The 104,282-nt window shown below is 41.5% G+C and overlaps 2 protein-coding genes across 4 annotated transcripts; one reads left to right on the top strand and one right to left on the bottom strand.

Annotated features, from left to right (window-relative positions):
• The first annotated feature begins 4,717 nt into the window (after positions 1 to 4,717).
• Positions 4,718 to 43,224, top strand: DZIP1 (DAZ interacting zinc finger protein 1). Its single transcript, XM_041478291.1, has 20 exons — positions 4,718 to 4,784; positions 6,538 to 6,609; positions 7,952 to 8,021; positions 8,095 to 8,589; positions 13,369 to 13,453; positions 14,967 to 15,091; positions 17,217 to 17,378; positions 18,065 to 18,202; positions 19,212 to 19,274; positions 20,523 to 20,663; positions 22,943 to 22,991; positions 24,288 to 24,347; positions 33,231 to 33,376; positions 33,664 to 33,859; positions 36,373 to 36,502; positions 36,681 to 36,731; positions 37,545 to 37,747; positions 38,091 to 38,221; positions 41,185 to 41,353; positions 42,085 to 43,224. The coding sequence occupies exons 3-20, from the start codon at positions 8,019 to 8,021 to the stop codon at positions 42,165 to 42,167; spliced, it is 2,430 nt and encodes an 809-aa protein (XP_041334225.1). The 5' UTR covers positions 4,718 to 4,784; positions 6,538 to 6,609; positions 7,952 to 8,018; the 3' UTR covers positions 42,168 to 43,224.
• A 701-nt stretch (positions 43,225 to 43,925) lies between these two features.
• On the bottom strand, positions 43,926 to 97,738 carry CLDN10 (claudin 10). Of its 3 annotated transcripts, none has more exons than XM_041478295.1 (5): positions 97,525 to 97,738; positions 49,757 to 49,918; positions 49,511 to 49,592; positions 45,006 to 45,113; positions 43,926 to 44,302 (listed from the first exon to the last, which is right to left on the bottom strand). In XM_041478295.1, the coding sequence occupies exons 1-5, from the start codon at positions 97,736 to 97,738 to the stop codon at positions 44,188 to 44,190; spliced, it is 681 nt and encodes a 226-aa protein (XP_041334229.1). In that variant the 3' UTR covers positions 43,926 to 44,187. The 3 variants fall into 3 exon arrangements, with proteins under 3 accessions (XP_041334229.1, XP_041334228.1, XP_041334230.1); XM_041478294.1 differs by lacking the exon at positions 97,525 to 97,738 and adding an exon at positions 56,719 to 56,945; XM_041478296.1 differs by lacking the exon at positions 97,525 to 97,738 and adding an exon at positions 56,719 to 56,945 and having other exon boundaries at positions 49,757 to 49,798.
• Between the last annotated feature and the right edge of the window lie 6,544 nt (positions 97,739 to 104,282).

The raw sequence follows: 104,282 nt of genomic DNA, 5'->3' as shown, positions 1-104,282 counted from the left end.
CCCGGCCCCGGCGCGTCGGCCCCGCCCCGGCGCGGCGCCTCACTGAAGATGGCGGCGCGGCCGGCACGGCCCGCCGCAGGGATGGCGGTGCCCCGCCCCGGGCCGCCCGCTGAAAGGCGCTCGGGGCGTGCCTGGCTGAGCCTGTGTTTTATCTCGTGTTTGTTTGACCGCTCCCGCTCTGCTCGTCTTGACATCCCTAGAGTCAGAAGTAAAGATTTAGAGAATTACAGTCAGAGAATTACAGAGAATGAAAATCGGATTGGGAAATACAATCTTGCCTTATCACAGAAGGACAGAATTTCCTGAGTTAGAAGGGATCCATCAGGATCATTAAGTCCAACTCCTGGCCCTCCACAGGACATCCCAAGAATCCCACCATGTGCCTGAGAGCATTTCAAATGCCTCTGTCAGGCTGGTGCTGTGACCACTGCCCTGGGGAGCCTGTCCCAGTGCCCAACCTCTAAATAGTAATAGTAGTGTGAAATAGAAATAGAAATAGTAGTGTACATCTGCCTAATATGGGATTCTTGTTTATGCAGGCTAATCTTCTGGGAATTTCACATTTGGATTGGTGTTCACAGGAGAGGGCTGTGGGGAAATTCCTTCATCTGGGTTCCTTAACAGTAAATGGAAACAGAAAGGCTCCTACTACCCACAGTTCAGCACAAGAACTTAATTTACATGCTGCAAACTTGCACTTGGAGAAGCTGATCTTTGTCTTTGGACTTGAAAGGGAGTGTGAGTGTCCAGTCTTGCTTAGGACAAGAGAGTAAAATATTTAATTTATGAAAAGATGCCCTTATTAAAATGTGTATATATATATTTTTTAGGGCACAGAATATGTTTCAATTAAAATGCTACTCTGAAAATCAATAAAATTTCTTTCAAATATTGAGATACTGTTATTTTTCTGAAATAAAGAATTTTATTTTGAAAATATATGAAAAATATTAACATAAATGAACTCTTCCTGTTTCTTGATTGAAGTAATTTCTGAAATTTAGTCTATTTGCATAGTTTTGATTTTCCTGAAACTGGTTTTTTTGTTTACCTATTAATTACGATTAATTACGTATATTTTTCCCAGTTCAACTGAAAGTTTCAAACCTCTGTGATACCAGAAAGCTATTTTGCTTCTCTTGAATGCCTCTGATTTTACAAACTGTGAAAGATACCATTGAAAAAGTGCTGTGCCCTCACTGAAGGTGTTTGTTCTTATTTTATGTCTGCCAAAACACCAAACAAGCAAAGCTTGCACTTCCAAGCACTTAAACCAGAATTTAGAGCATGCATGCCTGCAGCCTTACCTCAGCATGCTCTAGCAGACACCTCCATACTCTTCCTTCCTAAGTGGATGTTTCCATCTCTCAGACAGTGTTCATTCAAGTCACTGGCAACAGAACACCCCTCATGCAGAATTTTACAAGTTCATGTAAGCCATTGGTCTGTGATGCCATCTAGCATCCTCTTTTCCCCACCCAGGCTATCATAGCCACATCAGTGAAAATAGTTCCACATAGTGAAAAAGTGCAAAGTAGTTGTTAGAAAAAGAAAAAATATTCTAATGTATGCCATTAAAAATTCATCTAGAGGTAGTTAAGCGTTAAAATCCAAGTACTTGCTTGTGTGACCTTTCTATTGCTGCAATTGCATCAATGGTACCAATGTCTTTGCAGTCATTTCTCTATAGTTAAGTTGAATTCCCTCTGAGTTTGGAAGAAAGGAAGATAAATGAGCTGGCCATCTCCTATTGCTGCAATTGCATCAATGGTTTCAGTGTCTTTGCAGTCATTTCTCTATAGTTGAATTCCCTCTGAGTTTGGAAGAAAGGAAGATAAATGAGCTGGCCATCTCAGTAAAATCCAGCTAGACTTGTTATGTAAGGAGAAACTTTTAAGAGAAACTATTTTATTTGAAGATAAAAAAGATTTAATTTGAAAAGAGTCTGAAGCACACAAACTTGAAAATAAAATGTATTGAACTACATATAGCAGTATCTATTCAAACTACTTAATTGTGGCTCATGGCATTTGTTGGATTGAAGAAGGTGACACAAAAGGGTCAGGAGAGTGGTTCTACCTTTCTTCATTCTACCTTTCTTCTAAATATTTTGTTTTCCTGTGATAAAAATACATAGATTATTTCTTCAGGTAAACTGAGTGATGGAAAAGGTTTGAACAAATGGAAGTATTATAGGTATTTGTCACGGTTTAACCCCAGCCAGCAGCTAAGCTTGTTTGAAAATTGAAAAATGTGCTGTGGTGGGAAGTGGCAGGAAGGAAAAGATTAAATAAACTAAGAATCTGGCTAGACTCATTATTATACTTGCACCATTCTGGTGAAGTCAACTTTCCATCAGAGTTAATGATTACTTGTATGCGTCATTCTGAGAACGCTGTAGGAGAGAGGTTACTAAAGAGTCTACTTCTCAGTTCCCAAGACAGTTTGTCCACTGTCCTCTCAAATTAAAACATCTTGTACCACTTGTGTAGTCCTCCTCCATACTACAAAATAGATAAATAATTTTTTCACTTAACACATTGCCTCAGTGCTCTGGGGGCACTGCCAGGCCTGGCTGTGCCTGCTCAGCCTCCCTCAGTGCCCAATACCCCTGCTACTGAAATGTCCTGCTACTCAGGACATTTCCCAAACAGCCATTGCCAAGATGTCATCGTATTTCACCCCACAATCAGAATACTCTCAATTTTCTGGTCTCCAGTTGCAGGTACCCTCTGTGAGTCCCACAAATACCTTGCAAATGCTCTTGGTCCTCTCCTAGTAAATCCACACATGTTTTAGGAGAGTACTTTTGTCACCAAGGTACATAAGGGTAGAACTCAGCACTAATGTGGGTTAAAGAATACCCACCCTTGCCAAGTGAGGCTGTACCACTTACAGCTAGAAATTAAAGATTAATCAAGCTCTGGAACAAATTAAAAGAATGAAAGGGTAAGAACCACCCCTTCAGCATAAAAATCTTGGTTATAGCTTTCATCCAAGGCCTGCTTGTGTATTTTGTATTAAACAGAAACTAGAATAAGCAACCAAAATCCACATTTCTGAATACTTCATATACCACTCCCCTCATCCATTGAAGAGCATTTCCAGCATTTTTGCACACAGTTAGTGTTTACTTTGATATAAAAACCACTTTCATAGCAAGAGAGATCCTTAGAAGACATGCTGAATGGACTGTGGTGTTGCCATTAGGGCATTCTAAGGGCATGGGGTATAAAATTTCTTGTATTGCATATTTACCTCTAGGCCTGACCCATAGAGGCTGTGACTGTCACACTGCAGGTTTTCAAAGTCCTCTCTTAATTAAGGTTTACCACACTAAAGCCTTCATAAAGCATCTTCTTCTGGCAATGCCTGCTTTCATAGCCAAACAGATGCAGATCTGCAGAAGCAAAAGTCATTAGTACGGAGGGCTGGATGTCCCCATTTGATGTATGTTCAGGTTTTCCTTCAGACTAGCCCGATCCTCTGGATTGAAAACCCGTTAGTGGCTGAAGCATGCTGAGGTACCCTCGGAGCATCAATAACTGAAGCACCAGAATGATTACCTCTTTTCTTAAAGCTGGTGTTCACAGCAAATGTGCCCTCATCTATACTGTCTCAACACAATTTCTTGGTTCAGTAAAGTAAGTTAGTGTCTCAGTAAGTCTGTGTACTTTGGAAAACACAGTGGTATATCCCTGGCCAAATGGAATTCCTAAATGAAGGTTAGGTGTTGTAAATGTCTAATGATTACTTCCATCACTGAATTTGCCAGCATAATTTATATTAAATACAAACTGTTTGACATTTTCCTTGTCGCCAAAACGGCTGCACAACATTTATAATGGAAAAACACAATTCAAAACACTTACAGGGAAGAGGAATCAAATCAGAAGGATTTGAGGCAATCTGTAGCTGTTGGAATTATTCTATCTGCATGATACAATACATATTTTCATTGAAAATAACAACTTCACCTGACATTACTTCATTTAAGATACCTGCAGGAAAGCATACTCCCAACCTTATCCTGGTACTGGAACATGGTGTTTTCCTGCAAACGTCAGAAAACTCTCATGAAAGCTCCTCACCTTCTCCCGTTGGAGATTATCACTGCGCTCTCGGTCCCTCGGGCTTCCCTCCAGCTCGGCAGGCAGGCGAGTCTCTGCAGCCGCACAAACCCCTTTCCAGCTCGGTGGGCAGGCAGGATGCTGCAGATCCCGAGACCCCGCTCCAGCTCGACGGGCAGATGGGATCCTGCAGCTCCTCAAGACCCCCTGTCCAGCTCGGTAGGCAGGAGAGCTGCTGCAAGCCCCAAACCCCATCCATCTCGGTGGGCAGGCGGGCTCCTGCCCCCGCCCCACCGCTGCCCTGCCGCGCCGCCCGCCCCGCGCCGGCGGGGACTCCCCATCGCGCTAACAAGTTCGCTGCTCCACAGGTTTAAACGTGTCGTGTTCGGCGACTGCGTGGCAAAACGTGCCTTGAATTCCCAAAGGCAGCCTTCCCAAAAGCTTGTTGTAACTTCTCTTGCATTTTACAAAAAGGGAGAGAAAAGGCTGCTTCTCGGTCGGAGAGGCTCAGGACCGGACCAAGACAAAGGACATCCCGCCTGGGCATCAACATCTGCCGGTCAGGTTTTCAAGGAGCGGGAATCGGCGAGCAGCGGGGGAGCCTTCGCCCGCCTCGGCCGCCGACCCCTCCGCAGCCGCCACCCGCGGGCGGCAGCCCCGCCGCCCCTCCGCGCCCTGCGGCGGCCGCCGAGACCCGCGGAGCTGCAGCCGGAGGTGAGCGCAGGGGTCTCCCTTTCTCCCCCCCACCCCGGACGCAGGAGGGTGGCGGGAGGCAGAGCCCGGCGGGGCCTCTCCCCCGGGGCAGGCGGGAGGGAGCGGCGAGGCGGCCGCGCTCCGAAGCGGAGCCGGAGGTTTTGGCAGGCAGATGGAGCCCGGCTCAGGGCCTCCCGCAGGCCCGGCCGCCTGCCGAAGCGCCGGGTCCGGGCCTGGCCCGCGGACTCCGCCGCGGGGAAGCGCCGCTTTTGCCCCGTGCCGCCCGTCCCGGAGAGGAGGGGTGGCCGGGGGAGCATCCTTGACCGGGCCTCGCGGGTGGGTGGTGACCCTAAATTCCTCATGGACACAGCTCCCAGTATAGAGTAAATCCGGCAGAACTGAAAGGAAAAAAAGATCGAAAAGGGCCGCCTCCGTCCCTCCGTACTTTTTCTGTCTCCATCGAGATGCCTGGGCGGCTTGTGCCTCTTTTCAACTTCATGGTGCCCCTCCCTTCCCTGGAAGTGTTCAAGGCCGGGTTGGAGGGGGGGCTCTGAGTGACTTGGTCTACTAGAAGGTGACTCTGCCCATGGCAGCTGGTTGGAACTAGATGGTCTTTAAGGTGCATTCCAACAAAGACCATTATATGATGCACAGATGATGTACACTGCAAGGTCGCGTTCAGTTAAAGCAGGTTTAGTTGGAGCAGCATGCAAATCTGTATGGATATTCCTGACTAGATACATTGGTTGAGGAGAACAAGCCATCCTCATGCGTGGTTTACTTTGCTGGCTTTAAATAATGTTTGTTTATTTTTTTTCTAATTAAACCCATGCATCTATCTGTGAAAGGCCCTTATTTAACGTGTGCTTTCTCAGGCTTCTGCTTGACACACAAAGTGGTAGCTGTCAAAATTCACATGGTTTTTATGTAAAGAAATTTCTCCTATGTCAAATAGATGGACTATATGGGTTTAGGTCTTTGGGAATTAGATTTCATTATGTGTAATATGGCAGATCTATATTTGATATACATCAAATAAAGTTAAATAGATTTCTTTGAAGATTCACTGGAGACTCTGTTCGTGGAAAAGGAGGTGGCAAAAATGTCATTCTTGCAGGAGAAGACTGCAATGTTGCAGATATCACACAGTATCTTTTCTAAATTAAAAACAAGTGGCATGGTAAGTGGTGGAAGAATCTAAATGGAACTGAACCTTGGGTATAAGTGTGACCAGTAAGCTTAAGGTTCAAGGTCCAAAAAGCAACAACCAACATAGAAATCTACATAAAACTAAGAGCTTGTAATTTGTGAGGGTTCTCATGTTGGTGCACATAGCAACATTGCTGGTATTTACTGGTAGACATGTTACTGTTTATATTGGAGAGGGCAATGTTAAAAGTGCAGATGAGAGATGAGGTTCATTACAAGTTCCTAGGAGGTGAATGGAGGGAAATACTAAGGGGGAGTATGAACTATGTGGAGGAGCTGAAAGGGGACACAGAAGGTCTAAGAAGATGGTTAGGATCTACATGATCTATGAGAAGAAAGTGAGGGCTTATTTAGTGTCATGAAGAGAAGAAAAAGGAGTACTCTATTGGTGGCCTACAGTTACTTGAACAATTGTGGCAAAAATATTCAAAACATTTTTTAATCTTGGTAAGAGCAGATACTTGGTGAGACATTAAGAAAAATGTTTTCATCGGGAGGAGAGCACAGACATGCAACAGGTTGTACAGGGAGGTCATGGATTGTCTGTTCATCTTAAATGCCACAGGTGATGTGAACTAGTGTGCGGCAGAAATTTGGACTGGACAATGATCACCAGAGATCCCTTGAGAACATTTCTGTGAGTCTATAATGCATGATGTAGAGGAATGTATGGAATGGACTGTATGACCATATATATATTGTGTGGCTTTTCTTGGAGAGGTATGTATCTAGGAATGACCAAGAGGATGAGAAACTAAAATATGTGTGGAAGGGATGGAAAAGTTAGGGAGGTATAAATGTGGAACATGGCAGTAAGGCAGACATAGCTAGGGGACTGAAATATTAAGAAATGGTAACAGGAAGAGCAGGTTTTTGGAGAATAGTGGTAAAGATGAGTGAGGGAATAGGGTGATTGTGTATGATGGAGAAAGATGCTGCTGCTTCGAAACAGTGTTTGAAGCAACTGAGCAGGAGCAAGGGAAACACCAAACTGGGGAGCACTGGGAATTGAGATGGGGCAGGGATATAGGCAGAAGTTGTTAGTTGCATTGAAGAAAACCATGGATGGTAAAGTAGGTGATGTACGCAAGGCATGAGGTGTTTGGGATTGGTAGAATGAGACAGGAATGACAGATGTGGTGAGGTTGTGGGGTTGTATGGTTGCAGGAGTGTGTCTGGTGTGTGCTGATACCAGGCAGGGGTGTGTTGATTTGATGAGTGAGGACAGCGTGTGGAAGCAGCATGCGAAGTGTGTGACTGTGTTAAGTTGAGGAAGGTGTTTGAAAGTACCCAGGAGGATGTTGGTGTGTGGGCATTGGGAGGGGTATGGAGTTGCACTGGAGGGATTGCACAGAGCTACCAGCTGAGGCACATGAGGGTGCAGCAGCATGAAGATATACAGAGAAACGACATAGGTATGAATGCTGATGGTGGGGTGGAGGTGACAGATGTTGGAGGTGGCAGGTGTTGTCACACCTGGGAGCAAGTTGAGTAGGTGAGGCTGGAGAAGGGCACAGGACAGCACAGGGGTAGAGGAGTGTAAGTCCTCAGAGTGAGAAAGGTTGGAGTCAGAAGCAGCACGGAGGAGGTACAGAACGGGGAGGCACATTGATGCAGTGAACGGGCAAGCAGCGTGGCATGTACAGACTTCAAAGAAGTGAAGGGAATGTGGAGAGAGGAAGCGTATACTGTGTAGCTGTGTAAGGATGCATAAGAGCGGAGCCGAGGATACGTTTGTTGATGCGAGTAGTGTGTGAAGATGGTAAAGGATGCGCTGCGGGCGGGGAAGCGGGAGCACCGGGACCCGCGGGAGAGAGCTCCTTAGCGCGCCGCTGCTGTGGAGGCGTCGCGGGAGAAGGATGCCGGGAGGGAGGACAGGATTTGTGCCGAGCTCGGAGCCGAAGGGCCGTGGGGCGGGGAGCGGCGGGGCGGGCTGGAGGCGGCACAGCCCGGCGTCACTGCCGCCTCCCCTCGCGCAGGCCGGGGCTGCTATAGCGACGCGGAGGACGCCGGCGCCGAGCGGAGCCGCAGGGACGGAGCCCGGACATGGTGAGCGCCGGGACGGGCGGGCAGCGGGGAGGGGAGTGCCGGCCGGGGGCTGAGCCGTGTCTCTCTCCCGCAGCCCTTCTCCCAGCGCACCTATCATCCACCGGCAACCGGGCCCGGCGCGGGGCCGGCGGCGTTTCCCGCATTCCAGTTCCGCGGGCGGCACGAGAACCCGGACTGGCGGCGGCTGAGCACCGTGGACGTGGAGCGGGTGGCGCGGGAGGGGGACGTGGCGGTCCTGCAGGCGCACCTGGAGCATGTCACCTTCTGCAGCGCCGAGCGGGAGTGCTGCCCGCACTGCCAGGGCCCCGCAGACCCGCTGCTGCTGAAGCTGCTGCGCCTGGCGCAGCTCTCTACCGAGTACCTGCTGCACTCCCAGGAGTACCTCAGCGGCCAGCTCGGCAGCCTGGAGGAGGCCCTGAGAGAGACACAGGCCCAGCGTGAGCAGTTGGGCAAGGAGGTGGCCCAGCGCTCGCAGGAGATCCAGGTGCTTAAGGAGGAATGCCGGCGGAGGAAGAAGATGATCAGCACCCAGCAGATGATGCTGGAGGCGCGAGCCAACTACCACCAGGTGAGAGGAGAGGGCCTGGTGGTCGAGTCACCCCCACCTTGTCAGCTCTGAGCCTGCTGGGATGGGCAGCAGAGCAGCCCCACTCTGCTGGGGTGCAGTTGCTTGCTGGGTGAAAGGCTGCAACTTCAAGGACCAGTGACCTTCCAAAAGGAAGTGCATTGCTGGCACTTGTTTGCACTTGTTTTTCGTCTGTGTTTCAGAGAGTCTTGGGAGAGTGCGACATTGTCTTTACCAAATCCTCTTTTTACTAACAGGTGCTCTTTACTCTTGGATTCGCTTTAGATGCATCTGAAATGTCAGATACACACACATACAAAACCTGTGATAAACATGTTACTACTTTGTTGTGTTGCCGTCTTTCCTTGTCTGCCAGCTGCATGGTCAGAAAACACACGGGGCAAATGCATCGGAACTGATGCTGAGCCGTAATGCACTGTCTGTGAGAAGTCACCGTCCTGCACTGATGTTCTCCAGGGATAAAGTTTCTGCTTGCATGTGTTACTCAGAGGTGACTCAGGCAAGATGGTAAAGAGCTTCAGTGAGTTAGCTTAGCTGTGATTCCACAACAATCTGTTCCTAAAGGGTCTTCCTTAAGAACCTTAATACACAGCTGTTCTGACTGACAGTGTCATTGCACTCTGTTTTTATTGGGAGGGGCTTTTTGTCTCACTACAACAGTGTGGTAGTTTGATCTAAGTGTTTTTCAGTGTCAGTATTTTCAGGTTTCAGGAATGCGAATTTTTGCTTCAACTGTAATCTGAAGTCTAAAGGGTACACTGGACACAGACTTGACATGATTGCAGGCTAGCCCTATATGTTTAAACTTACATGCAAAGTTCAATATTTAAGACATCAGCTAAGTTGGCTCAAGTGTTTCTGTAAGGGAAAATGTACCTTATGCCCCAAGAGTAGAACTATACATGAGACAAAGTTCATGCATTCAAGTGTTACTCTTGAGGACAATCTGCTGATACGGTATTATTAAAAAAAAAATAAACAAACAAACTTTTATGCAACTCACAAAGCAGTTTGTCCTGTGTTGCAAAATATAAATGTGTCATTTTATGTGTAAACTTAAATAGTTCTCATACTGTGATTGCCAAATATTATCAAATTTTCCAGAAATATTTGTAGTGTGCACCTGTCTCTGTGGAAGCTGAAAAACATGGTAGTGAACTTGTCTCATTGCTAATCTGTTCAATGGCATTTGCAGTAAAACAGAGATGGAAATATATTTCCCATTTGTAATTTGACTTCATATAAAGTAAACTTCTGATCTCCCCTCCCCCCTTTCATTCTTCTATTTCTTTTCTCTAGAAGTTATTTAAGTTCACATGAGAAAAATGAGTTCAGGGAATGATGCTGAACAATACCTGAAGTTCCTACAGTGTTTTCAGGATTCGGAGTTTGAATGCCAAAATAAATTAAACTCTTCCCAGTGTTTGTGAATGCAGGGTAGCAGTGTGATCAGTAAACAATAGCTCTGTGGTATTTATCTGTGCCATGATCTTCGTTGCTAGATAATACGAGCTTTTCTGGCGTTCCTGAGAGGGTAGTTCAGATTCCATCCCCTCAAAGTCTTGGATGTTTTGCAAATAAGCCTGTTTCTTGTTTACAAATAAACCTTTTTTGGCGGAGGTGCACTTTACAGCTAATGTAAACATTTTGGAATTCAGATGTAATGCCTTTAACCCAAGATCAATATAAGTTTAACCATAAATGCTACTATAAAATGGTATTGATACCTACAAGTCATAAATTTAAGTCTTGTTGGTCAGTACCTTCTTGTGAGTAATACAAATTTAATTTTAAATAATATTTTTCACTTTTTTGATACTTTGTTCAGAAATCTTACATGCTCATGTACAATGTGGGCATAAAGTGCATGTTGTAGTTAACACTGAAAAGTAGTTGCAAGAAAAGTGTTGCATAATTCAAAACCTAAATATTCCCTATATTAATCCTGTCTCCTGCAGTAAGACCTTTCTTTCACTACCAGCAAGTCAAACTGACATGAAGTTTGTGCTTGAATGGATAACATTATTTCACAGCCAATTTAGTTCTGTAAATCGTGTGCAATCTGTTACACTGTAAGCTCCCTCTTGGTTGGCAGTAATGCTTTGCTGCCATATAATATCACTTTATTTTGGTATTATATTAGGTCTTGCATTTGCTCAACAAAATTTGTCTTAATTATTCATGGCTTTAGTGTTGGCTGAAAAGTGTATTTTATAAGATACCCAACTACCAGTGGCAGCATTTTAAATATAATATGAAATTTGGGAATCTCACTTAATCACAGAATCATTTGGCTTGGAAAAGACCTCTGAGATCATCAAGTCCAACCTTTGACTGATCAACACCTTGTCAACTAGACCATGGCACTAAGTGCGGTGTTCATTTATTTCTTGAACACCTCCAGGGTGGTGACTCCACCACCTCCCTTGGCAGTCCATGCCAATGTTTAACCACCCTTTTAATGAAGAAATTCCTTCTGATGTCGAGCCTGAACCTTCCCTGTCACAGCTTGAAGCTAAGTCCTCTTGTCCTGTCATTTGTTGCCTGGGAGAAGAGGCTGACCCCTGTGTAATTACACCCTCCTTTCAGGCAGTTGTAAAGAGTGATAAGATCTGAGCCTCCTTTGCTGCAGGCTGAACAGCTCCAGCCCCCTCAGCTGTGCCTGGTAGGTCTTACCCTCCAGACCTTTCGCCAGTTCTATTGCCCTTCTCTGGACGTGCTCCAGCAGCTCAATATCCTTGTAGTGAGGGGCCCAGAACTGGACACAGCATTTGCGTTATGGCCTTACCAAGGCTGAGTATAGAGTATCAGTGCTCTGGTCCTGCTGGTCACACTACTGCTGATATGAGCCCGGATGACACTGGCCTTCTTGGCCACCTGGGCACACACTGGCTCATGTTCAGCAGCTGTTGACCAACACCCTGTGGTCCTTTTCCACTGAGCAGCTTTATAGACACTGCCCCAAGCCTGTAATGCTGCAGGGGGTTTTGTGGCTGAAGTGAAGGACCTGGTGCTTGGTCTTGCTGTACCCCGTAAAGGTGTCCTCTGTCAATTCATCCTATCCAGATCCTTCTGCAGAGCATTCCTACCCTCCAACAGATCAACATTCCTGTTCAATTGGTGTTGTCTGCAAATTTACCTAAGATGCACTCAATCGCCTCATCCAAATAATCAGTAAATGTATTAAACTGGGCTGTCCCCAACACTGATCCCTGGGAACATGACAGTGACCAGATGCCAACTGGATGCAACACCACCACAATCTCTGGGCCTGGACATCCAGCCAGTTCTTAACCCAGAGAAGAGTGCACCTGTCCAAGCCATCAGCTGCCAGCTTTTCCAGGAGAGTGCTGTGGTAGATGGTGCTGAAGACTTTGCTGAAGTCCAATAGGCAATACCCACAGCCTTTCCCTCACCCACTAGGGAGGTCACCTGGTAATAAAAGGATCAGGTTAGTCAGGCAGGACCTGCCTTTCCTAAACCCCTGCTGGCTGGGTCTGATTGTTTGGTTCTCCTGTATGTGATTACACTGAAGATGATCTGTTCCAGAACATTGCCAGGCAGCAAGGTTGGGCTGACAGGCCTGTAGCCCCCTGGATCCTCCTTCTGGCACTGATTATGACGACAAGATCTTGAGCCTGTTAAGCTGGTTTCTTACTGTCATGTCACACTGATAAGTAAAAATTACTTTTTTGAGTGTCTGTGGTTTGTTAAAATGTATTTATTTGAAAAAAAAGTATGAGATAGAGGTAATGAATGGCCCTAAAGTGATGAGGGGTCCTCATACATAGTCTTAAAGTATGTTACAGGGTTGTAGATGCAGCTTCTGTCCTTGTACTACCCATCTATTTTTAATATATTCTGAACATTAGTAGAATGTACTTTGAAAGTGAACAAAAAGAGTATTTCGAAAAGGGTGGGATCCAAATTTGACTTCAAATTTATATTCAAAACTAGTAGGTCAATTATAGAAACAATAGTTGAGAGAACTATGTTGAGAGACTAAAGCTACATACCTTTTCTTACAAAACTGTGTAGTGTTACTTTGTTTGAAATGTCTGAGTATTTTACGTGTCCTTTGCTTCAGAAGGATTCTAGGTGGCGTACTAATGTAGCTACATACCTTTTCTTACAAAACTGTGTAGTGTTACTTTGTTTGAAATGTCTGAGTATTTTACGTGTCCTTTGAGTATTGCCATCTTACAACTCATATACTCAGACCCATCTTTATTGGTTTTTTCCAGCTGTGTCATGCTCTACTTTGTGGTGTTGCATGAATCTTAAGAACACCTGAGCTACTAGTTGGCTGGAGTCTGTGTATTGTGCTGAAGAGGGTTGTAATGCCTTTTCTTTATAGTTCTCTACCTACATATATGAATCATTATCTGTGGCTTATATCTGAATTTGAACTTGCTTGGCCAGAGTCTGTTCTGTTCAGTTTGTACAGTGCCTACCACAATCAGATTCTTGCTCATGACCATCACTGTGAAATGTTAAATAGCATTAACATAATAATGACTTTACAGTAATTGGGTACCATGAGAATTTTTGGTCTTATTCTTGTGAGATGCAACTTGTTAAAGTTACCTTCTTTTTACATATGAACAAAATGTAATAACCTGTTAAAAACCTTAACCACTGTATTTACCAAAAAGATGATACTAATGTGTTTTTAACTGTTTGGGCTTTTTTTTTTTTTTTTTTTTTTTTTTTTTTTTTTTTTTTTTTTTTTTTTTTTTTGAAAAGGTTTTTTTTTTGTAGTGTCCGTTTTGTGAAAAGGCTTTTATGACCTATTCCTTTTTACAAAGTCACATTCAAAGGCGTCACCCAGGAGAGTCTGAGATCGGTATGTACTTTAATGTTATCAAAAAAATTGAGAGAGGTGGTTTAGAAAAGTGTAAATACAGTGAGGATGTGCAGTCCATGATTCTCTGTAACTTGGAAGAAAAGTTTTTACTTTTAATTTTTGAGTTGCAGATCCCAGTTTGTGTGAATGCAAGTGCCGCTGACTGATACAAGGTATTGGGCAACATATATGTTTCAGTCTCTGGAAAATAGTTAACAAACACCTGTGTGCCATATTTGCAGCATCTTTTCAAACTAGCATTTCTGTTGAATACTTTAGCCAGCAGCACATTTCAGAACACAGTTCCTCTTTAGGCATGTGTGTTATGAAGGCGTGGGTGAAATGAACAAGCTGCTCTAAGGAAAGTAAATTTTGTAAATATATAATAATTGTTAATACAGAAATAGTTCACCCTACCTGAAATCAGTTTGAATAGGATTAGGGTCTCCTGAACTAAACTGACTGTAAAATAGTGAGAAAGAACACTGTTAAGAGCAGTGTGACTTCATCAATCTATGATACTCAAGGTTTACTTTACCTCTAACTTGCGTACTTTTTTCTCTCTTCACTAAAAGAATGCTTAATTTAAAAAACAACGATTTCTAAGATTATTTCATATCTAATTTCTCTCCTTCCTGGTAGGCTGCATGCTTATGATTCATTGCTCAGGACTAACAAGTATTGATAAGTAACAGTGATTAGACACAAGTTAGGAAAAAAGGAGCATTTGGGAGGAGAAAAAGTGGGAAGAATCTAATGAGGTCTGAAGTGTAGCTTGTCAGGCAGGTGAAACAGCAGCAAGAGTGAGAGGGGTCTGAATAAGCAGCTGAGGAAGTGTGAACATATTGGAGGAAGAAAGAAGCTCTTGTGCACCTTACACTTGATAAAAATGATCATGTAAGATGCTGCAGAAACAGTTGAAGTAATTGTTGTATAAAAGCCTGAAATGGCTCTCTGGGGAAAATATCCCATTCAGTTATTTTTGAAATAATATTCAGATTCCCAGATGATGGGCAAGTAAATAATTGGTAAATTGATGTAATTCTCAGTTGAAGATTGCTTTGATTTTTGCACATTTTAACATTTTTTGTTTGATATTCCCCCAATTCTTTCCACGTAAATAATTTGTTGTGTTCTAACTGGACTCCATACAGAAGTTATTTAGAATAAACTTAACCTAAGAGATTGAATAACTGAGGTTCACTTTGTCCTTCATACATCTTTTTATGAGCCTGTGTTGCTTAGATTCCTTTGAAATTAGGTTAGAGAATACTTTTTCATATAAATATTTCATAAACTATTTCACATGTCAGTGGTACAAGTATTTGAGGGTAAGTTAGCAGTCCAGAGAATATATGTATTTAAAAGCATCTGTGGTGAATCATGGTAGTGGGAGGGGAAATGGTCTACTTTGTGAAAATGTTACTGAAACACTAGAAATGTATTTTCAGTAAGTATTACAGTGCCAGAAATTGCAACAAACCTTCTTAAAATCTGTGTTTCTTTCAAACAGAACAGAAGAAGAAAGGAAATATAGAAAAATTGCAGGATGAGATTGAAAAACTGAAGGAGCAGTTGCAGCTCACCAAGTCCAAGTTAGAGTTTGAGCAACAAGCTAATTTGGCCAGGTTGTCTAAGGTAAAACTTACTAAGTAATGTGAATGTCTCAAAAGAATTAGCACTTTGAACTGTGTTCACTCAGCCCACAAAAGTCCTGGATTTCCCAAAGTGGAACACTTTCAAGATTCAGCTGGCCAAAGTCCTGGGCCGCCTTGTCTAGTTTGTACTGTTGTCAAGAAAGGCTGGACCAGATTATCCTGGAGGATAATCCACCCTGATAGTCTATGATGGACAATTATTTTCTTCCTTGTTTTCAGAGGAAACCCTGATCTGTAAAACATGGAGTGTTGTTTTGCATGAACTCAGCTTCAGACATCTCTTTCTTTAGTCCTTTTGTTCCCCCTTTCTTGGAAGTGTTCAGCTTCCATTTTTAAAAGTCCTGAATGACCAAATCAAAAGCTGGAAGTTTCACTTAGGAGTGCAGGCACTGTCAGAATAATGGGTCTTGGCCCTATGTGGACATGTGGAAGGTATTTTACTCATTCATTCTGTTCCTAGCTTTTGAGAAATACATCTAAAACATATTTCTCCTGCCCCCGAAGCATTGGTTTGTTTATGAAGTGGAACTTTGAGTATTCATAACTGTGCAATGTAGATTTTTTGGTGCCTTAGGGGCCTCTTTTGAAGTCACTTGTCTTAGCTAAGACTCCTAAATGCAAGGGAACTTCCTGAAATGTCCTGAAGCTACAGTCTGCAGTGTTACACAGCAAGAAGCTTTCAAAACTTGTGTTTTTCTGGGATGTCAGGGAAGATAGAAATGTGTGGTGTGACTGGTTACAGTTTGTCTGCCATGACTGACATCCACTGTCAGTTCAGGAGTCACAATGTTACTATCTTTTGATTGAAAGAGCAGAAGATCTTATCCTTGATTGAAGGATACAGGTGATCCCATTCTTTCTAGTTGTACAATGATTCCATGTTAATAGTTAGAGAACAAATTCAGAGTGAATGTTGTGATGGAAAAATGTAGGTGTTTCCTAAAAGATGTGTATGTCCTGGGAAGTGAAGTGCAGGACTTTAAACAATTTGAGAACTACATAAAAATGCATCATGATGTAGTGGAATGGTTGAAGTAATCTAATGGATGAAGTGGGGTAAATGTATAAGGGGATAAAATAGTTCTAATTTCATCTACGAAACAATGGGTTCTGAGCTGAGTGCTGTTACTGAAGGGCAAGATCTTAAGCTTGTGATACATAGCCCTGGGGAAATGTTAATAGCAGCTAGCAAAGAAAATCAAATATTACCAATTATTCTGAAAGATCACTGTGCAAACCACGGCCTAAATATGTCGTGTGAGTCTAGTCCCTTCAACTCAAAAAGGATAGAGCTATAAAAGTTGTGGAGATGGGCTACAAAGATGATCAGTCAGTATTTAGAATGACATAGCATGCTGAGAGTTGTCAGTCTGAAAAAGAGACAAACACTTGATGAAGATGGAGGGTGAGACAATGATACCTGTGGAGTCATGAGATACACAGAGTGAATAGTGATGAACCATTCTCTGTGTTCTCCAGTTCAGGGCTCAGAATCCATCAAATGTACCTAGCAGGAGCCAGATTCAAACAACTAACACAAGAAAAGTGCTTGGCTCTTTATGCAGCTTTTGGAGCTCATTGGCAAAAGGTGTTGCAGTTGCTGAAGCTGATGCAGCCACAGGGGATGACTGCAAAGTGTGTGGGGAGAAACGTATTGAAGTTTATGCTGTTAGTGAAGTTCACAGGGCTGTATCAGGCTCCAGAAGTCCTCTGAGCTGAAAACAGCTGGCAATTTAGACACTGTGAAGGAGAACATGCACGTTTGCTTGCCCCAATATTAGCCTTTCTTACTTACACACTTAAGGCCTTTGTGAGAACAGGATACTGAAGTCAGTGAATCTTTGATATGACTGAGTAAGGTTGTTTGTGTGTTTTTCCGTGAAAAATAATAAACTACCTGAACTGTTTTGAAGCATACTTGTTTAGCTTGTTTAGTAAAATATATAGTTTGCTACCCTAGAATTCTTAAAACAACCTAGTGTTATGTTTTTTGATGTCATGGGATTTTCCAAATCTTGAAAGTGATTAATTCCACATGTAGTTTGGGAGCTTGAATTTCGAATGAACATGAGGATAATAACAATTTTTTTTTTTTTTAATTTCAGGAATGCGAGCAGCAAAAATCAAAAGAAGAAGAGTTTCTACAATCATTTCATAAATGGAAAGAAGAGGAAAGAGAGAAATTTGCTGATCAAATAGAAAAAGTGAAAGATATGTTTACGAAAGAGCTTAAGGACTTACATTCAAGAAACTCAACCTTAGAAAATGTACGCAATTTAAATTTTTGAACATTTTAAAGCTTGAATCCCTTACAATAGATGGCAGTGAATTTCACATATTTGCAATGTGATATAGTCATTATAAAGCTCCTCCTACAGAACTCTTAAAAATAATGACTGAGTGGTAGATATAATTGTATTTTTCTATACAGGTATTTTATTAACATAATTTCAGGTTGTGGGTTTTTTTTATTTAAAGAAATGCTTTGTATGAATCAATGGTCCCTTCAGCAGTTATGTCAGTTTTTTCCTGTACTCCTCAGCCTTTGAATGCCTGTTTATATGTTAGTAGATATTGTTGTGGCTGCTGCATGTTAGGAATCCTTATGTTAATATTTTCATAAGTGTTGTGGAGGACACCAACCTCTGCATTACAGTCCTGACAGAATTAATTTGTTTTTAATACATGCTTTGGAAATGCTCACTAGCAAGAGAATCATAAAAGTATGGTGGGGATAGAAATCAAATCTGCATGGCATTACCAGAGCAGCTTATATTTTGTAGCTGCTAGGTCCTGTGTACTTTTGAAAGTAATATTTATTTTAGATGTAGATATTATTGATGACGTGAAATTTGATAAATGCTGACCTCACATGAAATAGGAGAAGTATCTGATGCAATCTCTGCATAACTGTGTTTAAAGAAAATTTTGTATTCCTCCTCCCTCCTATTAGCAACTGTTAGAATTACAAAAGTCCAATATGCAACAAAAATCCAATTTAGGAACACTGAAAGACAGCCATGAGTTTACAGAGGAGAAACCTCATCATCTTCAGGATCATCCATATGTGGTTAAACTTCTGGAAAAACAGGTAACACTGTAACTTAATGTATTGCTTTTGACAGATTACTTGCTTTCTTTTTCTTCATCTCTGAGTAGGATATGAAATCCCTGAGTAAAATTTTCATTATTTTTAATGCCAAAAATAGCTGGTTTTAAAGATTTAATACTATTTAATACTATCTGTATGACAGCAAACAAGGATTTATTTTCTTTATCCTTTATAAATTAAGTAATTCTTGCTTATTTATTGATATTCTCTTATTCTTTAAGATTAAGTATATCTGTCTTTGCCAAGTGTGGTGGCAGTTCAATTCCAGAAGGCTCTAATAAAACATTTATGTTTGCTCATCCATGATGCCACTTACAGAACAATTGGAATATTCCATTACCCAAAATGAAAAAGAAAATTAGGAAACTTTCTGACAGGATTTTCCAACCTGTGCCTTTTGTTTTCTCTCATGGTTTTTGGGATGTGAAGGCCTTTGTTTACTGCTGGTGTTATACAGAAGTTTGATCACCTCTGTGCAGAGGTGTGCAAAACTTAGTTTTGCTTTATGGGGTTTTTTTTTATTTCATCAAAGAAAATTGGCCTCACTGTAAAAAACTCCTATGCTAATTCTGGAGTGTTGTCATTATTATGCAAAATACATTGTTAATGAGTGCTCAAAATTACATTCTTTAGAGGGAAAACTCCCTACTCTTACTACTCTTTTTGTTAATACACAGAGATGTATCAAAATGCTTGTGTATTTCTCACTCACTGTGACTGCATATACAAATCGGAGAGAAAATACAGTTTCTGGAGTGATTGGTAAGAAAACCACACTCAGATGTATAAATCAGCTGTTCTAGGCATTAAATACTGGGTTGCTCAAATTTCAGCAAATCTGTCGTCTTTCTGGTATTTATGCTTTATTTAGAAAAATGAAGCTAAATGTACCAAATAAATGCTCATGTGCTCTTAACAAGAAACAAAGCTGCATACATCAAACTGGATGTGTTGCTAACAAGAATTAACATGGATTTCCTCTATGCAGGAAAAAAAGTGGGTGTCTTGTATGCAAGCCAAGTGTCGTGACCATGAGACAGAAACATCCCTGGTAAGAGGCACAGCAGACCACTTACACCTAAAGGAGACTTTTTTTTTTTTTTAAATTTACTCTTTCAGTAGTTCTTGATATGCTCTAGTACGTCTGCCAGATATCAAGAGTTTATAAGGGTGGGTCCTCTTAGCTGTATTTATCATCTCTGTGTTTCTGCTAAGTTAGGATCTTGGTGTTTCAGTTAAAGCCAGGGTTGAAAATGAATTTATCATTTTAGAATCTGACAGAAAACTGAAACTGTATCTGTCTTTTGAAGAGCTTACAGCTTGTTCTGTGAGCACTGTATTATACAGTATTTTCAATTTTATGTGGCTGAATAGTTGATATATGACTTGCCAACATGTAGCTTTCATCCACCCTGTACCTGCTGCTACCATGGATCTATGGCATATGTCTCAGTCTTTTTTTTCTCCTTCCTATCACTTCTCTATTGCTTTTTCTGTTGTAGCTTTCTAATGCAGAATCTGTTCAGCTTTTCCAGGAGAAAACACCATGGGATTTTATTTTGCATCAGTTTATATATTTTACTATACAAAGCCTTATTCCTCAGATTTCTTTTTACATCTGCATTTCTTTTTAATCTCTTTGCTGCTTTGTTTCTCTTGCTTCTTTTCCTTTCATTTTCTTTTCATCTGCGTGACCATGTAAGAACTGAGCAGATCATAGTGGTCTGACCAATGCTTCTCCTCCTCTGGCAAGAAAACATTGGGGATGAACCATGGAACAGTCCCCAAAAAGGATGTAGTTAAAGATACACCCACATACAGTGCAAGAATAGAATAAGGGAGAAGTAATGTAAGTATTACTTTTGGGATGGTGTATCTAAATAATGTTCCCTTTCTTCCACATTTGGAGGTAATATACTAGGTTTATTATACAAATTAATAAATCACATCCTTAAAGTATTGTTGCTGGACACTATTTATAATTAAAACATTTTTATAGATCTATACACTTTTTCCTGCAATCTTATTTTTAGGCAATCTCAGCAATGTGTTTGTATGTCCTCTTCTTTATATTGAGATTTAGGTAGTCTTCCTTGTGTAATTCAAAAGTGATCCAGATAACTGTTCTATGATATGTACAAGTCCTAGTGCAGTCACAGAAGACATCAGGTTTTTGCTGAGAAAAAAAATGTTAAAATATCTAAGCATGACACTTGCTTGTTTAGACTTTATAGCATGAAAATATTTTGTATAGTGTTAATATATTTATGATGTTACTTTTCTTCTGATCGCTTTCTAGCTACGGTCAGAGGTTGAGAACACCAAAACATCAGCGAGGGAAGACCTGAACAGAAATAACATCTTTTACAGGAAGAGGATAGAAGAATTGGAGAAGAGGCTTCAGGAGCAGAACGATCTGATTATTAGTCAGAAGAAGCAGGTCTGTTTTGGGAAACGCTCTGTTTCAGAAAGCACAGGACACAGAGGAACACAATACTAGCATTTGGGTTTTGATATTTCTCTGACTGCATATTCAGTATTCGCAGTTTGTAGTAGTATTGCTGGAGTGTTTTGGTTACACTTTGGAAATTATGTTGATAAATAAGAATAGATCTGGAAAAGAGACACAGGAATGTACCAGGAATTAAAACACTTTGATAAAGAAAGGCTTAGTAAACCAAAAATCTTTGATGATGAAAAGGATTTAATCCTAACCGGATCTTGGATTTGAAATCTGAAAACACATTACTTCTCACACTAAAAATAAAGTATCATATTCATTACTGTGAGAATAATTATTTAAAATATTACCACGTGAAATGTAACAAGACCAAGTGCCAGATTCTCCACCTGAGATGGGATAACCCTGGTTATACCCACGTATGGGAACAAGAGGCTGGAGAGAAGTCCTGCAGAAAGAGATCTGGGGGTTTGAGATGATGTCAAGTTGAATGTGAGTCAGCAGTGCCCTGGCAGCCACAAGGGCCAGCCATGTCCTGGGGTGCATCAGGCACAGCATCTTCAGCTGATTGAGGGGAGGAGATTGTTCTGCTCTGCTCTGTGCTGGTGCTGCTTCACCTCAAGTCCTGTGTGCAGTTTCGGGTGCTTCTGTATAAGAAGGGCACCAGACTATTTCAGCACATCCAGAGGAGAGCAAGCAAGATGATCAAAGGTCTTGAGGGCATTTTAGGAGGAGCAGCTGTTGTTACTTGGCTTGTTCACCTTGGAGAAGAGAAGGCTGAGAGGTGATCTCATCACAGCCTCAACAGAGGCAGTGGAGGAGGAGGTTCTGATCTCTCTGGTGATCAGTGATAGGACACAAGGAAATGGAATGAAGCTGGGGAGGTTCAGCTTGGACATTAAGAAAGGGTTCTTCACCAGGGTGGTTGGTCACTGGAACAGACTCCCCAGGGACGTGATCGTGGCACTAAGCCTGTCAGAGCTTTTGGAGCGTCTGGACAACTTAAACTTAGGTTTAAGTTTTAGGTAGTCCAATGAGGGAATTGGACTTGATCCTTGTAGGTCCCATCCAGCGTGAGATAGTCTATGATTCTATGTTTGGAAATGAATTGGTTTTGCCTAAAATAAAATTTTGTTGAGACATAACTATGGATTTTTAGAGGTGGTTGGTGGGGGAAGATCTGGGTAGTCTGGAGTTTAGACTACGGCATGATTACGTGGCCTATTCCTCTATTAGATGGTGCATTCTTTGTAAATCTGATTTTACACATTTTGCTTGAGATTAATGTTAAACCTATACTTGAATGCTTAAAGAATGGAAAGACAAATAATAGCTTTTACATCTCCACCTTCACAAATCTTATAGCTGGAGAAATGGAGGACAATCATAGATGAATTTCCTTCAATAAAGTGACCTTTGGAAAGATAGCAGTATGACCACAGATGTATAATAGGTTCAGAGGAGTCCAGGTTTGGTGTTTGTGAAATACAGTTGTGCAGATCTACATTCTCAGTCCCTGGAAAATAGAAGGGCTTGAGAAATAGCTAACACTTTCACAGAATCCAAATTTAATGGACAGTGCATAGAGGCACTACTGGCTATAACCAAACTGATAAATAAAAGAGGATCAGGGTCCAGTATCTTGTGCCAGCTCCATCTGACAGTGGCTATGTGTTTGAATGAATCGTGTTCTTCTCTTTGGGGAACTGGAGTGCAGAACATTGTTTTAGTGATATAGGATTCACAAGTTTCCTGTTTTCTTTAGATCATGTTACAGACAGCGTGTTTCCATTACTCTTTTAGTTCAGTGCTTGTCCTGGGGTGTCAAATAGATAAACCTGTAAAGCAGAGAGGAGATCTGTTCATGCATTTAAAATCAATGTGTAATTAAACACTCCAGTGTTGCCCTGTAGTGGAAACCAGGCTTGCAAAATGTATGAATTGCTGAAGAGGAAAGTATTGAAACTATTAAGTGCTGAAGTGGCCCCTAAGTCTGCTCTCATTTGACTTTATAACTTGCAATAACAGGATGTACAAAGCATGAGTGCACATTAAGACAACACAAAAACATTCATTAAGCATGAACAAAATATATATTGGGCACAGAAGTAGTATTTTTCTCCCCAAACCATAACCAATAATTTCTCTTATGGAATAGTACTGAAACTAGGTATTTCATGCTAAATGTTCATTCACATATTCACATATCACATTCAATATTGATCATTTACATTTATATCTATTCTTTTCTCCTTTAGATAAAAGAATTGTCCGTGAAACCAGCTCCAAGTGTTAAAACATGTGATGGTGAGTACAAACTGTAAGAAAAAACAGACTTAGTTTCTGATTTCTGCAGCCTGACTGAAACAAATATAGACATCAACTTGACTAACAAAATACTGAATAAAAATTAGTACTGGAAATGTATTTGTTTTTCATAGTGTACCTACCTGTTTCTATGCCATGATTTACAAAGATCATGCTTTGTAGCTGTAAGGACTTCTAATGTACAAAGTTGATTTCTTGAGTAGACATGTGAAATAGAACAACTCTATTTTGTATTATGTAAAAAACTTCCAGATTTACTTTATGAAGTACAATTTTAATTGATTTTTTTCATGCTTGACTATCCTTAGGCTGCAGAGCTCACAAAAGGGCAAATACTGAAAGAATAGACAAAACTATTAATTTGTCAGTTAAGACACAGACGTTCAAAGAACTCTTATATTTTTGTCTGTGCAATACTTCAACATCTGAAGTCTATTACAAATAGCTAAATCTGATAATAGTGTTTCAGGATATTGTCCTGAACTACAAACACCCATATGGTTAATGCTGAGTTGCAGTGACTTGAAGTAAGTTTGTTGCAATAGGTGATGACTGATTAATTAATTCTGATCCCAGTTTGGAAACCATTTTGCTGTATTAACAAGACACTGGCTTGAACTGAGTCAAAGAGCAGGGAGTAGGTTTAGATTGAGGAAGGCGTAGTAAGAGCATGGCCATGTGGCTTTTCTGCTGCAGCTGGACAGATTCATTCACACTCAAGCACAGACAAGTAAATGTCCATGGCACACAGGCAGATTAGCTCCTAGCCCCAAGCTGATCTGAGGAATGTAGGATTGAAGTGCTAATTCACTCCAAGGCTACACCCTATACATGATCCATAGATGTATGAGTGTTTGTACTCAGTGATGTCACTTGTGGATGCTGCAGATCCTCTCTGGGGAATACAAACCCTGGTCAGGCTGGTCTTGACTAAGTAGCTTTGGGCCAAGACTTCTTCTCTATGACACAAAGGCAGCATGTGCTCATGACCAAAAAAAATGATCACATTCTAGTCCAGTGATGATTTAGGTAGTCGTCTCTTTTCCTGATTCTAGAAGTGTTAAAAATGTTAAGCATACATAGAGATGTACTTTTATGTTGTGAAGGAACGGTTTTTACTTTGTAAATATCTTGTTTATTTTATGCCCATTAATGTAAAAAAATAACTGATTTATAAATATGATTAAATATTGATATATTTAAGAATCTCTATTTGTTTGCTACTGTTTACAGTAGTACAACTTTACTAATTTTTTTCTTATTATGTTATTTTAGTGAACATTCCTGTAGAGCGTCTTCAAGAACCTAAACCAAGTCCATCAGTTCCCCCACCTGGTAAGTTTTTTTGATAGGTCCAGATCCAATACTTTCAAATCTAACCCTTGCTCTTTTCAGATATGTTGCTTGTCAAATCATAGGTATAAGAGTAGTTATATAGAAGGAACATAATTTCTATGTCAGGGTTGAGAACTTATATGAAATAATTATAAGGATGCACTACTGAAAAAAATAAATGAAAAACAAATTTAAATAATCTGAGAATATTTCCTAGAATAGTTATATTATTGACTCAGATGAAATTTATTGAGGAACAAATTTGTGTTTTCTAATGGAAAATATGCTTATACTGGATAGGTACATTATATGCATATTCTGGATAGGTACATGCATCTGCTGGAATTTGTATAGGGAAACATGTGGAGATGTTTGTTTGGAAGTCTTGAAATACTGTATTTTCCATGTGATTTCAAATGGCAAGGAGTAAAAATACAGAAGTAACAATCAAAATAGACAGTTATCCTGTCCTAGTTCTTCCAGAGTATACCTGTGGTTATATATAGATCATTATTTAGGTATTTTAACTTGTGGTTCTGTGGTATCGTTTAGAAGTGGAGGGGGGGAAGGGAGCTATGTTTACATTGTTTTGTACTTTGTGAAAATAGTTTTGTTTTTTTAATCAGTATGCAAATTAATGGAGACTTACTATACCAATGTTCTGTGATCAGCTAATTCTTTATTTTCCTTTTAAGTAATGAAAAACAAGCAGGCAAAATGTTTAAAATTTTTAACATTTATTGATTTGAATGATAGTTAAATAATGGTTTTTTTTTCTAATTATTTCTCTTAGTTTTTAAGCCTGTCACAGGGAGACTTAAGTGGAATTTGTCTGTGAAAAATGTAGATCATTTTTCTTTTTCATCAAATACAAAAAGTTCTGAAAATGCCTCTGTGGAGAAAGGGCATTATGCATCAAGCTTTAAACTAACTTGATGGGGAATGAAAAACTCATGTAGTGCTCATTTTCAACTGTGTGTTATGACAAGAATTAGTTGAAAAAGGAAAACTGATTGTATTATTGCTAATTATTCTATGGCAACATTATTTGAATAATACAGAGATTTCTTTCTAAACTATGCAAGGTTTGGTAGTTCATTGCTGGTAGCTTTCTAAGTTAAACTATATGGATGAATATTGTGTAGACAAAAATAATAGCATATGAAGTATAGAGAATTAGGAATAGCATTTTGAACAATTAATTCTTTTTTATTTAAGCCAGCCTCATTACACCAAAACAGTGTTCTGGTTCTGACTAAGAAGTCTCACAGCATGTAGTTTAGCAATTGCCCTGAATTTAAGATTCAAGTTTTATGAAGATTATTGCTGCTAAGGACTTACCCACTAAGTTTGTCAAGGATTAGTTCCTTTGTGCATTTGCTTTCATTTGTACTGAGCACAGCTCCTGAGAAACAGTCCTGTGAACATTAGTATTTTTTGTACTCTGACAATTCAAATCAGCTCATTCAGAACTTTCATAATTTCTTGCTGCTTCAAATATGAAGTTTGTGACATCTTGTGAAACTTCTCAAGATAGAAAAGGCTATTCCTGCCATTGATACACAAAAGATTCACCATCAGTTTATTATGAAACCTCAAAGAAGGTGTTCCCTTCAGATTGCTGATTACTATTTTATTTATCTCTGCAGGTCTCTCTGTCTGTCCCCTTTCTTCCCTTCTGGATTGTTTTTTAAACTTGCCTTACCTAATTTTCTGGAGGTTAGCAGAAGTTATGGTGTCTTTCCCGAAGTTTTCAGGACTCCTCAAGGGATTGACTTACTGAATTAAGACATCATGGCTGCATCTCATGCCTTTATGAAAAGGAAAGCACTTCCTGGTAACTTCTGTAGACAAATTTATTTAGCACAGATCATCTTATAACTGCCTGCATATAAAATATCTTCATTTTTAAAAAAATTAATTCTAGAAAAGGCTCTCTGATGTGAACTTAAGTACACTTTTTAAAGCCACTCAGATGCTTTTGCATCCTAGTATTCATTCTGCACATCTTAAATCTGTGTTATGAAAAGATACCCAAGTTGCAAGTGTGAGTTATCCTAGGTGGAAAGTAGGAGAATGACTATGTTAGTCTGGTGTTTATGTGTTAATATTCCTGACTTCTTGTAAGAGCTAGTAGAGCTCCTTGAATGCCATCCTGGCAGAACATTCTTCTATCCATTTCTGAGCTACCTGTAGGGTTTTGAGCAGATATAACTTAGGTCTTACTTTTAGAGATTACTTCAGTCTCACAAAAAGGCAACAGATTAATTACAATTTATTTTTTAAAATGATGTTTTAAAATTAGGCTTTGGTTTCTATATTACTCTAGAAACTTGTTCAATATTTAGTCTTTGTTAGGTCAATAATACTAAGTGGAATTGAAGACTAGTTAAAAAGCAAAGCTACCAATTAGATTGTTCACAAAAGCCTGTGTCTCAGTCTACAAACATGGTGTGGACACCAAGGCCCTGCTATCGCTAGGGACATAGCTGAAGCATCTATGGAAAATTTGGTTTAAGTACTTACTCTTTCTAGACAGTAAACAGAGAAAAGGGGCGCCTTCAGAGTTTGGTTCAGCTGAACTAAGATCTGAATGCTCTTTGAAGTTGCCTGTGTCCCTTCGATGACTGTAGAAGGAGTCTGAGGTGACTGGGCTTCTAACTTAGGGGCCTCAGGTAAGTCTCAAAAAAAATTACACTTAGGAATACTGGTTTAAAATTAATATTTCTGCTGCTTATGTAAAGTATGTGGCTTTCTGTTGATCAGTTAGGAGAAAAAATATATGAAGTACATGAATTGAAAAACAAATTACAGGTATCACTGATTAGGTCTGGCAGCTCTTTGTATGTGTAATTTGAGTATAAATTAAAGGAGCATGAAATAAGGGTAGCCATGACTTACATTTTACATATTTTCCTAGGTTGTTACATTGCAAGTGCAAAGTGCTTACAGTAGATGACACTACACTATAGATAATTTTATTGCTTCTGTTCAGGCTAAAAGTTTTTTAGCATTTCATATTTCAACATAAATAGATGGGATTTCTTCTTTAAATGTTGGTCAGAAGACTACTTTTCCAATAGTACTGCCAAAATATTTTTAACTTGTAGATAAGAACAGACAAATAATATATGATATGCATGAAACATACACAGCCTGCATCCTTCATTATGTTAAATATATTTTCCTGTTCTACCTGTGTATAAATTGTCTTCAAATACTCTTTAAAACAGGTATTTAATTGTTTCTTAAAGTATGCTGAGCACATAATTTTTCAGCAGTATAATTATCCACTAAGAAATTAAGGTAACCTGTACTTTTGATACATCTCATCTGTGTCTCCACACAAACTAGCTGGCAGAAGAGATACTCTGGAAGATATGGGATGATAGACACACCTCTGCTGGCCTTAATGATGGCTAGAATTAATATTTGATGATCAGATGGCCAGAAGAAGCCCATCTCTGGTAAACATAAGGAGAGGACTCCTTAAGGGGGAGTTTATAGACACCTGTCTATAAACCAGAGTAATGGTTTTACTTAAATATGATTCCATTGTGATGTTTAATAGATAACTCTTAGAATATGTGTACAGTGAAGAGAAAGAAAAGGCTTGTTTACGTAAGGGCAGTTGGTGTTTTCAGGTGTTTCACTCCCTCCTGCCTCAGCACTTATCTCTTCTGTTACCATGCAGTGAACAGTATTACACATAACAGTAATGCATTTTGGGTCTGTTCTTGCAACTGTTCTTAGTAATTCCCGTTTTTCCATTTCCTCTGTTTCTGGTACGCTGAGGAAGAGAAGCATACACCTTTATGCCTGATCAGCAGACCATTTTCAGGTCTGAGTTCTGGGGAACTGGGATTTTCGTGTTACATTAAGTCACTTGGCAAGGGCTTGAGTCAGCCCCTTTAAGCAGAGAGCATTTGAGTAAAGTACAGGTAAAACAAGCGTAGATTAAATCCAAATACACAGCAACTGCCTTACTGATTGGTAAGTCCAGCCAAGAAACTCAGAGGCCTCAGTGCCCATGCAGCTTAATTAAATCTTCCTAGAACATTTCATCTGTGCTTCAGGCTCTGTCCTTCTAAATAGACACATTTCAGGCTTTTGGGAATGATTCCAAACTGTCTGAACACTGTTTTGGAGGATCTTAGTTGGTGAAGGGCAGCAGTGTGCCAGGAGCAGTAGTGTGGAGGATCATGTTCCAGTGCCCAGGAATGCTCTGGCAACTGGTAAATTTTAGAGCCTTAGAGACTGAAAGATCAGAAGCCCATTTGTCTCTCAGAGTTTTGCTTTTAAATGTTCTCCTAAGATATCTTGGTATTTACATCTTGTTAATGACTTGTGATGGTACAAGAAGCATTTTTTTAAAACTTCTTATTTAGTGCAAGTTCTGTGGGAGCAAAACTTAAAGTCTCATAATTGGCTTGGAAAAGAAGGTGAGAAGCTGAATACTATCACCACAGGCATGGAAAGCATGGAGAGACCAGCTCCCAACCCAAGCATTTATGCCATCAGATTAAATCAGCTTTACTTGGGGAATACTGGAGATGTGGCAGTGACACTTAGCCCCAAATGCTCATTTCACTGAGATTACCTGTCACAGGGCATCCATGTTTGTACCTGGTGTACAAGAAATGCCAAAGAACATCTTCATGCAGCATCACTCCTCCCCTTCTACCCATAGAGCATAACAACCATTTATAGCGCAAGAGGTTTTTTTGTGAAGGATGGGAAAATGCACGTAGGCCCAAAATATTGACCAATAAATTGTTTTCTCTTATAATGCCTGTAGTTGAATGCTGAAAGTACCGTTTGCATACCTGTTTTTATTGTAAACCCTACAAGACACTCAAGCTCTAGTTTTTATTGATAGCAATTAGTAGAAGGTGAATATTAACATTTTAAAAACCTGAATTGGTCTACATATAATAATTTTCAAGCGTGTCTTAAAAGTTTATAAAGTTGTAAATAAACTGTAGTCTGACTTTATTTTTTGTGAAGCAAGTTGTACCTGACAGCCTATAGAATGATAAATTCAGTGTGTTTAGGAAGCTGTTTGCAGCACAGACATTTCAATAATTCTTTAAAACACATGATAATACAGAATCTTACTCAACTGGAGTGATTGAAGATTTTTAAAATTAGTTTATTGGGAATTATATATATATATATATGTGTGTATATATATATATATATACACATATGTTAAATCTCTGTCTTGCACATATGGACTCAGTACTTAATAACTCAATAATTCTCTGGAATACTGAGTTCATATATTTTTCCATATATTTTTGAGGTTTACTTTGTCCATTTCACTTGTATTTTTTAAACTTTTAGTATAAAATTGGACATAAACAACATTTTTAAATGCATCTTAAAAATTTTCTTCTTAGAAGAAATGAACTTCAATATTGATTTATGTAATCCTGGGTGACCCTGTCATTGTAGATGTCTAAAACTACTTACCTGGCCTACCTGGTGCCATTCCAGAAGTTGTGTGGTGTATCAGTCAACCTTGCACAGATGGCTTAAAACTCTGATGTATCTGGGATGACACCATACACCTGTGTTTGGACAGCAGAATCACTCCTGAAGTGACTAGTGTATTAGGGTCTCCTCTACAAAAATGTACCCCCAAGGCAGTGAAGAGTCATCTTGCAGTGGGTTTGTGATGGTTAAGCAGGTTGTCAGCAATCAAGAAAGTTGATATCAGTGTGGTGGGTTTTTTTCTGACTTTCCCTCTCTGGACCTTGACCTTTTTCTGTCCTTTTTGTCTGGTGTTCCTGTTCTTCCTCATTGTTAGAGCAGGCACCCTTGGTGCATATGCTGGAGCCCATAGAGGAGCTTTCAGAAGAGGAAAAAGGTAATGATTAATTCAGCTCAAAATATGCTGGCATGTGTTTCTTGAAAACAAAAAGTATTACTTGATACCTGCAGTATTTTTCATTGTATTTCATTATATTTGTGTGATTTGGGTGGGAATGTTACTTGTGTCAGTCTCTTGTTTGCTTTTGCTTATAAATATTATGATTTCCTTATCCAAGTTCAATGTTTTTATCAAAATCTGGCTAATTTCTTTAAAGCAGTCACATTCCATATGTCTAAAGGGATTTGAACTAAGCAGAGCAAAAATGATGGGGAAAAGCCCCTGACTAGGAAATTTTTGGTGCTGACACTATTGCAATATGAGCTCACTCCCTTTTTAAACTCTGCATAAGAGGATAAAGAGTTCAGGTGGAAGGAAGTTGATGGTGGAGGTTGGAGCCGCCAGCTTTCATGAATGCATCACAGATACTTTGACAAGTAATCTGACTTGCACCTACCCATAAGGAGCCACAGCTCCAGCCAGGGCTGTGCAATTCAGAATAAAGTTGCATAGCCCAGCATTGGCAGCTGTTGTGCCTCTTCTGAGGAGACCTTGGAGAAGGCCACATTTACAATGACAGAACAGAAAGCGCTGGTTCATCCTGCATGGTGTTCTTCTCCTGAGGGCGGCTAATAGCACCTTAGGTGAAACACCAAATAAAAATCTTTTCTGTGTGTGAAAATCAAAATCAATCTTGAATCCTACAGCCAGTGAGTTTAAATTTCAAAGGAATGATTTTGTTTTGAAAACAAAATCATTGTTTGAATACGTCTGTGTGTTGGGAGGTTTCCCCAGGGAAAATGCAGTGACTGAACAATCTGAAATAAAGACTGTTTGCATTTTTGCCGTTCCTTCTGCTGTTTCTCTTGCTTGCCGTCTTCTCTCTTGATGGATTGTCTTTGTTTCTTCTGCTGTGCCTGAAGGCATCGCCTGAAGTGCAGAAGAGAAAAAGAAAGAATGCAGTCTGAAAAGATAGACCAAGATTTTTTTGGTTTTGATGACAGTCATTTGTAGAGGGAGAGTGTGAAAATTCTTGGCTCAGAACATAATTTTCTAGGATTATGTGGGAGCTGAGACAGTGGACCAGTTGTAAGGTCCCTTGTCTCAAAAGTTAAATCTAGTATTTGGGGATGAATAAGAAAACAGTTCCTTAAATAATTGCTCTGGCAAAGAGGATTTGGCTTGAGTTAATTAGCAAGAATTAATATTGTCATTAATTTGGATAATGCTGGATAGTCTTGTTACCCCTATTAGTATTTAGTAATTAGGAATTTAAAAATTCGTTTAAATGTATCTATTTTATTGTAAGGATTAACACTGGAAAGAGATAGGATTTTCAGAAGGGTCCGGGGAGTCTTTTGTTTTAAAATGTCTCATATATGGCTTTCTGGGAGGATTTTGTACTGCATAATGCCATCTTGTCCTGAATGGGGATAGTCAGATAGCTCTGTGTTTCCTCAAGACCAATTGTTTGCCTCTTCTAGGACTCAGTTCTCCAGATAAATCAGTTTTAATGTCATCTCTGTCAGGGACTCAATTGTCCACACAGTTCCCAAAACCAGGTGAGATTCAGCCTGATTATGTCCTCTTCAACACAGATCTAATAGTATGGCAGATGGACTCTCTTTCAGTTTTCATTGCCTATAGTTCTTTCCAGGACCCCATGGGAAGGCAGTTTCTCAAAACTGCCTAATATGTCATTTGTGCATCTTGAGGCTTTTTGTCTCCTCTTTAGGGTGCTTGTCTTTCCCTTGAAGAAAAATGAAAAGTAAATGGAACTGCTTTCTAATAAGCTGTCGTTGTTTACAAATAGAAAAAGTGGCACATTTGTTTAAAAATATAATATTTGAAAGTCACAATATGGAATTTTGCCTTCATTCCTGTCCTTGTCTATTGGGTGGCAGATGTCTTTCCTGCCCTGTAAGGCATACTGGGAAGGGACAAACTCCTGCCCAAGATTTTCCTGTTACTTCAGGGGAGTTGGGAGTGTGGTTTACAGCATGCTTTCCTGGAATGTTTTATACCCTTTGCCAGGTTTGCTGACCACTGCCAGACAGAAGCAGCCATCATGGTTCCACAGGTTATCACTTCATTTACTTTAAGTGGCATTCAGTAAAGTTTTGTCTTGCCAGTGACAGTTTACAGACAGGTTCTAAATGGGTGTGTTTTGCTTCTTTACTTTCCTGTATGACCCAATAATACTTTGGCCTAACTTAAATGTCAGTCTTCATTTTAGATGGAAGAATCTGTCTAGATGATTCTTTATTGATTGCATAAGAGTTTTTTATTGACATAAGTGCCATTGTTGACACTTAAAGCAAGGGGAAAAGATAGGAACTTCTTTGTCTGCTTTTAAGTATGTATGATGTCACAGACTTGCATAGAAGAAAACACAACACTGAACTTTGTCCTTGAAAGATTTTTGAAGATGGCTATTATCCATCATGTATTTTCTGTGAAACAGTCTGCCCCAAACAAGGTTTTGTCTTTACCAAGACTTTTGAAAGTGTTACAGCTTTGCAAAGATTTCATTTCAGTAGGTGATTTTATCAGAGAACATCATGTTGCTCCAAGATTTTCTTAAGAAAAAGTTTGTAGTATTCTTGTTCTGATTCCTGCTAGAATTCAGCTTTTCTTTGAAATACCACATTTAGAGAACTTAAGTATCAGAAGACAGTCTTTCTTTATCAGAAGTTTTCAAGTACAATGCTAAAAGTAAAGATCTTTGTTGCCAAATATTCAGCGCTGTATCTTTACAGCGATTCTGTCATGAGCAATAAGATACTTGTGATGGTGAGTACAAGGTGCTGAGGTACAGATTCCAAGTGAGCTGGCTTTTGTAAGCTAGCTCAGTATTTTGAAAATTACACAATTCCATGTAGATAAAAAGTGCACCAATATGTCTATGCTGTTTCTAAAGAATGCATGCTTCAGTGCAGTTTTTAATTGTCTCATATAATGTGGATTTTAAAAATATCTCTTAACAGCATTTTTCCTTCTTATTTCAGAAACTGAGAAAATTGATTTAAAACCAGACAGAAGTAAGCACTATTTAATAAATGCTCTGAAGTCTGATCCTTCTTTAACTAAAGAATTGCGAGTTGTTTTGGAGCAAGCTCTGGAGGAGAAGCTGGAATCCTTGGGAATTAAAGCAGTAAGATACTGAATTATTTAAAATAAGGGTAATCTTTGTATCACTTTTCTTCTGTTCTCTTTCACTCCTGTACTACAGTTCTCAACCTATAAAATCCAAAGCTAAATTTCCGTGTTTTAAATACCTGTAATTCCTTAACCAGTAACCTCAGGGGATGGCCATCAAATTACAGCTGTGGCAGATATGGCTACACTTGTGAGCAATGTTACCAACTTCTGTGATTTTTCTACAAGCTTTGTGATATCTGAAGTCTAAAAGAGAGTTTACAATATGATTTGTTTCCTTAGGGTGTTCGTGGAATATCAAGTGATCGCTTAAATAAAATTTTGCGAGCCATTGAATATGCCAGAGAACGCAAAGGAAGGCAAGAGCCCGCCATTCACGGAATTCGAGAGCGCCTTGAACGTCAAGTTGGCCTTCGGGTTGAAGAGAAATCATTATCCTCTAGCAGAGCTGATTCCTGTGCTCAGCTTCCTGGCGAAGGTTACAGTGGATTTTGGGGCTTATTTCATTATTTCATTGTCTTACATTCTAAAACTACTGTGTAAAGTTTTATTTGATGACATTTCTATATAGCTGCTTTCCTGCTTTTCCATGTCAATATTCTATATAGTTATGGACAACTAAACTGTTTTCTTTAAAGGGTTCTTGACATGGTGTTTAACAGCAAATATCTTAGCTCTGGCAAGATACACAGTGTTGTGTTGGAAGTGTAACACTTTGGCAGCAAATTAACCCCCTTGCTTTTCAGCTGGTCCTTACAGATCTGAAGGGCTGAGTATGGCTGCTTTTGATTTTAACCAACTCAGCATTTTGAGTCTGATCATGTTCCCAGGTGTTCCAGTAGTGTGGGTCACCGTCTGAGTCTGGTCTCGTTTTGTGATCCCAGATTTGCCAACAGTAACACCTTAGCCTCAATCCCTCTTCCCTGGCTGACTGCAGTGATAAGGGTCATCCAGCCTCTGCCTGGTAACCTACCACCTCCTCAGCATGCCATCATGGCCACATAATCCCTTAGCTACACATCTCGTGGCATATCTCTTGGAAGTTCCTTGGTCATATATCTCATTGCCGTAGGCCTCATTCTTACATTATCCACTCCGTGACTAGAGTCACACCTTCAGTTTGGTGCCCCTATCACACCTGTTTAATGGATTTTTGGGGAGTCTCTGTAGAGCAATTGCTCATACCTCTCCCCCTCACCTTTCGTTATTCCACATCCAGACCTCATACGTTTCTGACAGGTCATTACCCAGATTTTTACATACATGTCTATGATCAAAGAAAAACATATTAAAGAGTCAGGATTAATATAGCAACAACAGGATGAAGTAGTTTATTGAAAATTCCTCTAGCTGTGGGTGACCATCTGAAGAGGGAGTCTGACCACTGCTGCTCTCTATCTTCCTTCTTACTGTATTCTTAACGAGATTCTAAGTAAAATTGATTAGATGCTACCAGGACTAAAATTCGCTTTCAAATTCAGTGGCATTGAGATTGCCTTTCTAATTTCAGTGGGCAAAGTGCCCTCATCTCCTTCCCTTATATTTGCTGCCACAGTAAATTTCACAAGTGAGAAGTGTGTGTGGTACAGAGTGTACTCTAGTTACCATATTGATTAGCTTCCATAGATAGAAGAAGTGAGGGTCTCCACCCTGCAGGTCGAGTTTGTTAATGTGTGAACCAAATTTGGGTCATGATGGCAATAGTTGCTTCTACAAAAAGGATGAGCAGTCCTCAGATTATTAACTTCATCTTCAGTGAAGATGTGCTGGCATCATTCTCAGTATCATTCCTAGAAAAGGAAAGCAATACAGCTTTCATTAGGGTTTGTCCAGACAGGTTATCCCTTAGCGGCTCAACTTGTTTAACTGCTTGGACTAATGATTAAAATCCCTCTTCCAGCTCAGAATATCTCTGTTCTGTCTCTTTAAATGCAATTGGGCTGAATCTCTCTGGTCCATCAGGGCCATTGTGAAACAGGCTGCAGTGCCATGTTGTCAATAGAATCTCATTCTGCTGTAATAGGGTCACTGGCGGGGTTGTGGGAACAAGCTCTGGAACTGCTTCATGTCCACTCTCATTGCTCAGTCCACTCCCATGAGTTTTCCTTTTTGAGCAAACTGTACAAGGGATGGACAATAATAGAGAAACCAGGGATGTTTGCACCGATATCCGAAAGTTCCCATTAACTGTTGTAATTCTTCCAATCTAGACAGATTCTACCTGTGCTCTATTTTCCCAAGGTATCAAAAGCAGCTCCATTAATCTATCAGGCTCTGAGGAGCTTAACCTCCTTTGTGCCCTTGACACTTGGATGTAGGAATGTCTAAACCTGAGGCTGTTAACCCATTCTTCCCCTTTTCTGCTGCACACCTCCACAGGGCCTTCTCCACCTGGTATTGTATCGCTGTGTTGCAAAAGTGTAACCACAGGCCCCACACCAGGTGCGTGAACAGTCTGTTAACCATAGGTCTGGTCACATTCCAAAGAGCCAGTCTATCAAAATATGTGGTTCTTTTGGATTGCCAGAAATATATATACACACATATTATGCATACATATAGGTATAGATACATACATATATATGTACATACATTTATATATATATATACACACATACATTTGTATATATATATATTTATAAACATTAACTTCAGGGTAGCTGTTTATAGCACTAACAACACAATTGCAATCACAAGCTTAATTTCCTGGGTCAAAACACTTGGCATAGCCAAGGATTCAATTCTGAAAGGTGTCTGATCTCTGAGGACCAGCTGTAAAGCAGGGGGGTTTATTTTCTTCCAAATTGCTGCAGTTTTTAACCCAAACCATGGTAACTCTGAACTGCTTGGAAGAAAAGAATTGTATTTTTTTCTTCTTTTTTTTTTTGGTGAAACTATAGTCTGCAGCAGAGACATCTTTAATTGTAGAAATTAGATGTGAAAGATACCAAACATTGATTGTGTGAATGACATAGAAAACTTTTCTTATAGAAAAACACAGGTTCAACCCATTGGGAATTTCCTCGCTTGCCACACCTCAAAAACCATCCAAGTGGTCTCCATCAGCTGTCCGCCCACCTGGACAAAGAGCAGTCATCCCTGACTACAGTTCTACACCAAAGTAAGAGATGCCATTCTAAAAATACTCAGACCTCAGGTAACAGTCCTATGGGTTTGGGTTTTTGTGGCTGATGTGAACATTTCTTCAGTTGTAAGAATTGAGGAAAGAATTCACAAAACTTCCATATAAGCTTTATGCTTGCTATCAGTCTTCAAATAACTTGTCTCATTATTTTTAGACCCAGGAAGATTATTGGAAGTGGGGCTTCCAGAAAGACATCTAGCATCACGTATGTTTTGTTCCCTTGCCTTTTCAAGATGACATTTTTGTTGACATGTTTGCCACACAAAAACTATTATTAAGCTAAATTCATAAACACTGTCTGGGTTGCATACTTCATTTTTTGGTTTAAAGTGTTACTCCATTGGGGTGTGTTATTATAATCCCTGAAAGATAGCATGTTTTTCTTTCAGCATATGTATTTGTTGTGGTTGAGAAAGAGATATTCAGTAAGATCAATAACTTCCTTTAGTTTCTCTCTTAGATGCTTTTTCTGACTGTGTTAATAGCATTTAGAGACTTTGGGGACATTTTTTTTTTTTTTAGTTTATTGATATTTTCATACTGCAGCCAAAATGAAATACAATATTCCGTGTTCTGTTCTCATCAGGTGCATTACTTTGACACTTCCTGCACTGAAAAATTCCCACATCTAACTGTTGTCACAAGAGACTTTCTGTGGCACAGATTCCTTGACCCTGAAATTTGCTCTACCTGCTGATCCATGAAAGCCCATCTGTGTTTGCCTGGCACAACTTGTTCTATATTGGTCTCTTGTTTTGTAAAGATGGTTGCATAAATGGAAAGAGTCATGTGTGTATAAGAGAGCATTTTGGAATAACTTTCTGAATTCAATTAGCAGTGTGATTTCTTTTAATTTTTTTTTCTTTTAAATAGTTAAAATTTAGGGGAGATTCTGTCGTTTTGCACTAAGAAAAATGCACATTATTGGAAAGGAAAATACAAGGAAGCTTAAACGTGTATGCATTGATGCATGCACTGAAACCCAGTAAGTGCTCATGTTGTGTGTGGTTTTCCTTAGAACACCACCATTCAGTTCAGAGGAAGAAGCTGATGAAGATGATATGAAACAGTCTTATGTAACACCAGAGGCATTGCAAAAGCAGTCAAAACCATCAAGCAGCATAGTCCATGCTTTTCAGAAGCCTTTTGGCAAAAGCAGTGGGGATGGGAAGGAGGAAAATGGACCTCAAGAAACTGGAACACCTGCTAAAACTTCTAAAGGTTTTTCACTGCATTTGTAAATGGATGTTGTAGCAGCTGTGCATGATTTTGCATTTCATGGTAATATTTCTGTGTTAGAAAACATAGTGAAGGCAGACTACCTGGTCTTGAGTGTGTATATATATATAGGTAAACACTATGTTTTTGCTAATGTGTTTCTGTTAATGTGTTACTTAGAGATGTGTGTCATGCTCTTCTGTATAAATGCATGAAAAGACACAATCTTTGTCTCAGAGAGACATCTTTTACTTATTTTTACTTTGGGGAAGATTTCTAGAGGGTTTGCAGTAAAGTCCCTCCTTACAAATGGAAACTGCCAATTTAATTTTTTTCTGAATTTTAGGAACAGTTATTCAAAAACTGACCAAACAAGTTGGAGAGAGTCTTTCTAACCATGGAAGTAAGAACAAACCAGCTGGAGGAATTAATGTTGCACAGGCATTTATAAAGAAAGAAGGAGTGAAAGAACCGAAGGTATCACTTTTAATATGCAGCATTATTACATTCAATAATTGAACCATATATATGTTAAATTTTTTTTCATGCTGAAATCATCTTAATGCAACAAAAACTTAATTCTCCAAGACAGCTTTGGAATTAGAGCTAAAGTAGTATTTTTGAGTACACCTGCACTGGTGTATAGAAAAGTTCTAGCAAGGGACCAGTGGCAAGTTATTTCATCCCCACTGCTTATTTATCTGATACCTTGATTGGTTTGGATCACTGCAGCTCAAAGTTTGGGCATGGCATCATTCTTATCTTCTATTCCAGCAGCATAGAGAGTCCTCCTTTACTTGTTTTCCTAGTGTCTTGTTTTGATGGAGGAAAAAAGGAATTTGCTTATCTGATATTTAAAAACATTATTTCTAGAGCTTTATCTAATATGGGTCTCTTAAATACATTTTAATGAGCTGCACCAATCCACAATCATATACTGCTTTCAGACTATGTCAGATCTGTTGCTGTCCATTGAGTATGGCCTGTGTTCACCAGAAGAATACTAACACAATGGATTCTTTATGCCTCAGGCTCCTAAGGTCCTGGTCTTCTCCTCAGTTTAGAGTTCTGTAATTGGTAAACCATTTTGCGGCAATTTGGGGTCTTTGCCTGAACAGTTTTTAAAAGGAACAAAAGTTACTCCAAATGAGAAGTCAACAGCATGTAGTGATTTTATTTCAGTTTGAGTGGTTGTTACTAGATTGAAGTAGACAGACAGCTACTAGTTCTATCATTCAATACAATATTGTTTCACTAAATTAGCAAATAATAATTACTGAGAATCCTCTTATCCGTAATAAAACTGATACCCTAGGGCTTCCTGATTGTGAGTTAAATGTGAAACTCATCACTCCCCCCAGAAACAGTGACACTTCTATTTCATTTTCTAGAAAGGAGTGATTGTCCTAATCAACTTTGGCCATGAGGGTAGCATAATCACATTTATCCTGTGTCCTTGTAATTGCCATTGATGGCACCTAAGTTGTCCATTGACTGTGTGGGAGCTGCAAATTGTACCAGATTCAAAGTTATCAACGTAGACATGATTATTACAGTGCAATTTTCTATCTAGCATTACTTCCAAATTCTTTGTAATTGTTTGTCCTTCTGGACAGAAAATTAAACTATAATGAGAAGACAGTAGGTTTCAATTAGATATTAGGAAGAAATTCTTTACTATGAGAGTGGTGAGGCACTGGAACAGGTTACCCAAAGGAACTGTGGATGCCCCATCCCTGGAGTGTTCAAGGTCAGGTTGGAGGGGGCTTTGAGCAACCTGGTCTAGTGGAAGGTGTCCTGGATATCACAGAGGGAGTTCAACTGCATGATCTTTGAGATCTCTTCCTCCCATGCCTTACCATCATCTTACGAAAAATATTGTTGCTATGATTAACCTAGAATACATTGTGTCCCTGATGTATCCTGTATGGACAGGATGAGTTCAGAATAAGCTTACAAAACTAGGGCAGGCACTGCTACTTTTTTTCTGCCATATTTACAGAAGAACACACCATCTTGTATGCTTTGGTAATTATATGCATATATTTATGCCCATATTTATATGTTTAATGTAGACATCTTTATGTAAGTCTTTGAATTAATAAAACTGTTTAGCAGTTTTGATTGGTGCTGTGTAGTTACACTTAATCAAAACTGAATTCTGTCTGAAGTTGACATGTTTATCTCTATTTTTTACTTTAACAATCATTTGGGACTTCTTGAATGTTCGAGGAAACTCTTCCTCCAGCATTTCTCAATATATGTGACTGACTTTCCCATTACCACACCCTCCAAATGCAGATAATTTGAAACAGCGCAATAATGAATTCTGGTATGTTAATAATACAGCACACTGAAGAGATCTGTCAGTTTTTGAAAAACAGTTTGCAATGTTAAAATGGAGTTATGTTGCAAGATAAGCATTACTGCAGTCTCTTACCCACTTTTGAGACACACGACATGTTGATATTTGTTGATTTTTCTCTAGCGTATACATACCTTACATTGCTTTCTAATAGCATCTGAACCTTCCTTCTGTGCAATGGAAGCACCATCTGGATCCTTACTGTAATACTGGAGACTCCAATGAAATAAGGTTTTAGCTTTGTGAGAAAACATTGTTTGCTTTCCACAGTTAAGCTCTCTAAAAATAGCTCAAATCCATCAGACCATATTTGAATGAAAAGTAGGGGAATTCTGTAGCTCTTCTTGCTAAAGCTGAATGAAAATATTTAGTTCTCAGGCAGATGAGGTAAGAGGGACCATGGACTCATTGCCTTCAGGTTAATCTGTTTGAATTGACTCTCATTTTGTGAACTTAGTATACAAATCCACCACTTAATTAAAATCTGTTTGTACATGCTGACACTGAGTCTTGAGGAGAATGCATATTTAAAATTTGAGCACCGTGTGGTTTTTTAAATGTTCATTATTTAATTTTCTCTTTAAATAAATTAGTTTTAAATTGGAAAGGCCTTTACTGCAATATTTTTGCCTAGTTTGACTACAGAATGCTTGTAAACTGTCACCTTGCATGTCATATCTTTATTTTCATGTAAGTAATATACATTCTAATGCTTAAAGGACTTTCATCTCCTTGGAATATCCCAGAAAAGATAATCCTTTTTTAAGGCTGCCATATAATACCTGAAAACAGAAATTTAGGCCAGGTACAGATCTGGAAGAACTTTAAATGTTTGCAGCTCCTGACTTTAAAAAAAACCAAACAAACCTCTTTTAGTTTCGGAACAATAACAGTGAATTAATATCATTTAGGCAATTGAATTAATGTGGATTTTAAAACTGTGATGATAGATTTAATAAAGGCCACATGCCAGTGCATTCTTCTTTAGCAGTTTCACATTGTTGAGTTTAGGAAAGAACTCAGCACAGCTTGAATAGACAAAGGAAAAATGCCTGTTTTTTCTCGTCCCTGTTAGCTCACAGAAGCTGATGAAGATGATTGGGATATTTCATCAGTAGAAGAAGACATTTTGCTGAAAAATGACAGAGGTCAGAAGGCAATGACAGCTCAGAAAAATGAGCCAAATTCTGCATCTGTGGTACATGCATGGGGCCTTCCCAAGAAAAGTGCACCAAAGGAGGAAGGTAACGTATTCACAAGTGACTGACCCACCTAGAGGAGGATTAAGTACAGTGTATTACACATTGTAATTCAATAGATAGTGTTTTGTAAGAGAAGAACAAGAAAACCTTTGTGTTTGGTTTCTTGCTATCACGTTTTTATGATAGTGGTACATAAACCACACACACACATAAATACACAGAGATACCAACTTAAATTTGAGAGTTTAAACCATAATATTATCAGACTTCAACATCACCTTAAAAATTAATCATCTGAGTTTTTTTTTTCTTTCTGAATTTAAGGGAGAAGGGAACCCCCTTTTTCTTGAGAGTAATAACATTTCAGGTTTGTTCAAGGTATCTAACTGACTTACCAGGCTGAGATAAATATTTGAACTAATGCTAAAGCAAAAGCCTCAATCTTACATATAATTTATATAGTCATTTCTAACCTTAACATTTCAATGTATGTAAAGGTTAAAGCTGTGTCAGTCACATAAAGATACTTCTGGTTGTTTTTGAAGGGAAAGTAACATTGGCACTGACTTCTTGTACTGTGCTTTATCTTCTGTGAGAGAAACAATCTACGTATTATCAACACTTGTCATTTGCTTACTGGTTGCAGTTTGGGGCTTCCTGAAGTCCACAGGTGTTTGCTCACATAGCATGTCATTTTGTTTTATAGACAAAGTAAAAATATCCCTGAAAGAGTATTAATAACTATTAATTGTTCTGTCTGTTTGTTTTAAAAGGCCTTCATGAAGCTGATAACACAAGCACGTTAAAAAGCAGCTTAGTCACTGTAACAGACTGGAGTGATTCTTCAGACATATAATTGTTCCATTCCTGATTGGAGGTCCTGCTTTTGGGTTCTGCTGGGGTTCAAAATGCAGGTGAAAACATCAAGTGTTTCCCAGTACCTTCTCTCATTGGTCCTGTAATAACAAGGAATACTGTTTACAGAGCTCTTGTGTCTTTCAGTCTGACTCTGAAAAAGAATATTGATTACACGTGTAATATGCATATTACATATGCATTACTGGCCATGTCTATTTGGAAACAAAGTAATTCTTCTTTCTTTTTGTGGCAGTTTAACCCCAGCCAAGCCCCATGCAGCCAGTCATTCACTCCCTCACCTGTGGAACTGGGGAGAGACTTGAAAGTGTAAAAGTGAGAAAATTTGTGGGTTGAGATCAAGGCAGTTCGACAGGGAAAGCAAAAGCCACACACACAGGCAAAGCAAAACAAGGAATTAATTCACTGCTCCCACAGGCAAGCAGGTGTTCAGCCATCCCAGGAGAACAGGGCCCCATCACGTGTAATGGTGGCTTGGGAAGACAAAAGACACTCCAAATGTCTTCCTCTTCCTTCTTCTTCCCCCACTGTATATACTGTGCATGATCTCACATGGTCTGGAATGTCCCTTTGGTCAGTTTGAGTCACCTGTCCCACCTGTGTCCCCTCCAAGCCTCCGTGCACCCCCAATCCTCGCCGATGTGGTGGTATGAAAAACAGAAAAGGCTCTGTGCAAGCCCTGCTCAGCAATACCAAAAACATCTCTATTATCAACTCTGTGCCCAGCACAAATCCAAGACACAGCCCCATACCAGCCACGGTGAAGAAAATTACCTCTATCCCAGCCAAAACCAGCACACTCTCATGAGTTCAGTGGTGAAAGTCTCTTTCATTTCTCTGAGGTGAAGATTTTGCCTCTAATGTTTACATTAAAGATTGAAACTGGTCTTGCAAGAAAGCCTGTTAACCAATGAACAGAATATACTGCAGAGTATTACTTTATACAATCTTTAATGCATATTTTTTATATTTTATCATGAACTTTATATAAAATTGTCAACATTTTAAAGAAGATATGTTCATGTATTAAACTATTAAGTTTCTACCATGGTTTACAATAAACACTAAATGAAAAGAAAAAAGCCTCAGCTCCAAAACTAATCATTATTAAATGCCTCCTATATGCGGAAGTCGGTTTGTTGTGGGATTTTTTGTATTGGAGTTCAGTCTTTCTTAGCATATAAGGACAACAACTGGAAAAAAATTACAATGTCAAGCCACAGTAAGGAAAGCACTAACCTGCCATTGCAGAAGTACTTGACATTTCTGCTTTGTCCATATTGGCTGCCTTCTTTAAAAAAATACAGTAGTGTTTCTACTTAAATGAAGTACAAAAATAACATAAAACAAAAAGAACCTTGACTTTGTAGTTCTAACGTAATTTAGATAATATCAGATACAAAACTTTTTCTATACTGTGCCATTATTAAGTAGGACTGTTAGTTTTTTATATTTACATGGTTGTTCCAAAATAACCAACTTTTATTGAAACTCCACAGGTCCATCAGTTCAAACTTCACAAAAAAACTGAGTTTGTGTCTGATTTTAGGGACTTACTCTAGAAAGCATTTTGTGATTATTTTTAATCTCTTCTCATTTATTGACTTGTACAAATACTCCCTCAAAGTCATCACATTTCCATGGACAGACAAAGAAAAAACACTAGCTGAATTTTTGAACTGCAATATGCCAATACAGTGTGTGTGATGCCATTCCCATAAGCAGCTGACATGACAAACTGAATTAGTAAATACCTTGTTTATTTTTTTTCAAGAATGCAACATCAGCTCATGATTTCCAGGTATAAACTTTACAATACCAACATCAATCTTAAAATATTATATAATAAAATTTACATCAATATGTAAAAAGCTGCAAGTTAATATTTTTAAAAGTCATTGTCTTAGTGGTAAGTACATTGGGCTTGGGGTGGGGGGAATCACTCCGAATGAAACGTACAAAATCAGTTCAAAAACGCTTTGAGTCTTCCAACAGTGCAACTAAACATAAGCGTTCTTGTCAAAGTGCTTGGGTGGGGTTTTGTCAGGGATGCTGTTGTGCACCTTTGTACGAGAAGACATCACAGATGTGGCTCCGTTATAGGCATAGCCCCTCCTGAAGAGAAAAAAACAACCATTTACAGCTCTTCCCACAGACAGATGACATCTCTGCATCTAGGCTTTCTAGTAATAAAGCCAGGAGAAATGTATGGGAATGTACCTACAAATTTCAGGGCAGGTGGCATGTTCTTCCTCTGTGTGGTCCCATCCTAGTTAAATATTGCCACTCCAGCTATCTCTTTGCACCAGTCTTTACACTTTCCTGTAACACATATTCCCTCGCTCACAGCTGAGTAAATTAGGGCCTAATCATGAAATAATCTAAATTGTGGCAGACCCTCGGTGAATAGCTACTCTTTACGGCTGTTCCTCTTTGTTATCACCCCTCTTCAGCTGCTGGAGCTCCCACTGCCACCACCTCTTGCTTTTGATCTGATTATTTGAGATCAAAGAAACTTGTCTATTCATGCCTGTAAAGCCACTGACCATTTTTCCTACATCAGTGAATGCACTGTTTTGCAGCTGTGGTAAATTTATTATATATATCACAAGTATTTGTTCTGAGCCAATAGCTTTTCTTAATTGCATTAATGGTGGACAAAGCATTTTTCTTTCACCCCCTTACTTTCTTTTATCCACACAATCTTTTTCAGAATCTCATTACAAAGTGTTTTGAAACAGTAATCAAACAGCATATGTATAGTAGGGAAAAATGCTGAGGTATTGATTTCTTTCAGTAAGTACAACTTGTGTTTTACCTTGCAGAATTACTGTTTTCAGCTATTGAGAAGCAGAATATAATGCCACCAATTATGCAGAGTGATGCTCCAGCCCATCCAATGAACAAAGCTGCTCCTAATTCATACCTACAAGAAGTCAATAAATGTATTTAACAAAAGAGAGCATGGATTTAACAGGGTTATTTCCAGAATAAAATAACTAAATATTATATTTTTCTTAAATAACTTTCCATTGACACATAAATTATTCACCACAAAATCAGGAGCTCTGCCATTCACTGGTGTTCTTTCCATTATTTCCCTCTGACTCGGGAGGCAAACTCTGTCCTTGCAGTACACTTGGGCAATGCTTCTCTCCCTGCTCAGCCGGGGTTAGGGTTAGGGTTAGGGTTAGGGGAAGGCCTGGTCTTTGCGCATCTCCTCCTGGATTGCTTTGCTGTGGGTTTATGTCATTCTGTGGCCTGTTTACAGCACCAGCTCCTCCATTTCAGTTTTGTTCTTGTTGGCTCTCAAACCAAACTGGACTGGGGTTTTGCTGGGCCAGAGACTACAAATTCTGCCTACAACTCTCCTTAAGTTTCCCCTCTGGCTCTCAGGATCTGTCTGCCTCCATCCCTCATCATCCACACAGCAGTCTGCTTAAAACATGAGGGTTTGTACATATGCATAATACGCATATGGAGTATACATGCAATGTATATGTATGCAGCATATACATATACATACACAGGTGTGTCTGGTATAAGCATTTGCACACACAAGTGCATGTTCCAGCATCTTTCTCCTTCTCTAGTGCCTGTGACTAGATTCTATCTGGAGGAAACTGCCCCCAGCACCTTCACGGGCACAGCTCCCAGTCACCAGCAATGGTTCCCTCTGCTGCCTCAGCCAGCCACAAACTGTTTGCTGCCAGGAACTGCTCCGTTTGCCTCTGAGAGGAGACAGTGGTGCTTTAGGAGCATTATCCCACTAAGTCCACGTTTCTCAAGCAACAGTAGTAAATGAAGGGAAAGAAGGGCATTGGGAAGAGATTATTTTCTTTCCTCTCAGTGCTGATGCTTTAAGACAAGCAGCAAACTGTGGATCCTCCTTGTCTGCTCCATTCCCCAGCTCTCTGCCTGAGTACTACTCTTAAAGCACGATCTGCTTTAGGCTGCAGCCCAGCATCTCCAGAGTCTCCTATTCCTCGCCTTTAGAAAACACTTGTATGTCTCTTGCTCTTTCTCTGTTGCAGTTTCCCCTTAAGGAGACCTTTATCTTCTCCAGGCTTATGTGATCCTTCATGGAAACACAGGCCCCTGTCCCCCATCCAGCCACAATTACCAACCAGGAGTATGTGCTGTTCAAGCAGATGCTACTAAATTGATTTATTGTAAACTGTGGGGAGGCAGCCAAATAAAAGCCCCTGCTTGACAGCCTGCCTGTGCAACTGCAACACTGTGTAGTTGCACTTCTCAGCTAGTTGTGAACATTTCCACGTGCACAGGCCCTAATTCCACATTACCAAAATATCTAACTGAAAATACCTGTCAGCTGTTCTGAAAAACTTGTATCTTTACAAAAGGGCACTGGAGAAACACTCAGAAAGAATCCAGTGAGGTGTTAGAAGACTCCAGACCATAAATCATCACTGGACCAGGAGGCACATGCAAGATCTGTGAAGAGCACATGAGGATCAGGTGCACAGACTGTGAGGGGATAAAGACCCAGGGATTTCTTTGTTCAGGCTCCCTCTCTGCAGACACCAAGCTCAAGCTGAAATAAACTGACTGCCTCAGAACCCTTCCTCAACATCAGCATGGAGCTCACAGACCCCAGTTTAAACTGCTGGGAACCATAGCTCCTTCCACCCTGGAAAACTCTCCACCCAATCCCGTTTCACTTCAAAATCTGCCAAACCTGTAATATTTTAATTCTACTTATGCTCACATCTCCAACCACCTTGCTACGGTTTTCACATGACTCAAGGAGATTTGTGTCTCTCCGAGGACAGGGGATTCTCTGATTAGAAGCAGAGATCTACATCAGAGCTCATCACCTAAGATCCCATTATATTCAACATGCAAGAAATCCACACAAAGTGCACTTCTAAAACACTTTCAAGGCACCTCTTTCATTGACCTGTAAAAGCAGACCAGAGGGACTAGCTCAGATGTGAGGCAAGCCCCCTCATGGGGATCCCTCCATCCCTACAGAACTGCCAGAGCACACCTAAGGTACCAGGACCAGGATTAGGCTCCCCACAGAAGTCGACGCAGATCACCACACTGCTGGAGATCAGAGCTGGACCAAGATCCAGGATGGCCATTGCAGTAAAAACTTATTTGCCAAGACCATTTGCCTAGAAAGTGGGAAACACAAGTTTCCATGTTTTTATCTAACAAGAAGAAATGGTTGACCAGAGGCTGAGGGATTTAAGGAGATCAAGCGCTATCTTCCCATCCTGAAACTCTGATTGTACAGAAAAGAAATCATTACTATATTTGATAGAATTGGGTAGAAAAGGGATACCTGAGTGTTACCTACTAGTTGGGACAGAAGACATGGGGTCAGCCTGTGTAGTTGGGATTGTTTGAAGCAACACTTGTTTCTATACCAAGATTAAATAGATTGTGTATATGGCCCTGCTCGGGGGACTGGCACACCGCCAGGTTAATGAGTTGCAGAGCTGTCCTGATAGGTCTTTCTTCCACATCTTCAAACAGAGAAAACGACCTTTCTGATTTATACTGGTACTTAGGAGGAAAACTCAAGATTTTCAATTGCATATCAATGCCTATATGGGCAGTTAGGCAGATAATTTCAATTAAAAATAGTAAAGAAGGCTGGAGGGAAATCCTGATGGTTGACACAAGGTGCTGAATATCTTGTGTCATTTCTTTCCCACTAATGGTATCTCAAGCCTGTCTTTGACACTGCCAGAATAACTTCAGGAGAGAAATGTGCAGTAAAAGGCAAAAGGTTGAAATTCTCTCATGAAGAGACAATTTCAAATTTCCACAATATACCAGTAAACATATTAAATGTGCCTGCAATGCATAACAAAGTAAGGGTTTGGAGGTGGCAACAAAATGGAAATTTTACATCAGTTGAGAGAGGTAGGAGCTGAATGCCACCACTAGCTCAGTCTGATGCAAGGTCACTGCATGAGCTACATGCATTGTGCACAACTGAAATTAAAATTTCAGGATTTCCTCTCTGCCTCTATCTTTGCAATCATGATTATGTCTGCCCACAGCTGAGCTCTATGCTGGTGGTCCACAAAAAAAAAAGGTAATTTCTGAAGAGGATGTTTTACTACCATTATTTCAATATTTAAACTGGATTTCTCATTCCTTCACAGTAAAATTCCATCGTGAGGTCTTTCGCAGCAGATGAGGGTAGGAATACAGTGAAAGAAAAGGACTTCTGGCAGCAATCATGGCATTTTTCACTAAGAACAGTAAGCCTGATGAATAATTAACTTCTGTCTATATAGCCAGGCTCCATTTTCTTCAAAGAATCTCACATCCTTCTTTCTTTTGGTGGCCTTTTAAGCCTGTCTTCTCTATATCAAATAAGCAGAAAGTACAGGGGAATTATGGAGAAAACGAATACAAGATTGTATGGAGAAAACTAATAGTTTCAAGATAGGAAAAGCAGCGTCAACCCTACTGCAAATGTAGATCCCTTTAGTGTTATTTATTCAAACTATTTTCTTTCTGTCGAAGTGAAACATAAAGGCTCAGGGTTCCTTACTGATCCCTTACTTGGGTATCAGGGAAATGTACACCCAATGTTTGGCATATTCTGGAATCACTGCCAAGAAAACTTTAAAATCCTTGCCTTTAAAAAAAGAGTTTACATCATGTATGAAGGCAAAACAGGAAAGTCTCTGATGCTATCATTCACAGCCAACGTTTTCAGACTTGGTAGTTAAGAATGTCAATCCAAAATCCAAGCGTTGTTTTGTGGATCGCTGCTTTTGCAGGTCCTGAGAATTTAAGTATTTATGCTAGTGCTTAGAAGATCGTGGGTTTTGGTAAGGTTTATGATCTAAATTTCTGAAAATCTGTCAGCAAAATTCCACCAAGCCTGAAGAAACCTCTCCTCAAGAGGGATCAAGATTGCTCAGTGCTCAACACCTTTATCGAAGCCACCTTCTGTCAAAGGCTCAAGGCAATACTTTTCTCCCTTCCCTATTGAATGATGCACCTAATGAATCCCTGTGTCTTGTGCAATCCTTTTGCTGCACCTCTGGCACCCAGACAAGCTCCATTCCCAATTAACCCCAGCTGCCCTGCCAGCCCGTGGTAGAGCTGGGCACATGGATTGCAGAGCCATCGCTGTGCAGCAAAGTGTTTGTTCATTGAATTGCAGCACCTGATTGCTCCAGTTAGAAACTGTGGTTAAAACTGCAGCCCACTCTCCTCCTGTGCCCAAGGGGAGAAGCAGCTGCTCTCTGTCTAAACAGGCTCTGGTGTGCAGTAGGAAACCTAAGGTCTACTTGTTTGAAAGATTTATGGGTATAGGAAAGTACTTACTTTTGTGCAACAAAAGAAGGGTCAAAGAACTCAGACGTAATCCTGTTTGCATACAGGGAACAACTAGTCATAGAGCACAACCCTGAAAAGCATAAGACAAACCATTCAGTGGAGCTGGCAGCAGAGCTTTGGGCCTGGCCCTGAAGTCAACGAAGTCATGGCGGATTGTGCACAGGTTTCTGCGGAAAAGAAGCGGCTCCGGTATGACTTCAAGTATGCAAACTGATAGAAATAAAGTATATTTACCAGAGAGTATGAACATCAGTCCAGCTAAACAAGCTATTTTTGCTTTAGTCTGATCAGAGCCTCCGACTTTTGTACATTTCATCCCAACCAGTCCAAAAACGGCACCGAAGAAGCCCAGACAGACAGCGGAGATCATCAATCCTCTGCAGGCTTGGATGTAACCTGTGAGAGAAAGAGCAAGGCTAATGTGAGAACTGGGACCACGACAACTTTTGCTGTAGTTTTCCTCCCTCTGTGCAGCATCAGGCACTCACTATTGCAAATGGAATCGGAGTCTGGCTGGAACAGTATCCCTTTATCACTGAGTGCCCAGCTCATAAGAGTAATACTGTGGCACTCAGGGGTCCAAAACATTTTCCCATGGCACTGAGTATAGCATCTGCAAGAGGTTGTACCCATGAGGTTTTGAAGAGCAGCTCCACGTGGCCTGATCATGTCACAAGCTGCAGAGCCACCCTGGGCACTCAAAGCAAGTCTTACATCCGTCCACTTGTGCACGTGTGTCACAGGTGCGACATGGCTAGCAGTGAGGCTGGCAGCAGTGACCCTGGCTGGGGCCCTGGGCCTTCCTGGGCCTGCCTGGATGTGCCACTGATTGGATTTGGATGTGCCCACAAGGCCCTCATTCTGCAAGGAAGTCAGCCATGCACTCAGCTCCATGGACAGCAGTAGTCCCTTGGGATAAAGGAAATTGCTGCCGTATTTAAACCTGGACAAACAGCTTGCACCTGGCTTCAGCCACAAACAATTTGGCTGTGCTGCCCAAGACTGCTCCCAGAGGGACCTGCCAGGGCAGGACCCTTCAACGGGACAATGGGCTGCTTGGCCTCTTCTCCCTTCTGAGAATATCTTGTAATTGAAGGACTGTGATAATCTCATATCGCTGCTTACGGGGTGGAACGCTGCAATCTTACACACCTGAATAACCATCACAAGATGTTTTTCTTCATAACCTGTTGTTACATCTCATTTAAAATGAAAATGAACTCCCACTATTAGGGCATTCATTCTTTTTGCTTTGATCTCCAGTGGGTGGAAATGCTGAGAGCTAAACCACATTGTCATTGCCTATTACACCAAATTTTATGTAAAAATAAATAAACAAAAAAACCCCACCAAATCCTGCATTAAAGTTTTAAATGTGTAAGAAAACAATATACTAAAGCAGGAACTAGAGGATATCTGATGAAAACAGAAGGCAGCAGATTCAAAACAAAAGGTATGCTTGCTTGTAAAATGAAGCTGTGGAATTCCGTTCTACAGGACGTGTGGACACTAAGGGTTTACTGAGACTCAAAAAGAGACTGGATACGCTCCTGATGAAGAAGTCTGTGTCTGGCTGGCAGGGCTTAGAGATGCAGATGGCTACCACAGACACTTGGCCACCTTCTGCTATCCTTACTGCCACCTCCTTTAGCCACTGCTGAAGGTATATCAGCTCTAGGATGACCACCCCGTGCTTGAACAGTGTTTTAAATCCCCCGTTGATTCACAGCTCTGAGCAACAAAGCAATTTGTAGCACATAACACCCCATTTTAGCAGGTCTGCTGAACCTGGGAGCTGTGCTGCCCATCTGTGAACACAACCTACTGGCATTTATCTACCTCTGCTGGCACACAGACTGGCTACTTCTTTCTGTAGCCCACCCGCTCAAGAAAGACACAGTCAGTGACATTAGTGTGACTGTCATACGGCCCACGTGTTGGAATGCAAGAGAGTGATTTGTGCAAGACACAGGTTTGAAGATAGCAGCCTTGCTTTGTTAATTTTTGCTATAGGCATGGAAAACTTGGCTTATGCTGCTTTAGGTGGTGTGTAATGTATTTCTTGTGGCAGACAGGTAAAGCACGAGATGAAGACTGGAAAGGAAGCTATTATTTCTGACAGGTCCAATTTATTGACAGTGTTAGTTAGCTAATTGACACATTAAAGTGCTGAACCATGAACATGTTTACCCGGAGGTCCTCTAAACTTTTATTTATGTCTGAACCTCCTAGGAAAACCAGTAAATATTCACCCCAACTAAAATATCCAACACTTGCTAGTAACCACAGGGCTGAAATTCAGTTTTTCCTGAAGGTCAATAGACAGTTTTAAAATAGGTAGAGGGTAGTGAGACAGCAAGAAATAATTAACTCACTCACTCAGAAATCATTTTCAATTATAAACAGCATGAACTGGAGGACTGCTCAGTTCTGCTGAATGAATAACCTTTCTCACTAAATAATTCACCGAATTGGGCAGGCCAGCTATAGTAGGGCTTGTTTCAGTTCACCAGAGCAGTCAGCCAACTGGCACACATTTTTAAAACAAAATACAGGAAAAAAAAATCCCAATTTACACCAGTACTGTGGAAAAGCAGAAGGCTCTAGTAGTCCCACGAGGTTGAGTGGAGCATTAGGAAGCATGAAAGGTTGAAATCAACCTTTTCACCAAATCAAACCTCCTATTGCTTAGATCCTAGATTCAAACTCTGTATAACATTTGGCTCCAAGAGGAGCTAAACCTCTTTTTTGCTTTTAAAAAAGCAAGATTACATTGGGCACCAAGACTTATAAGGCTTGCTCATCTTGAAGAAGAAAAGGATCTCGGCAGACCTTACAGCAGCCTTCCAGAACCTAAAGTGGGCCTACAGGAAAGCTGGAGAAGGACTTTTTACAGGAGGACAAGGGAAAATGCCTTTAAACTGAAAAAGGGCAGATTTAGGTTAGATATTTGGAAGATATTAGATATTGGGAAGAAATTCTTTACTGTGAGGGTGGTGAGACACTGCAACAGGGAACCCAGAAAAGCTGTGGATGCCCCTTCCCTGGAAGTGTTGAAGTTTGGATGCAACTTTGAGCAACCTTTGAGTAGGAAGTGTCCCTACCCATTGTAGGCAGGTTGGAACTAGATGGTCTTTAATGTCCCTTCATTGTAACCCAAAACATTCTGTGATTCTAGGGTAATTAAGAGGAGTGTAAAAGGGAACTGTCTATTTTTTCACAGTCCTCCACTCAAGACTAAAACCTGTCCTTTCCCAAATGTTTATGTTCTGTATTTGCACCAGCTCCTGCTGGAAAATTGTCATGTACTTACCAACCAGGCAAATGAAGTTCCCAAGCAGCAAAAAGCCATGTCTTAAACAGACAAGCAGACAAACATGCATTGCTCATAAAGTCATGTTTAGCAGCATTCCAAGAGAAACCTATTTCAAGGTGTTTTTTTTTTTTTGGGGGGTTTTTTTTTTTTTTTTTTTTTGTTTTTTTGTTTTTTTTTTGTTTCAAACAAATGTGTTTTGTCTTGCATTGAAATTAATCTTGTTAGAGCTTCATCTTTCTTGCCTCACTGCTCTCACACTTGCCTCATGCTTACAAAGACTTAGAAGGCATTCATGTACTCATATCATATGACACTGGAAAAAAATATATATGCAAAGTTCTGGGGATTGCCACTTTCACAATAAATGCCTCTGGTGGCATTTTGCAGTCTACATCACGTGAAGTGTAAGAGGTTGCCTTACAGATTCAGCACAGATTCCTTCCAAAAGTACACACCCATTGCTTTTGTATGTCTTTCTAAGCTCTAATACCCTCTTTTAGCTCATAATTGAATTTTTGTTCAGCTCTGTTCTTGCAAAAGGTCATCAGATCCACTGTAGGAAACATGGAAACTGATACGTCCTCTTTTGGGGAGGTGGTTTCATCAGTAAATTTCCACCTATGACCAGTGGCACAAAAAATAAACCCAAAATGCCTTTAAGCCCCACAGACAGGAAGAGCATTTTTGCTTGCATAAGGAATGTGGGGCTCAGCACTTAATGAGGGCTGGCCAAATTGGTTTCTTCTACAGGAATGCATAAAGGTGGAAGGTGACCACAAGCAATTTTCTCTGGAAGCCATTTGTGTGGAGTGATGGCCTGAAAGCCATCAGGGCAGCCCCACTGCTGTGCCATCCCACAGCAAGCTGGGCAGGACAGTCCAGGCCCACTCCATGACAGAAACCAAAACAAGAGTAAAGAGGAACCATCTCCTGAACACCCCTGACCCTGAACTATGACACTGCCACACTGGTGAAAAGGTTGATTTCAACCTTTCATGCTTCCTAATGCTCCAGTCAACCTTGTGGGACTACTAGAAGGAAGGACTTCTCCTGCACTCCACAGGAGAGCTCCAGCAACTGGCGTAGAATCACAGAGTCATGGAGGTTTGGGTAGGGAGGGACTTCAGAGGTCGTCTGGTTCTTACCCCGTGCCATGGGCAGGGACACCTCACATAGACCAGGTTTCTCAAAGCATGGTCACACTGATTTCTTTCCCCCTCACTTTGCCTCTGATCCCCTGGAAGACCTGAGCAGTCTCTTGGGACAAGAAGTCCAGCCTACTCAGAGGTTTCCAATTTGACCAAAAAAAAAAATTTCAGTGCAAGAGGAACTGCTCCGAGAGGCAGATCCTCTCTATCTGTGTGACGAAGGAGTGGAGCCGACCCACATTTCCCTAGGACAGCAGAAATATTTTTAGGAATTTTTCAGTCGTGCTCTGCCATTTTGATGACAGTAACATATTGTCACTACATGTATCCTTACAGGGTTATTGTTTCTGCTCACAAACACTTCCCTGAGAACAGAAACCAGATCTGCCCTGTTTGTGTATTCTGAGTCCCCCACCTGAGGATGGAGTCAGGAAGTTCCCACATTCCCAGTCACAGGGAACGGGATCCACCTTGGACATGTAAGTCTGGGCAAAGGGGAAGAGGAGGGAAGGAAGAGGCTAGACAAGGGCTGAGGCAGACTTGTCTACTTGTTGAGACACAAATTCTTTAAGCCACGAGTGACACACCACAGCCCTGAAGTGCACGCCCCCACGGGGGAAGGGTTAGGGTGAAGAGGGGACATACACACCACAGTCAGCTGCTGACAGGTTCCCTGCAGAGCCTGTGACCACAAGGAAGGGAGTCTGGGCTAGGCTACCCACTGAAAGCACCCCCGACTGCAGTGGCTGCCCCTCTGACCCCGCCCAGCTTGCCAGGTCTGTGCTGGGTCAGGAAGGGGGTACATCACTCTCCCTCCAGCCTGCCTTTCATTCACGCTGTGCCTGGGTACCAGAATCTGGCCCCACAGCACTTAAAGATGCTGTTGAGAAACACTGAAGCCAAGAACTTTCCACTACTGAAAAACAACCTGGCCAGAAGGGTTGGGACAGGGCCCTTCCAGACGTGCATTGCAGATTCACTTCTGTCCAAAACGAGTGGCTCTTTCACTGGGCACAAGGCACCTCAGAAACTCATTCTTTGGCCAAGTGGAATGCGCTACCCAACACACATGGTTTCAATGCACAAGCATTTGGGGGAAAGGAAGGAAAGGATTTTGCTGTCAAGTGTTGTCTTCTTTTTGAAAATTTAAATGTTCCAAATTCTTCATACTTTGTAATTGCGCTTTTCTTACTTTAAAAACAGATTCACCCAGACCTAAAAGAACAGCTAAACAATAGGTTCAAGGGATCCAAAAGGTTTCGCACCAATGATCACTCCATGCCTGCCTGCACAGAGACCCCTGCTCCTTGCCCAGTCCTGGAAATTACACTCTCAGCTGCTGCACTTGGCCACAGAGTGACTGATGTCAATGGAGGCCAGCCAGCTCTCCTATCCCTTTAGAGGAACTGGCAAATTCCTCTGCTGCCACAGGGCTGGGTCAAAATAAAGTCTGGGAACAGCACTTCTTCCCCCCGAGGGAAGCATCCCACAGTAATGGTGCTAAAGGGTTGCCTGTGTTACCTCATTCTGGCATCTTGGCGTCTTTCAGCCTTTTCTACATACAGAGGTTAAAGGTTTTCTGATATTGGCATTAACGTCATGTCCATATTAATCCCCGTTAGTATTAATCTCTGTTAGTGATTAGATTAACAGACCTTCCTTTCCTCTTAAACAGAGCTTTTACACCAAAATACCTGCTCAGACTCCAGTGCAAAGGGAATGTCTTGCCAGACTGTGAACAGTAGGCATGATCTTTTGTGAGTATCAAAGCCACTGGCACACTGCATATTGCACTCATTTATAACTGTAAAAACTTAGAAAAGGTGCCATAATTTTAGAAGCCTTTCCTCCCTTCCTTTACAGCCACTTCTGAAGCTATAAACTGATGTCATACACACTTCTCCTGTTTCTACCGGCCATGATTGGTGTGGATTTATCAACTAAAAGTTTAGTTGTAAAGATTTCCTGCAGTGAACCAGTTTCCCAGTACGTCTTCCTGAAAGGGCAAAAATGTTGCCCCTTAATGAGGGAAGAAATGCAGCACCAACTCAATCTTTGGTCTCAAGCCCTATAGCAAAACTCTTAGCTTTGCTCCAAAATAACACTGCCCTAAAGCTGAGCAAAGCTATGCATCCCTTCTGCATACCTTTGCATCCCTGACTGCCCCGAGCTTTCACACTGTCATTTATCAATGAAGCAATTACATCTGAGTTAATAACCACTTAGTAAAACCAGCAAAGGAACATTAATTAAAACAAAATGACGCCAAGGCTTGTTCTTCTCCACCGACCGTTGCATGGCTGGCAAAACCATAAAAAAGAGGAATGTCACGACAGTCGGAAAATAAATTGGCAAGAAAAATCTGCCTGCGTTCTTCTTGTGTCAAATCCACACACACACACACTCTTTTGATGGGGAAAAAAAGGCAGGTAGTGACAGCACGAGAGCCCAAACCGGACCCTTGGGCACCAAATATAATCTCAACTAGTGGGTTTTTGGGAGGAAAACCCCCACTTCCACAGGTGCGCACAAGCAGCACGCTGCCACCTGCCTGGGGACACGGGGGCACCTGCCCATGAACCCGCCGGTGAGCCGCCTTCGTCCGGGTCCCGCCGCCCCCCGGCCCCGCTCGGCGCACCCCGACCCCGCTCCCGCCCGCCCCGCCGAGCGCGCCCGGGAGCGGCACAGGGGACACCGGGGAGTGTCGGGGTGGGGGCCAGCGGGAGCCTGACCGTCCAGCGCCAGCATGGATGGGAAGTCCTTGCAGTTGGAGACGCCGGTGGAGTCGGTCACGCAGGTCTTCCAGAGGTTGGCCCAAAAGGTGGCGGTGGTGATGACCGTGCCATCGATGGTGGACACCTTCCAGTAGTCGGTGGGCAGCGTGGAGGACACCAGCACCCATCCCGAGATGGTCAGCAGGAACGCGATGATCTCCGCCGACGTGCTCGCCATGGGCCCGGCAGCAGGCGGCGGGCGGCGCGGAGCCGCGGCGGATCCCGGCGGAGCCCGGGGCGGCGGATCCCGGCGGAGCCCGGGGCGGCGGATCCCGGCGGCAGCGGGCGGAGCGGAGCGGAGCCGAGCCGAGCCAAGCCGAGCCGAGCGGAGCCGAGCCGAGCCGAGCCGAGCGGAGCCGAGCCGAGCGCGGCGGGGCGGGGGCGGCGGCCGCGGCCGCGCAGCCCAATCAGCACCGGCAGCTGCCGGCATCGCCCCGGGAGCGGCCCCGCCCCGCCCGGCCCCGGCATCGCCCCGGGGGCCGCAGAACGGACCCCAGCACGGCCCGGCGGGGTGCTGCTCCCCGGGGGGGCGAAATGAACCACACCCGAAAGCAAACAGCGGCGCAAATCAGCCCTGTAATTTGGGGTTAGATTCCCCTTCCTCCGCAGGTGCTCCTGCAGGGGTCGGCAGGGGACGGCAGCAGCGGGACAGGTGCGTCCTTAGCATCTCCTTCCCAGCTGCAGGTTTGCGTCTCTTTCCGCATGACCCCGCGCCATCCTCCCCACAAATATCCTCGCCGGGAGGGTGGCTTCGAGGAATATTTGTAGAATACAGGTGTGCCGACCGTGAGCGCTCCATATTCCTACAGGGGCATAAGCTTTTGAAATGCATAACAGGGTTTTTTAATCCTCTGAATTTCAACTGGCCCGTGATATTATCCAGCCACAAGTAGTACAGCGTTTCGTACCTGTTTTTGCAATGTGAGGTGATGAACTTGGGATTTTCTACCTCAGTTTTCGTGCAGTGGCATTCAAGCCTGCAGCTCACAGGTGGAGCATTATCCACAGTGGTTTCTCCTCGTTTGAAGTTGTTTACTTTCCACATCAGTAGTATATTTGCCATTGATGTGGAAAGTACACTGCCGGTCTTTACTTTCCTCCTATTTATGTCAAAACTATTGTTACATTTTCTAAACCTTTTTGCCAGATGGGCAATCACTGGAGGATAAGAAGCCATATTTGCATCATTATTCTTCTGATGAATGCTCTTTGGTTTTGCCGTGTGGACACAAACCCGGATGTAATCACCTTACAGACATATATTAAAAAAAAAAAAAAAAAAAAAAGAAAGAGAAAGGAGAAAAACCTCAGAGCTGGGCGTACATTTGGATGTGTGTCAGAGCTCAGTGGGAACAGGGTGTATCCAGCAGGGTAAAAGGGGGTCCACAGATGCATTTGCTGAAGCAGTGGCTCTCTGCCTGCTCTCTGCCTCCTTGGTACCATCTCCATGATATTATGGTCTAGTTATCCTAGGACATGGCAGCAGAAGGGAAAAAGGAAAGAAAGATTTTTTGAATATTGCCCCCCATCATAGTGCTTTGGGCTCTTGTAGGCTGGAATTATGTTGGTAGTGGTAAAGTAGATCAATCCAAGCTATCAACTAGGATCTAATCAAGTCTGATGTAGGAGACTCCAGTCCAAACTCAGGTCATCGTGTTTCTTGACATGGGAAGCTCACCTATTGTTTTGTTGATAGCAGTGCTTTGCTTGTGAATCCAGGGAGTAGCATTTGGGCAAAGTTTGGCCAGGGCCTGTCAGAACTTTTTGGTGCGCTGTCATGCAATAACCAGAAGGCTGGAGCAAGTGTTGAAGGACAGGAACACAGCCAGGACACCTTTAGGCCTGAGTGTGAGCTCCTGAGTCTGGGAAGGAGAAGAAGTTGGTCTTCCTGAAGAGCACATGCAGCGCTCCCCAGAGGGCCAGCAGAAGTGGCAGGCTGGTGAGTGACCCTGCTGAGGGTGGGCAGTGCTGCTGAAGCTGCCGTGGCCTCTGACTGTGATGTCCAACAGCCATTTGTGCTGTCCCAGACCTTGGGCTTTCAGGAGAGCCAGGCTTGGCTGCCATGTACTGTGTGGATCCATGCCTCTCCAGAGCCACCTGTCTGGTGCCAGAGACTTCAGGGTGAGCCCATGCAGGTGGCTTAGGACAAATGAAATTATTTCAACCTCAAATCCACTCTCTCTCTGCCAATAAGGCCCCGTCAAGCAGAGCTAATTTATACGCTCATTCCCTTGTAAGCCCTGTTTTATCCAGAATGTTGTAAAGTGTCCTGAGTGTACATGAGAACCAGACTTGCTTTGGCTCCTCCTTTCATCTCCTGACACTGCTGCTTCTGAGGATGTTTGATGCTACTAGTCCAGTTGTTACCATCTTTCTCATCTAAAATCAGAGAAATATGTTGCACTTCTGATCTCAACTTTGGTGATCTAAACCCAAAAGGACACAGTGCACAGCTGAGCGTTCCCCCCAGGCTGAAGAGTAAGGGAAGTTGCAAGAAGATACTCTTCCATTGTGACATCATGCTGGCTGGAATCTGTAAGGATAAGACATTGGAAAACACTCATCTGAGAGGCTGTGTTTCTCCCTTGTATATTTTTTTCAGCTTCTTTGTCTTGTGCAACTGCAAGTCCCTTTACTATCAGCTTAACTCATGCATCTTCCAGTTTTCCAGGATGCTGTGGCCAGTTGATGTGGTAGGAGCTTTAACATCCATATGAAGACATTTCTATATCTCTCTTCAACCTCTGTCTTCCTGCCACCATAGTTGTGGCATTGGATTTCTTACTTGGCTTTCTTAGCTATTTATAGTTTATGTTGTAGAGCAAAAGACTCTGCCTTTGTTTTTTTTGGTGGTTTTTTTTTTTTTTTTTTTTTTTTTTTTTTTATATTGCTTTTTTGGGTTTTTTTTTTTTTTGTTCCTGTGCTTTGGAACAAGTTATGACTTGGGAAGTTTTTGAAAGCTCCTCAGGCCACTGCGGGACTGATTTCTGTTTTCTTCTGTTCATAAGTTGATCATGTCAATACAATCACACAGTTTTGTCCTCGGTCATTTGACTGAGTATGGGGTTTATTCCCTTGGACTTAAGAAAGGTGCTCATGTCTTTTTTTAAGAAAAACAACCCTTGTGGTTCATTTTTTGTGGCAAAATTCATTGATTTTTGGGCACAAAAGTAGCATTTAGGGGAGAAATATTATTATGCGTCTAGAGTAGGCTATTTCATTTGGAAGGGACCTGTGTTGATCATCTAGTCCAGCTGTCTGACACTTCGGAACTGACCCAAAGTTAAAGCATGTTACTAAAGGTATGTCCAAATACCTCTTAAACACTGACAGATTTGGGGCATCAACCACTTCCCTAGAAAGCCTCTCCAGGGTTTGACCATGCTCTCAGTTATGAAATGCTTTTCCTAACGTCCAGTCTGAACCTTCCCTGGCGCAGCTTTGAACCATTCCCACACATCCTATTGCTGGATTCAGAGAGAAGAGATCATCTTCAACTTCCCCTCCTCAGGAAGCTGCAAAGAGCAAGGAGATCACCCCTCAGCCTCCTTTTCTCCAAACAAGACAAGCCCAGAACACTCAGCCACTCCTCACAGGACGTGATTTCCAGCCCTCTCACCAGCTGTTGTCCTCCTATCGATGCATTCAAAGACCTCAACATCCATCTTAAATTGTGGACCTAGCACTGCACACAGCACTCTGGGTGAGACCACACCAGTGTTAAAAAGAAAGGGATAATCCCCTCTCTGGGCAGGCTGGTGATGCTCTGTTTTATGCACTCCAGGAAGGGATTTGCCCTCCTGGATGCCAGGGCACTTGGCTGACTCACACTGATCCTACTGCTGACCAGCACCCCCAGATCCCTTTCTGCAGGGCTGCTCTCCAGCCACTCCTCTCCCAATTTATACTTATTCCCAGCATTACTCTGTCCTAGGTACAGAAACCAGCATATGGATTTATTAAATTTAATCCCATTAATGGGATTAAATTTAATCCCATTAATTGCCCAATGCTCCAATGTATTGAGATCACTCTGCAAAATCTTTTGTCCCCCAAGTGTGTCAACAGCACCTCCCGGGCTGGAGTCATCAACTAATGGTGTGTTCAAGTCCTGCATCCAGATTGCTGATATTGAACAGATCTGGCCCCCAGGAATGAGGGGTGAGGAACACCACTGGTGACCACTGACCATCCAAATGCAGCCCCTTTGTACAACCCTTTGGACTTTGTCCTTCGCCAGCACACCATGAATCCATTCATCCCGCAGCTGGACAACTTGTGTGGAAGGATGCTGTAAGGGACAGTATGAAATCCCTGACTTAAATCCAGGAAAACTCCACACCTTCCCTCCATCCACCAGGTGGATGACCTTATAATAGAAGGATATGAAATTAGTTACACAGGATTTTCCCTTTGTGAGCCTGTGTTGACTGTGCCTGGGGATCGCATTGTTCTTTAAATGCCTTTTGACAGTACCCAGTGTGATCTTCTCTGCAACTTTTCCAGGAACTGAACTAAGACTAACAGGTCTGTAGTTCCCTGGGCCTTCCCTCACATCCTTCTTGTAGATTGGAATAACATTGGCTAGCTTCCAGTCAGCAGAGACCAACCCCAGGCTACTGAGGGTTTTGCACTACATACATTCTACAAATCAGGCTGGAATATTAATAAATAGTTGAATTTTTATAATGTACAGACTTTTGATTATATTGTCATGTACAGAAGAACCCTTCAGAGACAGTTTTGCTCTCAAGTCTGAAATACAGGATATTATTTTAGCTCTTGCAGGCTCAAAATTACAAGTAATCATTATTGCCTCATAAGTTAAACACTGGATGACAACAACATTTGTTCTGCAGCCAGGATAAGCAGGCCAGGGTCGTCATGCCTTTGTCCTGGAGTAATTTTTCTTGTAATTTTACCATGCATAAGTTGGGCAACTTGAGACTCTTTCCTGCCTTTGCCATGTTATGATTTCCAGGGTGCCTAGAGCACTTGTGCAAAAGGAAAAAGTCCCAACTTTATTTTTCTTCAGCTGAAGGACAGCTTCCTTGTTTGCTAGGGTTTTCCTGAGCATCTGAATATTGAAAAAGTAAGGCAGATATAGGGAATATAGACAGGCTTATAAGATTGTCATCACCTGGCTCTGTTGGCAGTGCTAGCTCTGGGGAGGGCACCCCAAACTGGCATGTACATTAGAGGAGATTAACACAACAGTAAGTGAGGAGCTTGCAGGGTGCTCTGCATTGTGCAGAACAAAATGCCGCCTAAAAAATGAGCAACCAGATCCTCTTCCTCAAAAGAGAGCAAACAAAGGAATGTTTCTGTCTCATCTAAAAAAAAAAAAAATCCATCAGATTGGGAACATCAGTTAATAATCACCAGTCCTTGCTGGGGGTGCTATCGTTGTTTTTCTTAAGTGGTGGAAAAAAGAATTAAATTAAATTACCACATGTCTTTTGTAAACTGCCAGGACAAGAATGATTTTTAGCTATGCAGTTCATATATTACATAACAAAAAGTAAAAAATTAATAGGAACTGACAATCCAGAGCATTTTAAAGGAGTGAAAAATTGCATTCCGGAAGCCATAAACTTTCCCCTCTCCCTCTCTCTGTTCAGTGCATTTGGACATTACCGACTTTGTTTCTTGACACTGTGATTAATGCTTTGTTTCTTTGTTTCTTTCTTTTTTTTTTTTTCAGCTCGCCTTAATTTTGTTGAGAAAAGCCTGTCTAGTTCCCTGAAAGTTTGTAATACAATCTTTTAAAAATAGATATAACCTGTTTAACAAACTCAGCAGGAAATGTGAAGAAGTGCATCTCCTACTTTCCTGGAGGTGCATTCCTCCTGGCCAACAGCACAGGTGCAGCTCTTGTCTGTCAGAAGTGGCCGCCACATCAAATTAAGTTTTGCTAAGCACAGGCAGATTGCTGTGGAAAGGCAGGAAATCTCCAGACAGATTTTAAGAACATGTGAGCCTATGTAATGCAATTTAGAAAGTTTGCAAAATTTTAGAAAGTTTTTAAAACAAAAGAATATTGTAAGTGATAGAATTGAAAAGGATTTAACTGAGGTGGCAGGCAGAGAGGCAAATGGTTTTCCAGAGCAGTCGGTGTTCAGAAGTGATCCTTGCCAGTGAGCCATAAAGACAAAGAAGTAGGATCCTGACCAGGGCCTGAGTGGCAGGACAATGTTTGGATATTAGTGTCCCTGCAGTGGGAATGCTTTCCCACCGAGAATGTCCTCTGCCCTCGTGTGCCGCAGCTGGTTTCTGCTGTTTCCTGAGCACCTGGTAGATGTGGGCAGGAGGATTCTGTCATTTTTACAGGCACCAGGATAGCTCCCAGCCAGAGGACACGCAGAAGCAGGAGCTGACCCTCTGTGGGGAGCACAGCAACAGGACAAGGGGCATGAGTTGGAAGGCAGGAAATTCCCTTTAGGTATTAGGAATAAATTGTTTACCAGGAGGATGGTCAAGCACCGGGAGCGGGCTGCCCAGAGGGGCATCTCCCTGCTTGGAGGTGCTCAAGACTTAACCGGTCATGGCCCTGAACAAACCCATCTGATTAGATGTGTTTTGGACTGGATGACCCCTGGAGGTCCCTCCTAACCTGACTTTATTACCCTGTGATTTTGTTACCTCGCTGGAGCAGATGGAGGAGCACTGGGCTGCATTTGACTTATTATAGCTCTAAGTGGCACCCAGGCGCACTAATGATCACAGATTATATGTTATGCCCAGAACATGATTCCATGTGGTCCCTGCTACCCTGTTATTTAGCACACATGCTGAAATCTTCTTTTCACAGATAGGTGCATTTCAGTTCATAACAGCAGTGCATTTAACTACTTTTTCAGCTGTTTACACATAAGGAAATTTTCCATGGTCATCCTCTTTTTTAATTTATTTTTTTAGGGATGCCTCTGGACATGCTAGAGAAAACCCCAAGGGGGGCATGTGACACAGACACCTTTAGCTCTGCCAGTGTAATGCCCTTCCTGAGACAGCAGAGCAGGGATGAAAAGAAGAGATGAGCTCCTGGAAAACAGGGACTCATTTCCCACGTGGATGCAGGAGCAAAGATGTTCAGTGTGTGCTTCAGCTAACAGGGGATGGCAGTAACTGGAGAGAGTGTTTGAGGAGATGTGAGGAGACTGGCAAGGGCCCTGGAGGAGGCAGAAATAAGCTGCAGCAGAGCATGAGTGAGGTGATCATTTACATGTGCTCTTTACCTAGCTCCGCTTAGATGTAGCCTGGCCCTCACCATGCATTTGTTCCAGTTTCCAATTTGAAGGAAGGAGAGACAGGCGAAGGTGAGTTTCTACCTTTTACCTTTCCACCAGCATCTCTATTTGCAAGGAAGCTCTTCCACACGCCTTCCTCTGGTTCATTACCCCAGTTCCCACAGGGGCTCCTTTTTTACTCAGGGAATGGTTGTGCCATGAAGATGGTGTTGTGGTTTTCTGTCCCTGGACCACTGTTTGTCAAGCACCAGTTGGTGGCACAGAAAAATTTAATTTAACCGAGAACCTGAAAATCACAACCTGGAGCAAAGCAGCTTCTGCAGTTTAATTAATTTTAGAGCAAACGGACTGGGATCAAAAAAGGTCACGGTGACAAAGCGGAGTTAAAAGCTGTCTTAGATCAACATGCTCAAGCAATTCAGAAACAAAGGGAATAAGGAAATAATATGTGACAGATTCAAAAATCAATAAACCGGTTGTGGTTAGTGTGCATTTGATCCATCATCAATACTGCTCCTTTTGATCCTTCTGGTTTGATTTGGTTTCTGACGTGGTATGTGTATTTCAAAGAGAAGTGGGTAAAACCCTCCAGTGAAAGGGGGGGTTGCCTCCAGGTGTAGAGGCTCTTGGATAAAGAGGACAGATTTAAAATTGAATTTAAATTTTCTGAGCTTAAGAAATCACAAATAAAAGTGGCAGTAATGAGCTATAGGACAAAAAAAAAAAAATCTTAAAACATAGGTGTCAATGTCAGTGTGTTTGTGCTGGGGGACATGATCAAGTTCCCCTCATCTTCCCATCTACTGGGAGCACTGCCCACTCAAAAATTGACTGGATCAGACAAACTTGGAAATTTTTTAGTGAACCAAGCAACACTCCAGCTCATTTTTGTGTGCAACCCACATGCAGCACCATGTTTTTCCTATTTCTTCAGTGCAATGTTCGGCCAGCCTCCATGCTGACTCTTGAGGAAACAGTCCACTACTGCGTGTAGTAAATGAAGCAGTATATTACCTAGGAGAAAATTCATTTGGACTGCTTATTTTTGCTGGGTCACAGTCCAGAGTAGCCAGCAAGACATTTGCCAAGGGCAGGACATAATGTGCTTTGCCTGTTATGTTAATGCTTTCATGGTCCCATACGGAAAGTATTTTTCTTCCATTACATTGCAGTAGTTCTACCTTGCCTTTGTCCTTGCAAAGAAATAAAGCCTTTTCCACTGATAATAGAGATCCAGGTATGCACTGTGGGGTTTCTTCTGTTTTCCTCTTTGTTTTCCTCTTTCTTCAAGTGTCTTTTCTCAGCTGATTGTTTATTTCAGTGGCTTATTTATGTGCTCATTGCAGCTTTTTAATTCCCTTTAGCTGCAAGCCGGGTGAAGAAGGGCAGTGAACAGGGCAGAATCACTTTTGAAAATTCATTATTAAAATTATGTAAAGTGTCTTTTTTGCATATCAGAAATGCATTTTGTCTTTTAGAAAAGGAGAAATTCTTGAACAGTTTTGACTTAAGTTGCAGTTTGTAATGTGGGAAATTGAGCATGTTTCTGATTTTGGTGGTATTACATGGATTTAAATATTGAACTGCACTTTTTATTTTCAAAAAAAGTTGTGTACTGGCAGACAATGGGATGATGCAGAAATCTCTTTACTTGGTTCTAGCTCTGGGAAAGTTCAGTTTCCTTTTCTTTTCCAGTGTTTGCTGTAGTTATTTTATGTGGACAGGAATTAGAAAATCTTTCAACAGCAAATTCACGTTTCAGAAGTCTCCGGGTGACAAAACGGTGGATTTTGATTGTAAATTGCTTGACAAAAGCCAACAAAATAAAAATGCCAGCGGATGCCAAACATTGAGACTGGAGACACCAGTATGTTTGATTTTCTTTAATGACTGCTCTTTGTTTTTCTACTGGATTGCGCACTATTGACAAAAATTACTTTCAGTGATGTCTGAGGATTAAGGATTTATTTGGAAAGATGGCCCAGAGCATTTTGTTCATGTGGTATTCTGGGAACTGTTAACTTTTCTAAATACATACAAGAAAAACCTGATTTTGTGAGAGAGTTAGGACATGGCATGCAAAAGCTACAGGCTTACTGCATCCATTAGAGAAGTGGACACAAACATTAAAATTTAGCTGGAGGAAGTGTTTGTGCAATTGCTGAATATACTGTTAATGTGAAGTTCTGTGCTTTAGTATGAAATGCAAACATAAAAATGCATGAAATTCTATTGCCAGCCAGAAATCCCACCCTATCCCCTCCAGTCCCATTAAATACAGGACATCTCTGGAAAGTGTGCGGTGTTATGCAAGGAATTTTCCTGCCTGTAAAGGAAATCTAGAGGCACGGGCTGTAGGCACCAGCTCCCAGATGCCTGTGTGCAGGCTGGTCGGTGACTGGAGCCGTGTGGAGCTGCAGTTCCGTGCCAGCCATTGTCCTCCTCACCAGGCACCTTCCAGAGACACGTCACATGCCCTGAGCTGTGAAAATATTGATTTTGGGATCACATGCCTGAACAAGTCTCAATTTTCCTCCCATCCCAAACAGGATCTAAGCTCAGGCTGGGATCCTCGTTGAGCAGGTGTATGCCCTGGAGGTTGCTGCAAGCCCTTTGCCTGCCTATTCTTTGCAGGAGGTTTTGTCCACCTCTGCCACAACTGTTCTCCAACTCTGGCAGCACAAGCCCCACTGCTGTACATTTCTGCAGACTGAGGATGGCTTAAGCATGACCAAAAGCACAAGTGCCTCTCTCCTGCCTGCAGGCTCCCTCTGTGTCAAACCACCACTTCTGTGGGAATGATGGCTGCAGGTTACCAGCCTCAGGGACAGGTTACTCCCCAGCTCTGTACAGGGTGACCAGAGAAATGGAAGATATGACAGATTTTGAGGACTGAGTTTAAAGCACAGAAATTAAAAACCACAGTTAAATCAAAGGGAAAGTGCAATCCTTCCCTGTGTTCAACAGAAGTTAATTGTTTTTTCCCAGCAAATCTCATGCCTGGAGAGCTGACTGAGCAGCCTCTGTTCACACACTCCAGCAGCCCAATATTGTCCTGGGTTCTTCAAGGCCTTCCACCTAGCTTGTACACATTGGCTGCCTGTTCTCATCCCAGTGAATCACAGCATGAGTGGCTCAGCAGAAGAGCCTCTCGCGTTTGAAGCCCTCATCCCTCTGCCCCCTCACATCTTCAGCAGTGGCTCCCACAGTGAGTGCCTTGTGCAAGCAGAAGCTGCCCAGTTGCTCCAAGTACGTCACAAGTGCTGAGGTGTTTCTTGGCTTTTGGCAGGGAGCAGCAGCATCCTTGGATCCTTGGAGCTGACAGGCTCCTTGCTCAGATGCATTTCAGTGATTAACCTGCTGCCTCTCAGCTTAGGGGTGTCCATGCCACACAAGAAAAGACAGGAAGGTTAGATTTGCTTGAACTGCCTGGGACTAGTAGGGTATCCCAAGGGTGGGAATCCTCCTGGATATTCAGATCAATATCTACCATGTGGTTGGAGCGATGCAGAGCACTGTAAATAAGGCATGTAACAGCTTGTGTTGCAGACTTGCTCTACAAACAAGGCTTTGAGAAGTCAAGGGGCTCTCTGTTTTCCAAGGCAGGACTGTAAGAGGTCACTCTATCTGTGCTGCCCCTGAACTCCACCTCTCTTCTGTGAGACAATTCTGGGCACGCTGGTGATCCGCTGGCTTGTGGGAATGGCCTCTGCCAAGTTTTTCAGGCATGGAATAGGTCGTTCCCTTCTCATTTGTAAAGTGTTGGGTTAATTTCTAATCAGAAGTGCCTTTGAACTTCTGAACTTTGAACTCAGTGAAAGAAGCCTACTCTTGAGTACATCAAAGCTTGTCACTGCACTTGGGGGAATGATTTATGCCACAAACTCATCATGCCAAGAAATTATTGCAAGTTCTTTTTGTGGCACTGGCATCACTGAATATATTAATATGCACAAGTAAATAAAATAAAGCCATTAGTCTAGAATGCACACCCTTGAGAGCAGAATTTGTTCTGCAAGTTTTCAAGAAGGCTGAAATACCAACCACTGATCTTACACAAAGAAAATCTCTCATGTGTTAGAACACAGCAAACAAGAACACTCATATATGTATTTATTAATTTATATTGAAAGGATGTGATACAAATGATTTTATATATCCCTGCCTTATACTATGTCTCAGAAGAGATCAGGCTCTTGTAAAAACTATTATTTCCTAGATATTGAAGAAAAATTATTTGGCAACAACCCCACTAACCACAGTTTCAAGTTTTCTTGATGACATTAAACACATACACATCTCCGTAAGTAAGCATTACCATTACAAACTGATGAAACCAATTCATAAAATAGCAAGAGAGAAATAATGGTTTAGGATAAGTAGAGGAGACTGAAACAACCCAGCACACATAGCATCCCTTCTCTTAGCTGATGAAAGTTCTTTTCCCTTTCGTTACAGAAATCTATAATAGGACACTACAAATGGTGTCTATGGCAGGGTCTCCCTTATCCACAGAATTTCTACTGCAGTTGACGCTCTTACATACTACTGCACACTACCAGTATATCCATAGGATATTTAATTACTAGAAGTGGGATGGGTATGTAATTATTACAGCTGTTCATTAGCCTTATCAGGAATTATCCAAATTTACTTGCAAAACAGAGAGGTTCCTTTGTAATTCCTTTGTAGCTTTGCTTTACAGGCCTAAAAATGCCCACCAGGACAATAATTTCATTAGGATTTTGCTTTTCATAATTTTTTTTTCTTTTACACTCTCTGGGTTTAGAACTTGCTTTCGTGTGTCCATGACAGAAGAGCTCCCAAATGAGCTGGTTGTGAATCTCAGGTCACTATTGTTCCTCATCTTCATTCAAACAGCAGGTTACAACAAAGTATGACATTCTGTGCTGGTTTGTTTGTCCAACAGCTGAGTTTTTTTGCAATAGGGAAGTAAAGTGCTTGAGTCATGTCCATTTGTTTTCAATAGGATTGCAGTAGTATTGAACTGAGAGGTGTTTCTGAGGTTTTTTCCCTGATGACTTCCACCATTTGATGCCGATTTCACTTTTTTTCTTGTATGGCAGCAGTCACGCCTGGTGAGATAAGCCACCTTAAGCTGTTTGTGATCCTCAGACGAGCACTGAGGATAGTGTTTAGCATTTCTGTGGGCATACTCTGTACTGTTGCAACACAATACTTTTCACTTTAGTGTTCCATCACCTTCAGTGACTATTGTCCCAAAATATTTGCAAGCTTGGGAATACCCAGAGTTATGATGGTGGCCCTGTATAATCACCTTCTCATGTGATTAATTTTGAAGTAATTTGTACTCATCAGTAGAGCTTGCCAGATTTTCTATTAGAAGGATGAAACGGCTCATGTCAATGAGCTCTAGTCCTGCTCTGCCTTGTGTCTCCCTTCAGAACAGCCAGGCACTGGTTCACACAATTACTTCTACACTGTGGATCCAGAGACTTGCAGTCTTATTTAAATTATGTCTGCTCATGACCAGCTCCCTAAATGGTTCACATAAAAAACTAACTTCCAGTTGTACTTTCTTCACAAGGGGAAGTGGAGGGGCAGGTACTGATCTCTTCTCTCTCATGACCAGAGACAGGACCCAAGGGAATGCCGTGAAGCAGAGTCAGGGGACGTTTAAGTTGGATATCAGGAAATGTTCTTCCCCCAGAGGGAGCTTGGGCACTGGTACAGGCTCCCCAGGGCAGTGGTCTCAGCATCAGCCTGACAGAGCTCAAGAAGTATTTGGACAATGCTCTCAGGCACATGATGTGATTCTTAGAGATGGTGCTGTGCAGGGCCAGGAGTTGGACTTGATGATCCTGATGGGTCCCTTCCAACTCAGAATAGCCTATGATTCTATGATTCTATGATTCTGAGCTCATCCTGGTGGCATTATTATTATTATTATTATTATTATTATTATTATTATTATTATTATTATAGCAGTGAAGGATCAATACCAGAAGAGGCAAGTCAGCGAGGGATTTACTTTCTTGATATTGGAGTATTTTATTGAAGGTGTGAAGCAGCTGTCAGTGCTGTTTCTCCAGCTCCTAAACCACTTTCTGATGCCTGTGTCAGAAAGAATCTCTGAATGGTGATGGTGAGGGTTGACCTTGCCTTCTGTATTAGTACGCTCATGTATTTTTTTTTAGACTCTTGTTGCTTCTTAAATTAAGACAAAAGTACTGCGTTAGCTATCCCTGCCTGCTGGGAGCGAGGGTGAGGCTGAGATGCCTTTGTGCCTAGGAAGTAGTTTTCAGACCAGAGACTCCAGAAAAATGCAAAAATTTGCCCACCTTTGTACTCTGAGACCACAGAGGGCATACTGTGTAACCTCCCCCTTTGGCTGAACCATGGCTGGAAATGTGACACTGGCTTTGCACCTGAGCATGCAGAGACACCTCAACTGAAGAGTTTCTGTATGATGACTGTATCATATATGCTTAAGGGGCAGGGTTATGTCTTTGAGCTGAAAGAAACTCCTTGGGAGTGCATACATCAGAGAAGAACTATGTTTGAAGATTGTATCATATCCAGTGGAGGTGATACAATCTCCACAGCATTTGTGTCTTTGAAATGAGCCTTATTTTGAATAATGATCCATACTTGCTCATTTTCATGTGAACAGTTGTGAGGAAAGCTTAGCATGAAGGATTTACTTCAAGCTTTCAAACTCTTCCTCAAGATCCACTGGTCCGTGAAGTTTAAAGATCACTGACTAAGGCCATGTGAAGTGGTAACAGGGATTGATGACACTTGAATAAAGAGAGTTATTGATCTGTGTGACAGCTGCCATTGCTAACAATGTGGTCTAACCACAGTGACACCTCTCTTCCTCTCCCTTTCCTTGCCAGCAAAGACTTCTTCAATGCCTCTGCAAATGAGCCTTCATTCTGCTCTGTATTGCAATACTGATGGTAGCCCCACAAAAACAAGGTAATCAGAGCTTCCCACAAGTTCATTTACATCTGAAGTGAATATGATGCAATATGACAAGTGGTGTTTGGCAATAAGCACATTATAGGTAACCCTGTTCCACACTGTCACTATAGAGCATTTCCTGGCAAATGCAAGAGGTGGGATTCTGTTTAGCTCGGATGGCCAAAGCACAGATGTCCACATCTGGGCTTGTCATCAGGGCTCCATGTACCACAGTCAAAGGAGTCTGCAGAGCTACTCAGCTGATAAATGTAGGGTGAATTGGGTGAACTGTGTCCCTGAGTGCCTAATTAATTTTATTGACTGTAAAAGGAAACAAAATGGGCAGATTCTTATGGAGTCAACTATATTACAAATGTCATGGATGAGATTTTTTTACTGTCAAATATTTTAATGTCAAATCCCATATTTACAAACAGAGTTATTTACAACCTGAAAAGGTTTTGTCATTCACAAAAGCAGGCTGGCAGGAATGTAGTGCTTTTGTATTGCTGGAGATGAATTTTGCACCCTCTACTGGAAAATATGTTTGGTGCATACAAAACATGGAAAAGGGACAGAGATACAGTGAAGTCCTCTCCTCATTGTCCTAAAGCAGAGTTGTTACCTGCTGACTAATCCTTAATTTCTGATCAGTTATGAGTACTGGCACACATGACTCTTGATTTGTGAACTTACCTGCTGCCAAAGTTAATAATCAGACTGTGGCCTCTTGTGAAATATGATTTCCAAGTGAATACACTGGAGCTCAAAGAAAATAAAGATTTTTATTCTTTTCAAAATTTCCATTGGTATGTATTCACCTGGAAAATCCAGAGCACAGAACAACATGAAAAGCCTGAATATAAGCTCCAATACGGCAGTTTTGTAGTGACATTGCTCGATTAGTGTAAGGATCTGTGCAGCTCTGAGTTTGCAATCAGTTCCTCTACCCAGTCACAGGAGAGCAAACAGCAATTATTATTTCACTTGTAAGAAGAAAAAGCTCTTTTCAGGGTTACATCACACACCTTATCTCCCTGAACAAGCAAATGTGGCAGGTGGATAATGCAAGTGAAAGAAACAGTTGGTCCTAGAGAGTCTGACCTTGGAGGAATGGTAATTTCAGCCATCAAAAAAGAGAAAGCTGATAGTTTACCCTCTAAATGAGAGGTTCATTGTCTGAAACTTGAAATGTGTGAAAAGGAGCATGAAAGGAGTGTGGACAACTTTCTAGGTGGGATGTGGACGTTCCTGTCTCTGAGTTGTCTCATCCAATTCAGCTGCATGACACTTCTTAATATTCTGATTTAAGCAGGATAGAGTAAAATGGAGCAGGTAGTTACCAGTGTCTGATATAATGAGACTGTACACTCTCAGCTGAAATGTTTGCTGGGAATCTGCTTTCCACTGATATGATATGGATACATGCTGGAGGTGTGTGATCACTCAGAATCTCACTGGATCCTGGCTTGGTATCAGTAAGCAAATAGCAAATAAAACACATCATCAGATGGATTTACTGTGTTAAATTTGCAAAGATCACAAACTACTCTTTGCACTGCTGACAGACCCTGGTCATAACATCTTTGGCAGTCTTAGCCAAGGGTGTGAAAAGGATCAGCAAAATAATCAGTTCCCTCCAGGCATTCTGAGAAAGAAAAGGCACTTTGCCAGGAATAAGAAATGAGATCTGTTTTGTGAAATGAGCTGTTCTTCAGGCCAGGGAGTTCTCCTCCCCAGCTTGGATAAGGCAGGATCAAGTCAGACATGGTACTGACAGCTGGCCTTGCTTTGCTGAGCTATCAGGTATTACCTTTGCTTACTGTCCTTGAAAAGGGAGAAGCAGTGGGGCAGCACATAGATATGAAAAGATGTAGACCCACTTCTTCTGAGGAAAAGGACTAACACTGGAACATATACAAACATTTAGTGTCCAACCCTTTTGCCATTCCACAAAGAGCAGGCTGGGTCTCAGCTATTCTTACCCACCACTATACAAAAATGAGTATAGATATGCTCAAAGTTTTTGCATCAGCAAAAACCTGGGGTCCTATATGCAGCTCCTGGTCCGTATTGGGTAGTACAGCAACAACCACCATTCCATGCATGATGGACTGAGTCCAGTACAGAGCTTCAGTAGGCCCTAGCTATCCCCAGAAGCATCTTTTGTTCCCCTGAAATGGAGAGCTTGCAGATCTGGCCATGCTCCACACCCAGGGAACCTTGACTTCTCCCCACTCCCAGCCATGCCTGTGTTAATTAGTGGTGGGTCCCATCTCCTGACATCTCAAAAGGCGGCATGGCTTCCTGCACTACATCTGATCTTGGAACTGAACAGTAGCATTTTGCTACTGGGATCTCGCAGCAGCAGGGCCCATAGGCTTTCTAAGAATGGGAAACATCTGTTTGTTGGGGACTGAATTTCCCCTGAGTTCCCAAACTCTGCACAATGACAGAGGAATAGTTCTGTTGACATTTTTATACTCCATGCAAGCAACATGAAAGCATGGGGATGCACAGCCTGCAACAGTGGTGGACAGTGAAAAAAGTGAGAAGGGACAAGAGAGAAACACACCTGTCTCAACAAATCTGGAGGAAATAAATCTGTCTCCTGTGGACCTGAGAGACATGGAAATGTCTGGCACTTCAGAATATGCTGCCTGTGGGCAGGGAAAACTTGTGTGAGAAGAAGTAGCAAGCTCTGAGGAAGAGCCTCAGCTCCTAGGAGTGTTCTGGCATGAAGGTGGGAAGGCACAGCACAATAAGAGATATGGTCATTTTATAAGAAAGACTTACTCTTCAATAACACAGCTGTGGATAGGAAGGAGTCCATGAGGAATTTGTATTACAAACACCTATGAACCACAAGCCTGAGCCATTTACTGATTTTGAATGAGATCTGCCTGTCTTAACATAGTTGTCTCAAGTTTAGGATTTAGCCTAAGCCTAAGCCACTGACTCTAAACTCCATGTCTGGTAGACGGACGTTTCCAGTGAGTGAGCCAGTTCATTGACCTCATACACTTTTCTCTGGGGATTCCTGTCTCCTTTCACTTATTGCAGAAGAGCTTTGAGATTATTACCTTAGACATCCTCTTTAGACTGCTAAAATTAGTGATGTGAGCCCCACCTTCTAAAGGTGGCTCAGTGTAAGAGGTAGTGCTGTTGAAATGAGTGACCGGCTGTGCACTTCTGGAAAAGCAACCTTCCAGACCAGTGATGAACTGCACACAGTACCCACAATTTGGCAACTGTCTGAGTCATGTCCTGTCTGTGAACAGCTCCAGTGGTCACACTTGGGAAGGATTTCTCTCTTCTTAGATGATGTCTGTTTTATCCATGGACGGTTGAACCTGATTGTTGACAAATAAGGTATAGACACAAACAAAACATTCTGCTTTCAGCATACCAAGTGGGTTGGCTTTCATGCACGTGGTAGGATATAGCCTCAAATTGTGATGAAATTGAGTTATTGTACCATGGACAGCTAGAACACAGTGAAAAGGTGACATCAGGAAAGAGGAAGGCATACAACTTTGCTAATTGTTCTCCCAGGTATTTATGTACTATGTGTGCCCTGATAGCCAGAGTGCAAGGCTTTTGAAGCATCCTTCTTTGCCCCAGAGGCAGCAGGTGGGATGAGTGGATAACGCTGTCATCCTTGCTGAAGGAATCCATCTGATCTGCCTTTCAGGGCTAAGGAGCAGCAGTGATATGTTTCCTTCATGTCTGCTCTTTAGGGAAAAGGTTGTGTCTTACCAGTACCTTGGGAAATGCAACATTCACATTTACTGTGTTATTTATGATGGGGTGAAATTTCACACGGTGTTGCAAGTCACCTGGAATGTGTTTGCCTTGGCATGCCCTCTTACTGCCCTCAAGTGAATTACAGGCGCCTCTTCAGGTATCTATTCAGGCAGACCTTGTCCACTGAATCATTTACTACCCCTGGGAGGGAGAACTGCTGGGATGCTGCTGCTCTGGTCTGTGGTACTGGGCTGTTCTGATACTAGGCAGGTGGGTCAGGAACTTTATTGTTTGGCACTTGCAGAACTGGCAGCTAATTAATGTCCTTCTAAGGTTCCCACTGGGAGTAGCTCTGGATCTGTTGAAGGCAAAATGTCCAAAGACTGCTGCATTTTAGAGTATGGAATGGGACAAGTTGGTGGGAATTTTTTGAGGCAAATGTATTCTGGCCAAAGTGATCTGTATGGAAATGTCTGTTCTGTTCTGTTCTTTGGCATTTGTGGGGGTAGTAAGGAAGTTCCAGTGTGAATGGTTTTGTCCTAAAAATAATGTTTTTCCCAGGCAAGGTCTACTGCAAATTTGCCATGTGAGTAGACCTCAGCATGTGTTGGTGAAACCATGAAGATGATCTTCAGCTGAGTTATCTGATGGGCTTTTACATGTATTCTTTTGTGTGTCATGGCATCTCTATGCGGGAGGGAGAGGTTTTTCACCTGCTTAACTTCCTACCTGAAATCCCTTGCCACTTTAATCTTCTGCCATTGCTTTTGTTTTCTTGCATTATATATTTTTTTCCTTTTCACAGGCTGAAGTAAAAAATGGATCACTTCTTCCCTTTTTACTGACTCATTCAACTTTACCCCACCTACTTACTCTTTATTTTTTTCTCTTTTAGATGTCTCCGCTATCTCTGTGTTCTGTTGAAGAGTTTCAGATGTTATGGGGCAAATTAAATGGTCCCTCTAACAGCGCACCTTATATTTCAAGGAACAGTGTTTTCTTCTTTGAGGATTCACATATCTCAACTGCCCCACAATTTTAAATTACTCCAGGAGATTTTTGGATGTGGAGGGAGAGACACAGGAGCAAACGTGCTGGCAACAGCATAAAATGGCCATTGTCTTCCCTCTCACAATGTCCCATAAAGCTGTCCTTCCTAAGGCAAGTTCCATAAAGTTCCATTCTCAGTGACAGTCAGTACTGCATTTGTTCCTGGCCAGGAGCTACATCTTCACTCTTGTAGGTTAAAGACCTACATATGTGTATATGGGAGATGTCCTGCCACTTTTCCTCTGCCTTCATTTAAAAAATGAACCAACATGGTATTGATTTGTTACACATGCTCATTTTTTCCTGTAGATTTGCCCAGTTCCCTCGATGGGACACTGCAACATTCTCTGGTATTATCTGGAATAGTGGAATGAGCCTACTTGACTTTCCAAGCATCAGTTCTCCTGATACTTTTAAATTTTTCTCCTTTCAGGAGAACTAAATGTGAATCACAGTAAGTGACCTGGTTGGTGGTGCTTTTGAGTACATGAAAGCATTTGTTTTCCTCATACCATTTAATTTCATTTTTCACATCTGAGCCTTGCAATGGCAACTGTACAAGCTTTATAGTTTGGGGCTGACCTTAGGAAGAGTGAGGTGTGTGGCAGTACTCTTGTTCACAGCAGACACTGAGCAGAACATTGCAGGGCAGGTTGCATGGTTACATAATGGAGAGATGAGCAGTCTTAAAAAACACTATAACAGTGTTTAGGATCAGGTTGAAGATAAAGGAAAGGTGCTGTCTATCAGCAAAGCTGATGAGTGGAGCCTGCTGTCCTCAGAAACACATGCCAGTTTATATTTTGGTCAAATGAATTAATTGCCACCAAAATAGATGCTGTAAGTGAAATAAATGACATAGAGTGGACAGTGATGGTGGGGATGATGAAGGGCCTGGTGAAGACCCAGTCAGTGTGGGCAAATGCACCTGGAGACTTCAGTCTCTAAAAACTGACCCCAGATATCTGGGAGCCACCTGGATTCATAGTACACCTGGAAGAGGCAAAAACATTTAAGGACCCCTACTGCTACTTCTTTATATCTTGATATCAGGGCAGGATGATAAAGATACATCTTTATATCAGGGCAGGATGCAGCTTAGCCAGCTTTAGCTAAAAGATTTGCCTCAAATTTTTTGGGCAGATTCTTATAGTTTGAAGAGAGAGAAGAGGCAGTCCCAAAGGACAATTTCTTCTCTGGTTAGGGCACTTACAGTAGTCTAAAAAAAGAGCTAAGGAGCAACTCAAGTACATAAGCATATAAGGCTAGTGCCATTTTAATTGTCTTAAAGCACCTTCCAGTGCCCTAACTGGGGGATGTGTGTCTTCTTTACCATATTTTCCAGCCCTGCAGAAAGTTTCAGTTATTTTAAGGACTTTTAAGATGTCCTGTGTTTAAACATCTCAATTATTCCCTTCTGTCTAAGTTGTATGAACCTTTCTTTCAGGCCCTGATTCATTCAATTTAATTCAGGAGTGTAACTTCCCATGCTCCTTCTGCAGAGAGGTCTGGAGAGATATACTCCATTTACCTAAAATTTGATCCCCTCCCCTCCAGAAATGCCTATACAATGCTGAAGCTGTGCAAAAATGCTGGCTGATAATGATTATTACTCAGATTACCAGTATACTTAGGAATTATCCCATTTCCCACTGCCTGCCCAAATAACAAAGAGGTTATTTTGTTTTCCCCTTACCCAAGAAGGCAAAATGTCCAATTTCTTAGCATGCCACTCCAGCTTGTGATTCTCTTTATCCACTGAGTTCAATGGAAGTCCAACACCTCAATTAAAGGTCTCAGTTTCATGGCCCATCTGAGCATCTCAGCTGAAGGAGAAATTCACTTTTTGATATAAGAAGCAGTCTGCCCAAGACCTACAGCACCACAAAACTGCTTACCTGGGATCACATGAAACTGCAGCAATTCTGCAGCTATGTCTGAGAGGTCAAATGTCTCAGCCCATCTGGAAAGAACCACTTACTCCTCTGAGCATGGGATTGGGAGCAAGGATGGCCAGATCCCAATTTCTTCTTGGGACAAACCAGTTCACTTTGGTGGCTTACTTTTCTGTGCAATAAGGAGCTATAAAAGCATGCATGCTTGACACTCACTTTTAGATAGAATTTTATCATGAAAACCTCTGCTTGCTGATATAAATCTCTGCCTTTACTGCTAAATTATTTAAGATCTCTTACAACAAGAAATAACCCTGAAAGTATTTATTTCTCTCCTTCATCGAGCTCAAACACCTCTCCAGATAAGGAATACATCTGAGAATTGATTTCACATTAAGACTTGATTGACATTCAGGACAATACAATAATTCACTAAATGGCCTTTAGAGGGAAGCAGATCCAAAGAATCCATGGAGAGATCAAGAGCAAGTTTTTGCAAAAACAGGCTGCCAGATCTTGTCAAGCAAAACCTGAAGCTGAGACACTTTGCTCATTCTCTATGTCTCTGTGTAGTACTGGGTGAGATTTGAACCCCGCTCACATTATTCCAGTCTGAAACCTCTCACACAGTGAAGGACACCAGGGCTATTTTGTCTTCATCTGCTCATGTCAGGAGACCTTGCTGCTTTGTTTCCTGAGGAGTCTTCCTTTAGCTTTCAAAAGCTACCTTGAAAGTAGGAGTTGGGCATGAAAGAGAGCCACAGGAGAATCTGGGACACTATGCAAGGGGTAGTCAGCAAGTCTGGAAAGAGATACCTTCCTGTCTGATTTTATAAACTATGAGTTGAAATAAATATGTGACCTGATGTTTCCTGACTTCTGTCTGCTCTCTTGTGAGGGATCAGACAAAAATGTTGTCTGAGAAATACCTACATACGGGCACAGAGCCAAAATCTCAGAGGGTGATTTCTAAATACTACATATTTGAAGGGCTGTGGTATGTGTGACCTTGTAATTCCACCTGTTTGAAGCATTCTTTTTTGCACAAAAGTGTGTTTTAAAGGCAGAAAATTATTTTAAAGATCTTTGCAGATCAGAAATGACAGCAAATTCTCTGTGGGTAAAGTTTTCTGCCCTTGCCATGTTCTCTTTATATCTTGGGGGCATGCTGATGGGGCAGGAATTACTCAGTGGGCAACTTGCCAAGGCAGCTTGCCTGTGTGCTGCACTTCTGGCTGTTGTTTTATGAGGACAAAGCAGATGTGCTATATATAGCCTGGAATGAGATAATGAGTCTGAAGCAGCCTGAAAGAAGTTAATGCAATTTTCAGTACGTGCATACTTCTCTATACAAAAGGTCCAAGCAAAAAGCTTAGGCATTGGACCTTGGTTGCCAGTTGTAAAACTTCATGGCTCAGTTTGAGACCAACCGTCTCTTCCTGGCATAAATCTGCTCTGGAGTGTGCCCTGAGCAATCCCAATCACCAGCCTGCCCTGCTCTGTTTGGTGCCACAGAGGGAGCCTTCACAGATATGTGGAGGATTTTTAAATGGTAGAAGCCTAGAGAAAGACAAACAGGGCCAAACTTTTAAAAATACTCCCAAACCAGCAAGCATAAATTATCAGACTTTCTTTTAACAGGTAGTGAAATTAACTACTTGTGAATACCTTTAAAACAATGAAGAGACATGTAACAGGACAGACTAGCTATATCATTTAAATCTAATTTCTTTCCTAAAAAGTTAGAAGGACAGTTAGGTAGAAAGGTGTACTTTAATGTTGTATAACTTGAGTTTTCACACTCAATACAAACAATATGAGGTTTGCTGAAAACATTCTAAGGCAGGATGCCAAATATTCACTGAATCATCAGTACCTTCCTGGCCATGATGCCCCCAGAGGGGTCTGCAGGGATCTGTGCTGAACCTGCTGCTTTTCACCCTTTGTTAACACAGCAAGCAAATAGGAACCAGAGCTACAGCACATGCTATTGAAAAAATGTGCATGTAAATTCAGCTGTTCCCAATTCTGTCACATTATTTGTAAGATGATTTTTAGAGTTACACCTAGCTCCCTGACAGCCCCTGCATGCCCCTTCTGAGAGCAGGTGCTGCCCCAGAGGTCACAGTGCTCAAAGGAAGGCTCCTCTGGAGTTCCCAGGCATATAAAAGAAGGTGCATCCCCTTTTGAATGAGATGTTATACTCCAAACTTACATAAACAGGTTAATTCTATCAGGTTTGGTGCATACCTTTTCACTGATATTGCTGAGAGAAACTCGAAGCAGATTAAAGAGTTCTGGGTGTAAGTCTAAACTTTAGTCACATACATTAGCATCCAAGGGTTGTGCAAGACAGCATTTCAAATGAAACACGGAAAGAAACTTCCATAACATTTTACATGTTGTGGAAACCTTACCAGCTCTGTATACTCTTACATGTCTTAGTCATAATTGGACAGAATATCCTAATAATATGATTTTAGGCTTTTACCAGTGAACTTTTGAATCTTTAGAAATAGAAATAAATCCATAGAAAAAAACCCAGCAGATAAACAACAAGGTTCTTAGGCTTTTCAAGGACAAAAAGGATTATCCACTGTAAAACCTCTCCTCTTTCCAAATAACGTCCAATTGATCATGCCAGCATAAACAGCAAGGAGAACAGGAGGAAGAAGAAACACTTGTGCCTGAGTAAAGTGACACTTCCCTCTCCTTTTTCCCTGTGGGTGAGAAAAGTTTTATTTTCTGTGTGGATAGTAATTTGTGGATCTCCAAATCAAATGTTCAGGAATGTTTACCCTAGAAGACCAAGTCAAACTTATTAATCCTGCCAGCAGGGCAATTCTTGATTTTATTTATAATTCTTCCCCTAATATTTGTTTCTTGGACCCCAGCCAGCTGTAACTGGCTATATAAGAGCTTCTGTCATTAACATGTAATGGATGATGATAAAAGTTGAAGATTGGACTTGATGATCATGGAGTACTTTTCCAACCCAAATAATTCTATGACTCTATAAATTAATTATTGGTAGAAAGGCAACATACAAACTCAAAGAAATAATCTGCTTCTTCCTAGGTATAACACAGAAGATTGGATAAGTGGCCAACTCATCTCATTCCTAGTCAGATAATTAGGACCAGACTCGTGTCTACATAAAAACATATTTTCCAAAAGAGAAAAGAACAGTGTGAGATGCATGAACTGTACCAAAGGGGAAAATCCATATTGCTTATGGTATAGAGGTCTTGAAATATGCAAATAAGAGCACATTATTGATGAGGACAATTATCTTTATTACTTCCTCTGTTGTGTCAACAGACAGCCTCCTGAATTATTTTGGAATGGACAGCATGAGGAATCTCCTCCACTGAGACTTTTAGCCTTTGTGATGGCTACTGAGAATCTGTATGATCAAGACAGTTTTTATAAAAAAATATTCCCTACACAAATTCTTCTCAACCTTGGATTTGTTTTTTGACTAGAATAAAGTGTAAATACATCTTTCTCCTAGAAAATCTCTGTTTCCTAATGTCCTCTCCTCAAGAAACTCCCAGTAAAGAATTTCTTCTTTAGCTCTGTCTAAACCCGCCCTCCATCAGCTTAAAGCCATTCCTCTTCTTACTATCACTGCAAGTCCCTCTCCAGCTTTCCTGTAAGCCTCCTTTAGGTACTGGAAAGTTCCTGTAAGGCCTCCCTGGAGCATTCCCTTCTCTAGGCTAAATAACCCCAACTGTTTCATCCAGTCTACATAGTAGAGGTGCTTCATCCTTCTGATCAGTTTAGTGGCCCTGCTCTGAACTCATTCCAGTAGGTCCACAAGTCCCATGAGTGCTGGAGAGAAGTGGGTTCACCAAGTCCTCAGCTGCTGCTGTCAGATGTGGTTTCCTATTCAGTGGTCCAGCTGTGACAAAGGGTTCTGGCTTCTGCCTTATCTCTGAGTGCAGTTTGACTGGAAAAGGATTGCTCATCCTTTTCTTCAAGATGACAAAGAGATATAAGCTATAAAGCATTTCAAGTGGAGAGGATGGGTGCTGTACCTTCTTGATTTTGACAGAAATTATTCCAAGCTAAGAAATGCAGCAGTGACTGGTGGAGTAACTCCCAGTGCCCTGGAGGAACAAACTTTCCAGGAACCTTCAAACCCCACCAACGCAAAAGAATTTTTTCTTTTGTGAAGCAGGGTGATCAAACAAGTTTGGTTGTCTTCTTCTACCTCCTCCTCCATTTTGCCATAAACCTACCCACTTCTTTTGAAGTTTGCTCCCTAGTTTGTAAATACTCTGGGACAGAGCTGCTTTGTGCTTTGTGTTTGCACAGTGCCAATTACACACTAGAAGCCAATAACAGGCAATCAGCTTTTGTTCAGGTTTCACTGGTTCCTGATAAGTGCAAATAGAGCACAATGCCTCTGGTTGGTTCCTTTGTGGAGCACTGCATCAGAGAGATGTATTGCCCTAAATAAGTGAATATAGATGACAGCTAAGCAGTGGAAATATCTCAGGAAGCAGAATCAGATTAACAAATGTCCTAAGCATCCTACAGAGATATACTTTCCTTCCAGTCCTTGTTAGTTCTAAAATCTCTGTGGTTTACAGTAAAAATGAAAGCAGCACATATTTTCCAATGCAAATATAGTTTTATCCTTCAAGAGAAAGGATGTAACATTTTGGCTATAACTGGAATTAAAATTTAGATATGGAATTCAATAGTATATGAACTACTTTAAAAAACAAGCCAAACTTAAAAACTGCTATTGGTCACATTGCCAGATCTCAGTGCAGATATCTGAAGCCCATGAGAATTGAATCCTCTATGCAACAAGGCCAGTTAATCTGCTTACTTATCTGACATTAAACACCCAAAGTGTAGGATTTGAGGCTGAAATAGCAGCTATTGGGAAACAAACGCTAAGTAGATAAGAAAAGCTTTCTCACAATATTTTTAACTTCCTCAATCCAATTAAAAGCAGTGCTTCTCCTCTCCCACAAGCTGCTGCACTGCTTGTTTTTCACATGCTCTGCTTCTTCCCTTTCAGGGCTTGTGTCCTTTGCCAGACTAACAGGCATTCAGAAGAGTGGTATAAGGACACAGGTAAAAGAAGTAGCTTTTAAAAAAATATTTCATATTACAACAATGATTAATATATGAGCGAATCACAAGGATAAATGGACCAATAAGAACATCACTGTTATTATTTTGTCTGTATTTTAGGTAAAAGAGTTCAGACTGTGTATTTTAGACTAGTAAGGTAGATTACTTAAGGCAGCATGTTTGGGATAAAGCACTTGTGCTACCTTATCCCAACTCATGTTGCCATTTGTTGCAAAATCCCCCAAAACTTCTTGTACCAGTAGGATGTAATTTCCATAAACTTTTTCTGACATTTTCTTTTTAAAGTATTTGACAGTCTGTTTCTAATAGGAGGAAGTTCTGTTGGCCTCATGAAGTCTGACTCTGATGTAATTCCATCAAAATCTGTGGAGTTTCCCTGGCATTGAAACTGAAGTAATTTAGGAATTACTCAGGCTTTGCATTTCTTAGATTTTGCCAGTAGGAACTTGGAACTAGCAACTCAAAAATTACTTTTAATTGCATCCGGAGATCCCCATTTACTTTCAAAGATACAATCTTCATCGTCACACACTCTGGATCAGCATACTTGCATTCATGTTTAGAAGCTTAATTATGCATCAATTACATGGGGGAATTTTAAACGAGATTTGCTGTTCCTTTTGTTTTGTGGATTTGACTAAAACATTCTGTTTATTTTGGTGTCACTTTCATAGCTGGCATGACTGATTTATCTGATGACTAATTTATTTGACTCCAGCCAGACATATACTGCCAACATCGCAACAAAGGGCTCCTTTGGAAAGGGTTTATAGAGTTTCAGTTCACTCTAACTATTAAGCACTTTATGAAAATGTCCATTGATTCTTAAGAGCTGCCTGGTAATGATATAGGCTTCAAAACTGAGCTTAACCAGCCCTTCCTCTTGATTAGCCTTTTTGCCCGCTGTAATTACTTTTCCACCAGCCTGGGATTTGTGGAAGGCCTTTCAAGAAGTGAAGCATCTTTAACAAGGGAAACAAAGGACAACTTGAATTTGTGTGCACACATGAGCACAAGGGCTATGTTTTATGTTAAAGCTTGCTCAAAGGAATACATGGCAGGCTGGTTTTGAAACAGCTGGCACTACCTCTTGCTTGAGTGAGATGCAGGCTCTCAACAAGTACCTATCAGAGACTTGTTTTCCATACTCACACTCATCACCACACTATAGCTAAAGAACATGGAGTTCAGTGGGGCACCTGGGCTGTGTGGAAAGAGGGGGTGACAAGGCTTTTCACATCAGGGACAGCCTGAGTCCTGGTGAGATAAAGGTCTATTCAGTGAAGACTGAATGACGTGGGGTGAAGAGGGGCTCCTAGATCTGAGGTGACCATTTAAAGGCTGCAGTGCTTTGCCCCTGCACCAGCTTTTGATGAAAGTGTTGCTCCCTTCAGGCAAAGACTAGGAAAGAGGAGATATGTGAAATATGGGAAAATTATCTGCAGAAGCACAGAAGGACATTGCTTTCCATATGCTCTCATGTTTGGATTGAAAGTTCTAGGAATGAATTACATCCAACTGATTTGAGGTATGGGGATCCACCTGTAGGTAGCTTCTGAGTCAGGATAGGACTCATTTGAATCCTGCCTAGTATGTCCATACCTTCACTAATCATCCATCTGCTTTACTGTCAATTGGCATGTCTAGACTGCTCCTCTGACATCCTGTAGGCATGTCTCAGGGATAAGACAGAAGCTGTCCCAGAAGGTTCCCTTCTCCTGTTGCCTATAAAGTCATCACAGGGTGATTAGCTAAATCACAACGTTTTACAGCACTGATGTCTAAAGTGGTCTGGGATAAATCCTAAACCTCTGCTTAAGATCCAGAGCTGCAATTTTAGCACCTCCAGCTTCAGGTGCCTGATGAACCAGGATAACATCTCCCAGGCAGGAAAAAAGGAGAACTGTAGGATCCACACCATCCAAGATTCTTATATGTGATAGAAGAAGGATAATATATAGCTGGAGTACTTCAAGGAGTTTGGCCTATATTGTCTTTCCCTGCCCCCTGGGCCCCCCTTCTCGTTTGGACTCTTTCAGATATGCTAGCAGACTAGAATAATGTTTGGCAGTAAAAATAGCATGGAGAAATGAAATAGGATGAATGTGAGCTTGCTGCCTTTGTTTAGGGCTGTCCTCTCTCAGCAACATCTAGGCCAAATCATGGGCATCAAATGTGTTGCACAGAGCTCAATCCTCTGTAATCACAGAGCAAAACGCCCTCTCCAAATTCAGAAAAAAAGTAGGAAATGCTTCTAAAAAAAGTGCAAGAGGATTTAATACCAACTGGCCTTTGCAGATCAAAAATTTACTAAAAGATCTTTGTAGGCCAAAGGCAACTGGCAAGTGGACACTAGCTGCTGCATATATTGTATTTTCTGAATTATGGCTTTCCACCTTAACAGGCTGTATGGGGGAGTCCCACAGACAGAAGAGGTGAGGACATCAAGAGGCACATTTCACTTCTGGCAGCTGGAACTGAACATGGGGTATAAGGCTGAGCTGATTCAGGTATCTTAGATATCATAGATATCTCAGGTATTGAAGGTAATCACAGAGTGAAACAACTACAGCGTAACAAAAGTAAGCTAAGGGTTAGAGGCAGGCTGTCCATAAAAACGGGCTGTTGCTTTTAGGATGGAATGATAAAACTGCTAATTTTTAATTCTTTGTAGTAATCCACTCTCACCATTTCCTGTGGTATTACCACTGGACATGGGGAACTGATTATACTCTTCCTGTTTTCAGCCACTTATTACGCATTTAAAGATTATCTCAGTGCCTACAGCTAGTCTATTTTAGACTAAGCAGTCTCAACTCTCCCAGACTTTCCTCACAGAGCATGTTTCATAAATTTGCTGGATTCTAGTTGCTTTTATCTGTGTGCCCTTTCCAAGTCTTCCGCATCCTGCTTCAAGTGTAGTACCCAAAGTGGACACACAACAGCAGCAGAGGCTTTGTTTGGGCCAAAAAGAAGCCATCTCACATCTTACAGACAAACGAATTTGAAAAAGGCTCGTTGTTTGTTTTTTTCTTTTGCAAAACAGTACAATCTATATGTATTAACTGATTTCAACTGAGAGGATCCTGGATATTGGATTGATCCCTGCTAGTCCATCTACTCAGCTCCCACAGCTGATCAGAAGCTTGAAGGAATTCTTGTTCTGATGAGTTTCCAGTAAGTTATTTAGAAAGGAGAAGGTAGATGTTTTGAGGCAAAGGGGAGGATAGATTATAAAAATTTAAGATTACCTAAGCAACTACCAGGTCAGACATAGCACTGACCTAATTTATGATCCTGTCTCTGCTAGCGGCATGAAGGAGACAGTAAGGCTGCAGGGATGTTGAGAGAAAAGGAAAACAAAAAGAAATAAATCCATTTCGAAAATATTGCTGCTGGTAGAATTGAGTGAAAGCAGATGTAACCCAGTGAACTTCAAACCCTGAAGAAATGTTATTTCTTTCACTTAGTGAGAAAAGTGAGCAAGCCAGTGAAAAAAGTCTCTGGCTTTAAATCCACTTTGAATGACTCATGCATAATAGAAATAAATCTTGGTTGGGAGCAGACTTTTCCTCATCATTCCTTTTTCTTTTAAAGATCTTCTCAGGAGTCTTATAGGTCTCAAATACATTTCTTTGCTTCCTAGTTCCTGTCCCTCGTTCAGCAGGTCTTTCCCTTCAGTGTTAAGGACTATAACCATGTGCTGTGAGTGTGTATGAGCAAGGGGATATAACATGGATTTCTGTTGCTAGATACAGATACATGATATTATCCAAGGTTCAAAACTAAAGAACAGGTGGCTGAAAGCACTCAGAGTCCTCACTCAGAGATAAGAGCTCTCACTCACTGTGTTGCTTAAAATGCTAGAAATTTTTGGAAATCAACTAATTTCTCCCAGTTGAGCAGGTAGATTTTGCTGAAATTGAGAACCTGGGTCCAGTCCCCCTTGTATTAAAAGTAGTTGCCAAATTGTCACTATTAGGTCAAGGCAGAGCTGGCATCTTGCAAGCTCACTTTCTGCTTTCCTAATGATCTGATGTGTTTTGGATGGCTGTATTTTTTCAGGAGTTCTCTTCCTGCCCCATGACCCAGCTGTTGTACACCAGACTCGATTTCCTTGTCTGCAGGTGTTTTATCTCCTTGCAAACTGTTCCCAGAAGAAAGCCATTCCTATCTCCCAGACTCTCCTTTCACTGCCTTGTATCTGAGTCTTGCACACACAGACCTTGCTGATAAGTGAAAATCTTATCAGATGGCCGTGACAACCTGTGGTGTCCTAAGCTGCCTTGGGCTTGCCCTTAGGCCTCTGCAGTAACCAGAGCAATCACCTCACTGCAGCACAAGCAGTGAGTGACCTTAGGAAGCACTCAGACATTTGCATATTATTGCATACATAAAAATAATAATAAATGTTGGTGGGATGTGGAGCCTTATCAACAGGCTCCACAAAAGCTCCTTCATTTGTTTATAAGGAACTGCAGACCAGAGATGCCTGAATTTGCAGACAGGAAGGGTGAGGGGGGAAAACACCTCCACTTGTTTTCTCCTTTGAACAACAACATTTCTCTTAACCTTAACCATAGAAGGTAGTGCAGCCACTTGGCAAACAGACTTGAGTGAAGTACCTTGGCTGGAAATGTTGGCTTGTTTCTGTTAACACACAGAGTGTTCTGCTCCGTGCGTGCTGAGGGCAGAGAGGGGAAGAACTCCCCACACTGCAGCTTTCTGCACCCCCCAAACACAAGTCTGGGCAGCAGTTTGCCTGTAGACACACACTGCTGTCTTCAGCTGCCATCTCTCCTCCTCCCTCCCTCCCTGGTCTCCCAAGCACAGCCCCTCAAGAGGGGCCACCACCAGCAGCCAGGGCAAGGGAGCTTTGCTGCTCTGAAGGATTAGCTGAGCCATGGGTTGGGGGTGCTGCACCCTCAGTGAAACCCAGGACAAAGTATGGCTATAGCAGTGCAGGATGTCCTGGCTGTGGAGGGAATCAGAGCCTTGAGGCACAAGAGGCACCGACACTTGAAAACGCTGCATTTCTGCATTTCTGCAAATAACTGAGTTTCTAGGGACAATATTAAGTAAGCACAATATTGGAGTTTTGTAATAGCCGCTGAGTAAAACAAAATTATGTGTGGCCTGAGGATGTTGAAAGGTGTAAATTAAAGTTGTCCATTGCATTAATTTTGCTGGAATATAGTTTATAGGAATATAGTTTATGCTTTGTTAGGTGGAACATTTCCATTAAAAATACAATATGGAAAAGCCAGATGCCATTAATGATTAGTCAGTTAGTTAGTTAATTAAATTACCTCTTTCCCCCACTTTATGAGATAACTATTTCTGTTATTACCAAAAGGTGGCTGACTCAGGGCCCAGGATGTGGTGTGATGTTTGCTGGGATGAGATGCCAGCCTGGGGCAGCAGCTTGGGCATGTGGTGAACTTGCAATGAAGAAGTTGTTTATATATCCCAAGAGTCCTGCTCTCCTGGTGGCTCAATAAATACCACAGAGAGATATGGACAGGGAGTCACTTTCATTGTTTCTTACTGGCTGTGGTTTGGTTTCTGCTTTTGCTGCTTACAGGATGAAATATCAATAGAAAGGCTTTTATGCGACATTCTGTGTTATTTAGAGATTCATTTGTGAAAAAGGAAAAGGCAGTCTCAAAAAAAACCATAAGATTTTGGCAGATTTCCATCTACAGAGGAAACTTAGAACTTCAGAGCTCTGGTTTCCTTTGGAAATATGATTCAGTGAGCGTTGAACTGAATATGACACATCTTTGTTTCTGACTGGTATCTGCAGAAGAGTAACCTCACATCTTAGCTGGATACAAAAGTAATAGCAACTATATAAATTTGTTAGAGTGGACCTGGTAGAAAACCAGCATGTATTATTCTGAAAGCACAGGAATGAGAAACTTCAAGCATTTAGTTTTGCTTCTCATTTTGACTGTCAGGTTATGCAATTGTACTCTTTCAAACACCAGCTGAGTCTGTATGATTAACTTCTGGTGGGGCTAGAAGTAAAAATTTGGAGTCTATCCATAATAATCTTATAAAATAAAATTAATGACACATCCAATTGGTGGTATACAGTTTTAAAATCTACCACATGGAAGCCTTGCTTATGGAAAACTGTTCAATAGTACAACATAGCTCAGGACATACAGTTTAAAACTTCTGTCTTTACACAGGTTAATCCTCAGGAGGTGTTCTACTAGAGCTTGGTTAATTACCTCCAGATTAACACATATTTTCTTTAGAAAAGTTAACAGTAAAAAAGAAACATAACTTGAATGTTCAAATGAATGTGCCAGTAGACTTGGGCATGGTCTTCAGAAGACCATGTTTGGTACCTCTGCTTTTTTGACTGTTTCAGGTAATTTTCTAGAAAAGTAAGGCACATGTCTGGATGACCAGCACAAGCTATATAAGGGGTGATATGAATGAAATGTTCTCAGGGAACTTTGCATGTACCTGAATTTCAGCATGTGCTTGGCTGAATTGAAAATAAAATGTTTTTCATTCAGCAAGTGAGAAGTGCTCTGGCACTTAAGAATGTCCTACATTAAGGCACAGAAATCTGATGTGATGTGCTCTCTCCTGTTTTAGGAAATGCATCCCTGAAGAGGAAAGTCATACAGGAGACCCAGGCTTCAATGTCATCTGTGGAGAGACGATTGGGTGGATTATAGGAACCCACTGGGCACAGCCAGAGGTCCCTAACAGTAGTGGCACCAGAACTGAGTCAAGTACTCTAAAAAAGTGGGGTTCTGAGTTGCCCCTGGCAACACCTCAGCTCCAAGCATTTGATTTGAGTCAATGAAAAACTGAAGGGAATACATTGACCAGCCTCTAAACCAGCAGAGTGTCCCAAGGCACCCACTCCAGGGAAGGCTCATAAGGATAACTGGACACTGTAGGAGTTGATGCATGTGGGATATGGGGAGGAATCCCATGTGCATATCTCTAATAAAATGGCTGTGCCCATCTGGCATTTTGCTTTACATTGCAAAACTACATGTAAGTACTATGAGAGATAGGGTAACACATGCACTAGGGGATTTAATATCCCTACTGACTGTGGAGTGATTTACTTTCTCTACCAATGTGAATGTGACTCCTACTTGCCTAGCCAACTCCATGTAATAACTGTAGGAGAGATTTTTATGTACAGATATATTCTCCCTACATCTCCCCATACTCATTCTCAAGGTATTTGCTTAGCTTCTGTTCTCTGCCTTGCACTACTCCGCGATGGAAAAAGAAATATTCAAGAGCTTAAATCTCAGCACTGTGAATTTCAAAATCATCAGCTTTAATGATTTACAAATTCAGTACTTCAGTCTCCTTCTCTCACCCTCTGCCTATCACAGCTGGTTTTGCCAGGCCTCCTTTCCCCTCCTGCTGCAGGGACTTGTGAAAATGAAATGGATTGTATCTCTGAACTTTGAATGAAGCTCTGGTTGTATCATGACTGCTAAAAAGATAAGAAGAGATACATTGGCCTTCGGCTCCTCAACATATGCCAGAGAGAAGCTCCCCTCACCCACCTCAGTGCTCACAAGGCAGACCAAGGTACAAAACCTGTTTGAACAGAGATATTTTAAGACATTGGCTGCATACCAATTACTGCTGAGTCCTATTCATTTTGCAGTACACTCTCTGCTGCTATGTAGCAGTAATCAAAGAAAGCTAAAAGCAAAGTGGAGATAACAATCTATCCTGATGGGAATATTAGAAGATGAAAGAACGTTGTTATTAATTCCTCAATAGCAAGCTCTGCATTCCTGTCCTTGCACCAGCTGCACCACACTAACAAATAGCAGTACTTTCTACTTTTCATGTTCCCTGAATGATTTTCTTCAAATGAAGACCACTCTGAGTGGCAAAAATCTGTAAAATTGAGTGAAGAGAAGCAAAAGCAACATTACTCTTGTCTAGATACCAGATTTAGACAAAAGTGAAAAAAACCTCAGCACTGTAAGCTCTGTCCTTGTCCAGTGAGAAGACAGAAGGCTCAGAGCACAAAAAGAGGATTGCAGAGGTGCTGTCAAATTGCCAGATGTAAATGAGCTAAAAAGGAGGACTGGTCTGCAAGGTCTTGTGTTTTCCTGTAACTCTCAAGATCTTAAAGCAGTTTCAGAATCTGTCTTTTGTAACCATCCACCACCTTCTCCAAAACTGGCAGCAGTCTCGGAAGGCTCCATCCTCAGTGTTTTCCATCTGACCCCATGCAGTCTAGTCCTGCAGTTCTTGGACTCCCTTTCTATATAGTTCTGGCTGCAGATTCTCCAGTAGGCAGATCTCTTTCCAGTCTGCCCACAGCTCTGGACTACTCTGGTTCAAGTAATTGGCCAGAGCCAGACAGCCTGCATAGCAAACAGCAGTAAATAGTGATTCATTGTGGTTTAGATTAATGGATTTTCAGAGCATGTAGATTAAAATCATGGAATCAAAGAGCTCAAACAGAAGACAATATTCGGCAGCAGGAATCCTTGAAAACCACTTCAAAATCTTTGGCCTATATGTCATCTCTGAGATCCACAAATCCAGGTTTCACAGGGTTGTTCTGCCTCTGGGGGGTTCCCTCTGGAACATACCATCTCATTGAAAATCCTGCATTTTGCCCTGTTTCTACTGCAAATCTGCTGCTGGAGCTCCCTGTGGGAAAAATGTCTTGGATACATGGGAGTTAGCCACCTCCTTCAGTTCATATCTGTTCTGCCAGAGGCTACTTCATGAATGGCTCTGCTGCATATGAATCAATTCATTTTCTAACTTGAAACCAGCCTAATAATAAGGCATGGCATGGCTCTGATTAACCATTACCTAGGCTGAACTGTTTCATTTACTTTATTCATTAATTTTTGGTGTGGGGGCAATGATAAGCAATATAAGAGATTCCAAAAGTATTTGCTGTATAGAGTAATGATGTTTCATGACCTCTAGTGCATTACCAGACTTCTCTGGAAACCAAATGTGTTTCAGGCTATACTGTTTGAGGGGAGAGCAGACTCAGTCATCTAACGTCAGAAGAGAGGCCATGAGCTTGGAAATAATCTTACTGCAATGGATATGCAAACTGTGAGGGTGGAGAACCTTTTATTACCAGGGTTTGACATCCTATTCCTATGCATATACAAAAGAGCCCATGCTGAAATCAGCATTTCAGTCAGTCCAAATGGTGATCCTCCTGCCTGCAGAAAAATAGACAGTACTTGAAGAAATTAAGCCATGGGAATTAAGCCATTAATAAAAGTCTGAGAGGAATTCTGTCTGTGTTCCATGGTCATCTTTTCAAAATTTGAGTTATTGATCCTAATGTATATTTCCTTCCATATTGACACAACTTTGCCAATTCTGTTTTGACTCGGGTTTTCTAAGATGCTGTACTCATTGAACAGAAAAGCTCAACAGAGGGGGCTCAGCCTAACGAACATGGATCAATCATACCTCCCTTCACTTTGCACTGTTCCTAGAAGGATTTGCTTGCTGCAGGAAAGTTCTTTGGCACAGTTGTCCTCTTACCTTAATATTGGATCCTGTGTTCTGTTTTTGGCTGTGGTAGAGTTTTTTTTTTTTTTTTTTTTTTTCCTAGTAGCTGGTACTATGCTGTGTTTTGTATTCAGAATGAAAATAACATTGATAACCCCCTGATGTTCTTCTAGTTGTGGCTAAGTAGTGTTTATCAAGGACTTTACTGTTTCCCATGCTTTGCCAGTGAGGAAGTGCACAAGAAACTGGAAGAAAACAGAGATGAACCAAAATAGCCAAAGGGACATCCCATACCACAGACATATTCAGCATATAAACTGGGTGGTGGTGGGGGGGGAGGCATTGTCTGTGAGTTGGGTTTTACTCTTTTCTCTCTTTTTCCTATTGTTATTATAGTTACTGCTATTGTTATTGTTATGTTTTGTTTTATTTCAATTGTTAAATTGTTCCTACCTCAGCCTATGGGTTGTGCCTTTTCCTGATTCTCCTCCCCATCCCACCGAGGGTGTTTGGAGAGTGAGTGACCAGCTGCGTGCTTACCAGCTGGGGTTAATGTGGCTCTGTCCCTTTGACTACCCGGAGGATCCTCCGGCAGAGTCCCCTGTGGCTGACCATCAGCCAGAAGGAAGCCGTCCCGGTGGATTTCTCCCTTCCTGATGACAGCTGAAGCCAATCACCCCGGGTTGACAGTCCAGCCCCTTCCCTTGCCATCCCCCCAAAAGCGCACACAGCTGCTGCTTGCTCGGGCTCTGGCCATAGTTCAACCTCTTCTCTCCTGTGGCTACTCCCCCGGGGGCAGCCGGGGCGAGGCACAGCCGCCTTTCCAGGGAGCTGGCAGCTGGCTGTCCCCAGCCGGGCGGGCGGCATCACCCCGGGGCACGGCCGGCGCCTCCCCGGGGCCGCTCCTGCAGCACCATGGAGAGGGGAGCGCGCCCGCCTGCCCCGGCCCCGGCCCCGGCAGGACGGCAGCGGGCACGGCACGGCAGGGCACGGCACGGAGATCTGCCAAGCAGCAGGCAGCAGGAGCGCAGCTCCATCCCCAAGGCTCACGCAGCCTAACCCCCTGCAAACCCACTCAGGATGGGTAAAAAGCCATGGTATAAAGCCATGGTGTTGGCTTCTGGGGGTTTAGCACCAAGTGCCCTCCTCTAAGGCTGAGGAGAAGCCTGGCTTTGGCTGCCGTGTGTGTATCTGGCTGGCTTGTCGCCTTGCACCAAACAAATGCATAGTGTGCTTTCCCTGGCAGTAAGTTTCTGTCAAGTAAAGGGCACTCTCATATCAGTCCTTTCCTGCTCTAGAGGCTGAATTCTCTGGCAAAATTGCTAGTGTCACCCTGAAGCCCAGCTAGAATTGCCCCCCACACCCTGATGAACCCAAATGGTGTTTGACTATGCAAGGCTGCTCTGGGTACAGGTGCTGCAATAGCAGTTTTCTCATATCAACTTCCTTCTGCTGCTTATCTGCATTGCAAGGGCGGTATCATGAAAAGGCAGCCCTGCATCAGTTTGCTGATGTGACCCAGAGCAGCTGGGCATTGCCTGCTCCATATTGGCTGCCATCAGGATAGCACTATTTGCCCCATCAGGCTCTGCCAAAACAGGCACTGACAAGATGCCAGCAGGAGATGTGAGGCTCAGAAAAGCAAAGGTTCAAGGAAGCAGATTTCTCTTAGTTTCTTTTACACCTCCCTGAACTCATGGTATGGAATACCAGAACTTACAGGAGTCATAAAGCAGTGCAAGGCATGCAGAATGCCAAACTAATTGTTTGAAGAAGCCGAGTAGCTGTCCTGACAGACTGAGGAAGTGTCACAGAAAATGGATGTAGACACAGCTCAGTTGGCTAGTTACAATTCTGTACTTTATATGAATGAAACAGCTCTGTGTAACATCACTGAAGTCAAAATACCTAAATAAAGTGTCTAAGCCATGCTTGATAGCTAAAAGATGGTTCTTGTCAAATCTGGGTAATTCTGTCATTGTAAGAATTATATACATGAGAAGAATGGAAAAAGAGGTTGACTATTACCTGTAAGCACTGGAGAGTCAGCAGGAGGCAGGCTGGGTTCAAATGCTGCCATAAAAAGTCAGTATCTTTCTGGAGTTCATGACTCCAGAGTTTCAATTCTCAAGCTCATGCTTTGAAGGTTCTTTATGAATCTTTCCTGCTGATAAGGACTGAGTGGTTAGTCAAAGGTTACTCTTTTTGAAAAAATGTTGTCTCACTGCTAGTTTTAATTTCTGGCATCTTTTGGCTGTGTGAGTTTGTGCTTGTGAGTAATGGTCTCTTGGTTTTAGTCATACAATTTCCATGGGTGTATCTGATGCTCTGATAATCATAACCAAGTTAACTCAAGAGACAATATTCCCAGATAATATTTAGCTTGAAGCTTGTTGTATTTGTGTCAGATCTGATGAATAACTTTGTTGCATACTTCTCCCAAAGCAGTTGATTTAATAAAAGATATTGCTTCTTTCCACAAACATTGCCTTAAATGACTGTAGATACAATGCTATTCAGGATCTCCCTCTAAGATCTTTCATCTAAATGTTTCAGTAACTGCAGCAGAGCACACTGTGGCTGGACATGTGAATGCACATGTACATTTGGCAACAGCCCAACTACTTTGGTTACTGCTAGCAGTGTGGCCCTGCTAATCCAGACTTCCAGAAACATAAATCTCTCTCTCAACATCTGTACCTGGGCTGGGTTGCAGAAGCTAAGCTTTCCTATGCTCCTGTCAGCAAAACTAGTCCTCAAGCTGAAAGTCAGTTCTGGCAAATATCTACATATTGCCTACACTGCAGAGTAATCCTGCTCAGAGCAAGGCCTCTGGAATCTGTTTGGTTTTGGGTGTTTTTTGGGTTTTTTTTGGGTTTGGTTTTTTTTTTCTGTGAAAAACAGAAAAAAAAATCCCTTAAAACTTCATAAACCCCCTTTTGAAGCCTCCCCTTCAAAATCCTCACAAAAATTGCAATTAAACATTTAATGATCAAATTAATCTGCTTTGGAGTAGGAGTGACTTACTACACTAACATAATACTGTTGCTGCTACTGTTGCTGTTACTGCTAATACTTTCTGTAGGGCAGCCTGAAAATGGAAAGATAGGAATGGAATGAGGAACTTGTGTAATTTGTCTTTGTCTATAGGAAAAATTCCAAATAGGTACCATAAAAAGATGAACGTGCAGAAGAGAAGTTATATTGCCAGCCCTCTCTGGCCTCAGTATGCAAGTTATTACGATATATTGAAGCTCTGAGGACAGAGGGTTCATTACTTTTTTAATCTGAGCATTTTATCATTTTACAATCCATGACAGAGTGACAGTGCAAAGCCCTTTCCCTGTTAAAGTCTTGTTTTCCTTGGATTATCAGGAGTTTATGTTTAGCAGGTTTTCCAAACTGACTACCTCACTCTTTCCCAGTAGTGCTTGTGCTACATGTAACATTACCCTTTGCTGGTGCATGCACTGGCAAGTTAAAATTAGACTTCCTAAATGTCATTACATCAGCTTGTTACTCTCTTACTTGAACAAGAGTATGCTACTTTAATTAATGAATTTCTACTCTATATTCCTCTAAAAAACAAAGATGCAAAATCTTACTCAGATGCTTAAGTATATATTTATACAACACATACATAACGTGCATTTTCTGTTTATCCAAATTTCAATCTGCCAGTGATGAAAATAATAGTAACAATACAAAGTGGCAAATAGATTACATCTGATTATTCTGAAAGCAGATTTTGTGCTACTAACAATAGCAATAATGGTACTTTCTAGTTACTCTACATTGCTTTAAACAATGCCTGAGAAGAGCTGATTTTCTTCCTTTAAATCTTGGCAGAAATAATGTCTAAATGGCTATTTACAAAATATAATATTCACTTTTCAAAAAATATGTGTGAGTTTCTGTGCCTTTTAAGTAATTTTTGATTAACAGCATTCTTTAAAAGAAATAAAACCCTTCTTATCCATTCACATTTCTCACGGGTGATGTGTGATGATTTGAAACAGGGCATCATGAAATATGTAGAGAAATTATCTCAAAATTGTATGTACATGTAAGAGTTGATCTGTATGTCACAGCACGTAGTCTGATGTGTCAGGGGCATGAGAGGCAAAAAAAGGTAAGGATCTGGAACATCCCCAAGCTTCCATGCTTCCATGTATGTGTCAGTCTACAACCCTGTCTATGTAATATACTGTACGGTAACAACCATGCAATGTTACATTTTCTATTTCAATCAGCCACTGGCTGTTATTATCTTAACAGAACTGTGCTTCTTTCTGGTCTCATAAAAGCTTTGGGAGACTGGTTCTGTCTAGCCTGGGTTTATTTTCTGGCTCCCTAAAAGACTGGTGTCTTAATGCATTTTTTCCTACTCTAGTCTGACTCCATCTCGCTTGTGTGCTGTGCACCCCAGGGAGAGCAGTCCTTCTGCCCTCATGAGTGTCCACACACAGTTTCACTGAAAACACGACCTGGCCTACTATCACAAGGCTTAACAGCAAACAAAACCAAACTTCTTCATTTACTGCTTTACGTATAGAGAGAAACACAAAACACATTGCATAGTACACTTACGGCTAGCCCCCATCTCTGAGAAAAGCTGTTTCTGACATAAGGCAAGAAGCCTCCATTGGTTTTTACACTCTGATAGATGGCTTACAAATCTAGCACTTTAAATTGAAATGGACATTCTGAAACAGCACACCTTTTATCTTTGAAGTTAAAATATTAGCCCATTATACAAGCAAGTATATACACTAGCACTTAATTCCTAGTATATGAGTATTTGCACAGATGCACATATTCGTGGATGTGGTTATTTGCTCTCTGATTTTTTCAGACACTAAAAAGAGCACCAATAGCTGTCACAGACCTTGTATCTTTCTCTGCCTCACCATCCAGCAAGCACGATGCTCATTTTGACATGGAAATTAGAGCTGTAAGACAGTTTAGTCCATTTCTCTGCTAACAGTGGTTTGATACTGACAGCTTATTACTGGCACTATGTCCAGTATACTTATCACATATTACCAACGACAGAGTAGAGTCTACTGTCTTTCTTGGAATACACATCATTCCGACAAAGTTGTTTCTGATATTCTGCCTACAAAATCGTTCACTTATATTCATCACAATGCTTTAAACAAAATCTCTTGCACAAGCCAAAATAATCTCTTACTCCTCAGGCTCTCATCTTGCAATACACATGGTTTTCCATAAGTTCCAGTTAAATTATGCTTCCTTACCTTCTACTTTGAAGATGGTAAGGTGAGGTCTGCAGTGAAAAGCCCCGAGTGCGTTGCCAGCACAGTTCATCCAAAGACCCTGGAAGACCCAGGTTGCAGTGATAACAGATGATGCTCGACTAGTGACTTTCCACTCATTTGATGCAGTAGCAGCAATAGCAGCTCCCAGCCCAGAGAAACAAAATATGAAAGCTATAATCTGTATTGCCAGCATGTTTCTCTGTAAACCAGGGACTTCCTAATGCCACTGTGTGGAGAGAAAAGCACTTCAGTCACGTGTGTAAGCAAAAAGGCATAACATAAGCAAATTATACTTGAACAAGTTCAGTACCACTTGCTACAGAAAGTTAATGTGGCTGAAAGAAATTTTCATGGTTGAGTGATTTAAGAAAGGTCCTAGGCGTTACGAATATTTAGAAAGAAAGTCAAGGTACAACTTTATAGGAATTAATTACTAGTACTTACTTACTAATTTCTAATTGTAAAAATTAATTGTTTTCATTTTTTTTCCCAACAAAGTATTCCAGTTAATGCTTAATTTTTAGTTAATTGGAAACTTACAACCATTCCATCTAGCAAAATAGGTTCAGAGTCCAAACTGTACAGTGCTATTTAACGGATTACCACAACATTTTAGGAGGATCACACAACACTTGAAAAATAACTCATTGAAAGGCTGTGAAATTAATTCAGGCATAACCAGCCACCATGCAAGCAGCTCCAAAACTGGAGGAGGTAGCGTCTGTATATTTGTCGAATGGCAGATCTAGAGCAACAAGAGAAACAGCAAGTGGTCCCCGAGCAGCGGCGCAGCTGCAGCAGTCAGCAGAATGAGCCTCATGCAGCCCCACTGAGACTTTTCACTTGGTCACTGTAGAAAAGGTACTGCTTCTTACACTCTGCATGAAATACTTAGTGCAGGAATATCTGTCCCACCACCAATTAGCTCCTGCAACCTCATGCCATGAAGAAACCTCAAGTATGCAACTGGCTTAGCAAAATGTCATCTTTGAAGCAGCAGACACTGACAGCACCACACAGCAACAGCTATTCTAATTCAGTTCCTGAGTATACGATCATTACTGGACTGGGACACACACACACAATTTTGCAGACATGTGCGGCCTTCACTCTTTTAAAATTCCCAACTTCCAGCTGTATTTATACTTTTCCTCATACTTTTGGCCTCCTCCCTAAAGAAGGAGCAAACTCCTTTTCTCTTTGGTGCTAGTATATGCCATTTGGTGACATGAAATTATCCTGAATATTGGGTGTACACCTTCACTTTTGACAGTAACAGTGGTCTGTATTTTTCCCTTTGGGTACTTCAAGTGTTGATTCTCCCTGTTACTTCTGTGATAAAATCCCACACTGAACATTGGCACTGAAATTTTTCTGTAGACATTGCACAGCTCATAGAAGGGTTAAACAAGGGTGCTAAAACATCACTAATATTCCATGTAAAGAGCAAGAGGAGTTTCACTGAAACTGTCCTGTTGAACCATCATCTGGTACTCCCACTTTAACCAGCCTTTGGCTTAGCACTGAGAAAAGGACCCAAAATGTTGATTGTGCATACCAGAAAATTACACCACAAGAAGGAATTTCTTTTCAGACTAATTAGTAGGCTCACATCCCACACATCTACAGTGAATAGAAATTTTTTTGTAAACATAGACAACTTGAAAGACATGGAAAGTGGGTTTGCTACAGAGAATCATTATAATATAGCAAGTTGTTTTAATGTTGAGGACAATATTACACAGGAAGAAAGCAATTTTGCATTGCTGTTAAATAATATAGTAACATTTTTCTCAGGTGTCAAACTTCATGTAATCTTTCATATATATTTTCACTAAATTTGAAAGGGCATAGAGGAGAATACAGAAATGGGTCCAGTTTTGAAGCAGATTCCTGAGAGCTGAGATTATTTTTTTTTCTATGTCTGCCATACAGAAAGTTGGTTTTGGGTTTGATTTTGTTTTGTCAAAGACTATGCAAATTCACACAGAATACTGAGAAGACATTTCATTAGGTATTTTTTTTTTCTTTTTTAAACTCTCTGAGTGACACTAATGTTGGCTGAGCACTCAGAGTAGCTCAAAGACATGTTTTACATCTGATGCTAAATTCCAGCCTAGTTCTGGACTTTCCTTGAGTGTTGTCACTGACAAAAAAGCCTCCAAAACCAAAAAGCAAACCAACCAAACAGAAGAACCAAAAAGCTCCCCAAACTCAGAAGCTGCTCATTTGGACTGGAAAAGCAAGGATGTGTGTATGCAAACACTCTCTCATCCCTCCCTACTCCTCTTTTTTTGCTATTCACAGCAGTGTGTCTTATCAATACAGCCTGTGAGCAGCTACCCAGGCTCAGCAGGACAGGGTCTGTTTCTTAGTGACCTGGATCTAAGACAGAGGTATCTTCTCAGTAAGACCTTGCTCTGTTAAACCCATTATCATGCTATTATCATGGGAAGGGTTTTCACATTTCTATTTCTAGATAAACTGCAATACATACTCCTAAGTCTCTTCCCCTTCTCACTCTCAGATAATTTTCTCCTGACATCCCATCCAGTACAAAATCATTACTGTTATGCTGGTGGGACACTGAAAGCTGCTTACTTTAGTGGAAAGTGCCTGTAGACACCACTTGAACTATAGACTACACTTTCATGGCTTAAGGAGGACTTAGTGGTTTCTTGGCCTTTATCTTCCTTATTTTCTAGTGCATGACTGTGGAATTCATGGTCACAAGCACTTCACCCTGCATTGTTTCTGGAGAGTTAGTGTGTGAGTGATGAATAAATTAAACAGATACTTAAGTGATAAGAAAGAAGTAAGCAGTCCTGTTTACAACCCTCATTTCTTCTATAAACTGTAAGAAGTAAGTTAATCAGTCATTTAAGAAGTTCAAGGAGAAGTTGAAAGTTAACCTGTTAATGCTGTTTTCCATTATATCAAAACTTTTTCCTCTGTTACTGAACAGACAAAAAGTTGGAAAACAGCCAGGAGTTTAAAGACTGTTTAAATATGAAGCTGGAAAAGGGAAAAGATTTTGCTATGGGCCTTTGTTGAACCATTTTCCCCAAACTCCACAGATGCAGTAACGGATTATGTGATATATTGCTGTCTCTGTTAAACTGGACACTGTGCCAGTAACATGCAATATTTCTTTTACTACTGATATTATCTTTCTAAATGTCTAGTGCCAGTTCTTAAATGCAGTTGACACCTCTGCAGCAGGACAAGAATGTTTACACAGGTAAACTGTCTGTGAATTCTACTTCAGCCTATGTCAATTGTTGTAAACTTTTAATTGGATGAGTTCCCAGTGCTGATACAGATCTGCCTGCTGACAACATATATTTTGCTCATGAAGACAAACACAGCTAGAGCAAACACTTAGCTAACTGAATCAGTTGTGGAGAAAATGATGGCAAAAAAAAAAAAAAAAAAACAAAAAAAACCCAAAAAAAAACCCCAAGTGCAAAACCATCCTGATGTTATCTAAATAAAAGAGAGCTCTGCAAAGGAGGTACCTAAGGTAACATGGAGACAACAATGTACGAGATAAATAATCAGTCATGCCGAAGAAATACTATGCAGAGTGGGTGGACCATACAAATTGATCCTGAGCACTGCCAAGAAGGTGGGAGGCCTAAACAAACAGAAGTTGGACAAGCTATAAAACTAGAAGTTACAAAGACAGAATCAGTGACTCTAGACTTCTGGAGAAGTCAAATAAGTGAAAACAGTGGGTAAAGAAATCAAACGCCCAGAGACATCTCTACTAAATTCAGTCAGGCAAGGCAGAAGCTGTATGGTAATATGACTGGTGCTATTGCACAAACACAGAAAGAATTCCTGAGAACTGGTAGTGAAGTATGAGATGGTGTTGAAAGTAGGAAGGGTGCATTCCAGATGAGCACCAAGTTCTGCCGTCTCTGCCAGATGCATGCAACCTAGAAACCAAGCAAGCAGGGTAGCAGGCATAGGCTGAAGGTGTACCACCTACAGAGGAATTACAAGGAGCAATGAAATCACTGGAAGTGGAAAAGTTGAGGAAAAAGACAATTTCATAGTTTACTATAACAAAAGGAGAATATAATGTTTCAACATTATAATGGTATGCAGCAGTTGCAGTTTGAGATGTCTGCTGTTCAACTTGTTAATCATGAAGTGCTGGACATAAACAGAAAAGGAAAACAGTTCAATGTTCATCCCAAATGTATTGTTTTTTATTGAGCACTGCAGTCACAATACTGATGATTATATTAGTGCTATGCAGTATACTATAATCCCATTATTAATAGTACAATTTTTATATTCCGATTCCTGTAAATATTTCAGGTCAGAGTCAATGGGGTTCTTAGTAATCTGCTCTAATTGAATATGTCCCAGATCATTGCAGAGAATTTGGACTTAGATAGTCTTTAAAAGGACCCTTCAAAGTCAAACCATTACATGATTCAATGATATTGCTGTAGAAGAGAAAGAAAAACTCCATATCCTTATCACTAGGAGAATTGCTTTGCAAATAAATGGATATAGCAGGTAACCCAATTCAGGGTTTACACTAAATTTATACAATCTAGGTATACATGTGTTTAGGAAAATGCATAACTATATCTGTAGTTATGTATTATATATAGGTATGTATGTAGTTAATACCTATGCAGGTACAAGCTATGCGTTTTTAGATTTTAAAGCATTTTCTGTTAGCTGTTTAAGGGGGAAACTGCTTACTCATGCATTAGTTATATGAGCACTTCTTGAATATTTGCCTAACAATGCATGGGATTTTGAACAACTGATTCAAATCAGTGTTTGGTATGAAGATAAAAACACATGGGATTAACTTTTTTTCTCATCATGTTCCTTAACTTAACTGGGCATTAAAGATAACAGATGAATTTGAAAATGCTACTTTAGGATGATAGAGCATTATGTTTCTTATTTTATGTTGTTGACACTAGGCACTAGCAACTTATTTGGATAAAAGACAATTGCTGTCACTAAGTGCATTTTTGCTGCTGGCACTCAACCTAGACTTGCAGTAAGTGGCAAAAAGCCAAAATGGCTTTGTCTACATAAAAATATGAAATGTGAAGAGCTAAAATGCAGTGAAGTTAGAATGACAGGACAAATCATATGTTTGATCAGTGCTGAAAGCTGGGGTGAAATTCAAAGTCATCGTGCTACGCTGAGAACTTCCAAATGGTTATAGATGAAGTGATAGGCTCAATGAAGAAATCATGGTTTTTATGGAATGAACTGATCAAACCCAGCCTCTCTTAGAATAAGCTTGTGCTACAGTATACTGATAGCATTCCTGGAAGCTGTAGTGTTAGACATGAACAAGCTCCAGGGTGCTGTGAATAGAAGAGTTCAGTGCTTTGAATGATGATAGATGACAAGTGAAAAGATTGCAACAGAGATAAAGAAGCAAGGAGGCTGGGAAAGAGAGAAGTAACAGAAATATTGTGCTATAAGAGCTACAGACACATGCAAACACTGAAGCACAGTGCTGAAAAAATAGTTTGTCATACAAGTGAACTCAGCCTTGAGGAAACCTGTGTAAGTGCCCTGAATGCATCCACATCCACCCTTCCCAGAGGTTTGGTTGCTGAGGCTAAGGCAAGCTTACAAATGGTGCAGCTGATAGTGCACACCTTTCCTGCTGGAGATATGGGAAGAGACTCCCAGCCAGCACGGTGCTGGGGAAAAGCCATGGCAGGTGTCCCTCTTTGCCCTGTGGGATCTGCTTTTAAGCCTGGTCTTTGATGGAGCTACAGTGCCTGCTGCCTGGCAGCCCAGGCTGTCCTGGGCCATGGGCCACTGATCCAGAGCTGGACCCTGTCCCTGACCTGCAGTCTTGACTTGCCAGCTTGACCTTGGACCCTTGCGATCACTGGGCTGTGTCTGACACTGGGTGCTGTCACTCCTGGGGCTGTCCCATTCCCTGGACGAGGGCCCACCCTGCCACCCCCGTGGGGAGCCCCCTCTGCCCTCTGGCCACCTCAGGCCACCATGAGCGCCAGTGCTGTGGGGCCCGGGCCCTGCTGACCCTTCCTGTCCGAGCGCAGCACACCTGCCCTGACGCTCTCCACAGTGTTTGCTCTCTGCACAGCCCTGAGCTCCAGCTCAGCCCCAGGCTGACTTCCCCAGTGGCATCTGAACACCTCCACCCGGCCCAGAAACTAACCCGGAGCAGCTCCAGTGCCTCCCATGCCCCTGGAGCTCTCCAGGGATTGTCTGACACCCTTGCCCCACTGCCTGACCTGGATCGTATATTGACACTCCAGCAATATCAACCCAGGCTCACTGGCCACTGGGAATGGATATATATCACCCACCCCACTCCTGGCCAGGGAGCTGTATGGCTCTGGAAATAGTTCCTTTGGACCTCCACTATGGCCTGAGACCCATCAGACATTTCCCAGGATCCCCTACCCTCATGGCCAAGGCACCTCACACCCAATGTGTATGACCTCAGGTCTGTGCAAACTGTGTGCACTTTTGAGCCAGCAGCGAGCCCAGGTGGCCAAGAAGGCCAAAATTATCCAGGCCTGCATCAAAAATAGTGTGGCTAGCAGGACTAGGGAAGTGATTGTCCCTCTATACTTGGCACTGGTGAGTCCCCACCTCAGATACTGGGCTGCTCAGTTTGGGAAGGACATTGAGGTGCTGGAGCAGGCCCAGAGAAGGGCAATGGAGCTGGTGAAGGCTCTAGAAAGTCATAAGAAGAGCAGCTGAGG

The sequence above is a fragment of the Pyrgilauda ruficollis genome, unplaced genomic scaffold, assembly GCF_017590135.1.
Source record: "Pyrgilauda ruficollis isolate IOZ18807 unplaced genomic scaffold, ASM1759013v1 scaffold44, whole genome shotgun sequence".
Classification (NCBI taxonomy): Eukaryota; Metazoa; Chordata; class Aves; order Passeriformes; family Passeridae; genus Pyrgilauda; species Pyrgilauda ruficollis.
Note: the sequence above shows the minus strand (reverse complement) of the source record. Positions and strands in the feature narration are given on the sequence as shown.

Bases quoted from the DNA above. Each gene is read 5' to 3' on its own strand.
- DZIP1 (XM_041478291.1), top strand. The intron at 15,092-17,216 runs GTAAAACTTACT...TTTTAATTTCAG, and splicing joins ATTTGGCCAGGTTGTCTAAG to GAATGCGAGCAGCAAAAATC. The intron at 20,664-22,942 runs GTCTGTTTTGGG...TTTCTCCTTTAG, and splicing joins TTATTAGTCAGAAGAAGCAG to ATAAAAGAATTGTCCGTGAA.
- CLDN10 (XM_041478294.1), bottom strand. From the start codon at position 56,938: ATGGCGAGCACGTCGGCGGAGATCATCGCGTTCCTGCTGACCATCTCG. The intron at 49,919-56,718 runs GTCAGGCTCCCG...TTTCTCTCACAG, and splicing joins ATCCATGCTGGCGCTGGACG to GTTACATCCAAGCCTGCAGA. The intron at 45,114-49,510 runs GTAAGTACTTTC...GACTTCTTGTAG, and splicing joins CCTTCTTTTGTTGCACAAAA to GTATGAATTAGGAGCAGCTT.